The 144,179-nt window shown below is 34.8% G+C and overlaps 4 protein-coding genes and 1 pseudogene across 4 annotated transcripts; 4 read left to right on the plus strand and 1 right to left on the minus strand.

Moving 5' to 3' along the window:
• Positions 1–11,994: 11,994 nt before the first annotated feature.
• Positions 11,995–36,635, plus strand: LOC117916586 (J domain-containing protein spf31; the record flags this gene model as incomplete). The annotated part of the gene is made up of 9 exons (XM_034832697.1): positions 11,995–12,257; positions 21,837–21,927; positions 22,028–22,088; positions 26,307–26,384; positions 26,505–26,578; positions 29,626–29,739; positions 29,844–29,951; positions 36,140–36,178; positions 36,315–36,635. Coding segments are annotated over 9 exons (915 nt in total), but the record flags the coding sequence as incomplete, so codon positions are not given.
• An 840-nt stretch (positions 36,636–37,475) lies between these two features.
• LOC117916239 (serine/threonine-protein phosphatase BSL3) lies at positions 37,476–78,242 on the minus strand. Its single transcript, XM_034832183.1, has 21 exons — positions 77,490–78,242; positions 76,416–76,476; positions 76,199–76,277; positions 76,000–76,079; positions 75,816–75,910; positions 75,598–75,697; positions 57,029–57,098; positions 50,875–50,976; positions 50,699–50,780; positions 49,593–49,772; positions 47,413–47,686; positions 47,065–47,305; positions 46,772–46,942; positions 46,161–46,399; positions 44,351–44,435; positions 44,137–44,235; positions 43,853–44,052; positions 43,676–43,751; positions 38,579–38,714; positions 38,351–38,490; positions 37,476–38,220 (listed from the first exon to the last, which is right to left on the minus strand). Exons 1-21 carry the CDS (start codon positions 77,914–77,916, stop codon positions 38,137–38,139), a joined length of 3,021 nt encoding a protein of 1,006 aa, XP_034688074.1. The 5' UTR covers positions 77,917–78,242; the 3' UTR covers positions 37,476–38,136.
• Positions 44,752–44,905, plus strand: LOC117917181 (annotated as a pseudogene).
• Positions 78,243–97,241: 18,999 nt separating the features above from the next.
• Positions 97,242–104,896, plus strand: LOC117916437 (GTPase LSG1-2). The gene is made up of 7 exons (XM_034832462.1): positions 97,242–97,670; positions 98,377–98,478; positions 98,569–98,655; positions 99,424–99,517; positions 100,889–100,945; positions 103,261–103,340; positions 103,433–104,896. The coding sequence occupies exons 1-7, from the start codon at positions 97,447–97,449 to the stop codon at positions 104,580–104,582; spliced, it is 1,794 nt and encodes a 597-aa protein (XP_034688353.1). The 5' UTR covers positions 97,242–97,446; the 3' UTR covers positions 104,583–104,896.
• Positions 104,897–107,531: 2,635 nt separating this feature from the next.
• Positions 107,532–138,457, plus strand: LOC117915590 (outer envelope protein 39, chloroplastic). Its single transcript, XM_034831183.1, has 11 exons — positions 107,532–107,812; positions 107,962–108,028; positions 108,344–108,379; positions 108,591–108,735; positions 108,907–109,065; positions 109,191–109,261; positions 109,347–109,425; positions 109,541–109,656; positions 123,424–123,571; positions 133,919–133,988; positions 137,840–138,457. The coding sequence occupies exons 1-11, from the start codon at positions 107,779–107,781 to the stop codon at positions 137,995–137,997; spliced, it is 1,083 nt and encodes a 360-aa protein (XP_034687074.1). The 5' UTR covers positions 107,532–107,778; the 3' UTR covers positions 137,998–138,457.
• Positions 138,458–144,179: the final 5,722 nt, after the last annotated feature.

A 144,179-nucleotide genomic window follows, 5' to 3' on the forward strand; every position in this document is an offset into this window, starting at 1 on the left:
AGACCTAAATGGCCAAAATTGTCATAATATAAAAAAAAAAGTCAATCGGACCAATATTGTCAATAAAATAAAGAGCCTATTCAGCCCACACTACTTAATCAATCCTGAGCACTCTTATCTTGAGCATCCTCGTTGTTTGGAAGCGAAGCTTCTACATTCAACTCAGCTTCATCATTAGACAGAACACTAGGGATGTCGTCAATAATCCCATGTTTTCTCATACAATAGTTGTACCCATAAAAAAACATGTCGTCCTCTTACTTTTGATACGCCACTTCAAAAAAAAAATTTCTCTTTCATGAAGTCTGTCTTAACTTGTTCGAGCTTGATCCTTAGGCGAGTGCTCTCCTCCTCTGTTTTGGCTTTGGCAAACCTCAAAGAAGCATTGTCTAGATTCACATTTAAAATCTCCGCCTGAAGCACATCGTTTGTTCATCCATAAAATGAGCCACAAAAGTTCTTATTTTTCGACTGCCAATAACTTTTGGAATAACTCGCCACATTGCCACATTAGATTATAGACCCCAACTACAATCTACATATAAGATACGATGAGAAAAAAATTACAAGTCTAGAAAGCATAACTGAAACGAAGCAAGAAAGAAAACTTACCACTTTTGTCGTTTACAAGGAAAAATACCTACGTATGCCTAAAATTGTCTCGATGGTAGTATTGGGAGTACCATGTGGGATCCAAGCAATAAAACTCTACTCTGGGTCATTGTCAACCTCAATTGGAATACGTTGGGAAGCCAAAAAAAAGCTCATTTCTATTAGACACGGGAGATTCTAAATCTATGAAAATAAGGAAGTGTTTCAACAACTTATTTATCTCCTCCCAACTTGGGACATCAATAGTAGCCAACTGGGATTATGATTTTATAGCTAGCTACAACTGTGATTCTAGAATAGGATCGCCCGACACCACCAATGGATATCCTATAAAGTGAAAAGGGAGTGAGTCAACATCATATTACTTGACAATTGGCTTGGTTGAATGTGCATAATTGTAGGGACAACATCATTAGAGTTAAAGGGAGTACCTCTCTCAGCATTTGATTTCCCCTTCTTGGCTAAAAGAATGGCAGTTGGATTTAAAGTCTCCAATAATTGTTTCAATTTCCTTTTGTGAAAGCCTGCCCAAAGACTAGTAGCCATATCTTTCTCTTTCTCTTCCTCTTCCTCTTCGATTACTATAGGAGTAAAGTGGTCTGTAGTCTCACTAACTTGCACTTTGCCTTGCTCAATGTCATTTAATTTAGTAGCTTCTTTAGAGACTACCACTTTGGCTTCAATTATTCTCTTTTTAGTCGGACAAGGTGTAGAAACAAAAAATAAACGAGAAGCAAAAGTTGGGGCCTAGCGCAAAGTGCCTTCCTGACACTTCTTTTCGTGAGTGTCTAAACAAGCCTGCCTATCTCACCTCGGCATTAGTAAGCCAAGCAACCTCATAAAATAGTAAATCTTTCAACACAAAATGCTCACTCAAAACAAGAGTAGGCAAAGCTAGCTAGGGAAAGACAAGTATCATAAACGGCTTTGGATGATCTAACAAAGTTTTGAAGTTCTTTTTTGTTAGTAGCACAGAAAACTTTCATTCTGCTAACTCGATCTCGAACAACTTATTGAGACGGGCCCATGAAGATTTCTTCACCACCCATTCAACTAGGTGACCATGCCTCTCTTTGCCTACACTAAAAATTCATAATTGTTATTCCATTTGAAGTTCAAGCAAGTGGCACTTAAAAAAAAAACCTATACTTGATAAGTCCAGGGAATGGTTCAGCTTGAAGAATAGCTTCAACCCATCTTTCGAACCACTTCAAGGTTCAGACACTAAAACAAATCCTTTTACCCATGTTTGCTAGAGTTGGGCAGGCCAATCACAAACTGGAGAGAGAGTATGAACCAATAAACCGAACCTCTCTCTAAGGCTCATTTTATGGTATCAAACATAAAGAATCTCTATAAATGAGAGATCTACTTGGTATAGCACTTCCAAGACACTTCACCTCATGAGAATCCAAATAATGTTCGGATAAATTTAAATAGGTGGAATTTCTAAGAAGTATAAGAACTTCTTCATAAGAGACGGGATAGGGAAGCAAAGCCCAACCACAAAGTGCTCCTTTGTGAAGCAAATCGAGTTACGAGGAAGCTCTTCTAACGACGAAGCTTCTCCGTTTAATAGCTAGATATCAATGGAGTCAAGAATATGGAAGCGAGCTCAAAACTCTTGTTCAAATAACTCATTCACAAGGCGATCTATTTTACAGTGCCCGTATCGAGAAACCTTTGTTTCACCTCATTGTGGCTAAATCAACACTTTTTCTATCCATAGCAATGAACGGAATAAAGGCCAAACAGACACCTGTATGAGAGAAGCACAAACTGATCAACCGAATGACTAAACCCATCAAACCTTATTCGGACATACTATAAACAACCAGGATTTTGCCCCCTCATAATAGAGTAAGTACCAGTCCTGATGGACCAAAACCATCCATTAAACTTGTTGCCTAAGCAATCCACACTCATTCAATAAGAACTTCCCATAACAAACTAAAGAAACATTCCACAATAAAGTATTCTAATGCAAAAATTCAAGAAAAACTGGAAATAACATTCAACCAAAATAAAAACCCCCAAATCGAATATCAGCATCTCAACCCCAAAAACACAACAAATCGAAAAACAAAAAACAACAAACAAACATGGTAAAAGGCGAGCAACAAGCATATTAGGGAAGAAGCACCAACTTGAAAGAGTCGATGATAGATTCGATGGCAAAAAACCAATGGTAATACACTAGAGACAACAACGATGTGCAATGGCAACAAAAGAAATAAAAGAACATTGGGCGATAAAAAATGAAGGTGCAAAACCAAAAAAAAACACCTTTAAATAGATTGAAAAATAAGAAACATGTGCATCGAGGTGTCTAAAGGGTCATGTCGTTTATTAGCCACCGTATTAATGTGACTCATCGCATTGTGTGTGATGGACATGTCTCTCTTTAGCACCAAAAATTTGAAACTCCACATAGAAATGGTAAAATTCTTCCACTCTACCTTCTGACACTTAACCGAACTAGACTAAAAGAATTGAGTGGAATTGTGGGATATTCACGTCCGTCTAGTATAAGACCCCTCATTCAAGCTAACGAAATCTTTATCATGTCCATCCAAAAAGTTAGACGGCAAAGTACTACTTGGGCATTAAGTATTGTTGTCTAGCAAGAATTAAATAGAAAGGCATTGAATACTTTGAATGTCATGATCGTTACATCGCAATCATTCAAAAACATGAATGCTAGACTTCAAAGCTCAGAAATCGTTAGGAGTCAATATGAGCATTAAAGATAATTAAAACACAATCAAAGCACAGGAGAAAGGTTACAGTTGAGCTAAGATAAATAAACCATAGCATCAAAATGAAGGTAGGAAATCAATCTCCAATTACTTTTTTGTTCGACTCTTCTCTAACTAACTTAAGCTTTGAAATGGCGTGCCTAAAAAATCATTCGAACACTCCTTGTAGTAGGTGTGTTCATTGTTTGATCAAAGGAGGCTAGCCAGATTTGTTGGTCATGTACCAACAGGCATGAGAGAGAAATAAACAAAAATAAATAAAGAGGCAAGGCAAAGATCACAAAAAATTTGGGAAAAATAATATGTTTAATTAAATAGACACAAATAGATTTTTAAGAGTTTTAGTTTAAATACATAATTGAAAAAGGTATATTATGAATAATAAGAGTTTTACATAAATTGGGAATTGTCTTCATATTAAAATGACATTAACTATACAAAAAAAATTAAGATTCAAAGTATTAATAAAAATATCAAGGGGAATAATATTAATATTATTAAGAATGTCATACCATAATTTTAGATAAATAGTTATCGAAATAATTATTTTTGAACTATATAATGTTAGGTGTGGATTAAGTCCTTTAGAAATTTGAGTGACTTCTTTAATCTAAAAGTTGATAGAGCAATAAGTAATTTTATAACTCTTTACCTCTTTACATTTGTGTTTTAAGGTATTAAAATATTTGAATTCCTTAAAGTGGATCAAGTGATATTTATCGAAAATATACTTTGATTTGTTTCTCAGTTTATAAAATAAATTGGAAATATCATACAATTTGTTGACTAATGTATGAGTAAATTTTACCTTTTAATTTATAATAATTTTTTTTAAAGAAAAAAAAAGTCTAGTTATTTGTGGCCCTAGTGAACAAGAGATACATTACTGAGCTTTATAACCATGGATGCGGGTATGGGTGCATACAATCTTAACCAATAAGGGTGTTATTAGTCTTTATTATACCAATAATTAGAAATTATTCCATTTACCATTAAGAGAAACAAGTTAAAGGCTAATCGTGTAAGTCTCAGTATTTGGCATAGAATTACTATGAGTGGAATAAAGTAAAATATTAAAGCCTATTTGGTTGATGTTTTTAAAAGTTGTTTTCTATTCTTAAGAACAAAAACATTAAAACATGTTTGGCAAAGGGAGTATTTTTTTTTAGTGTTCCCCATATTTTCAACATGACTCTTTTCGAAGAACAAAAAAAAAAAGTGTTTTGCTTGTTTATTTTACCATTTAGAGAACAAAAAAAAAATGCATCAAGGAATAATTGCTCTCTGTGTTTTGTCCTCCCTGTTTTCACCTTCCCTATCTATGGTTTCTCCTCCAACACAATGAGAGCATCTCCAATAGCATGAAGCAAAAGTCAACTCCACCAACACATCTTGTTTTCCATTATTTCTACATATATTGAAGTTGTTTTTGATAGATCTGTAAAGTTAGGATTATTTTACTAGATGTGAGAAATTTGTTAGGAAAAATGATAGATCTAGACAAAGAGAAAACATGATAGAATTTTTTTTGGTATTCTCAACTCTTCAATTTTCAAAAAATGTAAATGTTCTCAAAATTTTGTAATGGGTGTATGATTGTAATCTAAAGTTTCTTGTTTTGTAATTTAGCATTCCTATTTTTGCGTATTTGGGATGCTTTTTTTTCCCTTTTTAGATTTGTTTATCTATGAGTTAGGTTATTTTGGAAATTATTTTTTATCGATGGAAATTTCAATGGGAAAATTTGATGGGAAATTTTGGTGGGAAAATTCCATCAAAAATATCAGGATGTGAGTTTTTTTTTAATTAGGTTTTCTTTTTCTTTGTTTTCTCATCAACCAAACGTGGGATTAAAGTTGTTATTACTTTAGGCTTTTTAATGTTGGGGAAAATTAATGTTTGTGTTTTGTTTCTCTATAAATTAAGTTACTTTGAAGATTGTGTTTGATTAATGGGTAAATTTGATGGGACTTTTATTTGCAAAGTTTGATTTGAAATTTTTTATGACAATTAAAGGAAAATTTTGATTAGAAACGTGGGTTTGGCTACTTCTATGTACGTTTCCATGTTGGAAAGTTGATGTTTGTATTTTTTTTTTTTTTTTTTTTGTTTATGCATCTTTGAATGAAGTTTGTTACTTTTTCTTGTTTCGTAATGTGTCTTGATTTGTTGCTTGCACATTAAGCTATTTTGGATGTTTGTTTGAATAATAAGAAATCTGGCTTAAGAATTCCTTTTATTTGGTTCTCATTTTCCTATATTTTCTTATCAACTAGTATGGGTTTGTTGTTTCTACTATTTCCATGAGGGATTTAATACTGATCTTGGTGTTTGTATTTTTGTTTGATGAATCTATGGGAAACTTGTGGGTGTAGTGTGTTTGTTGAAGTAGGCAAATATATTTGTGTCAATTTCAATTAATAAAGAACAGTGGAGAAAATTTTGTTCTCATTCTTGGTTTTTAAGAAGGAAATTTCTTGTTTAGAGTTTGAGTTTATTTTTAGACATGATGGATGAAGGAAATAAAAGAAAATTGTCAAAAATAGTCGAAGAAATAAATCTATTTATAAGTATTTTTTTTTTAACATTTTCCTTTCATTTCTTATTTCTTTCGAAAGATCCAAATATAACCAAAAAAAAAAAAACTAAGGAAATAATTGTTCTAAAATGTAATATGAATGTAATCTCACCCATGATCACGAAGAAATTCAAGATAGCTTGAAGGTGTAATCCTGCACATGAGAGTGCATGTTTTCAATGTTTTGGTCGGACTTACTGTTTAATGTAGATGAAAATAGGAAAAGATGTTCAATCCTTTTAAAATAAAATATCAACAATTTTTTATTTTCTTTTTTTGTGGATTTTATCTTCTATAAGGAAACAGCCTTCTGAATTCGCTATTGGGTAGTGGTATATACAATATAGATTCTTTTTTTTTTTCAAATGTTTTAATCTTGTTTTGATATTTTGGGTAAAAATAAAATAAAAATAAAAATAAAAAATGATTTTATTGGTACAATTTTCTTTCAGCTTAGTTGATTTTAATGTTTTAGGATTAAGTAGCTAGAACCTTGACTTTCTATTATTTATATGGTGGTGGTTGGTCTAGTTTTGTCTTGATTTATTCCTTAATTCATGAAAAACACAATGTATTAGGGTAATGCTCAAAAGATGATATAAACACAATGTATGACCAACGCATTTCCACATTTGACCCTTTTTTAGAGGGTTGGACTTTGCATCAATGTATCTACTCCATTGGCGGTGGGTGCTTCTAATCATCTATTCTGGGTTGGAATAAGGTCTATTTTCAACAATAATTTAATCTCACTGCCCTAAAGCCACTACCTATCCAGGGTTGAGCTATAATTGCACAATAGTTGTGTTAATAAACTTGACTCCCAAAGCATTATTATTGTGGTTTATAACCATCTTTTCTTTCTAAAACAACCTTTCTTATTTCTAGTGGGAAAAATTCCTCTTAATATTATTGATACAATTATGCTACATATGACAAGAAATATAATGGATGAAAGGGTTCCATGTAGCATTTTCCTTAGAATCCCACCTATAAATTAGCCTTTCTGTATTGTGATTTTTATTGAGCATAACTACACACAAGTACTCATTTCTATAATTATATAGATGGTGCATTTGGGATGTTATCCAAGGAAGAATGGGTTTTAATGGTCATCATAATATCACTTGATTGAAAAAGTTTCTTCAATATCATGTAAAACTATTTTTCGGAAAAAACAGATACCATTTGCATTCTAAGACTAGGAAATCTAAAAAAGAAGTCAACCATCTTGCAAAAGAAGTGTTCCTTAGAATATTACATGCCCAAGCAATATGTTATACCTTCATTATTTTTCTCGAACAAGCACTTGCTCTTTTTTTATTATTTCATATGGTACTTACTACTATATATCAAAATAAATAACTTGGAAAACATTATCATTGTCTTCCATAAGATTAACTTGCTACTATATGTTACTTACCCTTGATTACTCATGTTGTTTTTTATGTGTTAACATTGAATAATAATATTAGGTATGTATTAAATAAGATAGGGTTCTTATTTGTGTTGGGATTGTACAAATGGCAACTAAGATAACAAATGTTGAGGATGCAAGAACGTGGAAAGGTAATACAAAGAAAATATTTATTAACATTATGGTAAATGAAGTTAATAAAGGTAATATGGATAGTGGTACATTTAGCACCAACACATGAAGGAGGATGTTTCTTAAGGTTAATAGTCAAGGGAAAAGAAATTTTAATTTGAAGCAGCTTAAACAAAAGCTTAAGAAACTACATGCACTGTGAGTTCTCTGATTTTTTCAAGTATACTGGATTTGGTTAGGATGTTGAAACTAACATGGTGCATGATCTAAAGGAAACCTAGCAAAATTACATTTTGATAAAAATAACTTCCAAACTAATCGTTTTTTTACTTTAAATATTTGGTATACACTAAGGGTGGTTTTTTTTTCTTTATTAGGCACACCCAAATACAAAAAGATTTGGCTCAAAGGGATGCCCTAACTATAACTTGCTAGGATTGATCTTTAATCCGTCAATAGCAATTGGTGCCCTCCACTACTCTTTCACCCAAGATCCACCAAACACTAATGATGAGGATGAGATGGATGACAATTTAGAACATTGCATGTGGATGTAGACTATGAGATCCTTAATGATCTTCTACAACCAGAGATAGTGGGAGGAGTGACCACTCATTCTAGAAAGCATATAACCGATTCTCTATTTGATCGTAGAGGTAAGAAAGAGTCAAGATTAAGTCAAATGGATGCTTTGAAGGCTTGGGTTAAGACATTTAAGGCTAGAATTGAGACATCTAGAGCTAGAACTAAAGTGTTGTTGGTTAGAGCTAAGAGATATAAGAGAAAAACTAACAATAAAGCTACTAGTGTAGGTACTAATGATTTTAGCATAACAAGGTGCATGGTAGCCTTACAAATCATTGACTTGCTAGATAATGACAAATATTTAAAGGTTGTTGAGAAATTCACAACTCTAGAGTGGAAAGAGATTTCTATGAATATACTTAATGAAAGGAAAAGGGCATGGCTTGATAAGCTTTAAATATAAAGGCATTTGGATGAATAACTATTATGATGACATTGTAATATGTATTATTTCTCTTTTGGTTAGACTTTTTTTACCACGTTATAACTTTTCATTGTGTGAATGTTATTTATGGTTATGAAACTTATATTACATTTATTTTAATGTTCATTTGATGCTATTTTATATTGTGAATTAATTTGTTTTGTGTAATAACTAATGGATGATAATAACACAAGTAGCGATTCATTATATGAGTTAATTTCATCTTTTGAATGGGACGATGATGTAGATGAAATTTTTATTGCTCACATAATGAATGAGTATGAGGAAATATTTCTATGCAAGACGCCTCAAAAGACATCAATGTTAAGTGGTGCACAATTTGCGAGTGATATGATAGATGGGCACCCTCAAACATGCTATGAACTATTCAGATGGATAAGAAAACATTTCTAAACATTTGTGATCATCTTAAGAGACATGAAAACTTACAAGATACACGATTAGTCACAGTTGAAGAGGCAATTATTATGTTCTTACTAATTGAAGACATAATGCGAAAATGAGGGTTGTAATAGACCGTTTTCAACACTTTACAAAGACTATCGCTTGACATTTTAAAGAAGTTAGATGAACATTATGTCGACTAAAAAATTTTCATACACTCTAGCAATAAGCCTAGTAAGGTACCTTCATATGTTGTTAGTAATCCTAAATATTTTTCATGGTTTAAGGTAAGATTTTATAAAAAAAAATATTTACAAATGTGAATCGCATGTACATAAGAAGTTTTCATAACTATTGTTTTATTTCCTTAATAATAATAAATATTTTTTTTGTTGTGGCTTGCATCAATGTAATTGATGGCACCCATATTAGCACATTACTCCCAACTATTAAACAAACCAGTTTTAGGAGTAGAAAAATAGTTATAACCAAGGAAGAAAATATCGGGATATATCAACGATATATTGCCGATATATCGTGTATTGGAGAAGATGGATACAATATATAGATAAGATATATCGTCTAACAGAAATATCGGTAAATATTGGTAAATATCGATGATATATCGGCGTTATATCAGCAATCACAGATATATCGGTGATACAAGCAAAATATTGACCCTAAATGAGAAAAAAATCTTTGAAATTTCAGAGGTATATTGGATATGTCGGAGATGTATCAATGAAAAATCGGTAAAAAATTAAATTATTATAAATAAGTAAATTTAATTATCTTATAATTTATTTTGTATGCTAATTAAATATAAAAAAAATATAAAATCATAAATAAAATTATCAATATTTTTAAATAAAAATATTTTGTATCAAAATGTACCAATATTTTAAAATAAAAATCATAAATATATTTAAATAACATAATTTGTAAATTTGCAATAATTTAATTTTAAATTAATTATTTTATTTTATTTTGATATTCAAGTGTAATAATAGTATATTGAGAATAAATGAACTTAGTACATTTTTAAATTAGTATAACATTGAATTTAAATTAGTACATTTTTACAATTAATTAATATATTTTCTATAGAGGTAAGTAAATTAACTTAATATAGTAATATATTTAAATCATATAATTAGCATATTTATAATAATTTAACTTTATAATGAGTCTACACTTACAAATTCACATTTCTTATCAGCCAACACTATATAATTAAATTTAATATCGCAAATCATATCATACATATATTAATTTTTTCAACAAAACAATTTTAAAATGTCTATTATACTTCTAATTTCATTTTTAAGAGTTTTTTTTCTTACATTTTCATAAATTTTGATGAATTTTTTGTCTATCGATATTTTGTGTCAAAATATCCGCCAATATATCTCCGATATATCCATAAAATCCAAGTATCGATATATCCGTGATTACCGATATTTTCATCCTTGGTTATAACACAAAATGTTATGTGTGCAATGTGATTTTGACATGATGTTCACATTTGTTTATGGTGGTTGGGAAGGAACAACAAATGATGCATGGGTCTTTTTTGATGCATTAACTAAACCATAAGTCCATTTTCCTTAGCCAAGTGAAGGAAAAATATTATTTAGCTAATTCTAGTTATCCTTGTACATTTGGATTTTTACCACCATATCAAAGTGAGTGATATCATTTACAAGAATATTAGATGTAACCAACCTGTCAGGTATAAAGGACTTTTCAATTATAGACATTTAGTCCTTCAGAATGTTATTGAAAGGTGTTTTAGTGTTTTGAAAACACAATTTCCAATATTAAAGATGATGCCTTATTATAAGTCAAGTAGACAAGCATCAATTGTTGTTGCATATTATACCCTTCATAATTGGATTCGTCTATTGACTCGAAATGATCGATTATTTAAAGAATATGAGGTAGAAAACCTTTTAATCCAAGATGAAGAAGAGAGCACAAGTAGTTATGGGTATGGACATATGTGCATTTTCATGTTAAAAACAAATAAGAACAATGGTTGTTGGTTTTATCTTATCCATTATATCATATAAGTATATTTAACTACCACATGAAAATATATTAATATTAATGAAATACGCACATCATATTTTATTCTTGTTAACAATTTATGTATTGTAGAAACATCCCCACTACTCTATATGGGTTGATGAGTATGATCCACATCAACCTCAACAATTATTTGCAATCTTTCGACATCCAATGCCTACAACAAATCCTCAAAGTCGTCTTCTACTTTATTAGGTGTTGTGGGTGTAACATTGTCATGTATTTTTTTTATTATTTATCATTTTTCTTCTTATTTTAATTATTGCTAAGTGAACGTATATATTATCTTAAAACATATCATCAATAAACTTTGGAACTTTATTATATTATTTTAAAATACGATGTTGGCATCATAATACTTATAGTATTTATTTGTGTCAATATTGATTATGTTAACATACATATAATTTGGATGATTTTTTTAATAAAAACATGTATTAGTACGAGACATTTATGATTAGAATAAATGTTTTTAAAATGATTAAGGAGTTCATTGTATGTATGAATAAAAATATTATTGAAATCAAATATAGTTACACATGTTTATGAAGTAATTATTTGTTCAAAAAAATTATAACTTGTGTAAATGAATTTCAAAATTAAATAGTTTTTTTATTTAGATGAAATGTGAATTTGAAATTTGTTTACATATTTACAATATCAAGTTAACTAAATAAAACACTTAATTTAAATAAAATAAATAAATAAAACAACTTCCAAAAATGTTTTTAGTTTTATTTGTTTTAAAAAACTTTTTTTATTAACTTAACCAAATATTTGTTTTTTTTTAGAAGAAAAACTATTTTTTATAATTCAATTCTCAGAAGTAATTTTGTTTCTACACAAAAAAATTGTACTTAAAAACTATTTTTCAAAATAATTTTTCAAACCATCAACAAACATGCCCTTAGGTTATGAAATTCTTTTGAATGGATTTTTTTTGTTATACATTTAACATAAGTCAACCCTAATATTTTTTAGGTTGTAATTTTATAACGCGACCCTAACTTGCAGCCCTAAATCACAAATAACCATTTATCTTAACCATTTCAAATTCAAACAATCCAAAACCGGATTGTATCCCAGGGTGTCCCAGTATCGGGCCAAAGCCTTATTCCTCGATAGCTTTCACAGCCAGAAACCAGAGAGACAGAGAGACAGAGAGACGATGACAACGACTGCAAGCGAGGAGGATTTGCTTCTGAAGAACTTCTTCGCCGAAGTCAGCGAGGTGGAGAGGGACAACGAAGTTGTCAGGTTTCTCTCTCTTAACTTTTTCTTCTTCTTTTTCTTCAATTGTTTTGTTATTTTTGTCTCTGGAAATGGTCTTGATTCCTAAAAATTAGGGTTTGAATACTTAATATGTAATTCTGTCTTAATTTTACACTATTATTTCGCCTTACACGACCTTTATTTTCATTAAAAACGAAAAAACAAAAATTACATCTAACGAAATACCCTAATTGCTGTGACCATCAATAAGCTGATTGATATTTGAAATTTTTGTAATTGATGAATTGGATTATGCTTGGTTCGGGATTTTATGGGTAAATTCGATAGGAATGTGCTTCAATTGATAGATTAAGGAGGTTATTTCCCACCACGTGAGGAAGGATTGATGTGGGTGTACTTGTTGTGGAGGTGGTATGGAATATGATTCAAACAGTTATTTCAGTGTTGTGATCCTCTTTTTCCTGGTGCATGGGTTGTTTTATTCGTCGTTATGATTTGTAATGTATCAGTAAAGGAGTGGCATGAACAATGCACACGTCTTAGCACACTACTTAATGGGTGGTTTCTAATTGATATCATTCCAATGTAGAAAGAGAAATTGGTGGTACTGTATCAAAAGGAGGTGGTTGAGTAAGTACATATCCAAAGAAAAAGTAACTGGTGCAAACATTCATTCAGAATAGGTTTACAGCAAGAATAGCCATTGGATCATTATCCTTTTCCTTTTTAGGGCATTGATGCTGGATGAAGTTAGTAGGCACATTCAAGAAGTTTTTGGTGACAATATAATTTAGTCAAGGAAACCATGGTTGGATTCGATGGAATAATACCTTACAGTTCAAAGCTTTCGGTTAAGTAGGATTTACAATGGAGCCTACCGAATGTCATTTTAGTAAAAAAAAAAAAAAATCATTAGTATAAATGAAGTAATGATAAAACAAATGGTCAAAGTGATTATTTTTGCATCTTGGATTGATTATATCTAAGTTCAGATTGAGAAAGATGTTCATGATAGAACTAGAGCAGGGTGGATGAAGCATAGGAGGGCTTCTAAAGTTCTGTGTGATTCTAGAATACACATCAAATTAAAGGAAGATTTCAATAAGATGGATCTAAAGGTCACTGATACGGTTGTGGGAAATATGATGGGTTGATCTCTAGCTGTATGGCTGAATAGAGATGGTGCCAATTTATAGATTATAATCTCTAAACAAGGTCAAAATAGGAGAGAAATGGAAGTATGAGAAAGGAGAACCTCTGTCTAGTGAGTTTAAATAGAGAATTCAAAGTTCCTTTATCCAAAAGGCTGCATTTTATCTTGACATAAAATTTCCCCATGTCCTCCCACCAACCACCAACCCAGGATATTTTTATGCATGCATAAGGGATGTAAAAAGGGCTTTGATATGTGATCCTATTTTTTACAACTCTAAATTCATACCAAATATTAGACACAACCATCCTTTATTTTTTGTTGATATGCATTTTATATCCAACCATGAAATCTAACATATTGATGCAACCAATATAAGTGAGTGTATAAAACATCATGACAGAGAAAGCTATACTATTTTGTTATTAGATACCCAATAGAATTCATATATTCATGTGAAAACATTGGCTCTTTCTTGAAAAGGAGATTGTTTGCATGTTGGATATTAAAAAGGCTCATTATCATGTTAATTGAGGTTTTTCCCTCCTAGAGGTGTTATTGCTTGGATTTAAGTTCTGAATATTCAAACTGTTTAGGATTTGGTAGCGGAGCACTTAAGAGGAGACTAGCTCGATGGAAAAGGCAATACCTATTGAAGAGACACTGTTAAAGGCATGCTTAGGCCTAAGGTATAGTGATACCCTAGTTGTGGTGCCTGCCTTGCCAAGGCATGCGCCTTGTTGGAGAGGCACATGTCATTCCACAAACCACCCCTGCCCACCACAAACCGAGCATGACAAAATGTGGTTTCACCTTTTTATTTTTATTTTTATTTACAAAATAAAACTGAAGGCAAAAATGGTTACGCTTTTAAAAATAGTTTTTTTTTTTTTTTTTTTTTATCAGAAACGAAGAGAAATATATTAATAGAAGGAAAGATACAGGAGAAAGAAAGAAAAAAGAAACAAAAGAAACCACTAGAAGGATGAGAGGTCCTTCCTACACAATCTGAACAACATAAAAACCCCCAACATTAGCTAAAAACAAAGAGAAACCCCCCAAACTCAAACTTTTGAAGCACAAACCTCACTCGAGTTGAGTTGTAACACATTTAAAGGAACTCCTCTAAAAGCAGCAGTACAAGAAGCCCAAAGAGAGGAATATAACAAAATCAAATCCCATAACGTCTCTTCCGATCTCCCCTTATCCTCAAAAATCCTATTGTTTCGCTCTTGCCACACTATCCAAACCAAAGTAAGGCAAGCAACTTGCCAAAGAGTCTTGCCTCTTAAGGAGTTCCCCAAGCCTTTAAAAGCAATAACCAACATGTCCACAAACCTCCTTGGAGGGACCCAAACCAACCCAGCTAGCTCGAACAACTTGTTCCAGAGTCCAATGGTAACAGGACAATGAAGAAAAAGGTGATCAATCGACTCTCCATTTCCTTTGCAAAGAATGCACCATTGAGGACAGAGGGACTTGTAGGGTCTTCTCAATTGCAACTTGTCACTGGTGTTCACCTTCCCATGAGCTACTAACCAAGCGAGGGCCTTAACCTTTTAAAAATAGTTATGCTTTTAACATTGTCATAAAAATGATGGTATCAAAAAGCACTCAATTTAACTTTGGTTCCTAAGTTTCCAAGACTTGAAAAATGAAACATAGATTTTTTTTTTTTCAAAAACAATTTTTTTTTCTTTTAAAAAAAAAAAAAAAATCATTTTGCACTTTTACTATTGAAATTTTTTACTATATTTTCAAAATTTATCTTATTTCATTTTTTTTTTTGTTGGATTTTTCTTTTAAATGCTTTGAATCTTGATATTTTTTGTTATTTGGATTGAAAGTTGGTGGCATGCATCTAGATAAGAAGTTCCATAATTTCACTATTGTCATAGCATGTCTTTTAAAATGGAATTTATCCTTTGCCTTTTTCTTTCCTTTTCTCAAATCTCTTTCAAAAAACATCCAAAAGAATTTATGTACATATTTGTATAGTTTGTATATAAATGTATTTCTACACACATCTTTTTAAAGAGGTTTTCTACTAATATGTAGCATGGGGTTACATGCTGTACAAAACTTAATAGTATACCATTTCGCAAATAGCTCATAATGTTGCATCTATCCTAAGACCAAGATTGGTAAATGTTTGCATGTCCAAATTATAATATATTATAAAATTGCACATGAATCTAAGGTTGCACCTTTTGTCTAGGTCCCAGGAAACCTTTGTGCCTTAGTGTACCTTGCACATTTCAAAACCATGTGAAAGGAGTAGACTTACTCATTAAAAGTACCCTGTCGATTTTGTCACTTCATGTCCTCTTTTAGCTTTCTTTTCTTTAGTTTATGACAATTTGAGAAGCTTCAAAGAGATTTCTTGTGGCATTTTGAAGTAAACTAGGAAGTGCCACTTAGATTATTTGGTCCACTGTCACTTCCCCAAAGAAAGAGGTTTGGGAATTCCTTCTAAAAGGCTCTTAAAGAGTGCATAGGCATGAAGCAAGGCAATGATCCGACCTCTACAGCTCGCACAGTGCCAGGTGCAGCACCTTCAACTAGGCAACACTTTAGGCACAAAGGTGCATTCCTGGAGCCTGGTGCATGCCTGGAGCCTAGCGCAAGGACCTGTTTTCAGTGCTTTTGTGCTTATTATTATTTTTTTCCTCTAAACAAGGCTAAAACAACACAACTTTTAATGTCAGGTTTTCTAAAAGAAGGAAACTTTGTCACTTTGCCCCATTTTAAAAAAAGGGTAAGGGGCAATGCAAAGCCACATAATTTTGTCACTTTTTTTGGGTAAAGGCAAATTGATGTCGTTTTCCCATACTCTCTTATGTTTTATTCCATCTAACTCCATTCTTACCATATTTGAACCGCAACTCCAAATTTAGGGCCGAGGAGAAGAAGAACCTAATCAATTTAGGGTTGAGGAGAAGAAGAACCTAATCCCATTCTTGCCCTATTTGAATGACAACTCCAAATGTAGGGGTGTGGAGGAGGAGCAGTAGAAGAGAATAAGAAGAGCCAACCCTATTCTTGCCCTATTCAATTTAGGGCTGAGGAGAAGAAGAACCTAATCCCATTCTCGCCCTATTTGAATGACAACTCCAATTGTAGGGGTGTGGAGGAGGAGCGGTAGAAGAGAATAAGAAAAGCCAACCCTATTCTTGCCCTATTTGAACCCTAACCCCAAATTTAGGGTTGAGATTCAAACCGTAACTCCAAATTTAGGGTTGGGAAGAACCACAACTCCAAATTTAGGGTTGGGAAATCTCATTCATACCTGTGTGACTCCTAATTTAGGCCTAAGAAGATCCATGACTATTGATTTAAGGCTAGGAAGAAGAATTGTGAATTATCCATGAATAAGGGGCTAGTGAATTATCTATGAATAAGAATTTAGGCCTAAGAAGATCCATGACTGTTGATTTAGGGCTAGGAAGAAGAATTGTGAATTATCTATGAATAAGGGGCTTGTGAATTATCTATGAATAATGAGCAGTAGAAGAGAATAAGAAGAGCCAACCCTATTCTTGCCCTGTTCGAACCATAACTCCAAATTTAGGGTTGGGAAGAAGAAGAAGAAGAAGAAGAAGATGAATAAAGGGCTAGTGAATTATCTATGACTAAGGAGCAGTAGAAGAGAATAAAAAGAGCCAACCCTATGCTTGCCCTATTCGAACCGTAACTCCAAATTTAGGGTTGGGAAGAAGAAGAAGAAGAAGAAGAAATCTCATTCACACCTGTGACTCCTAATTTAGGCCTGAGAAGATTCATGACTGTTGATTTAGGGCTAGAAAGAAAAATTGTGAATTATCTATTATGAATAAGTGGCTAGTGAATTTTCTATGAATAATTGACTAATTTATATATTTTTTAGTTTTAATGATGCAATGGAAAACAATGGGAAAGAGGGATAAAGAAAGGAAAAAATAACTCCTCTTGGAATAAAGTCAAGAAAGAATGCTTCTGAATAACTATTTTTATTAAATGAGTAATGAATGAATACTTGTTTATAACTTTAGTTATTTGTAGAGCTAATTCTAATCTTAAATATAATAGGAAAACTATTCTTATCGTAATTGAATTATTCATGATAGTATAACATAGACAAAAAACTTAAATGAAGTAAAAAAAAAAAAACTAATATAATAGAAGCCTAAGCATAATAGAAAACCTTTTTTTTTTTTTTTTTTTTTGATAGGCAAACAAGAAAATATGTATTAATAAAAGAAGGCATAGCATAGTTAGTACACACAAGGTATACAAAAAAAGGCCTAGTAGTGACCAGGGAAAGGAACAAAAAGCCTCCTTTCTTATTTAAGCTAAACCAATCTAAGAAATCTAATAATGACATTGTGTGATCCTCTACATACACCCTAGCCCAAATCCTAAAAGTATTAAAAAAAATAAAAATAAAAATAAAAAAACAGATTTGATAGCTTGGTCAAACTACTAAACATCATTAAACACCCTTATGTTTCTGTCCTTCCAAAGAGTCTACATCAAACTAATTGGAGCAGCCCTCCATGCTTTTTTCTGCTTTTTCCCCACAAAAGAGTCATGTCAACCCAACAAGTGCCCTCTAATTGAAGAATGCATAATCTACTCCACCCCAAAAAGAGAGAAAATCAGATGCCTCACCATTCTTGCTTTGGAGCAATGAAGGAGCAAGTGGTCTGTCGTTTTCTCCGTACCTTTGCACAAGTAACACCTACTCAGGAAAGACCTTCCCCTTCTTTTGAGCTGGTCAACAGTAAGGATTCTTCCCCAAGATGCTTCCCAAGCAAAAAAGTTGACCTTCAAAGGTGCCCAAGCCTTCCATACAATGCTAGCTAGAAAAGGCACATTATGACCCCCAAAAAGGGAGGAATAGAGATATCTAACCGAATACTTGTCACATTTGGATTCATTCCACCTCAGATTGTCCTCCACTTCCCTTTAGATTACCATTGAATTTAATTTCTGAAAGAAACTTTCCACTTCTGCCATTTCCTAATCGTTAAACTGCCTAGAGAAACGAAGACCCTAGCCACCCTCTTCACCTTTCAACTCCCAAGCATCTGCCACTCATGCCCCTTTGTTGGAGGCCATGGAGAATAAATTTGGAAAGGCTTCTTCCGAGGTTTCATCTTCACACCACAAGTCTTTTCAAAATTTACCTTCTTCCATTCCCAAGTAAAAAGTAAGACCTACTTTGTATCTCCTCCCATTCATGTCTAATGGCTTTCCACACCACCACGCCGCCCCCCCCCCCCCCCCCCCCCCCCCCACCCTCACCCCTTTCAAACACCACCCCTCCATCCTTCTCACCATACTTCCCTATTATAATTTGTTTCCATAAGGGATCCCTTTCTATAGAAAATCTCCAATTCCACTTGCCAAGAATAGAAAACCTTAATATATGGAAGCCATATCTAAGTGAATTGCTAATTGTAATCCAAGCTATCTTTATTAAACTAAGGTGGTATGGCCTTAACATACTTTTATGCTCTTGCATCAATTCTTCAAATAGGGAAAAACTCGGCTCCAACAGGGAAACTTTTGCCATTTCAGCATTTATCACATAATCAATCTTTCTCAACACTTCAAATGCAATCCACTCTAGCTATTTGCCCAACCACTTCACTAAAAATTGCTTATGTTTGTTACATCTTCTTGACTTCACCACCTTGATATCTAAAAATTCTTCGATAACATCCAGTGGCCGTTTAGAAAGTTGATCTATTTGGACTTTGGTTAGGATATCCTCTCCATGAAACTCTTCATATGAATGTAAGTCAGAAATTGAAGATTAGATTGATTTGCCAATTTTGGTGGCAACTCTATCAAGTATACATTTGATGTGATCTTATTCACAACCTTACGTGATCCATACTTCTATGACTTGAGTTTGTCATAAGTACTGTCAAGAAATCTTTCTTGCCTCAAGTAAACTAGTACCTTGTCCCCTTCTTTAAATACTTGGCCCATCAATGTAAATTCTCTTCCATTGCATATAATTCATTGCCAGCCTTGATGGCAGCCCTAAATCCTTCATGAATTTGTCTTATATGGTCGGCAAAAGCCTTCTCTCTTCACTTACTCTACCCTCTTTGGTAATGGAACTAAGTCAAGCACATGCTGAAGTTAGAGACCATAAGCCACCATAAATAGTGTCTTTTTCATTGTCCTATTTATTGAATTATTGTAGGCAAATTTTGCTTGCAGTGTGATAGAATTTGAAGCCTTCACATGATTTCCAACAAGACAAGTTAACGTGTTACCCAAGCCATGATTGACTACTTTACTTTGTCCAAATATATGGCATGTGCTAGAATATTTCAAATGAGCTCCAAGCTTTTGCCGCAAAGTTTTCTAAACATGTCTTATGAACTTCATATCTTATCAGAAACAATAAAAGTTTAGAAGGCCATGCAGCCCCACCACTTCTCTAAAGAATAATTAAGCTATACGTGAACTCCCTCTTCTAAGTTGTCAAGTTCAACACTTCCTAACAAACCAGTATTAGTTCTGTTAAAAAAAAAAAACAAAAAAAACCTAGTATTAAGCACATCATCCAAACATGGCATTGGAAACTGGTGCTTAACTAGGGTCTTGTTTATGATAAGACTGTCCACACATACACCATGAGAGCAAGGCAGGAGCAGCACAAGGACTCTTGCTCTCTTGTATTAAACTCTTTGCAATTAAGTCTTCCACTTGCCTTTGCATCTCTGTTCAATGTGCTAGTGGCATTCTATATGGTGGATTTGGCAAAGGTACACCAAGCATGTAACTGGCACTTTGTTCTTTCAAAACCATGCGATTTTAAGGGGTTAGATTTTGTTCAAAGGGCAACTTCAACATTTTGACAACCTCTATGGAAATAATATTCTTACTACTATCACCATCAAAAATAGCATTGCACACCTTACTACCACAGGCAACACATGTGGGAAACATATCAAGTCGTCTCTAATCTTCTTTAATTTTTCTGTTATCATTACTCAATGCACCACCATCAAGGATTCCTCTTTCAATAGAAAACTGTCAATGACTTCTTGTTCATCATATTCATCATATATTTGCTCTAGTAACTTCTTTTTCTCACCTTCATATTGCGTTAGATTTACCCACCTTTGTGGATATGCATAAAAAGTGCGTTCTTTTTCTCCACCAGTGAAACAAGTTTGTGACATGATGCCTAATTTTGATGAGCTTTCAGTAAGGTTGTTTTGCATTTTGAACCTATGTATTTCTTTCCCTTTTCCACCCTGATCAATATGGGTACCACTATCACTGATCTAACTAGTTATGGTAGACACCTGCTCATTATTTTTAGCTGTTTGATCACTTCAAAAACCCTGGACAGCAACTATATTCCTATGCGACACACCATCAAAGCACTTGGGATATAGGTTTTCCTGCACCATAGCATCATACCTTCTTTTCGGCCATTAAGGCATATTTTGAACATCTTCTAAGTTGAACCAATGAACCACCTCAATCTCATTTCTAATCGACAAATTCAAGACCACAAGGTAATAAGATGTCATTTCTTCATTCCTCTTATTTAATCCAACCAAAATAGAGAGATTATTAAACATGAAAGTGTATTCAATGATTGACATGCCTTTTTGTTTGAATGAAGGGAACCACTCATACAACAGCATAGCATATTCCATTGGTAGGAATTGCTTTTGAATCTTTGCTTCTCTGTGTTTTGTTGTACTGATTTTTAGTTTTCCTATTCACATATGTTGCTCTTCAACTTTCCTCCGACATTTAAGTGCAATGCCCTTCAACTTAAGCTTTACAAACCAAACCTTTCAATCTTGGGCCATAGGTTTTCACTCAAAGTAATTCTCTAAACTTGCTTCCCAATTCCAATAATCTTCAGCATGCATCTTCCCAAAAAATTCAACAACTTAAATTCTAATTCCTCCCCATTCAAATCTAGGGCATGAACCAATTTATCTTCGAACCCTTAAACTCCATATTCAAATATATAAATGTGAAATGAGAAGAATGCAGAAGAGGGACTGTAAGAATTTGTGATAACTTGTGATGTGTTTGTATCAACTATCTGTGCTGTAAAATGACAAGACATCCTGCATAAACTGTTATCAATCCATGTGAGTTTTGATGACAGACTTGTATCCCTATTGAGTCCATCTAGCCTTATCACTGATATGCATTAGTATCCTCTGATACTTTCAATCATTGATATACAAAGCAATTAACATTCTGAGTATAGCTTTGCAATCATATGGTATTCATGTTTAGACCTTGGGAAATTTAGCATTTTGAGGTGAAAGAGCCCTTTTATCTTGTTTCCTAGAAGATTCATTTCATATTTAAAAATTGCAGGCTTTTTTAATGTGTTAAATTCATCAAAAATTTTCTTTTTATGCTAACACATCTTTTTATCTCCTTGGATAAAATTCCAAAAACAACTGCAGAATTCTTGCATGCTTCAAGTTAAATGCCTTTGAGTATCTTAACATCCCCTTTGATTCTTCCCCAGATGATGTGAAAAAGCAATACCGTAAGGTAATCACTTCATCCTGATGGAATTGGATCTTTTTATCATTGCTTATTTCATAGGCTAACCATTCGTTGAAATGTTTTATATTTACTTAAAACATTGTAGTTGTCTTTGCTGGTTCATCCTGACAAGTGCAAGCACCCACAAGCTAAAGAAGCATTCGGAGGTAAAATTATCAATGTAGTTTCTGTTTCTATATCTGTATGTGCATATGTAAATTGACAAATCTTGTTCCAATAAGATATTCACAAGCCATAGATTAGTGAGTTTGTATAATACTTTAGGTAGCATAATTTGTAGAAATTTTAGACAGAGAATTTGCTTAGACCAACTTTATTTTGTGTCAATTTCTTTTATTGTTCTTTTTGTCGCTGTTGTAATGTGCACATATGAAAGCTTTGCGTCTAACATGTTCGCTTGCATGAAGATTTGAATGGGAATTATTTGGACTTCTCTTTACAGTTTAACATGATGAATACTCATGGGTCAAGCCCTTTGTTATTTGATCATATATTGCTTGTGCATTGGCTTCTGGTGATATATTGATACAATAGTCTACAGACACATTGACTACATGTATGTTATTCATTGTATGCATGTCTGGTTGGTCTTTTTCTTTTCTTTTCATTTCTTTTCCATTTTTCCCCCTTTCTGGTGCTGTAGGGGAGGGAAAGGAAAGAGAAGGGAAAAAAAACTTTCCCACTTGGCATGTTAAATTAATTGATACAAACGAAACAACTCTTTTTGGTTGGTAATATTCTTTTTTAAGAGCTGAACCTAGAACCTCCCAAATCTCCACCCCAATCACTTACCATACAAAAGAAAACACTTTTTCTGGGGCACAGTTGTCTAATGGTGGAGGGAATGGATCCTATTCCTACATCTATGTCTCTCTCACATCAAATAAACAGAGTTGAGGACATAGCCCTTAACCCTAGAACCTCATACCCACTCCATCATTTAGCCACATTGCTGGTGGACTTTGCTTCCATGACTGCCTCCAGAAAAGGCAACAAAGGCAAAGACCTTGGGATCCGTGGTTTTTCTTTTTTACCTTTTCATGTCTTACAGTAGGCAGTTACGCACTTAAACAATAGCTCATTGGTAAGTCAATTCAAAGAAAAAGTATGCTGACTTCTATTTACATAATAGAGTAGCCAGTTACTAGATTCCTCACTGTTGAGGTGTAAACTTTTTGACTTTCAACTTATAGCCCATATTACAAGCTACAACATGGAAGCAGCCTGTAATGAGTGTGTTAAAACCAGGAATTTTGTGGAATGTGTGCTCTTTTCAAATTCAAAATCGTTTTTTGTCAATTCACATCTCTGTCAGAACTGATTTGACTTTAATTTACACTTGGTGAACCAATTCAATTCATGTTGTAAAGATTATGATTATTAACCTCTGTTTCAGACATGCTTTGATGAAATAATAGAGAGATCATTGCATCTCTATTCTGAAATCTAAACAGAAATTGCACAACCAAGAGATGGATCAATTTACATGGAAAACCTCATCTTGAGGTCATAAACCAGAGGAGCGTTTGTGGCAACATCCACCAAGATCATATCAGATTTCACAAGTCAACTTACCAAATCTGAGTTCTAAAGATCAATCTCTGACCTTCACTCTCCGTGTGATCTCTTCGCTGTAACCAATCTTGCTCTTTCCCAAACTTGACATCACAGCAAGCTGATTCAAAGTCTATTTGACCCTAAAGCCTCACACTTCAATGTTGATGTCACATCAACAATCTCTGGATTCACACCAATAATCAATTCCAGATTCACTTTGAAATTCTCCCAAAAGCTAAGTAGATAAAGAATTACTTATTCTGATCCAAATCCGAACCAATGCCAAGTTGAATTCTTCCTAATGCTAAGTTGAATTCTTCCTAATGCTAAGTAAATTCTTCCTTTATCTTCTCAAGACATGAATGCAAGCTCAAATTCACTCTTAGATAAGCTCTCAGATGGTATCTTTCTCGCATTAATGCACAAGAGCACTCTCAAAGATGACCTTTCTCTTAAATGATCTTCGAATAATCCAAATGTATAGAACTGTAAAGAAGTATGTGAAATGATCTCTAAGTTATGCATAGACAGGCAACACACCTTGGGATTGAGAAATGACACATTGCATGACTCAAATGGACCTCTATCAACCAGAAACACAGTCCCAAGCTGAAACAACCTCAAACAAATTCTCTTGCCCTTTTTTGAAGCAAAACATCCTGCCTGAGTGGGATTCAAAAATGCTGAAAAAATAGTTCTGCCAAAAATGAGCCACCCACAGGCAGAATTTCCTCTGGGAGGGGTTTGGTGGGTGGTGTGATGTAAGGGTGGGGTGTGGTTTGTGAAGGTGCATGGTTTTACAATGATGCAATAAAAACTGCACAAACACAATTCCCAGGGTGGTTCTATCATGCCACAAATCAAGGTCAGGTGCCTGATCTCCATTACACCTAAGCAGAACTTCTGCAGGGCGGCGGATTGACTTCTGGGCTGCAAACTGCTGGGTGGTTTCTACACAACTGACTGTGCACTTTTTAGAGACTTTGTGGTTTGGTATGTAGCTTCAAAGCTGTGCAGGAGTATCAAACATCATGAGAAAATTTCTGGTAGCATTAGCACATCACTTTTTTCTTATTTGGACTCTAGACTTGATGTATTATGTCCCTCTTAATTGAACAATAAACACATTCATGAGTTAACAAATAAAATGGACTTAAAACCAGTACTAGCTGTATGTGCTCATCAATTCAGGTGGGTTCTCCTCTTTGTCCCAATTGAATGTGCTGTATAATCATTCAATACATTCTATGTTACCAATGGAACTTCAATGTTATGATGTTCTCTGCTCCATGAAGATGCTTGCCCTCATATGCTTAAATGCATAAAGTCTTATGCACGTATTAGTGCTGTTTACATATTTATTTATATTTTCTGTATACACATGTCACACATGCATGATCCATTACATATTTGTCATGCATGCATAGGTATGTGCATACATTTTTTTTTTGATAGATAAACGCACAGAAATATATTAAAAAGGGGGCAAGAAAGGCGACTCAGAGTATACAGGGAGTATACAAGCATCACCTACAAAAACCGGAAACAAAAAAGACAAACCCTTACCAGTCCTCAACAAGAACCCAACCAGTCCACAAAATTAAACAAAGAAAGGGGGCCTTCAACTATGGAAGAATTAGCCCAAGATAAGAGATTACAAATGAAGGAATTTTTCAATCTTTGAAGTGATAGGACCTCATTTTCAAAAACTATCCTATTTCTTTCCTTCCATACCATCCAAAATAAGCAAAGAGGAGCTGCCCGCCAAACCTTACTATGCTTCTTATCCTTTAAGGGAGCATGCCAACCTAAAAGAGTGTCTCTAACCGAAAATGGGAGGACCCAATTAACACCAAATAAGGAGAACAAGAGATCCCACAAAACCTTCGCCTTAGAACAGTGAATAAGGATGTGATTTATCGTCTCTTCTTCATCACAACACAAGGAGCACCTATTAGCTAAATTCCAGCCCCTCCTCTTTAGTTGGTCTTGAGTGAGCACCTTCCCCCAAGAAGCTTCCCAAGCAAAAAAGCCCACCTTGGTAGGAACAAACGTACTCCAAATAATTCTCCATGGAAACGGGACTGCACTGCTGTGCATACATATTCTGTAGTCTGTGTTGTATTTCTCTAATTTGCACTGTGAATACCATGTTTTGTAATGTTCTTAGCAAAAACAGAAAAAATGACAATGCCAGCAAATTATTGCTGAAATTATTGGATATTGGACGTCCCCAATATAATGGCATGGTGACAATACAGCACAGATATTTTATTTTATTTTACTTTCTCAAAACACCTATAATCGTTCCCTAATAACCTCTTTGGTGGAGAAATTGTAGAAACACATAGAGTTGCCCACTCCATACCTCACTTTTTCATAGTGAAATTAGTATAATAATGTTTTGGTTCCAATTAATGTATCATTGTTTGTACTAACAACTCTTAAAGTTTTGTTTCAAGTTTTTGGTTTTTGATAATGCTTCAGTCTTTTATTTAAAGAATTTTCCAATATCTTTTTTTGTTGATATTTCTAAATATTTGGATGACCAATATTTCTGGAATACCAATATGTGGAACCTTGATGGTAACAAAGAGCTTCATTTTCCAAACAGACAGATATTTATGTAACAAAAAGGAAACTGTAGACAGTATGATAAGACTCTGTTTTGTGTGATTCAAATGGAAGACTGTGAATGCCAATTCTAAGTATGCACTAGGAGTCTAGGGGTCCTAGGTTAAAATTTATATCTTATTTTATGTACTACGTAATTGTTCTCTAACAACATACCATTGACTTGCAAGCAGCATTAGCGAAGGCCCAGCAATTATTACTTGATCCTCAAGAAAGAGAGTATCTTCTTAGCCAAGTTAATGCAGCAAAAGGTCAGTGCTAAAGTTCTAATATCTTCAATTTTCATCTAGATCTTACCTGTTCAAATAACAGATCCCTTATAACACAAAATGGACTCATCTTTTATATATATATATATATATGCACTGCAGAAGAGCTTAGGGCAATGAGGAAGAAGCAGCTAAAGAAAGATAATGCCTCTAAAATAAAGTCATTAGTTGATGAGGTAATGTAGGGTTATCTTGCATTCTTCATCCTGGTCAACCTTGATGCATCCAATAATTCACTGTTAAACTGCATCTTTCTGAAGTTTTCTGCCTAAATCTGTATCTTGTGAAATTAATATGTTATTGAGGAGCCAGATCACTCAACATAAACAAAGCTTATGCTTGTTAACAAAATTTTAGACATTATGACTTCATGGAGATTGATTATGGTTCCACATGAAATTCTGTTGGGAGGTCAGGTTGTTGGATTATCGCATGCCAATTAGTATATATTATGCTTCTCTGACTGCAGGCGGTAGTGACATTGAAGCCCCTTCACTTTCAAAATAATTTATTTTCTTACAGGCATGTCATGCTGGAATATATTTATTTGATAATTGTATCCTACTGTGCATATTTTTTAACGAGAAATTGGCCTGCCCTAACTGTAACGTACCCTAAAATATTTAGCTGCAGTCCACTGTCCACTCGCTAGAACTGTAACTTTTCCTTCCATCCAGAAATTGTAGCAAGATTTTCTCTTCAATTCCAGCATACATTTGATCTTAAAGCATAAACAGTCCACATTCTGTCCACAAAGCCTTAATTCTACCTTTCCCTCCATGGACCCTAAAAGCTGAAGTCCTAGCACATTGTTATTTGATTTTGAATGGCATTTTACAATATTTAGTTTTTCCTGCATCAACTTATTTACTATGTATTAATACAATGTTGTTTTTTTCCCTTATCTTCTTTTTTCTTGGTAGGAAGGGAAATGTTTGAAACTGAGGCAGTTCAATTTTATTTTTTTTCTGTGTGTGTGTGTGAAAGAGAGAGATGAGAGACAGAGAAAGGAAATTTTAGAGAAAAAAACATAACCAACAAACAATGCAAAGCACCTTATACAAAATTGCTACCAAACTCTATAAAAGAAGTCCTGCTACCTGGAGACCCATCCTCTATCCACACATGCAGGACCATTAACATTATCTCTTTGATCTTGATACTAGATGTTTCCAAATCCCAAGGTTTTAAGGTTCATTTCCTTCCATATGACTAAACCACAAAAGGTAGCCTCCACACCCTCCTTTCTCCTGTTCTTCATGAAGTTACCTTACCCAAAGCTTTTAAAAAGACTTAAAAAGAACCCAATTAATCTGGAGAAGCACAAGGACCAATGATTACACTCCCAAGTCAATAGACAGTATGGTTGACTGATTCTTCATTCCTATTACAAAAACAACACCAATGAACCGTGCTCCATCCTCTAGATTTCAGATGATCAATAGTTGGGATTTTCTCCCAGATGATTGTCCAAACAAAGCCACCCTAGGAGGGGAAACGTTCTTCTAAAACTCTAATGCCACCTCTGCTAGGCAATAGAATAACGGAGTAAGAGCTGAATTGGAAGTTGGGAACCGACCAGATTTAAGTCTGTGACATCCCAACTTAAACCCCATGGATCACTTCCAAAAAATCTTCCACCATGTGTTGACTCCCACTCAAGACCACTCTCTCTTTTTTTTTTTTTTAGAAAGCTGGGGTTTTAAAAACCTAACCTTTCTGAATGCCCTCTATTGAAGCCTCTCTATCATGAGTAGTAGAGAAAAGAACTCTCAAAATGTTGAAAAGAGGGACCACTCCACACCAAACATCATGCCAGAAACTTACTCTTGCTCCATTTCCCATTGGAAATAAAATAAAATTGGAGTCCTCCCACCCAGTCATTTTCACTCATAATCCCTTCCTATGTGTGCTCCTCACCAGAAAAGTACACAAATCACCAGTCCCAACCCCATATTTGCCTCCCATGACCTTCTTCCACAAGCTGCCTCTATCGTGCCATTTTCATAGAACAGCTTTGTTAAGGATAGTCCACTTCCTTACCTCTGAACTTCCCAAATCCTTTGGACAACAAACTGTGCCCCAATAAAAAGGATGAATCTTTTTGTTCTCCTCTGAAACCTCCCTTGGGGAAAGCCATGCTGAAATTTTTCCAATGTGTTGCTCAAACAAACATGTAGACTGAACAAAGTTTCTTTGAACAACATTAGTCTACCTCCTTTTGAGGTAGGTTAACAATTCCTTTTTCTTATTGCTTGTGGAGGCTGGTTGTTGCTTCTTACAGATGAAATTGTAAGGCTTGCCAGAATTACATAACTGCTCAGCTTATCTCTATGGATTTTCCAAAAAATGAAGCTTACTAGGTGGAATAGGATTAAAGCTTTACTGTCATGCACTGTTGATTCCTTGAAACGTGTGTCCCAATTACATATTTCCTGTTGTAAATAAGGCAAGGATTCTATGGCATAGAATTTTTTTTTTTTTTTTTTTTTGATAGGTATTTCAATGGCATAGAATATGATGTCTATGGATCATATTCTACTTCACTGTATCAAGGCAAGGATTCTATTGCATCTTTTGTTCTCCTTGTTTGGTGTAGTTTGGGTGATCCCTCTGTGGTGAAAGAAACTCTTTTAAGTTGGTATGACTCCTTTGTCAAGAGGAAAAGGAAGAAGGTGCTGAGAGTCACTCCTCTCTACATTTTTTGGACAATTTGGTGGGAACCAATCAAAGAGCATTTGAAAATGAGGAAGGGACCGACCAAAAGTTAAAACTTTTGTTCCTTAGCGATCTCTCAACTTGGGTTAGCATGTACATAAGAGAAGGATCGATGCCTTAATTTGATTTTGTAGATTGGTGGGATCTCCTTGAGATTGAGGGAGGCTTTGTTGTGGCTTCTCTTTTGAGGCCTTTTTTTAAGGTGCCTCTTGTATACATCTTGTATACTTCAGTGTACTTCTTTGTTATTATATTGTACATACCTTTCTTTGCCTATCTAAGTATATGTATACGTGTGTGTGTGTGTGTGTGTGTGTTTCGTGCTTCAAATAAGATTAAAAGGAAAGTGATGACATATTGGTAATTTGTGTTGTTGTTCTTTAATTCTGCATCTTCTATTGTACCTTGTCTTGCCTTTTGAATTGAACTTTTTATTGGTCCTTTCCAACCTGAGGTTTTTATCATGAGTCTGGAAAACTGTAAAATTTGGTTCTCTTTGGTACAGGGAAAATATGAGCAAGAATATGAACGATCAGAGGAGTTCCAAAAACAACTAAAATTGAAGGTTCGAGAACTACTGACAGAACAAGAATGGCGACGGAGAAAAATGCAGATGAGGGTATGATGGAAGCTTGTTCATTTCCTCTTTGTTCTTTAGCTATTCTTGTTTCAGACTTCTTATCTCTATTGTGCCATGATTTTTCTTCTTGTTATGTACTTTAGATATCAGAAGAGGAAGGTAGATTGAAGAAAGATGAAGAAGACACAAAAGAGATGTGGAAAAGAAAGCGTGAGCACGAGGAGCAGTGGGAAGGAACAAGAGAACAAAGGGTTGGTTATTCATATCTTCTAACTGGATAGCATCCTGATTTATGATACATGCAATGTGTTTCATTAGGTCTTGTCCCCCTAAGAAACTTCTAATGGTGTTCCCTTATTTTTGGTTTCTAACCCAAATTTACGCTTTAGAAAGTTGCCCAATATCCACTCCTAGCTACTCTCTAGCTATTGGATGTTTTGATAAGCTCTAATAATATATGATTCAAAATTGAGATCTGATGGATGATGGAGATGTGTTATTAAAAAACCGAAGGGATATGAAGATCTCAAGTTAGGAAATCTCTCTTAGGCTTTTGCGTGTAAAAACCAAAGTGGAGGTCAAACATGCAAAGGGACCATTGAGGTTTATTGGGTGCAACATGAAAAGGAAAGAAAAAAATAAAATAGGACTTAAGAGAAGAAGAGGCCGAAGAGATTTAGGACCAACACTTCTCATGAGGAAGCAAAAGAGAAATGGAAACATGTTGCAACAAAAACATGAGAGAAGGTTGCCAATTCCCAAACGTGATCAGATGAAACTCATATTCCAAGATGAGGGGGTTCGGGTTGATGCAATAATAAAAGAAATAGTAAGATATAAACAATTGTTTGAATTCATGGGTGGCATCATTTTGGTTTTTGTTGTTTTTCAATAGGCTCTGTGTACTAGGCATTTGCATGTAGATAAACTAGAAGATGGCCTGGGTTTATAGATAGATGTGTAGGAAGGTGGTCTGTGACAGATAGTAGCACATTTGGATTCATGGATGGAGATCTAATTCACAAAGCAGAGCTCATAGCACAGATTGGATAAGAGTTTCTTATCAGTAACCCCGAGAAAGGTAAAAAACTATCTTGGTTTGTACTTTGATTAGACTTGGACTTAGTAGTCCAAGTCTCATGGTTTTCTTCCCAAGTAAAAAGTTGTTACTTTGACTTGTTATTGAGGTTTTTCATGGGCACATTGGGAAGGTTTTATACTTTACTCCATTGATGTCTAGCTATAACTACCCCAATTTCCTGTCGATTGGTTGCCGTCACATATAGGCACAAAATCTTGATACATTGTTTCTTCTCTAAAAAGTGCAAAAGTTTGTTCTTGTGCCCTGGTATAGCTGGTAGACAGAAGCATAGAAGAAACCACTTTTGGTATGTAGTCTTTGATGCTTGCATACATATTGTACCATCAGATGCATGTCTTTCTTCTTTGGGCATTCTCTCTAATGAAATTGGCTTTTATTGCTTTAAGCCATTATAGGGATCCATTTCTGTAAATGTTTGTTCTGTCTATTTTCCAAGCATAGAGGCAAAGGTACTGCAATAGAAAATTATGTATAAATATTTTCAGAGTAATCTTAATTTTAAAACAAAAGCAGTACAAAGCTAAAATAATAATTGTAGAGAACAAAATTAAGCATAAACTTTCAACAAAAAAAAATAAATAAATAAACAAAATAAACAAAATCCAGATGAAAAATTTTAATATAATAATTGAGTGAACCTATAAACACTTTGCTCTGAGTCAAAGTAAGAAATCTTATATTTTAGAATCCAACGTATCATAAATAAATTAAATATAAACTAAATTGCAAATACAACATTAATAGAAAATGTATCTGGACCAGTCTAAATTGCAACTGAAAAATGTTTTCCTGCATTCTTTTTATCATCCAGTAGCTGAGTAGGAGATAGAAGGCCATCCCTTCTGGACTGTATTAATGTTCTGAATGGTCCTTAAGGTGTAAGAAATCTTTTTCATTTTTTGTCATGAGTGATCCTTATATACATCCCATATACATGGGTTTTGCTCCCTTTCTTGCACTCAGTTTATAGTGTCGTATTTACTTATCAAAAAGGAAAACACAAAAAAAAAAAAAAAAAAAAAAAAAAAATTAGATACACCTTGGCAGTAGTTGGTTTCTAGCCATGCAAAATAATAAATCTTCCTTTTTAAATTATGAGGACAGTATTTCATGGATGAATATCTGATCAAAGAAACATGACCATTTTAGGGGAATTGGAGAGGTGCACTTGTAGGGAGTTGTTGTAAATTGTGGGTGTACTTAATTTGAGTGGGGTCTTCAGCAGTTATCATATATTTAAAATTATGAAGGTTAATTTAGGTGTTTCTCTGTTTATGCTATCGGTAAAATCATTTTTACTTCAAAAAATGAACATTAACGACACTCTGATATTCGAATATATGGTTCTTCAGTAATTCACAGCTCATGTATGTTTGCAGATACATACAATTTTCACCCTATATACAGCAAATCATATATCCAGATTCTTTTAAACCTAGATTCTTTTAACAACTTTTCTGACTACCAATTAATGATTCAGTTGTATTAATTATTCTTAAAATCTTAGTTCAAGTTTTCATGTTCTGGTAATATTTCGTTGATTTTTAATTTTGGATATCCTGACAGCTGATCCTTGTCTAAGATATACTGTAGAATATGATGCATGATCCAGAAAAAAAAAAAAAAAAAAAAAAAGGAAAATGGTTTACTATCTGATGTACAAGTTAACAATTATGCTCACTTATATGCACTGATCTTTTTGTTCAGCTGATATGTATGAGCTTAGATTAGATATTTTAGACGTGTTCTTTATGCCTTGAGTTGGTCTCTAGTCTTAAGCTTGATTTGAATAGAAAAGAGTTGATTGTGGAAGGAGATGTTGGACATGTGAAGGAGCTGGTAGTTGGTTCGGAGGCACAAACTAATGGGGCTTTTCCTGAAGCTGGGCTGGCTTGTTTATAGGTTAAAGCTTGAAGTAACCTATCTCAGCTTTAAAACTTGGGCCTGAGCTGGATACCTCATATATTTTATTTTTTTTTTGATCAGTAAGGATATGCATTAAAAAGGCAAAACGCCGCAAAGCATACAGGAAGTATACAAGGCAACTTATGCCTCAAAAAAACAAAGACAAAGAATATACCTCATATATATGTTCCCTTTTTGTTACTTGTTTAGAGTTTCAGGTGTGCTTATTGAAATAATTCTTCTTCTCGTCTTAGGACTCCAAACCTTATACAGGATTCTTTAGGCAGGATGTAGGATAGAAGGTTTGGGACTTAGGTAGAACTTTGTCAAGCTAATTTGAAGCCCTTGGAGCTCAAGACTTATGCAAACTTGTCAAGAGGATGTGTATATCCTTTAGGGTATGTTTGGCTCACTTGTATCTAGTCAAGAAAGGGAATCATATTTCCACAAAGGAGTTCATCAAATGTAATGAATATGAGATTTTTATTCTAATGTTAGGTTTGAAGTTGGGAATTTGAGGTTCTCATCTTAGGTTTGAAGTTGGGTGGGAATTTACATAATGCTCATCCAAATATTATTTAAAAAAAATATATTTATTTATATAAATAGGGGAATAAAAGGAAGCTTTTCTCTTTCCATTTATTTTTATTCCCTGTGAGTGGGAATAAAGGAAATACCTGATCTTGCCTAGTAATAAATCGTTCTAATTTTAAGGGTTACACATATCCAAGTAAATAAAGCTATCTATGTCCCAAACATTGTAATCTTGTACTTGGAAATAAGATAGAACCAAATGCAATCAGGATGTAATGGATACAAGATTCTCAGTCTAATATTTAGTTAACATTGCAAATTTGAGATGGCAATTGAGTTTTATTCCCATGCTAGTGTTTGGCTATCTAGAAATTGCTTGGGAATTAATGCAAATGTATATAACAATCCTTCAAATAATATATTTTTTACAAAAATTAAATATTCATAAATAAAGAAATGAGTAAAAATGGGTTGCCCACTTTCCCTTTATTTCATAGGAGTGGGAATGAAAAATGTTTAGTTGTGTGGAGCCTAATTTTTTATTTAAGGGGTATTTAGGTATTCTACACTTGTATTAGTTTGCCCTAATTTTCTCATTACATAAGGGATTATTAGGGTGACCCTTTTTAGGATGAGGATATGTGAAATAGAGGAGTGGTGTTAGGCTTGAGATCACCTTTTATTTTTATTTCTAATTATAGTGGAAATTCTACAATAGCAAAGTGGATGTGGCTCACATTGAGAGTGCACTACTATAAATCTTGTGTGTGTTCTATCTATTTTCTGTTTCTTGTTTGTTATTGTTCTCGTAAATAAGGATTTTCTCCTAATAAAAAACACCTAATGTTACGTGAATAAGAGATGTTCCAAATCTTGAGGGACTTCATATCCAAGGAAACTAAGGGCCTGTTTGGTTGTCGTTTTTGAAAACTATTCTGGAAAACAGTTTTTAAGAATAATTTTCAGTGTTTCGAAAAAAGAAAATTTGTGTTTGGGAACTGAATTTTGGAAAACAATTTTTGTTTTGAAAAACAAAAAAAAAAAAACATGTTTGGTCGTGTTAATAAAAAAAATTTTTAGAATAAGTAAAACAAAAAACATTTTTGAAAGTTATTTTTTTTTAATTAATAAAGTGTTTTCTTCCATTAACTTGATATGATAAATATATAAATAATTTTTATATTCACAATGCATTTAAATTAAAAAAAAAATTATTCCATTTTGAAATTTTTACACCAATCATAATTTTCTTAAACAAATGATGACTTTGTAACCATGTGTAAGTATATTAATTTCAATAATTTAAGGAAGAAGAAATAGCTTACGGGTGGGGGTGTGGTGGTTGGGTGGAGCTACCTTGGTGGAAAAACAAAAAGCAGCTAAGAAAACACAAAAAGAAGGAAAAGAAAACACAGAGAACAATCTATTCTTTGAACAATGAAAACATTTTTTTATTGTTCTCAAAAAAGTGGTTTTTGAGAACACGGAAAACACAAAAAACAAAAACACACCCCTTACCCCAAACATGTTTTTAGTGTTTTTTGTTTTCAAGAATAAAAAACAGTTCTTGAAAACAGCAACCAAATAGACCCTAAATTTTTCATATTCATGTTGCAAACCAACAACTCCTTAAGGATAAATAGAAGAATGACCACCATGAAATTTCCCTAAAGATCACCGAGGTTAATAATAAAAGCCTAGTTTCTTTGTAGAGAAGGAGGAAATCATATTTATGAAAATGAGTTCTTGGAATTGTTAAGTTCTATTCTTATTCTAGCATTTGGTTGTCTTAGGGGACTATTTAGGAATTAATATAAATGTACATTATAATATGTTTTAACATCTAAATATAAAAAGAAAAAGAGGTATCTTAAATTTATTTATAAATAAAGTAAGAAATAAAAAGTGGTGATCTAGACCTTATTTGGTAACTAATTTTGAAAACAATTTTATGTTCCCTAGAACAAAAGAACAAGAAAAAACATTTGGCAACTTGAAAATAGAAAACTGTTTTTTATTCTTAAAAACAGAAAGCATGATGTTTTTAGAGAACATTTTTTAGTTATTTTCACTTTTTTTTGTAAGAGTTGTTTTAAAAAAAGTAATTAATTATACAAATGTGGAGAATGATCAAGGGATCTCATACAATCCTACCTAAGGAAAGGGAATTGAAAAAAAGACAAATACAGTCCTATCTACCTGCTTGTTCCAATTTTTACGGGATCTCATATCTAAGAAAATCAACATTTCTAAAAGTTCATGAGAGTTTTGTGGAGAAAAAATGAAGAAAAAAAAAAAGGCTTGGAGAATTACTCCTTTATGCTTATTTTAAACCATATGGCAAAAGAGATACCACAAATTGTTTGAAAATGAGGAGCATGTAGATCATACTCCCAGAAATTCACTCCTTTGTGCTCTTCTTTGGTCTAGAAAGTGTATTGATCTGTCATCCTTCTCTTTATTAGATTTTGTTGATCGGTTAGCTTAGAGATAAGGGGTGAGGGTCTATTTGTTATTTCTCATTCATATGCCGCTTTGGTCCCTTTTGTATACTACCTGTGTACTCCCATGGCACCTTGTTTTTGTTAGATATAATGCTTTTTGCCTTAGCCACTTCCACTGAAACGGTGAACCATGAGGAAAACCTAGCAGTCATTAAGGAGCAACCAAGATGGATAATATTGCATATGGAAAAAAGATAATTGGATAAAAGCTTGTTAGAGGTTTTTACCCAGTTTACTCCAGAATGGAAATATTAAATCTGATGTTGGAAAATTTGTTTGGTTGATTACCATTGTTTATGGTTGTATGATCATATAGAAATGGCAGCTTCAGTATAAATGGAAAACTAAAGTTATTTGCACTCATTATGATTTTTCCTTTTCATTGCATCTCCAGGTTTCCAGCTGGAGAGATTTCATGAAGACTGGAAAGAAGGTGAGGTGATGAGATGCAGATATAGATGCATTCTTTGAGGAAACAACTGAACTGTATTTTCTCATGCATGAAGCAAAATAAGAATGGCCTGGTAAACATAGTTCAAGGGTTTTTAACCTTGGTTTCTTTTTTACAGGGTAAGAAAGGAGAGATCCGACCGCCAAAGCTGAAGACAGAAGACCCCAACAAATCCTATGTTCAAAGGCCAGTGAAGCGAGGTTAACTGGCATGATTTTTTGCGTTTGGATGGGCTCTGCTCTAAAGCTATAAACAAGATTTTTTAGCAATCCATGTTGTGTCTATAAAATAAGTTTTATTGTTCTCTTTTACCTCACTTAATCACATTCCTCTCCATGGAAGATATTGACGAGGACAATTAAGGAGAGATTATACAATGCATTTAACAAATTTATGTCTAGGAATTTAGCCTCCTGAAGAATCACTGTTACTTCTGCTAGGAGTTTTTCTTTTTTTCTTTTTTTTCTTTTTTTTTTTTTTTGCTTGATAATTAAAGCCTCATGTCACAAATTTAAATAGATCACTAAGAGTACGTTTGACAGTAATTATGAAAAGTGTTTTTAGGCTTTCTAATATTTAAAAGTTTTTATTTTTCAAGTATTAGAAATATCATAAACACCTTTTAAAATCATTATCAAATGCATAAAAAAATTTAAGTATTAAAAATATCAAAAACATTTCTCTAAATCACTGGCAAACGCACTTTAAATCTATTAACCAGTGGTTTTAATGAAACAAACATTGACTGATTTTCTGAAACATTTTTATGCTTGGAAATAAGAAATAGGGACCAGTAAAGCGGTTGCAGTTTGTGAGCCCCAGCTTTAAAATTTATGGGATTGTGATTGTTGATACGTCTTTACTTACCTAGCATCTTGAACCCCAGCTTTTAAACTGAAAGAAGAGTGATTGATGTTTGCAAAGATATTTGGATGGGGCAAAACCAAGTGGCCCCTTACTAAGACTTCAGAACATGCCATGCCATTTCTTTCTATTAAGTCGTTCATGAATGAGCATTAGTTAATTTCAATCACCTCCCTAAGAGTTTAGGCTAATTAATTTGCTTAAAAGACAAGTGAAATTTACCCTAAATACTAAATGTCTTCCACCTTCTGCCACTACATCCAATGGAGGCCTTTTTGTAAAAGCCCAGAGTACAACAGTTTGAAGAGCTCTCAAGAAGCATGTCAGGACTTGTGGAAACCTTTTCAGATAATAAACAATAGAGTAACAACAAAAGTGTAATACGCCTACCAAAGCCCATGCATATTGAAGTGGATTTAGAACAAATTCCAAATTTAATGTTCCTCAGCAGCCAAAAACGTTTTTTATCTTCACACAGAAAGTTACATTGTACAAAAAGCATAAATGAAAATTACACAAACCAACACCTTATATAATACATGGACGCCCACAAAGATTCTTTTTTTTTTGTTTTCCCTTTTTTAATATTTTATATCCTCACCCATCACCTGAAGACTCATATCCTCTTTTGACAAGGAAGAAGAAACAATAGCCCCCCTCTAAAACGAGGAAAGAACCCAAAAGAAAAAAGGAAAAACATTATATTAAGAAAAAACTAATGAGAAAATACCCAGCACTAGCAACCCAGATGGGAGAACCAACAACCCAACACTTTGTGACTTCTACCTGCCTGTGGCTCAATGTACAAAGGGCAAAGTTGAGGGGGAACCCAAATTGCAACTTTTAGCACATCGAATGAACTACACTCCTAACCCCCGCCTGCAACCTGGTTTTCAACACTCAAATTGTCATCCATCATGTCCTGAAAACCAGTCTTCTCAGCTTCATCAGGAACTAAGATATCACAAGTTCGGGAATTCCCGTATATGGGCATCATGCTCTATACAGAACACCAGAAACCCAGGTGGCAGCATGAGCCTGAAAATCAGTATACCGAAACAATCTTAACTGATCCACTAAATCCAAGCAAGAGAACCCCTATCATTTGTAACTTGAGGACGCCCTCTAGTTGGAGTCGGAGGTCGGTTAGCATTAAGCTCCTGATCTCATAAAGAAAAAGCAAACAGGATTATACCACAACATTTTGCACAAGTCACATCAAGGAAACCCACATCAGAGGAATAACTTAGAGGGGAAAAAAGAAAGAAGAGAAAAGAAAAGCAGCGGCACCTGCATCCATGTATCTTCTATATGGCGTTCAGGCGATGTTTCTGGCGATGAAATTGCTGGAGGTAATGGGTGAATAAGTTTTGGAACCACCACAAGGTCTCTACCCAAAACTAAGATTGCCCCAGCATTATTTGCTGTACCTGTAGAAACAAAAGAAAAACCAAACTTAAGAAAAAGGCTAAACTGCCAGTGAAATGCAAAGACTCTCGGTAGATGCCAGGAACATACCACAGTAATTGGTGGCCGAGAAAAGAGTAATCAAATGTCCCTGCGCAAATCGCTCAAAGCCATCCATCACACATTCGTGTGCACGTACAATCAGCTGAAGATCATTGTTGTTGCAGAACTCCATAACACGATCAGGCTGCAACAGCACACCCTTTTAGATGAGCAGTAACATTCAAAACTTCATGGAAAACTACAAGAACTTCCTTACAAATCATGGAAGCAATGCAAAACTGGATAAATAAAAACACAAACTTTCATTAAATGGATATTATCCACCATGACAGATCTGCATTATATGTTCGTTCAAGATAGACCATTTAAAAAACAAATCAAGTCTAAGACTAATATTGTAAGAAGAAACTGCCATTATATTTAACCATTGATAAATGTAAGTTGACCAAACAAAACTTGAATAACTACAATCCAACGACCAAACTCATAATGCAAGTAAACTAGTACAACAGGAGGAAATCTGAAATGTTTCTATACAATTTCAACTTGATAAAATGTAAAATCAACATCTCATACTTGCCAGTGAAGAGCCAGCAAGTGCTTCCAAGTACGTTTATCTGAAATAAGGTCTACAAAATTTATTGTTCATTTTCTTGACTACAGGAGAGCAAAGCTTAGCACCATGTTGTGCAAGCATAGTACACACAAGCACAAGCATAATGTGTGAACCATATTCAGAAAATAGACTTCAAGAACACATGGCCATTGAATCTTTAATACTTCCTTTTCCAGAATTCTAATGATATCAATGTTATGTGAAATGTTAAGGTTGAGACTTACCTGCAGAACATAAAGGGGATGATCACTATTCCCACACACAAAATAAATAAAAAATAGAAAAAGATGCAATCTACTAATTATTAGAAAGGCATTACATAAGGCCATTTAGGTTCGTCTGCAATGCCTAATGGCTGGCACCCAAAACCTATCCAGAAAAAAGTTTGAACCTCGAAAAACTATTGGAGAGCTGGGCAAAGATGTAGAAATAAGGCAGGCTTTAAGAAAAACAAGCTGAAAATATTAAAATGAAACCACAAAAAAAGGAGGCAGTTAAGGCTGTAATTCAGTTGTGTGTTGATCATCATCACATGTTAAGTATAAATAATTGGGACAATGATGTAAAGAATTTACCACAATGGCAAGCATTAGGAATGTTAAAAGTGAGAATTACAGAAAGAAAGATCATGGAACTAAAAAAGGCAGAGGATATATTCATAAATTGTTTATTAACTTGTCAGGTAGAAAATCAGAGATACCCCCAAAGAGAGCTAATGAATCTAAAGATAGAGAAGCTTTAGAAAGGATGAAAATATGTTTAGGCCCTCATGGTATTCCTACCAAGGCTTGAGACTTTTGGGTGATAGTGTATTATAGTAGTTTAAATTGATTGACTAAAGCATGCAGAGTACGAAAATACGATTAAGTGTAGGAAAACCACTACTTAATTACATAATAACATAACTTTAGTATCACACAATCATGATATCACATTATAGCTATGTTGCATGGATTCATGTATAGGTGTCGGATGTGGATCAGCATCCAAGTGTTTGATCCTTCACAACTCAAACTTTTTAGGCCACAGGGATCCAGATAAAAAGGATCCCAAAAAGGACATGGGTATTGGGATACCGCACAATAAAAGACAATTGGAAGTGAAGATATTCATTTTAAAAGCTTCCATAATTTTCCTGCAATCCCGTCTTCTCTTATTTTTAAATATTCTTACAAAAATTCATATTTCAGATGACTCTTCTTTTTCTCTAATGTATTTACTAAGAAAGTGGAAAGAATAAAAAATATCAATGAAAAAACTCAAATAACCACACACAAAGAAAAATAGTGTCCGACAAGGATCCCATATCCACAATCATGTCATGTTGACAAAAGTAAGTTTTGAGAGAGTTTGAATGATCAAAAATGGCATCAAAACTCCAGTTGGATCAACCATGGACAATAGGTGACTGATTTTTCTTTTTCTTTTTTGATAGGTATGGACAGTAGGTGACCGATGAAAAGACTGGAACTTGTTCAAAGATCAACTTAACTAATTGAAAAAAAAAAAAAAAAACCCATTTCATTAAGTTGCAAGAAATTAGCTCTCTTGGGAGAGAACATAGAATTTGCAATTTTTCACCATTGGCACATATTGGAAAAATCTATTTTACAATTGATTGATGATTGCTTATAACTTGGGTCAGATCAAATTGAATTTTGATGAGTACTCCTTGGGTAAACCAACACAACAAGGAATTAGAGGAACATTCATGGACCATCATGAAACATCACAGAGAGCATTCTTTAGAATGTTGGAGTGGTTCTGCCATTGAGGCAGAGATATTAGCCTTGATGAAAGGCCCAAAGCTAGCTAAAACTGAGGATCTATCCAATCTTTAATTAGAGAGAAATTCTGCATCTGTCCTATCATGGGTAAATAAGAAGGCGGCTTGTGGAGGTTTAATGGTGGCTGTGAAAAAAAATTTATATTGCTTTAGAGTTTGGGTATTCCTTTGGCTTGAGCAGCTTACCATGTGACAGATATATTAGCAAAACAAGGAGCCGATCAGTTGATCTCTTTGAAGGATCATTATAACCCAACTTATGTGGTTATGGTTGTCCTTCAGGGTTCTTCCATGGCTTGAGAAGATTATGCCAAGGGATCCACTTCCCCCCTATCCATTTGCATTGGTGATGGAAATTTTAAGGGCTGTGGAAGATAGTCTCTTAAGTAGCTTTAAGGTTGTGGGAGTGAGAAGGGGTGGTCAGGCCTTGGAGATCTCACTCGCTTTTTATTGTTGATGTTATTACCAGTTACTTCAGCTGAGGTGCATTCTTCATGTGTCCTGAGGCAGCTCTCCAATCTGGAAATTAAGCTTTAAGTTAGCGGAAAGTGAGCTTATTTCCAGGAAACAAGGGAACATAGAGGAGTCGGCTCTGTTTCAGGTGTAGGGTGGGTAGCCAGTCATCTAAATATTTGGGAAAGCCACTGGGAGTTGCTCTCAAGGCTAACTCAGTATGAGACTCAATTGAGGAACAGTTCAAAAAGGAGACTTGCTTCTTTACAAGAGATGGTATCATTGAATGGAGGGTCTTCTAATTCCCAACAAAAGCACTATGTCCAATTTGTCAATCCGTTTATGTCCTTTGCTATGCTGGAGGACATTAAACACACTCTTTAAAGGTGCACTCGGTAAATTGGTTGATTTTTGTGCTGGAAATGAGAAGGGTAGGCTATGTGTTAGCATTTTATTCATCCTTAACAAAGCGTTGTTAAGAAAGCAGTTATTGTCATAAATTTGGTGAGGAAGGGATTGGTGTTCTAGATTGGGTAGAGCAGCCTGTCTGAGGCCATGGAAAGTTATTGGAAGTGGGAGGAAAAAATTTTATCCTTTTACTGGTATCTCTGGGTAACAATTGAAGAGTGACCTTTTGGCCTTAATTTGTTCTGTGGAGAGTCTTCTTTGGAGGATCATTATCTGGATTGAGATTTTTTTTTTGATAGGTGAAAGGGAAACATATATTAAAAGTAACTAATAGAGCAGTCAGTAGAGCGGTGAAGGTATCAGATTATTGGCATATAGAGGAGAGTTGTGGTTGTGGGAATCCAAGGTTCACAAAGCTCTTCCATAACAGCGACAGCACTTAGATTATTGGGAATCTTTCCTTTCAAGTATCCAGGAGCATGTGATCAGTGAAAACATGGAGGACAGATCAGCCCAGAAGAGCATCTAAGAGCAATCTTTTCTCAGTTAAATCCTTTTTTCAAACTCTATCAACTCCTTTCTAATGAGAGAGGTTTGGGAATCCTTTATGCACTCAAAGGTTGGGTTCTTTGCAGGGAAGAAGAGTTTGGGTGAGGACCCAATCATTAACCAACTCATGATAACAGGACTCTGATCAATTAGTGTTGCATGTGCAAGCAAAAACAGGTTGCTCACAGTTTATGGGCTTTAATCTCCCCAATTTTTGGGGTTACCCAAGTCCTTCCTCACTTGATGAGGGAGAAAATATCAAGTTGGCACGGTAATTTTAATGGAAGTGCAAAGGGTATATTTGAGCATTTCTAGGAGCAAAATCGAAGAACTTAGGAGGAGTCGATCTGTCATTGCTGAACCTGAAAGATTTCTTTCTGGAACCTCTGTTGGAGTGTTTTTTAAAGTTTCTTTATTGAACATACCTTTCTTAAATGTGAGACTGTCTAAAGTCAATATATTCATTCACTATAAACCAATATCTTAAAATTGCATGCCCACGTGAAGGACATACCACTTATGGTAGAATGATTAGCAACCTCTCAGCCAACACATCAAACAAATATTATTACTGATAAATAAAAATTGACAGGCAAGTCCAAAATACCCTCACTCCCTCTTCTTCAGCATCTGAGAAACTTAAGTAGCATTAGCATTACTCTATCTCATCTTCCAAATGAAATATATTTATCAACATCATCCATGTGAAAATGACATAACACTTCTTGTAAACCGTTATCGATAACTAATAACACTACTTTATCTTCATCTACGTTGGCACAGGAAGAGGACAACATAAACAACCAAAACCATCTTCAAGTGGAAATGGTTCAAAATTGAAGAATATGCTCAACAAGACTTGAACACACCTATAAAACAACTTTAACACCTCAAAAATGATAACCGCAACCTACAAAATCAACCAAATATGGAATATCCCACGATTAAAATTTTATGCTCATTTTGTCACCCTTAACTAGCTCAAACACAACCTAAAAAAACTTTAATACCTATAAATAAAAATAGAAACTCACAAAATTAACCAAATATCCTCAACAACAAATTTTATCCACATTTCTTCAGTTCTTTAACTGGAAGAACAGTCCAAAATATGCAAAATGTTAAAATAAACAGTTAATGACAAAATTCTAAAATTGTTGCAGATAACTCAAAATCTTGCATCACATTTCTTATTAGGAAAGAAAATTAATTGTTGTAACATGCAGATTTATGTAGATTTTTATATAGTTCTAAAACAAGTATAATGTGATACCAGTACCTGAAAGATCTGATACCAAAATATAAAATGAGAACAATGTAATATAACACTCACCCCAAAAGTAACCAACCCTGGACCTCTAGCATTTGGTCGCAATCCTTCCACACTGTCATTCTCTGTTGGGTCAGACCTATGAATGCAAAATTAAATAAATATCACCAACAAATCAATAATGCAAATGAACTTTTTTATCACAAGGGACAAAATGTAACAGTATAGACATGCACTGACCACAATAAATCCATAAGAACAATTGAGCCTGCTTCCATTGTGATTGGCCGTTGAAGATTCTCAATCTGTTCCACATGATTTATTGAGCGACCAATACCACCATGCATACAGATTATTTTCTTTTCAATTAGAGCAGCTAGAGGAAGCCAATTGAACAATCGATTTATCCGATGCCAGGCCCAGATTCCATCCCTCTCACCCTGTTCAGTATGCCATAAAGTTGGTAGCTGCAACTAGTCGATACAGGGAAACTAAAACATTTTTTTGTGCATATAATCACATACCATGCGCTCAATACATTCAATCCGGAAACCGAAAAGAGCATTGATATCTGCAGCCTCATGATTACCACGAATTAAATGTACATTGAGGGGATACTCAACCTACAATATTCAAATGATTATACAGAATATCTTAGCCAATAGTAGTCCAATACAAGAGTGAGCAAGCATCATAAAGATAAGCAAAATGGAATATGTAGAAAGGCACAGGAGATACCTTCAAAGCAAGGAGAAGTGTAATAGTTTCCAGACTGTGTTGACCACGGTCCACATAGTCTCCTAAGAAGAGATAATCTATATATCTGATAGCCATCATACAAAATCAGCAAACATGAAAGAAAATAAGAAAAACAGAAGAATTTCAAGAGTAGAATTGTAAGCAATATTAACATGATAAATATGAAATATTAACTTTTTTTTAATTTAAGGAGAAAAAGGGAGGATAATTGGAAAGCCTGATCCCTCTTGATGCTACAAGAAAATGAAATCCTAAGACACATAACCAAATTGACCTTGAAAAACCTGGGCATGCTGCAAGATGCATATATCTTGTCAAAAACATGGGTTGCCCCAATAGCAGTCCACTTTTGGTTTCATCACAGCAGTCACAACATGATGGAGTTGATAAAGGAGAAATGGTTGGCATCTCCCTCGACAGGGATGAGAACTGCCTTCAGGCTTATCTGTTATCACACAAATTATCCCCTTTCTGGGAAATGTGGGAACTGAGTTCCCAACCCTGAAGTTAAACAAATAATGATATCTTGATTTTAAAAATTCCATAGCCAATTTCATTTCATCACTGCAAAAACCTTAACTTGAATTCGAAGCTTGAAACCTGATTCGAGACAAGGCAAATCCAGAAAACATTCAGATTGGATTCCATAATGACACTGGATGTGTTTCCTTTATATTATTGGAAGTAAATCTAGGAAATTAGAGTGGGAATGATTAAATTCCTAAATGTGATTCAAAGTCAGGACAGAAACTGGAAAAACAAAAACAAAATCTGTAAAGCTGAATAGCCAGTATATTCTTCAAGTGAAAGAGTCAACAAAAGAATTTGACTTATTGCAACATTATACACTACTTCCTTTAGCAATTCTCCATTTCTTTTATATTTGATGGCAGCTAACTCTTGGCCATGAATAGTGAATGGAATACAAAAGCGGAACCAATTTCAGAACAGGGCAACAGAAATTCAAGCTCCACAATAAAGAAGATTCTAGAACACCATACAGAGTCAGCATCAGGTTGCACCCCAAAGGACAGCCTACTCAAAGCAAGGTTTAGGACCATAATTTACGATTGCATTACTGTTACCACAGAAGCAGTATAAATTCATTGATGATTATATCAATTTTATTTAGGAAAAAACAATTAACAATAGGGCATATGTGGTTTTAGAATTTTAAGTTGAACTTAATCGATTCAAAGATGGAAAACAAGAATTGTAAGAGTGCTATAGAAATTGTCCATGAAGAAGCATGTATATATGCACAACCATGTCCATGTGCAAGTATATCCATTTAAGCAGGCATAATATACTACTAAAAGGAACATGCCATTAGCATGTAATGGAAGTAATAACCGTACACCAACAGAATGCAACATCCAACAACTTGCTGCCATAAGTAATTGAGATAAAGGAACTTCCAGATTAAATCTTCATGTATAAACAAACATCTTATAAAAATTATTAATTGATAGACATACAACACAATCACTTTTATTGTTTATCAAACTGATTTTTTGGTTTGACAATCTGAAGTATGTCATAGGAGCAATAGGTAGTAATAATTATGGCTCTCAATAGAAAGAAAATTCAATCTGAAACTAGCATATCATGCTTCTCAATACATTAGGATCATGGCATGGATTAGTTAAAGAAGCTTCATTAGCATCTATATAAGAGAGGGCAAACATATAAACAAGGCAACCATGGCATGGATTAATAAAAGAATTGACAAAAAATAATGAAGAGAAGGATGTTGGGTTGCTCAGCCTTGTTAGGTGGAAAAACTTACGCAATGTCTCCAGCAGTTGAAGGGGAACCATACTCATCAAAAAGGCGCATGAGATCCCCAAATTGCCCATGCAAATCACCAAATATCTTAACAGGGGCTTTTATCTGAAGAACACTTGGTTCACTTGAAAATATCCGTTCGGCACTGTCACAAAGATCCGCTATTTCATTGCAATCTAGGAAAAATTGCCGGCGAACCGGAGGCTTCCAACCACGAGGCTTCAGAAGATGTGCTATCACCTGGAAAATATTGATATGCCAAGATTATCATTGACCTAATAAGACAAGAGATTGGGAGAAAAACTACATAATTTCAAATTGGATAATAATAAAGAAATAAAGTGTTGCACAGTCATACAAATAACATAAAATTATAGGGCAGAATAAATTCCATTCTGCCACTTGATATTGAATTATAGGGCATAACAAATGCACAGATAGACATGCACCCTAATTGAAATCAAATCAATGGATCTTATACCAACTATTTGTTGACAACTGCATGAATTCTTTTCAATATTCCAATTTTACATGAAGCAGAGATAAATCTACATATATTCCTAGAATCAATATCTTAAAATACATCATATACATTAAAACAATTATCTGTACCTTCTTGGGCACACTGTTGATAGACATTTGCCGATCCAATAGTTTCCTTGCTGCAGTTGCACTCTCTGGAGTTCCATAGCTGACCCTTCTGCCCTCATTTTCAAACTGGTCAATTGAGAGTTGTCTCACCATGCCACCTAAAGCTCCACCAGTTTCAGCAGCTACAACCACCTGAGAATACATATAAAAGAAATACCACCAGATAAGAAGTCACATTTATCTATAAATATGTTGACAGCAAAAATTGACTTGAAAAATAACATTCAAAATGGGAATTAAAATCTAATACTGACAGCCCTGTGATGCAACCGAACTCCAGCAGGAGCAATATTATTTGATCCAGCAGAATCAGGCATTTTAATCAAGGTAGATATCTGTTTTCCACTAGGGGTAGCCTCTGCCCCACGATCCCGGTCTGGTAGTTCAACTTCTCCATTGACTTGCCGAGCTTTTGCAGCAGCTAATGTGGCACTTATAGCCTCAGCTTCGGCTGCTGAGGCCTCAACCAAGTACTCAACACCTTTACTCAGTCTCCTGCAGAGTAATAATATAGCTCCTTGAATGAATTATGCGCCAAAACCATGCTATTCAATAAATGACATCAAATGAAAATCAATATACAGATGCAGTAGCTAACTCACCGGGATCCCTGGAGCATTGCATTTTCAGTGCTTATATCAGTATACATATCACCATTTACAGGAGGAGCTACAGGAGTTCCCAGGACAACTGAACCATCAGGAGCTGCCTCAGGAATTGTTTGCCTTGTTCTTTCATCGATGAATCCATACCTTCCAGGTAACCTCCCTGCCTGTAAATTCGATGCAGCTGCCGCTGCTGCAGCATGTGAAGCTGCACTTGTTGTTTCAGCAGCAGCCAGATCTTCAGCAACAAGCAGGTCATCAAGCAACACACCTGTTGAAAATACAGAACACATTTGACATGCTTAGTTATCAATTATCATCAACCAGTCTATTGCTTAGAACACCATGGCATTGGTGCAATACAAGATCCATAACCCGTAAAAGCTCTGAAATCCTTTATAGAAAACAATCTTCTAGAGGTTAGCTAGCAAAATGAAACAGTTTTTTTTTCCCTCTAATGTGAATATATAGTGACAGAGAGATTAAAATGAGATTTCACCATATGATTCATCTATAGTATTTAAAATGCAAAGAGAGGTGCTTTGATCTCTCTTTTCCTTTTTGTAAATATCACAGGCCACTGCTTTCATTTTGGTACCCCAAACAACAATTAATGGTTAAGATATTTCTAATAGCATGTACTCTCTAATAGAAGGAAAAAAATCCCAAGAACAGCACTTGAGATTTCTAACATGTAACTAGAACTTAAAAGAACATATGTGCTTGACAAATGTGTTGTAATAGTTCAAATTTCTATCAATTATGCAGTTTCATTTGGATAGGCAACATATCTTGTCATTGCTTCCACTTGGTGCACAACATTACTGCTCTACCATATAATCAACCTCACACTCAATCCATCATTTTCTGGGTTAATCTCTGCATCTAAATTAGCCATGCTGTTTGCTAGTAATGGCACGAGTTTCCCAACTCTTTCCTTATTTGCTTTTCTGGATTTCCAAAATGTTTCCATTTCTTAAAGTATTACAGCTCATGCAAAACAAAACTTAATTCAAGCTGAATCATATCCATTCTTCCTCTCCCCAGTTTTGCTCTCTTTGCAATCAACAAATTAAATATAAAACACACAGACAGCTTAGGGAAAAAAATGAAACTTAATTCTACCCACATCATATCCATACTTCCTCACCCAGTTTTTGTTTTCTTTTCAATCAGCAAATTAGACATAAACATACACACACATTCCCAACCTTTTTCTTTCTATTACTTTTACTATATTTCCAAAATGCATCCATTTCTTAACGCATTACAGCTCAGGAAAAGACAATTATATCCATGTCATATCCATACTTCAACTCCCTGTTTTTGTTATCTTTTTAATTAGAAAATTAAATAGTTCTAGCCACATCATATCCATACTTCCTCTTCCATTTTATGTTTTATTTTTTCACACAACGCACATATTTTTCTTCCTTTTTTGTTTTCTTTTTCATTAGCACATAAAATTTAACTCCAGCCACATCATATCTGTATTTCCTCTCCCCATTTAGTTTTCTTTTCAATTACCAAATTAAATATAACACAAACACATTGCGAACCCCAGAGAAGCCCTATACCAAGGAAGGAGATTTGGAAAAATCTTTCAATAAGCACTTCGAGCCTTCAAAATCCTATAATTCCACTCTGTACATATCCACCAAAACAAACATACAAAATCCAGTTCTTAGAATCCTCCCTCACATCGTTTATTGCATTTACTTCACATTTAGCCATGCACATGTTCTAATCTATTTGTACTTCTCCAATCATCCTCTATCGAGGCTACTCTAAAGTTCGCTGAATGCAACCATTGCTTCCCAGTCTTTCCAGTCATTTATTCTTGGAAAAATCCAATCCCAAATGACACTCATGCAACAAGGGAATTTTTTTGTGCTAGTGCATTCCTTGCCTACTTCAGTAAGTCCTTTTAGTGGCATGAATTATAGAATAAAACTCATAACTCATCAGTCTTGCATTTCTCTCTAAACAAATAAGACCTATAAGTACTTGCTAAGGATGCAAGTATTTTCAATGTCCTGACATGCTATACAATGATCAGCATAATGAGGTTAATAGAGAATGGTATATAAGAGCAATAGGAGGATGGCAGCTCCATTTCCGAAATTAAATTAAAAATGCAACAAAATGAAATTTCACAAACTAGGTTCATCTCTTACCACCACGTAAACCACCATAAATAAAGATCAAGTCACCAACAGCAGCAGCCGCATGTCTGCAACGCCTGGTCAATTCAACTGCAGCGTCCCCACCAGCTGCATCAGCACTATATTTGCCTGTCCTGGGACTAGTGACTACAGACTTCGTATCACACCAAACGCCTGCTGCAGTATCCAACACTATAAACAGGAGAAACATGAGGAACTTGTGAGGTTTCTGCACAATGGAGCATCACTTTCCAAAAGTAAGACAAACTTTCTTTTAGTATAATAACAATAACATCAAAGATAATAGACTTTGATAATTTTTTTCTTAAAAATATGTAAGGCTTCCAGAATTTTATGCAAAAACATTACAAGGTCAGCACCATTTTGAAAAGTTTGAACCACAGAAGCCTAAAAAGTAAAGTGGCAGTGTTATTAAACAAGAATATACTCTCTTCAAACTTAATAATACAGATTAATTTGAATGCCAACTGATGGGCAAGTATTCTCTAAGTTTCTCCCACAGCGCCAGCAAAAGAAAAAATACTCATTGACTTGCTTTGGCAGGCAAGATGAGTCCAGAACAGCCTTAATAGAAATACGATAAAAAACATAGCACTACATGATAAAATAAGCAAACAAAAGGGAAGATAATAGGCATGGAACTGAGATAAGAACAACAAATCAGAAACAGATCAGGTGTGGTGTAACTATTACATAGGAAAGAAGAAAAAGAAAAAGCAGCTGCATCAAAGCAGAACTTTTGGACACAAAAGAGAGGGGACGCCTAAGTTTATTGTTGTCTTTGGTCTTGAGTCAAGATGCAACCTTGCCCAGACCGACAATAGCTACCTCTTGATCAATCAACAGCACTCACAAGACCCACCTACAGCCTAGGTGACCACACTATTCCTAGATGTGTAAAATACATCCCTGCAGCAAGAGGTTAAAGATTCCATCTCAAATCATATCCCACAACCATGTCTTATGCAAAAACAAAAGCAACCACCAATTTGTCTTTATTCCCATCCCTGTTCCCCTTGTTAGACATATCTAATAAAATTCTCCAACTATGCATGTATACAAGAAGGTTAAGGTATGCAACTGCCAGAATCAAGTACCTGCAACACTTGATGAATCTTCTACCATGCGTCCACCACCAAGTGCCCCTCCAGATACATGGAGCCGAGCATTAACAAAAACCTAGAAAGCATAATGTAGCTAAGTAACTAATCTTCCAAAACAAGGAACAAAGCACAAGGGGAAAAGAATATTTTCAAAGGCAACCAAAACTTACTGCTGCATGTTGATATCTAGGAGAAGGTGAAACACCAGGAGCAATTGCCCATTCCCAACGACCATCTCTATGTTTAGCAAGTCCATATGCACTTGCCAATGGCACACTGTTTGCAAGAATCAGAAAAAATAAATAAATAATACTGATAATAATACTAATAATAAATAAAGGTTAAATAAATATTACAATATGTATGTTTGCATATGACAAAGAAAATGGTGTAAGAGGCATAATTATCTGTTGCTACAATTAGAAAGAAAGCATCATTTAAACAGAGTATGGCACATATATGACACTTCAACAAACTAGTACCAAAGTGTTCATAACCAGCATTTCAGTAACAATTCTGGGCCAAAGTTTAAACTTGCAAAAAGTTACAGGTTGCTATAGATTTTAAAAGGCAAATAAAATATATCAAATAAGCACTTAAGAAAGATATTTACAAGTAGCACCCAAAGCACAAAGAAAAAGGAACAAAACGCACACCACCCCCCAAAAACAGCTTAACCAAAATTCCAAACCATAGATAAATCTAACAATGAGACACTCCCATCCCCAAAGGTACATCCAGTAATAAGATGTTCAACCATTTTAACAGAGATTTCAGGCTGCATTATGCAGCATACATATAAACTTTGTTCTCCAAATTGCAATAACAACATTTTCATCATCTATCTGCCATACAAGGTGAAGAGTGAGGAGTTGGTAGAGAATGATCCAAAGTATTATTCTTGTAACAGAATGATTTTATTAACAAAGAACATCAATCAAAGATTTCAGTAAAAATATATAGAGATAAGAGAGACTAAGAACCTATTTTTGATAAACAAAATTCCTAGATACTACTTAAATGAATAAATTGATAAGTCTGGCGCTTGAACGAGTGTATCAATATATCAACATAACACGCAATATTGATGTTTCTAAGTGACCTTGTCCAGTGAACAACACAGAAAATGGCAATTTTAACGTCTCTGTTCCATCCATGTAAAGAGAACAAATTTGAGTGCTAGGAGAAAAGCCTTAACCCAAAGGAGTTTGCAATCAACCTACTAAAAGATCTATTTAGTTGTTATGAAGTCCATAAAGCACCAAAAGGAGAAATGAAATCATCCTACTAGTCCCACGTAAATAATAAACAAATTTTAGGGGGCAATGGATTTTAGGGTATCATTGCTAACGTGGAAAGAAGGCAAATTCTGGATGTTGTACCCATTGCTAATAAAGCCCACTCTAGCATGAAATGTGCTCATAAGGGGATCATTTGGAAACTGGATATTGAGAAGGCTTTTGATCATGCCAACTCGGACTTTTGATTAATAGTTTTGGATGAAATGGGTTCTGGCCCCAAGTGGATAGATTGGATCAAGTGGTGCATCCCAACAGCTTGACTCTCTATTTTGGTAAATGGCAACCCTTCAGGTTATTTTAATAGTTTTAGAGGATTGAGGCAGGGTGATCCTTTATCCCCCTTGCCTCTTTATACCAGCTATGGAGGCTCTCTCGAATATCCTAAATAGGTCATAGAAGGGGGAATTCATCTCAAGTTCCTTAGGTAGTGGAAGGGGAGGAGCAGGAATGGAGGTATCCCATTTTCTTTTTGTCAATGATACACTTATCCTTTGAGATGTCTTAAAGGAGAAAATGGAATATTTGAGGAGGATTCTCATGTGGTTTGAGGCAATCTCAGGCCTTAAGATCAATCTGGAGAAAAGTGAGTTAAGATCAATTTGTTGGGGAGGTTGCCAATGCGAAAAAGATTGCTAAAGGTCTTCGGTTGCAGCGGTAGAACCCTTCCTTCTACATATCTTAACCTTTTGCTAGAAGCTCCTTTTAAATCAACTCAAATTTGGGATGTGATTGAGGAGAGATTTCAAAAATGACTAGCTATGTGGAAAAGTACCTATCAAAGGGAGGCAAATTGACTCCAGTTAAGAGTACACTTTTTGAGTTTGAGGTTGAAAAAGATCCAAAGAGACTTCCTTTTAGGGGGGTGTGTGTGTGTGTGTGTGTGTGTGTGTTTGGGGGGAGGGGGGTAGGGCCCTTGAGAGCAAGCCACACATGGAAGAATGGTCCTTAATTTGTCAAGAGAAGAGATATGGGGGGCGGGGGGGAGGGGGTGGTTTGGACTATGATACCCGAATTCTTCAATTTCACCTAACGTACCTGTGTCAATAAGACATTACATGTGTATGGGTATGGAATCCTTATTGAACACTCTTATTTTACTTTAGGCGTAACTGCTTGATTTTTCATTAATATCCTTTTATTCTTTCAACTTTCTTAGTAATAATTACACCAGAGAGAAAGAAAAGTTAGTCGAAAAGTGAATTTTTGTAAGAATATTTAAAAATAAAAGGAAAAAAATGACTATAGGGAAAATATAGGAGCTTTTAAGAATGATATCTTCACTTCCATTTTATTTTTAAATGATTTTTCTTTTATTATGTCATATCTCAATACCCCATATCTCCTTTTTAGATCCTTTTTAGTTGAGTTCCCGTATCCTAAAATTAATTTAAGTTATGAAGAATCAAACAGACACCTAGACACATACTTGCATTCACCACTCATACTCAAACTCATGCAATATAGGGTTTGGATATTAGAAGTTTATCCATCCTTAACAAAGGTATGCTTGGCAAGTGATTGTGACAATTTGCTAACGAGAGTGACTTCTTTTGGAAGTGGGTAATTTTAGGGAAGTATGGAAAGGAAGAAGGGGAATGGAGCTCTAGAGAAGTAAGGGCAGGGTAAGGAGTACAGGTGTGGAAAGCTATCAAAAGCAGGTGGGAAAAGCTTTAAAAGCAAAATGGCCTTCAAGGTAGAAAATGGGTGGAGACTATAGTTTTGGATGGAAAGGTGGTGTGAGGATGAACCATTAGATGAGGCTTTCCCAATTCTACTCTCAATAGCTTCCACCAAAGATACATGGTATCTAAGATGTGGGAGCAGCTTGGAGAGGGTGGGCATTGGAATCCTAGGTACACAAAACAAATCCACAAATAGGAACTAGATGAGGTAGAAGCCTTTTTAGGAAACTACAGGCACAATTGATTTGCAGTAGTATAGAGAATAAGATGGCTTGGCAGCATACAAGATGTGGTAATTTCTCAATTAGTAGCGTTATTCCTCCTCTTCCATTGAAAATTCAAAGGTGTTCCCTACAAGCTTGATTTGGAATCCTTCGATCTTGGTGAGGGTAAGTTTCTTAGCATGGGAAGCTACTTGGGGGAGATTGGACCAGCTTGAAAGAAGGGGATGGAGAATTCCAAATAGATGCTATTTGTGCAAAGGTGATAAAGAAACAATTGATCATATCCTCCTTCACGGTTCAAAAACAATCATGTTGTGGCATCTTATTTATGCTCTATTTGTGATATGGATAATGCACTCTACCATGAGGACTACCCTATTAGGTTAGAATGTTTCTTGTGTCAATAAGAAGAGAATGAAAGCCAAGAGAGCTTGTGTTTATTTTGGACAATTTAGAAAGAAAAAAATTGGAGAGCTTTTCAAAACATTAAAAAAGGGGACCAAGTAATCAAGCAAACTTTCAAGTATATTTCTTAGGAGTGGGTTAGAATGTATATAAGTGATAACTCTTTGTCCATGTTCGACTTCATTGATTGGTTAAACTTCAAATGAGGCAGGGAAATTGTTTTTTGTTTTTCCCTTAACATTGCTTATTAGCCATTTTAGCACCTCTACATACATCCTGTATACCTTTATTTGCCTTTTGTTAGGCGCTACTAATATATTCTATCTTTGCCTATCAAAAAAAGACAATGGATTTAAACATGATCACTTCATTGATTTTTTATATAGTCAAACAAAATAATTTCATAGACAACACCAAAGAAACAACTCACCAAAGTACACATGATATATACAAAAGGGCACCAACATTGTGACTTTATTTACAATTTACCATCATTATGGCCCAATTGGCTCCTGCTTTTCTTTAAGTTCTTGTTGGCCTTGTGTTCCTTGAAACAAACTTGCCATCAAAAAGTGTAATGCTTAACAAAGATTAATTCAAACTCTCTACCAATGAGCACTAACTGAAAAGTATTTCCAATTGGGGTGCATTATTATAAGAGAATTATCAATTATCAATTACTCACAGCACTCAAACCCCTATTTCCCGGTGTGAGTGTTTAGCTAGGTGGGCAATTCCAAACAAAATTCCTAAGTGTCCCCTAACTCGGTTTACCAATCCCTCTTCGGACTATTTGACCTTTGAAGATTAAGACTTTGCTAAGAGGTCGAGGTATGTAGCCGAGTGTGTAGTAATTGAATGTGAATCAACCTTGTTTTTTTCATATTTAAATGAGTTAAGAAAGCTAGGAGAAATAGTTTTTGGTGCAAGGCTTTTATTCCCCTGTTTCTGGATCAATCCAGGTGCAGGGGCAGATCAATCCAACTAACCTATTTCTAAGATCAATTTCCAACCCTTGGATTAAGGGTTTCGTTCCCTTTTAAAATCAAATTTCTCCCATTTCTAGGAGGAGAGACTTCAGCAGTCGCAGAGAGTTTTTCATTCCCTTTCCCTATTTGAGCATGTTTGCTATCTAAGAAAAATCCACCTAGTTTTCCAAGAAAATTTTTTTAAAATGAATTTTCTGAAAATGAACTTGGGTTAATTTTTTAAACATTCATATCCCATTCTCTTGGTTTGTACAACAACCAGTTTTCTTCTTATGTGAATTCAAGAAGAGGTTGAGATTGAGCTTGGTATGGACTCCAAGTGTGCTCTGAAAGATGAAGGAGAGAAACTGAAAGTGAAAGTACTAGTCAAGTGGTCTAGGAAGGATTGGTTGGCTTGAACTAGGTAAAAACTTGTACTCAATTTTTATTCTTCATAGTGGAGTTTTTCGATCAGTAGTAGGCCCGTGGATTTTGATCTCTTCGGAGATTTTCCACGTAAATTTATGGTGTCACATTGTCTCTTTCGTTTCTTAGCACCAGTTTTCAGTTTCAATAATTTATTAGAATTTTGATCGTCTACTATTTGATTGAATGATGAAGAAATGGCTATGAATCATCCTTGAAGCTGTTTCTGATTGTTGATCATTGACATTTCAAGGAATATTGATCTTGATTTTATTTGAATTTAGTTTAAGTTGATTTGAGTTTGGGAGTGTTCGATCATGTGCATGTGAATTGCATTTTAATATTGTTGGGGAGTGTTGTTGCATTCATATATGCATGTGATTTATAATTTGTGTTTTTAAGAATGTGAAGAGATGAAAAATATTCAAAAAGTTTCAAGGTTTTCTAATTTGAGTTGAGAATTTTTTTTTTTTTAATTGGTCAAAACACCTATCCCCCCCTAGGTGTATTCCACTATTGAGATTCACCTTTCACCCGGCAACACCACCCACAAACTGTACAGAATTAGAACCATGGAGGTTTAATGGATGGCCTCACCAAATTTTATCCCTACAAATTAGGGATTTTCCTTTTCTTGAGCTTCTCCTTAGCTAATCAAGTAGCAAATCTCATAGTCAAACATAGAGCAAAGTTTTTGGTGTCTTCTATAGAATACCTTTCACTTATTCTTGGCAGTTCTTTTTTTATAAGCATCTGATATAAATAAATACATGAATAAAAATATACAAAAAGAACTACAAAGGATATTCTTAGCAATTATTTGAGTTGCTTTTGTAATCTATCTCAATTATAACAATTGCTTTGGTTGTTGGGAGGTTTTCTAGGTTTTTAATTGTATTGTACATAGTGGAAGGATGTATTATCTTTTTTGCTTCTTTTTTATTAATAGAAATGAATAGTTGTTTCGATATATATATATAGGTTTTCTTGGTTTTTAATTGGATTGTACATAGCGGAAGGATGTATCATTTTTCTTGCTTCTTTTTTATTAATAGAAATGAAATAGTTGTTTCTATATATATATATATATACATTTTAATATTTAAACAAAAGAAAAAGGAAAATGAAGAAGAAAGAAAGAAATATCCCATAAAAAAGCAAACAAAACCATACATTAAGGACAATTAATCAGTTTCCTAAAAGAGAGTATATCAATTATAAATGATAACGAAGCACCCCAATCACATTATTAAATATGAAGTCAAGGATCCACTAAAACCAAACATTATGAAAACCTCACAATGCCTTTCTAACTCACCACACTGTTTGCATCCCTCCCTCCACAAAGCAAAAGAAGGCCATCAGAGCGTGCACTTGCAGTTGCATACCTACTCAAATTTGCAGGACCAAGTCAGAGCTTGTCAACATCTTTAATTAATAACATGTAAGTGGAATCTAGCCAAGCCTAGTAAAAGGGAAAAACATTTTCAACATATTCATACACTGCTCTGAAAACATGAAAAATGATGCATTGTTCTATTCTTACATGGTTAAAAGAACTAGTAAAAACAGTGCTAACATGTTTTATTTAGTGTAAAAAAATGTTTCTGCTTTATAATCAGGAAGGGCTATATCAATGTCAAAAAGTTATGTGCTGAGTAGCATAAACCCATGATGCTTACTAATAGGCTAACCAACAGAAATAAAACTCACATACAACATGGGATTTGACTAATTTTATTATGTAAACCCACCAAGAAGACAAAAAAAATATAACAGAGTACACTGTCAGGCAGTAATAGCAGTGTTCAACTATCAGCTGAAGTTGTATCAATCATCAAATTGAGTCAGTCCCAGTAGCATGTGACACTAGCTCAACACTATCAATGAGCATTTTCCTTTTTTCTCTTTACTCAATTCCATCCATCCAATATTAATCCCCAGTTATCAACCTCCAATAATCCTATTTCTCAACTGCTCTTTGCTGCTATACTTCAAATGTGAGAAGAGCTAACAGCACCAAGATGCAGAAAACAATCTTTTTTTTTAAAAGACAAAAGCTTGTATTAAGAAGCGCCAAAAAAAGGGGGTGCACCCAACATATACAGGCAGAATACACAAAAAATAAATAAACCAAACACCAGAAAAGAAAGAAGGAACCTAGGAAAGAGCAAGACTAGCCACAATATAGATACTCTAAAAAATTCAAACGAGAGGAGATCTCCAAATCCAGCAACTGTTTGGACCACTCCACAAGGGATCTGAAAAAGAGAACCTTTAGCCTTTGGTTCGACAATTCTTCGTTTTCGAAGATCCTTCGGTTGCGCTCTCCTTGAATACACCAAAATAAGCAAATCAGAGCCAGCTGCCAAACTGCTCTTTTCTTCATCCCTGGTCCCTTGAATTTCCATTATAGGAGAAGATTTCTCACTAAAGCCGAGAGCACCCAAACCAAACCAAGAGTTGTTAACAACAATATCCAAAGTTGTCCTGTCCTATCACAATGAATCAAAATATGATCAGTTGACTCCTCACTATCTTTACAAAGACTACATCTATTAACCAAGGGTCATCCCTTCTTCATCAACATATATACAGTTAATGTCTACCCCCACACTGCTTCCCAAGCAAAAAAAAGGAGTTTTGAGAGGAGCGCCTGATCCCCAAACCTCTTTAGCTGGAAATAAAAGATTGTTCTCAGTCCTTAGAGAAATATAATAAGACTTGACACTATACTTTCCCTTCCCATCATTTTTCCAAATTAAAGTATCCTCCCCTTCTTGCACTTTTGAAGGAGAGATGTGTTCCAAAAACCAAGACGCTTCCTTTAGCTCCCAATCTTGGAAGGGTCTTCTAAAAGAAACCTCCCAACATCCACCTCCACCCCCTCCCCTTCCCCATAAATCCGCCACTATTGCATTCTTGTGGGAAGAAAGCCTACATCCTTCAACTTAATCTCCCCAACCCAACTACCCCACCAAAATCTTGTGCATCTACCGTTTCCAATGCAGATGCTGGTTCTAAGAGTGAACTTTTCCCAGCCTTTTCTAATGTCTTTCTAAAGACTTAGCCCGTAAGAATCCCTCACCTCTCTAGTGGTCCAACCTCCCCCCACCTCCCCAAATTTTCCAAAAATGACTTTTCTCCAAAGACTTTCCCTCTCAAGGGAGAATTTCCATAACCATTTGCCTAACAAGGCTTGATTAAGACCCTCCAAGTGCCTTAGCCCCAATCCTCCATGCTTCTTATCCTTACAAACCTCCGCCCAATTTACCAAGTGAAACTTCCTCCTCTCTTCCGTATCCCCCCACAAAAAGTTCCTTTGAATTCTCTCTAATCTAGTTCTCACATTCTTAGGGATCACAAAGAGTGACATAAATTAGATCAGGAGGCTTGAGAGAGTACTTTTAATAAGGACGGGTCTTCCTCCTTTGGATAGGTACTGTTTTTTCCATGCAGCCAATTTCCTTTTGAATCTCTCATCTATTACATCCGAAACACCAATTGATCTATGTGGGGCTCCAAAGGGTAAACCTTGATAAGAAGTAGGAAATCTCCCCACTTTGCATCCAAACAGGACAGCAGCTCTGTCCACATCCTCCTTGCCCCCTACTAGAATGATTTCACTTTTTTGCAAATTTATCTCAAGTCTTGAAACCAACTCAAAACAAGTGACAATCCACTTCCAATATTGCAGTTGATCCTCATCATCCTCGCAAAAGAGGAGAGTACCATCTGCGAATAATAAATGAGAAACTTGAACCCCTTCTCCCCCTCTACCTTCTATCTTAACACCCCTAATAAAACCTCCCTCCTCAGCCTTAGCAATTAATATGTTGAAAGCTTCCATAATCAAAACAAACAAGTCAGGTGAGAGTGGGTCCCCTTGCCTCAGCCCCCTATGTGTCGAGAAAAAATTTGTGGGAGTGGCATTAACTAAAATAGAAATACTTACTGTAGAAATGCAAAAGAGGATCTATTGTCTCCATTTGGAGCCAAAACCCATCATCTCTAAAACTGAGAGAAGAAATTTCCGGTTTACATTGTCATAAGTTTTTTCTATATCCAGCTTGCAGACCAGCCCCACATTAAACCTTCATTTCCACGAGTCAATTGCCTCATTTGCTACCAAGGCTGCATTCCAAAACTGTCTATCCCCCATAAATGCATTCTAGCTGTTCAACACCACTTTGTCAATCACCCTCTCCAGTCTATTAGCTAGGACTTTTGCAAGAATTTTGTAGAGACTCCCCACAAGACTAATTGGCCTGAAATCATGCATGTCCCCTGCCCCTCCCTTCTTCGGTATGAGGACTAAAAAGGTTGAGTTCAAGCTGCTAACTACAGCATTCTCCAAATGGAATTCCTCTAACACCTCCCTCACTTCCCCACCTACTATAGGCCATCAAAACTTCCAGAAAGCCAACGAGAACCCATTCGGCCCTGGCGCCTTATCACCCCCCAATTTTGACAATGCTTTGGTCACCTCCTCCTCTAAAAATGGACCCTCCAATCCCTCATTATCTATGGCGTCAATTCTCATAAATAACTCTGAAGCCACATCAGGTCTTCTCGCTTAGGGTTCTTCAAACATAGCTTTGAAGTAGGAGCCAATGCCCTCTTTAAGCTCCTCTTTTTCAAGCGAATCCCCCTAACAGCAAGGCTGCTAATAAAATTTCCTCTTTTCCTTTCATTAGCCATGCGATGAAAAAACCTGGTGTTATTATCCCCTTCTTTCTGCCAAAGGGCCCTTGATTTTTGCCTCCAAGAGGTCTTTATAGGATGGCTAAATGACTATACACATCTTTTGCTGACCTTTGACTTCTCCTATCCTCATCAGAGAGGAGTCTAAACCTTTCTACATTATCCCAGTAGTTTATCGACTCTAAAGCAGCATCCTTCCTAGCTGAAACATTTCCAAGCACCTCTTTATTCCACTTCTTTAGGTCACTTTGCAAAGCTTATAATTTCTTGGCAAGCACAAAGCTAGGAATACCCCTAAAATTATAAGTCCGTCACCATTCTTTAATTCTATCCGCAAAGCCTTCAACCCTTAGCCACATGTTTTCAAATCTAAATGGCCTTTTGCCTTTTCTCACTCCTCCGCAATCTAAGAAAATGGGGAAGTAATCAGAGACTGGTCTTGACAGCAAATGTTGTATCACCCCAGAAACAAGATCCTCCCAATCACCAAAGAATAATGAACGGTCCAACCAAGCCTTGAGCAAGCCACCCTACCCTCCACTCCAAGTGTAACCACCTCCCCTCAAAGGCAGGTCTACAAGTTCAAACTCATCAATAAAGCCAAAGAATTCTCTCATAGTAGATGTCATTTGCCTATAGTTACTCTTTTCGACTGAAAACCACACTACTTTAAAATCACCTGCTAAGCACCAAGGCTCATCCCAAAGCCCCCTTACGGCTGCTAACTCCTCCCACACCTCCCTTCTCTCCTTTCCTTTTAAAGGTCCATATAATAGGTAAATAAGGATTGTTCAACACAGTTCACTAGAAGCTCTATCAACTTGTTTTTTTTTTAATAGGTAAATAAGGATTGTATTAAAAAAAAAAAAAAAGAGGTATACACGATGTATACTCTATCAACTTGTTATACAACATAACTAGAGTCAAAAACAAATGGAATGGCATTAAATTGGGGATTCATTTAGGGTTGATTTTCAAATAATTGAAACATATTTCATTGATCTCTACGGAACAAATGTAAAAGCAATAAATCAAAAACAGAGTAAGTACAATCTAAGCAATAACATATTTGGTAACACAGTGATTTGCCCTTTTTATTTTTTTTTAACATAAATAAATACAGTGATTCGCCCATTGAAAGATGTCTTTCATGACTTGTTCAAGATTGCTTCTCATATAAATTCTAGGGTTGATGTATGAGATGAGGGAGATAGGATGAATCACTAGAACCATTAGGAGCTTTCATGAATGGGAGTTCAAGATGGTTGCATTGTTCCTTCAGCAAATTCAAAAGATGGGGATTAGCAGGGGACTCTCTGGAAAGGTTGGTATGAAGACGTGCAAAGAACAAACTTTTCTTTGCTAAATTCATACCTCCAACTGGTCCAGTTGTGTCTCCAGACTTATCCAGCTCAAGACCTCCACTGAGGGTTGATTTTTGTTTGGAGATGGTCTAGGAAAAGATTTTGAGTCTCTGAAAAGAAATAAGCTGATGAGAAGAGGTTGATCCTAGGTTAATCAGTGTACCTTGTGCATGTAAGGAGGGATCAATGAACAATATTCTCATCCACTGCAGAAAGGCTTGTAATTTCTGGTATCTCCTGTTTTTGTTTTTTCAGACTGTTTTGCCAGCTAGTTAAAGACTTGTTTAGCTGGTCAGTTTTATGGCATCAAAGCACTTAAAGGTCTAGAAAATGGTTTCTTTATGTTTATTTTGGTGCTTGTGGAGGGAGCATAAAGGAGGATTTATGAAGATCTTGACTGTTCGGATCAGGCCTTAAAAACGTATTTTCTTAAAGTTTTGTTTGAACTGACTAGGGACTGTTTAGGTATAATTAAGCTTTCTCAATTGCTTACGGGAGAGTCATGTGGGTGATGTCAGTGTTATCCCCACAGTATGCAGTTGTGCAAAGCAAACATGCATTTGGCACGGTTGTCCATCCTTAAATCATATCCTATATCATTTTCCTATTTCCACACATTGTGTATCATTAATTTCCTTTTTCCACATATTGTGAAATACATAGAAAAAAATGTACACATTACCTATCAAAAAAAAATAGAAAAAATTATGCACACAAGCATGAAATACATATACTGCAAGAACATAGAACACCAAAAGCCCTTTTTTACAATTTCATGAAAGATAGATACAAAGGGTAATCATATACCCAATTTTAATATGATATATTATACATATATACAAAATAAATACTAGAACTTTAATGAAATCGATGTAACAAAATGTCATTTTTTTTTATAGAAAACAAAATACATTATAATGCATAGATTCATAATAAAATCCACATAATTACTACACTAATAACCACTATTATTCCAAAAGTTCCATATTCAGACAAGTTGCCAACCAATGTACAGAAAAGAAATTATGAGCATGTACAAATACATGATTGTGGCATGGTCAGTGTTTTAACCTTCTAAGTTGACCACACAGCCCCTACACACAAAATAGAAAAAACTTGGAAAAGAAAGCACTTTTAACTTTTTAAAATGAAAAAAAAATAAAAATAAAAAATAGAACACACAAAATGATGCTAGATTAGAAATACCACAAGAAATTTTTTTAATCATGGGGGCAATAAAAGAAATAAATAAATAAATAAAGAATCAAATAAAAACCTTTTAAAATTATAATGATTTTTAAGAGCTAAAAGCTAAAATAAAAGTTCAAATTTAATTTCAATTTTTTAAAAAAACTATTTACAGGTAATCAAATATGCACATACATTGTATATGACATATATTGTATTGTGTATTGCCTATCATAAGATATGCTTAAGATGTGAAATTTATTTGCAATACATTACATTTTATATGAAAGAAGTATTATTATTGTTTTTTTTTTTTATCAATAAGTATAAGATTGTATTGCAAAGAGGCGCTAAAGAAGCAACCCACCAAATTACAGTATAAAGGGACTTACCCCCTTACAAAAGGGCCCAAACATCAAAGGATAAGGCAAAACAAAAAAACCTCTCCCTTAACGCATACACACCCAATCTATAAAATCTATCAAGGTCGAAGGACCATCTTTTATCCACAATTTGGATTCCGACCACAAAAAATACACAAAAGATGTTTTCAGCCTTTGAATGACAACCCACAATCCTCAAATGCCATTGAATTTCTAGCCTTCCAAATAACCCAAAACAAGCATAACGGTCCCAATTGCCACGCCACCTTCCTTTTCATTCCCACAAAAGACCCCCTCCACCCTAAAAGGGTTTCCTTGACCGAACGGGGGAAAACCCACGAAACACCAAAAAAGGAAAGGAACACCATCCATACTTCCCTCGTTTTTTCACAATGGATAAGAAGGTGGTCAATTGTCTCCTCACTCTTATGGCAAAGAAAACATCTATTTGCCATAACCCAACCTCTCTTTTGCAAGCGATCCAAGGTTAGAACTCTCCCCCAAGAAGCCTCCCACGCAAAAAAGCTCAATTTGGGCTGCACACAAGAGTTCCATATAATTTTTGAAGGGAAAAAAGCAAGAGACCCCGGCTGCATGGTGCTATACAAAGATTTCACCGAGAAATCCCCATCCTTTGATGCCATCCACTTCACCTTATCCTCCTCATCCCCCCTAACCTTCTTCCCTTCCAAGCAACAAAATAGCCTGTCCACTTCTTCCAACTCCCAATCGTTGAAAGGTCTATTGAAACAAGGGTTCCAACTTCCCCCCCATTCCCCCTCGGCTGTCCACACTTCATTTACCCAAGCCTCTTTGTTCGAAGCTAAAGCAAACAAAGAAGGAAAAGTCTCGCTCAAAGGGATGGTTTCACACCATTTATCTTTCCAAAACTTCACTTTCTCACCATCACCCACCACAAAGCCAACAAAAGGAGTCACTTGATGACCCATTTTACTTATTGCCTTGCACAACCCAAACCCGTAGGCCTCCTTAGACTCACAAGATCTCCACCCTCCTCTTTCCTCCCCGTATTTCCCTCTGATCACTTGGTTCCAAAGAGCCTTTCTTTCATTTGCAAAACGCCACACCCATTTGCCAAGGAGAGCCCTATTGAAGGCCCCAAGACTCTTAACCCCCAACCCTCCGCTTCTTTTGTCTAAACATACAATTGACCAATTTACTAAATGTGGTTTTTGCACAAGAGCCTCGCCACCCCACAAAAAGTCCCTTTGAATCTTCTCCAATCTGATTCTAACCACTCTAGGCATCTGGAAAATCGACATAAAATAAATCGGTAAATTTGACAATGTACTACGCACTAGAGTAATCCTCCCCCCTTTTGAAATGTACTGACGTTTCCACATAGCCAATTTCTTTCTGAATCTTTCTTCTATTCCATCCCACGCTGCAACGCTTTTAAACGGGGCACCTAACGGCATTCCTAAATAAGTGGAAGGAAGTATTATTATTTTTATTTTTTTTTTTATCAGAAACGAAGAAGATTATATTAATAAAAGAACAAATACAGGAGAGAAAAAAGAGACAATAGAAAGAGAAAAAACCCAAGGGAAGGATGAGAGGTCCTTCCTACACAAATACCAAGGAAAAACACCCAACAATAGAACTCTAAAAACAAAAGAAACCTCATCAATCTTCAAACTCTTGAAACGCAAACCCCAATCCAATTGAGTTGTAGAATGCTTAGAGGAACTCCTCTAAAAGCTTCAGTACAAGAAGGCCAAAGAGAAGAATAAAACCGGATCAAATCCCAAACCATTTCTTCCGTTCTCCCTTTATCCTCAAAGATCCTATTGTTTCTTTCTTGCCACACCATCCAAATCAAAATAAGGCAAGCAATTTGCCAAAGTGTCTTGCCTCTTAATGAGTTCCCCAAGCCTTTAAAAGAAATAACCAACATGTCCTCAAGGCTCCTTGGAGGGACCCAAATCAAACCTACTAGATTGAACAACCTGTGCAAAAGTCCAATGGTAACGGGACAATGAAGAAAAAGGTGGTCAATCGACTCTCCATTTCCTTGCAAAGAATGCACCATTGAGGACAGAGGGCTTTGTAGGGTCTTCTCAATTGCAACTTGTCATTAGTGTTTACCTTCCCATGTGCTACTAACCAAGCGAGGGCCTTAACCTTTGAAGGGACTTTTGAGCTCCATAAAAACTTGGCCGGAAGGAACATTAAAGGATTTGAAACTTTTGACAAGGCATAGAAAAAAGATTTCACTGAAAACGAGCCTAACGAAGACAAAGACCACGCTCTTGAGTCTGATAAAGAAGGGGAAAGAAGCACAGAATTAAGGGAGGACATTAATCTCTGAAGGAGATCAATTTCTGAATCTGTTAGATTGCGGCGAAAGTTAAAATTCCAAGATAATGGTAAGGAATTGTCAAGGACATTTGAGACAGTGAGGTTTTTCACAGAAATAACTCTATAGAGATCAGCAAATTGAGAACACAAAGTTAGATTTCCCCACCAAAGATCTTCCCAAAACCGAATTCTCTCCCCATTGCCCACCACTAGGCGGACAAAAGGGGAGAACTCCTGGAAAACTTGAACAATAGCCTTCCAAGGACATCTATGAGACCATCTAACCACCATGTTGGCGTCCCATCCATTAGGATGTGTCCCATATATACTCGCAATAACCTTATGCCAAAGACCGCTCCTTTCTCTAGGGAACCTCCAGAGCCATTTCCCTAAGAGGGCAATATTTCTCATAGAAGTCTTCCCAAAGCCCAAACCTCCCATCTCCTTTGGTCTACTAACAACCTCCCATCTGATTAGGTGATCTTTCTTCCCTTCCCCGGCCCCAGACCAAAGAAAATCCCTTTGCATCTTCTCAATCTTTGAAGCTATAGATACAAGGATTTTAAAGAGGGAGAGGAAGTAGCTAGGGATGTGAGACAGACAAGACTGAATTAAAGTAATCCTCCCTCCCAAAGACAAATAGGCCTTTTTCCACCCATCCAGCCTCCTCGAAATTCTCTCAACCACTGGATCCAAAAGCCTATTGTCTTTGGGTTCCCTCCCAAAGAAGGCCTAAATAAGACAAAGGTCACTCTGACACTCTGCACTCCAAAACCAAAGCCAAACTAAACAACACCTCCTGCCTAGTGTTAATACCTGAAATGGTGCTTTTTTCTAAGTTGATTTTTAAACCAGATACTTGCCCAAAAACCAAAAGGATAATCTTAAGGTTTTGAAGAAGGTCCAAAGAGGCTTTAGAGAAAAGTATGGTATCATCAGCAAACTGTAACACTCTAGTCCTATCCCTCCCCACAAGGAAACCCTCAGTTATCCCAGTTTCCTCAGCTCTAATCATCAACCTACTTAGAACATCTACTACTAGAGTAAAAAGGAAAGGAGAAAGAGGATCTCCCTGTCTCAAACCTCTAGAGGCCTTAACCCAACCCTTTGCATTCCCATTAACTAGGATTGCAAAACTAGAAGAAGATAAACAGCCCCTCATCCAAGATCTCCATTTCTGGCTGAACCCCTTCCTTTGAAGCACATGATCTAAAAAGCCCCAATCCACATGATCATAGGCCTTCTCAAAATCAATTTTGAAGACTACCCCTTCCTCCCCTGACCTTCTTTTCTCATCCACCACTTCATTGGCTATCAATACAGCATCCAAAATTTGTCTCCCTTCCACAAAGGCTCCTTGAGAGCCAAAGATTGTTTCATGTAGAACTTTGCGTAAACACCCTGATAAGACCTTAGTAATTATCTTATATAAACTTGTAACCAAACTAATAGGTCTATAATCTGAGATTTTAAAAGTTTGGCTTTTCTTAGGCACCATAGCAATGAATGTCGCATTTGTACTTTGATTTATTACCCCCTTAGTGTGGAACTCAAAAAACACCCCCATAAGATCCTCTTTTATCACATCCCAACACTCTTGATAAACTGCTATAGTAAAGCCATCAAGGTCAGGGGCCTTTTCCTTATTCAATTGGAAAACTGCCATTCGAACCTCCTCTTTAGAAAACAGTCTATCCAACCAAATTGCACTCTCTTCAGAAATAGGGGCTCAATCAATCCCTTCAATCTTCCAATAGTCACCTTCGGGTTTGGAATAGAGATTCCCAAAGAAATTTACAATCTCCTCAGAAATAATCTCAATGTTATTTAAAGTCTCCCCCCTCTCAGAAATCAGAGACTTTATGAACTTTCTGCTTCTTCTTCCAATGGCCACTCTGTGAAAAAACTTAGAGTTGCAATCCCCTTCTTTAATCCACTTAACCCTAGATTTTTGTCTCCATTGCACCTCTTCCTTCAATAACAAATCCTCTAGCTCCTTCCTTCTTAAGGTCCTTTCCGAAACCAGATCAAGATTTAAATTCCCTTCTTGTTCAATTCGATCAATTCTGCCTAAGTCCGTAAGAATGTGCTTTTTCCTCTCTCTTAAATCTCCAAAGACCACTATACTCCACTCTTTCAACTTTGATTTAATAAACTTTAGTTTCCTCATAAACTTGTAACCTTCCCAACCTTCAACCTGTACTCTTGCCACCAATCTCTAAACTTCTCTTTAAACTCAGGATGGAGCAACCACATATTCTCAAACCTAAAAGGAGTCGGCCCCCATTTTAAAGGATTAGTTTCCAAACAAATTGGGCTATGGTCAAAGGTCCATCTAGGAAGGGCCTCTTGAATACTTTGAGAGAAAAAAGAATCCCACTCAGAAGAGAACAAAAACCTATCTAACCTCTTGCAAATAGGATCGACTTGCATGTTTGACCATGTAAAAGCCGCATTCCTAAGAGGGGGATCCAACAAACCACTTTCCCTTATAAACTCGTCAAAACACCTCATGTTGACTGTTAACCTAGAGTCACCCATCTTCTCAGATATCCTCCTGATCACATTAAAATCCCCTCCTACGCACCACCTTGGGAAAGTCAGACCATGCAGGTCTTGAAGCTCCATCCAAAAGTCCTTCCTCCACATTGCCTTATTCGGGCCATACACTGAGGTTAACCAAAAAAACCCTTCCTCATCAGAGTTCAATTTTACAGTAACAGAGAAAGATCCTAACACCTTCTCTGAACACTTGAACTTAATTGAATCCCACAAGATCACAATCCCCCCCGACGCCCCACAAGCAGGAAGAGCAACCCAATCCAAACTTTGACCTTTCCAAACACTACTCACAGACCTCCTATCCCAAATTTCACGCTTTGTTTCCTGAAGCATCACCACATCTGGGTTTTGAGTACTTAAAAACCTTCTCACAGTCCTCCTTTTCTTCCTAGATCCTAAACCTCTTATATTCCAACTTAAGATCTTCATGAAAACAAAAACAACCCGACACAACCCACACCCAGAACTAATCCTCTCCTCAAGTTCCAGAGTCATTTTTCTTCTTTCTTCTGGAATAAACCTTGTTCGCAGAGAGAGCACTCTTGTTCTCTCCTTCCACACCTTTTCCATTATCCCTGACAATTCTAACCCTCAAACTCTCCAGAACCGACTGAACCTTGACCATCTTCCAAGGCGTAAGCCCCTCAACCTGAAAACCTTCCAACGGGAGGGTGGAAGGTTCTAGCACTGGGAACGAAGCCTCACCTGAGACACCACACACCTCAAGGTTACTGAGAGTTTCCCTAAGGAGAGGTTGGTCTTTAAATTTTCGGTTAGAGGTTTCTAGGGGAACCACCACACCTTCCGAACAGGACGCACCACCACGATGGTTGTTATTCACCACAGGAGAGATAAAAACGGAACCACGTTGAACGGCGTAGCTTGACTCCAACGGAATCGAAGAAAAAGACTGACAACGAGAAGGGTGAACCAAAGAAACAGAGGTTTCGGGAATAAAATTTGGCTCAAAAGCCCCAGACAGAGGAAGATCTCACTCAGATACAACTGAGAAAGGAGTACGCACCTCATTGATCAATTTGCATTGCAGAATCCCCTCTTCTCCCTCTGTCTCGCCGGTAGAAACTTTGGATGTTTCAAAACCAGTGGAGAGATCGCTCTTTCTGGAGTGAGATTTGCCCCGAGAAGTGTCTCGATTTGTCTCCAATGAGAACCTCCTTCTAAGTTTCGCTTCGGGATAGAAGACGCCTCCTCAAATCTTGGCGGCCCACTTCTTGCTCTATGCCTTACGGAGACTGAGGATCCTTTCGGCTTTGACGACACTTGAAGAAGACCTTTCGGCATTTTATTCTTTGCAGTGAACCCTGGTCTTAGGAGCTTTGAAGACGAAGATGCATCTGGGCCGCCATTAAAGGATCCTTTATGGGCTGGACCCGCTAGGGGCCCAAAATCTTTAGCCCCAAATTGGGCCCAATCAGAACGGGCTTCAAAGGCGTCTGGTGTTGGCCCGATGTTGCTTCCCGCCGTTGGGCCCAACATCCACCTTCCCTTTCCTTTCTCCCCCTTAGCCGATTTTGAATCTGAAGAACGAAAATGGGAACGATGACGAGGCATCCAGCTATGGCACTCATTGGTCCTGTCAATAGCTTGTAGCCCCTCAACGTTCTATGGCTTCTGAAAGACGCAACCCCCAGCTGACCTCAGCTCGTCCTTGTTGCGATTCGACTCAGGCCTGATAGAGTCTTCTCCATCATCTTCTCCGGTGACTGTAACTGCAACCATGTATGTCCAATCTCCATCTTCTACCTCTAATAGCGTTGGAAGCACGACATTTGGAAGCATCTCCACCCACAATGTTACCTTCGTCAAATCAACAAGCTTCAATGATTTCCTCGCCACCTTCGTTACCCTCCCCCACTGCTGCAAAATGTGTCTCAACTGCACCTCATCCCACAGGTGGAAAGGGAGACCTCTTAGTTCCAACCACCCCCGTCTAAATTTTCCATTAACAACTGAGTTCTCTTTTGGCAACCATCTCCTCAGAGCAATAACCTCTCCTCTCGCTGTGAAGCTCCCTTGATCTTGAATCCACTGAGCTTTCCTTGCAGATTCCACAAAAAAACACCCTTTGTAAGCAGAAATGGGTGTTACAGACACCATTCCTTTCATCCCCACCCTTCTTGCTATAGCTTTTCCAACCTCACACCAGTCTCGTATTTTTCCTTTGCTTTCACAAACTACAGCTCTTGCCCCTTTTCCAACTGGCATCTCTGCACCATTCCTAGTTCCTTTCTCTGCAACCACATCAGCATAGGACCTCTCACCTCTATACATTCCTTTGCTCTCTTGAGGCTTTTTTTGCTTCTCCTTCGACTCTCTTTCAGCTTGAACAGAGAACTCTTGGATTGAAACAATCACCTTCCTAAGATTTTCCCACCCACAGCCATTAACACCTCTTGGAACAACTAAAACCAAAGGTTTTCTCTTTGCAACGTATTCTGTGATTTTCATATATCTCCCTCTGCTATTAAAACATATCTCCATCAGATGAGTCCTAGTCTTGCCCCTCATTTTTCAAATGAAACCCCTGGAAGCCTCCAAATCCACAGCTTTCTCTAACTGCTCCACTAACCAACCCATCTCCTCCTCTCCAAAACCTAAAGAAACCACAAAACCTCGACTTCTCTCTGTTATTGAAATCCACGTTCCTCCATTGCAATCTTCAGACTTCACCTGGAAAACCTTTCTCTCCACTACAACCGACTGATTTCGAATCATCTTTTTCAAACAAGATTCAAAACACGAACACTACTGCCAGAGAAATTCAATAACGGAAGTTCTGTTCACTAACACCTCCATGGATGAACTAGAGGTTTACCATTGTCACAGGCTCCATGTTCCTCCACATCAAGGAGTTACAAATTTTAGATTTGAGATGACCATTGGTGTAGCATTGATAGAGGTCAGCACACATCAGACGAAGTGTATATAGGTCAGAAGCCATCACCAGAGTGGACAGACAACGAAGAGGTTCGACAAAGATTTGAGAAGTTTCGTGAGAATCTTCAGAAGGTAGAGAGAAAAATTTTGGTAAGGAACAGGGATCCCAAGCTGAAGACTACCCTTTTTGGAAGTATTATTATTGTTGCATGTAATGTATTGCATAGCCTCCATTTTTTTATAATGTTTACCAGTTCTTCATCAAGCTTTCACTTTTTTTTTAAAGATAATAGCTAAAAGACTAAAGAGGGCCAGGGTTGTCCACCATCAATATCTCACCCATGACTAGTGACCCCACAAAATGAGATGCTGCCTTCATTTTTTATTTTATAGGAAAACAAAAATGCTACTTTTGAAGGAACTGACCTCTCCTCCTATAAAAAGAAGTGGGTTTTCCAAGACTTCCAAAGTAGCTTCACCAGAAAGAAGCCATCCATTTCAAACAAGATCATATTACACAAATTACCTATGATTATCCAACACTCCCTTCAGACATCGCTGCGCCCACACTCACCCAGCATTATGCAGCCAAACCACTATAGTTTCCATAAAGTCTACCTCCAAATTCCAGAAGCTTAGCAACGGAAACAACACATCCTCTGATTAACTAACATTCGCCATGCATTCTCAGCTATGGTGTTGTATGGAGATCCTGAGAACCAGCAAAGCATGAGTATAGAGGCAGCATACATCATCCACAATTTCATCCTCACTTATTCCTATCTCAGACTTGAATCCTTAGAAGAAAGAAGCACCGACATTAGATATCGCTTTCCTAGAACTGCATCATCTCTATGGGTTGTAGATGGGATTGGATAGGAACATTAATCCGGGGTTTCAGTTCTAATCTCTTGATTCATGCAGCTTGAGTCTCACATAAGCCATACCCACAACCTAACTTAAAATGTCAGGGCTAAAATCTAAACTGAAGCCAAAAATTGACATCTAATGTAAAAAATAAAATAAAAATCAATCATAAATAATTACTTACACCCATGATATGAATTAAATGTCAGGCTTAAATCTAAAATGAAATCAAAATTGACATCTAACATTATTCAAAACTTCTGGAGCTAATAATGTGTAGGACAAAAACTCCAATTCCCATGAAACTGAAGGTAACTGAAAAACAGCAATCAATGAGAAGAAATGTGCGTGAAAGAGAAAAATCAAGTGAAACTGACACGTAGATTAAGGGGAAGAAATTGAAAGATAAAAGAAAAATAAGGAGAAAACGATTTCAATTTTGCATGTTTGATGATACAGCAATAAGCTATCTGTTATTCTTATCCAAGGACGAGCACAAAAACTCAAAGCTAAAGCTGTTCTACCAGTAACAATTGATCAGTGATAAAAATGACTTGACTTGTTATCATCCAAAACCAATCACTTTTTCAACAGTATTGTATTTTCAGGTCCTTGGTCAAGGCGTGAATATGCTAACACATATCTATGAATGGTAATGAGGCAGGGTTTCCAAGTAAACTGCCCAGTGATGCATAAATTTGACAGGGGCAGGTTTGGTTGAAAATTGGATAACCCAACTCAGGTTTGGGTCAAGTATGGCATTTGAGTTTCCCACCTGGCCCACCCCAACTATAGTTGTATTTTACTATCTTATCCTTGAAGATGCTATTAATTACAAGGATGACTATATATATCCACCTTCATAACCCTAACCCTCATTCCATTCTTCCCTTCTACAGTAACTGCCTCATTTTCTCATATCTCCCTGCTCAAACATTTTTAGCCCCCTTTCTTGTTGGTGCCTTTCTCATCTTGAGCCATTGGTGACTTCACACTTCACATTTTTATTTTTATTTTTTTCTTCTTTTTTTTTTTTATGAATGTCTCAAAACACATGGGAGATGATGGAATTTTTTTTTTTCCCAAACAGATTTCATTTGATTAAGGATTTGGTTTAGGGTCGACTAGATTTACACTAAGATAAAGCTCAGATTTTTTATAATATCGTGTCTGCTTTTGATATTAGTTTGGTTATAGCACTTGTTTAATTACATCAACTCATTAAAAATTAAAATTTTAATTTTTTTATATTATTTTTTCATTTAAGTTTTTACATCAACTCATTAAAAATTAAAATTTTAAATTTTTTCTATTATTTTTCATTTAACTTTTTTTGGCAGATTTTCACCGCAGCATTGAATTTAGTAAGATTTTTTTTAATGTTGGATTTTTTGGATATTGTGTGTTGCAAGTTTTATTTGTGGGTCGATTAAATTGGCATGTCCGGTTTTTCTTCCATTTGATTTTCTTCCCAAATAAACAGATGTGACAGTTTTATTTCCTTGAGTTAACCAATGTCCGGACCTGCCCCATCCCAATTCAAGGATAATTACCTCATCAAGTTGCCAGTGATAAGGTACATGATTTTTCTTTCGGGCTAGGTTGGGGGAGACACAAGTGCACAACTCATTCTAAACCCACCCTGTTGACATCCCCATGACGTCATTCCACTGGATGGCTCTAATTACTTTCAATAACAAAAAGAATTAGCCATTTCCCATAATGTAGGTTTTCTATTTTGAAATTCCATCAACATTTATGACAAAATTTCATCACTTTATAAGGTTGACTAGTGGGAATGAAATTTTCCAATTCCTTCAACATTTAAAAAACTACATAAGTTTTAAATCCCTCTATGGTTGTTAAAATCAATATCCCGCTATTGAAAGTAACTTATCTGAGCAACATTTCTTAAATGTGAATGGGAGGAATTGAGATAGTGAGCAACCACACTATTTAATGAGTTGCATGCTCAGTCTTGACTGTCAGTGGATTATAGTAATTTCAACAGTCTTAACAGAAAATGATTTTCAAGTTGCATCTCAGATACACACTTCCAATTCCTAAAATATCCCACAACTTTTTACTAAAAAAAACATGTAAATTGTTTGAATGATCAATATGCTAGTATTATGTATGTAAACATGGCCAACATGTTCAGTAAAGCATCCTCCTGAAAGTTGTACCATTCCACTCCAAAAAACAAGATTTGCTGAAAACACAAACCACATTTTACAGGAGAAAAAATCTTTCCAAATAACAGAAAACATACAGGCAAAATTTGGCTACTTCATGAGAAGTGTATCCTAAGTCAAGACAAAAGGACACTCAACTAGGGTGCTGTGTTTGTTTCTTTATGTGAAATCCCAATAGATCTGTGTCTAAACCCTGAGTAGAAATCAACACAAAAGTGTCTTTCAAACTTCATATTTCATATAAAAGTTTTGAGGGTGGTGTTTTTGTTTCTTTATGTGAAATCTGAATAAGTCTGAATTTGTCTAAACTCTGAATAGAAATCAACACAAGTGTCTTTCAAATTTCATATTTCATAAAAAAGTTAAAAACTTTTTACCTTTTGCATTCAGACAAAATATCAAAAAAAAAAAAAAAGGAAAGCCAAATGGTATACAAATCAGACAAAAAAACCAACAGGACCTAATTGAAAGTTTTGCAACCAAAAAATATAGTTTTAAAAGGTGCAAAAGTATCTCAAGGCTTAAGCACAAGGAGCAACACAAGGCACATGCCTAAGCATCATGAAACGTAACCTAGGATGCATATAAATTTTAAAAATTATGATCCAAAGTCCAATTCAAGAAACAAAAAGTTTAAGAATCTAAATATTTAAAAGAAGTATTCAACAAAAGAATAATTAAATTATATGAATTTTAATATACAGTTAAAAATTTCAAGAATAAAAGTGTTAAAAAAGGAAAAATAAAGTAGACAAGGTGTGCCTCTCTAACAAGGTGCATGTCTTGGCAAGCAAAGCACTACAACCAGGGAGTGGTTGAGCCTTGGGCATAGGAGAACTTTAAGTGTGCCTTTAAAAACTATGATGAAAAATTACACCACAATGCAAATTTTAGCAAAGACTTTTTGGGAAACACCTACATATCTGATAGTCTTTCCCAATGAATGAAATTAGGTAGAACCAACAAAGAAAATCAACTGTCCTAGAGCCACACTAGTAGAACTAGGGAAGCATGACATAGTATGAATTTTATTTTGAATTCTAAAACATAATATGTCTAGGAAAATATGGATTACCACCATCCAGGCCTTAAAAGCTCTGTTGTATCACCAACAAACCTCCACATGTCAATCTTGTTAATCACCATCAAAACTGCAAGCAGTCTACATACCACCAGGCAAGTGGAAATTGTGTTGGTGCCAGGCAAAATTAAAGTGCCAACACAATGCCCACATGTATCATGCTTGGTAGACAAGTCCAAAAACATACCATTCATGAATGCTTTTAGCAATTAAATTCATGTAACACAAAACAAGTATTTATTGTGAGCTAAAAAGTTAAAATTATATAATTCATTAAAAATGATGAAAATTAAAGATTTGATGATGAGAGGCGGAAAAGTTACATGCACGGAGGTGGACCCTCCCCTTCTGGTTCCAACTTCCGCCATTCATAAGGCTTTGCGGCTGTATCGAGAGCCCAAACATCGGCCAAAGGCCTCTTCCCTATAAATCATGGTACAAAGTATTTTAATTTTTACATTTGACAAAAACCTCAAAGTGCAAATTTTCTTCAACACACACAAGATAAAAGAATGAAATGCTATAACAGGAAGCAACCCACCATCATTTCCACCAATTGCCATAAGATATCTTTGCCCCACCAAAGCCATGACATGTCCATAACGAGGGCCCGGCCCAGGGCCTTGAACCACAACCCTACAGAAAAATTAGCATTCTGGTTTTAATGAACAACTAACAAAACAAATTATCAAAGAAATGTGAAGCACATCCTTCAGGAGTCTAACCTGTGCCATCGAGGCCGCTGCTGTGTGAGGTCAAGAACATGAAGATCTTCAGCAGATAAACCAGCTGGACCAATCCCACCCTTTGTTGAATTAAAGGTCTCCAGTCAGTAGTTAATAATTAATCCAAATGAAGATAAAAAGGAATATTCCATAAAATAGCAATAATATAAATTTATCAGGCATTGATGAGTATGACAACCTGAATAACTACCATAGTTCCCACAGCAGTTGCCACATGTGCTGCCCTAGGAGTGGGCGGTTCTCCAAAGGGAGTGATCCTGAAAAAAATTTCATTAAAAGCATTGAAGCCAGTACAAACATTCCAGGGTAGAGCATAGCAATCAATATACGTGAAGACCTAGAATTAAACATAGCTATGAGCATCAAATATAAGTGATCGTAAGTTTCAGGCTTACCTAGACCACTTATTTGTTATCACATCATAACAGTGCACATCGGCAGTGGCACCTGCTAATCCTGCAAACAAAGTACAACTTTAACTGTCATAAGTGCCTCGACATGAAACATGAAACATCATCATTGTGAAATTCCACACAGAAATCCTCTACTTATAAACTTTAACATCAAATATCCTTTCTATGCTATCTACTAAATACATCTGGACTAGCTGGAAAATGATGACACACAAGCAAATTTCCATAGAATGGGATATGCTCCCACCAAGAGCAGCTCATTCAACAAAATGGGGATCCTTGCACAAATAAAAACAGCATAAGAACCAAAACTATGCCACTCGAATTATTTGACTCAAAAAGAATTAGTATACTTTGCACCATAAATGTAACCATATGCCATTAGAATCAATTGAGTTTAAAACAATTAGAAAACTGGGGTTGCTTGCATTACCATAAACAAGAATAAAACAGCCACAATATGCAGATTGTGAAAATCATTGGATTCAACAGAAAAGGGGCCATATGCCAATTGAATTACTTGGAGTTAAAAACAATTACAAAACTAAGGTTCTCACACCTTAATAAGAATAGAATGATCAAAATGAGTCTTTTATTCATCATTAGGACTAACTAAAGAACCAGAATACTTTGAATGAATCACGGGAACTCCAATTAAACAAGGATTCCCGTGTTTATTGTTTTAAAAGAAAAGTAACAAAATCAGGGCTCTTGGCTATGAAAACAACTGAAGTATGCCACTCCAATCAGTCTGGCTTCAACAAATCTATAGCCGTTACATATAGAAGTTATGAAAATAATTAAAAAATATTTAAGGTATTCCGTACTAACATTAGCTAAAAAAACAAAATATGCAGCTTGTCTATGACAAACCTAGCTTTCCTATGCTTCTTGAGTTACCTAAATTTCAAAACAACTTAAAGATTAGGGTTTTCCGTACTAAAGAACAATTACCATATGCAGTATGAATTAGTTAACCTTCAACAAATCTAGGGTCCTTGCACCTGTAAAAAAAACTAATGAAACCAATAAACAAGGACCAAACAAGAGACATACGGATGCCAGCGCTTCCCGCAGATGAAGGCGTCCCAGAAGCCGCGGAATTGCCCTCAAGAGCCGTGGCACCACCAAACAAAATCAACCTCGGCCCAATGTAGCCCGGCGTCCCTTCTTCTCCTACCGCCGCAACCGCCGTCAAAGTGTGGCCGCACCTTGGCCCCGGGCCGTCCTCTTTCTTCTCTATCACCGCGTTCACCACCGAGTACGTCGGAGCGTGCCTCGGCCCAGCCACAGGACTCTGCTGCACCTGAGCCTGCTGCTGCTGCTGCTGTTGCTGCTGCGCCGGAGGTTGGGCCGGAGCCGACTGCTCCGCAGCGCCTAGCTGCTGCTCCCGCTCCATCGAAGCCGAGATCGAAGGAGCGCCGTGGTTCGGCGTCGACGGATCCTGATCGGTCTCCGGCACCATTGAAGAATCTACATCCATAGCTTCAAACCCTCGATTCCAACACTGACTTCAAGATCGGAGCTGCAATTCTCAGTGATTCGCATTCCTGATCAACATATTCGACCAATTCAAACCCTAGCCTCGATCCTTGATTCAATTCCTAGGCCCCTATCAAAAATTTTCCCGAGAAAATTCGGAAACAAAATTTTCCCGAGAAAATCTCAAACGTTCTCTTTGGGAGAAAATCTCAAAGCCCCCTCTCAACTCCAACACAACACAACACCAATCTCTCTCTTTCTCTCTCTACCAATTCCAAATTTTTACTCTCTCTCTCTAGAAATGGGCCGATATTTGGTGACTGGAGATATCCGGTTGGGTGTGTACGGACCGCATCGACAATAAGAGGGTTAGACGGCGGACACCGGAGATTGTTGACCGGATGAGCCGGTTACGGGTTTTAACTATTTAACGATCTCCATTTCCTATATATAAGGAGTTTTACCAATGCATGTAACGCGGAGGGGATGCGCTTGCAGAGGGTAATGCGCGTGGAGAGGACGCTCCAGTGGGAGGTGACAACGCGTCAAGATGGGTAGAGAATGGAAGGCAATCCAGGTGGGTGAGCGTGGGGAAGGCGATCGTCAGGCCTGACAAATACATATGGGGTGAGAGCTGGCTTGGATGGATATTATATTCTTCTGAGTGTTAATTATAATCATTAAATAATTAAAATTTGAGAGGCAAAAAGAAAATTAAATGTCTTTCAATGCAGTTGGAAGACATGCATTTTTATGTAGACAGGTCAGTAACAGGTCATCCTATTAATCTGAGGTGGAATTTTTAGGCATGCCACGTCATTCATGTGCCATGCCACGTCATTCACGTGCCCTATTATAATATATCTTTTTTGTCTCCTTAAATTGAAATGGGAAGGAAAGTAAATGCTACAAACAAGCATTCTCACCTTACCTCAAATTTTTATTTTTCAACGTCGCCGTTCCGAAATGTAGACCCAAATAAAAGATAATTAATACGAATAAGAAAAGGTATATATTTAATAAGACTTAGGTGGTATTTATTTTTTTGGCTTTTTACTAAAAGTAATTTATTTTTAAAATTTAGGTTATTTGTTTTCTATTTTTTCATGACTTTTTATAAACTTTTTACTAAATAAAAAAAGTCAAAATACATAACTTTTTCTAAATAAAAAAAATAAGATATTGGTTTTTCTTTACTTTAAAATACTTAATAGAAATAAAATACTATAAAAACTAACAACCTAATATTTAACACTATTAAGCATTAAGACTCTATTTAAAATTAAGTAAAAAAACAAACACCACCTTAGTGATCCAAAATCAATCCCTCTTTCAATTATGGTTAGGGTAAAATTATAAACATCACTCTCCTCCATATCTTAATTTTAGTCCCTAAACTTAATATTTTGATTGATCGGATATAATATAGAATAAAATATAGTATATCCTATTATATGTTTGGTTAGTGATGGATCAGATAAGTTATATTATTACTTATTATATCTTGTATTTAACCAAATATGGGATAAGATAAATGGTGGAATATATTATCCACATTATATTTTTCGTCTCTTATTAGATATGTTACTCTTATAATAAGATATGGGATATACATATTTCATACATTAAAAAAAAATTATCAATTTTTTTATTTTTAATATATTCATTTTATAAAATAAATTTTTTATTATAAATTAATTTTTCGATTAAAAAAGAAAAACTAAAATATATATATATATTATTTTTATATGTTAAATAACATAAAATAAAAAAATTATTTATAAAGTGTAAATATCTTAATCATAAATATTATTAAACATAAATAAAAAAAATTAAAATAAAAAATATTTGAATGTGATATAATTTTCATTTTAAACATTAAAAAATAATAAATATATTTTATTTTATCTTTTATTTATTTTACAAACTAAATATAAATATAATATAATATAGGATATCACATGGATATCTTATTTTAAAATATTATATTCATGGAATATGTATATCCATGGATATCATATTTCATTAGAAATCACCTAATATATGCATATCATATCCAATATGATATGATATTGTAAGATATACAAATCATATCTTACATTATCCAACTAACCAAACGTAGCCTTAAAAAATATTAATCTTGAGGTATGCTCTCCATATAAAAGACTTTTCCTCTCAAGAAAAACAACATTTCAATATTGTAGTATAAAATAAAATTTATGACTATTTGTCACCTAGGATTTTTCATTATTTAAAAAATAATAATTGAAGAAAGCATAATAAATATTATGAGCACAAATTCTAAATTATAGTGGGAATCTACATTTTTTTACGGAGGTCCTCACTCGATGGCGAGATTAGGGCTTTATAAGGTAATGTTTTGTTCGTAAAAAGCACAAAGAAAAGTGTTAAGGAAAAATAATTTTTTTATATTATAATATGAAGAATATAAAAAAAATCAAATATAATTAAAATTAGTTAAATACTTATATATTTTCAAATTATTTAGATAGACTATGTGGTTCATAGAAAGTCCAAATGGAAAATATGAAGAGAAAAATAAAGAAGAAAATTATAAATAAAAAAGTGAAGGATAATAAAAAAATAAATTTAAAATTAGTAAATGATTTTTATGCGCTAATTTAAATTTATTTTACTTATTTAACTGTTCTATCTAAATAATAAATAATTTTAAAAGATATAAGTCTTTTACAAATTTTAATTATATTTTATTTTTTTCATATTTTTATAGTAAATCACAAATGAAAAAAATAATTTTCTTATCTTTTTTTTATTTCCTTAGTACTTTATATCAATCAAATATAACCATGATCTTTATATTGAAGAGTTAAAATAAGTGGAATGAATTTAAAATATTATATAAAAATAATTTATTAATTTTAAATATAATTTTTATTTTCTTTCATATTGTCTTTTCTTTTATTTTTTTCTTTTTGTCTTTTTCCTCTTATATTCTCCCCCACTTTTTTGGAAAATCAAACATGGCATTAAGGAAAAGTTGTTTTAGTTTTAAAGGAAAACTATATTTTATTAAGTTTTGGAGTCATTAATTTATTTTTAAAGGAAAATAAAACTTTATGTGAGACGAATAAGGAAAAGACAAATCTATAAATCGGAAATTGATTAAAGCGTTAAATTACTTAGCGGAAAGGTCTTAAGCACCCACGTCCCTTCACTACTAGCCTAGCCGTGTGGACTAGATTGGGAGAAATTTGTCCAAAGCAAATCCAAATCAAACTCATTAGCAAGTAAGGTCTAAAATATCAACTTTCTTTAGTCCTACTCTCAGGTCATCCATACATAGATCCAATCCATCAATTTATCTAGAAAATCAAAGTCATCAAGATCCTCTTTCATATTGAAATCAAATCCACCAACTTTTCACTGTTTGAATCTCATTCATGGAAATTTAAGACTATATTTAGTTTGGAAAACATTTTTATTTTTCATTTTTCTAAAAACAGTTTTTATTTTTTATTTTTTTTCTTTTCTTTTATTGAAAAACATGAAAATTTTAGTGGACTAAATTACCACTAATTTGGTGAATAAAAAAAAATAGATATCCTTGGATAAGTTTTCTTAAAAAAAAAAAACTAATCTTCAACTATAAAAAGGATAATTATAATAATAATAAGAAAAATATTATTTGCATGTATAAAAAATTGCTAAAATCAAGGAACTAAATATAGAAATTTGAAAATCAAACTCCCTATATTTACCAGGTGTCTTCTTTCAAGAAAATGATGAGAAATTGAGAAATCAGAAAAATTTAGAAAGGAAAATCTTAATGAGAAAATTCATAGGCAACTTCATACAACAAAAGAAAATCATCAAATTTTAGTAAATGGCAAAGAGACTACACACAGATTAAAGTTAAGTGTTTCATCGAATCTTGGTAAATGGCAAAAAAACTACACAGAGGTTAAAGTTGTGGTCAAAGCAAAAGAATCAGAATTAAAGGAAAAATATTATTTTGGAAAAAATATTATTTTTAAGATTGTATCTACAATATTTCAATTTTAATAAATATTTTGTTTGTGTTATTTTCCTATTGTTTTGCTAATTTCGCAAGACATTTACAAAATTATGTTTGTTTAAGTGAAGTGAAAATTTGTTTTTTAAAAATGAAATTTGTAAAATCCTTTTTGTTTTTTAGCTTTCTCTAACATAAAAAATGATGAAAAAAATATAATTAAAATTCTGCATAATCCACATGTTGTGGTATGAGATATATTATTAAAAATGGTAATATCACTACTATGAGATATATTATATATAATATAATATACACAACTTATAAAGATATAAAACTTTTGTCAACCTTTTTTTTCTAAAATACCTCTATCCCTAACCATAATTAGGAATGACAATGGGGCGGGTTTTTTCGGCTATCCGCCCCGGCTCACCCCTAATGGAACGGAGTTCAATTTTAATAAACAGGTTTGGGATTTTTTTTAGAAAATCCGGGGCGGGTTCGGGTATTGCCCCGTCTTGCCCCACTCCGCCCAGATTATATATTAATTTAAATTTTAAAATTAATTTAATTTAAAATTTTATTTTACTATTTTTAATATAATAAATATTTTTAATAAAATAAGTTATAAAAATATAATAATTTAATTATTTATAAAATATATTTATTTTAATGTAATTTTAAAAGTAATTTTTTTAAAAAAAATTAAAATTCAAAAAAAAGTTAAACGAGACGGGGCGGGGAGGGTAAGGGAATTTATCATACCTATCCCACCCCAACCCGCCCCGTTTAATTTTTTAAATGGGACGGGGATGAGAATTATTTTGAATAAACGGAGCGGGGTAGGGATGAGAGCGACCCGTCCCGAACCCGCCCTGTTGTCATTCCTAACCATAATCCTTTATCTCTTATTTAACACTATTGATTTAAAATGAGCCCACCCAAACCCAAAAAGTTATTGCCCAAAAACCTAAAAACCATGATCCCTCTATCACCCTAGAATGGAAAGTGGGATTTCATAGTTCTTAACCTATGAAGATATGTTGTTAGGTACCTCATTTTATTTTCCTATTGTCGTCAAATCTAAACTTTAATTATCCAAAATACAAAGTTTAAATTACGTAGTAATTTTAATAAAGAAAAAACAAAAATAGAATTACTACAGTTTTTGTAGTACTTTGAATATCGTTCTCAATGATGGACCTATAAAAGTTGTCAAGCTATTTTTAAATGATTGTTTTTTGCCAAATTTATTAAACTAAGAATGTGTAAAGCTGATATGAATAAAATTGAATTTACTAAGATAAACTTATTTAAATTGTAGAATAATTATTGATTTTTAACTCAATTATTCAAGATTAGGAGTGACATAATCCAACTTTGGGTTTAAAGCTTTAGGTGAAACAAGAGTATTTATTTTTATTAATTTTGTAGTAGTCAAAATGAGATCAACCTAAGTTTTATAACTCAGTATTACATTAGTTTCCAACTTTTAGAATTTTACTTCATTTTAAACTATCTATTAGATGGATGAAAGTGAAATATTGGTTTTAGGTCTAGAATTTTAGGCCTTTACCACTATGTGAATTTGTTTAAGAACAAATAACAATGAAAAAACCTCATATAAGTAAGGATAAAAAATTACAAATAGTATTAAGAAATAAGCAATTGGACTCTCTCCTAATCTAAACCAATCTTAGAGAGTATCTCTATTGTTATTTATTATACCTCAATCTTTCATTCATTTCATTTTTAGTTCAATTTTACCCATTGTTTTCCTTTGACTCTAACACTAGATTTTCATGTTCCACACTTCAAAATAACTTTTTAGCATCTCATGGTGGTGATTTCCATGGACAAAAATATCGGGATATATCGACGATATATTGCTGATACATCGTGTATCGGAGGGGATGAATACGACATATAGGTAAGATCTATCGTTTGACGGAAATATCTGTAAATATCGGCGATATATCGGTAATCACGGATATATCGATGATACAAGCAAAATATCGACCTTAAATGGGAAAAAAATGCTGAAATTTCGGAAATATATTGGATATATTGGTGAAAAATCGATAAAAAATTAAATTATTATAAATAAGTTAATTTTAATTATCTTATAATTTATTTTATATACTAATTAAATATAAAATCATAAATAAAATTATCAATATTTTTAAATAAAAATATTTTGTATCAAAATGTACCAATATTTTAAAATAAAAATCATAAATATATTTAAATAACATAATTAGTACATTTACAATAATTTAGTTTTCAATTAATAATTTTATTTTATTTTGATATTCAAGTGTAATAATAGTATATTGATAATAAATTAACTTAGTACATTTTTAAATTAGTATAACATTGAATTTAAATTAGTACATTTTTACAATTAATTAATATATTTTTAATAGACGTAAGTAAATTAACTTAACATAATAATATATTTAAATCACATAATTAGTATATTTGTAATAATTTAACTTTATAATGAGTCTACATTTTATCAGTCGACACTCTATAATTAAATTTAATATTGCAAATCATATCATACATGTATTAATTTCTTCAACCAAACAACTTTAAAATGTCTATTATACTTCTAATTTCATTTTTTTAAGAGTTTTTTTCTTACATTTTCATAAGTTTTGATAAATTTTTTGTCTATGGATATTTTGTGTCAAAATATCCGCCGATATATCTCCAATATATCCGTAAAATCCAAGTACCGATATATCCGTGATTACCGATATTTTTATCCTTAAGTGATTTCTCTCACACAATCTATAAAAGAAAAATAAAGAATCATTCTTGAATCAAAGAAATTGGAAACAAACAATTAAATTAATAAAATAAAGAAAACAAACCAAAAATCTTCAATATCGTCTAATCTCTCAAGAAAATCCAAAAACTCTTAAAACAAAAACTAAAAGTTGAGTTTTTATAGTTTTAGGCAAAAACTTAATACATGACATGTTCCTATTAGCCGCTTATTTTCCAAATAATTACCAAAAAATGACTAAAAAATAAAATGTCATTTTCTAGTTTGTGTGGGACCCACTTAGGGTTGGTAAAGTGCCAAAGATACAATTCCCAACGCGGAGGAGGTGAAATCTCAAAGTAGTAGCTCGCGATTTTGAAATTGAGGTTATGTCAATGAATTCGAAATCATCATTTCAAATTTGAAATACTCTTTCAATTTTGTCCAATTGTCTTCAAATGGCCACAACCTTTTGTTTCAATTTTGATTTGTACATTGTTTGAAGCATTGAACTCTTAACCTCAAACTTAAATATATATATATATATATATATATATATATATATATATATATATATATATATATATATATATATATATATATATATATTATTTTCCTAAAATTGACCTTGGGAAGTTCTACTACGTTCACCTTAGAGTGAAATTAAGCGCACCTGCTAGATCTTCATGTTTACTTGTCCTCCATCTTTCTCCATAAACTTCATTTATCATCTTTTATGCTATGTAGTGCTCCATTTGCATTTGTCAAAGTTTTCATCATGTGTCACAACTTTTAGAGCTCATTTTATGCATATTTAGCTCCTACCATGATTGAAAACGACTCTTGCAACTTGCATCATTTTCACCTCTTAAACTTAGAATTTAGCTCAAGATATACATTAGACTCATGGCTAGGGTTTTAACAACAATTTGAGTTAAATTGGGTGAGTTAAACCTTTATATTGAATAATTTATTCTTTATACGTGCCATTAAAGCATAATTTGTGGCTCTAATCATCCCCCTCAACCTAAATTTTATTAGTCCCTAGCAAATAGAGAGAATAAAAAGATTGGAACATGCACAATGGAGTTCATGTAAGCATAGTGACTTAGTCAATACCTTTTATATAAAATACTTTAAATAATCAAATTTTCTTCAAATAGAGAAGGGAACAAAAGATAGATAATTTCTTAGTTTCCTCACCTTACTCTCTTATACATAACCATACATATATATATATATATATATATATAGCATCCCTCTTATTGTCCCTTGGACTTCTCTTGCTTTGGTTTTTCCACCTAAATCTTGTTTGTTTAAATTCAGTGTCCCCTCATAATATTCTTCCTAAGATCATCTTTAAATTCAAAATTTCATCATTCTTTAGCTCAAAAACAGAAGAAAATTTAATTTGATTTTTTCTTAGTTTTGAAATCTCCTTCTATTTGGCTCAATAAGGATCCATTGACAACTCTTAAGTTTTCACCCAACGTACTAGGTATTAAGGACCTTTAGATGTTACTTACTCCTTAAACATCACCATAGCTCAAGGTAAAACAAAGTCAAATTTCCCAAACATGATTTTCTCTTTTTATTATTATTATTATTTTTTTATCAATACTAAGTTTAGTTTATATAACGAACAAGACATTGGTGACTCATAACTAGTTAGTTTTGGGTGCCAAGTCTTGAAAACACAAGACCATTACCCCTTCGAATAATTGATCAAGCTTTCATTAATCTTCTTTTTTCTCTCTATTTTAACCTTTTTTTTTTATTATTATTATTCAAAATTTAAATAACTATGTTTCAATGCCGTTGTCTTAAGAAAGACTCATTTTCCAATTAAGGTAATTGGTCTCAATCAGGTTACCATGAGGATTCAAAATGCTTTGTGTGTGCTCTGAATTCCAAGTAGAAAATAACTATCAAAGAAAAATTTAAATTATTCTAAGGTTTTAACCTAACCTTATCTACAATCATAAGTATAAAAAGAAAAGGTAAATGAACTAATGCTCTCATCTATTTATGTTTCTTCTCTAATTCAAAAGAAAAAATATTATACTTATAAGGATTGCATATAAAAGAATTTACAAGTCACTTTAGTAAAACATGAATCACATCAACTCACCAAAGTAGCATGAGAGGTTTTGAAAAAATCTCAAAAAATTTTGGACATATGCCTTCCCCCCTCAACCTAAATACCCCATTATCCTTAATGTGTAAAACAACGGGTGAAAAGAATAGGGTGGAAGTATTACCTCATGATCATTAAATCAAAATTGTAGGTTAAAGAACCAAATCCTGTGTCACCAACCATCGAGAAATCAATATCATAAAATTACCTAGCAATGAAAATTAATAAAGTATCTTAAATAACAAAAAAAAAAGGGGGTGAAAGAAAACAAAGTATAGCAATTTGAATCTCAAAGGTCTTAAGGGTGAAATAAACTATAAATACTTAAACATGAATAAAGGCAAAAAAAAAAAAATAACAAAATAACAAAAAAAAAAGTAACCTAACTTTACTATTAAATTAAAGAAAATAAATCATCCATTTAGAATCTCTCTATCAACAAGATGGAAAGTTTCCTTCTTCGACCACACTAGCTCTCTAAGGGACTTGTGGCAACCATCTTTCACCTTAAACTTATGACCTATTTTGGAATTGAGTAGGGTGATAAGGTAAAAAATAGGAATTCATTTTTACTTAGTTTGATCTTCCTCCTCAAATTCTTTTTACCATGGTGAAGTTATAACTTTTCTCCACCCTTGGTAGAGTTCTTCCCCTAACATTCCTAGATCATACTACCTATTCATCTTATATCTTTTACATTCATTAGGAATTTTCCTTAAGTTCCTCCCTTGTGCCTTTTTAGTTGATAAAGTTAAATCAATCTTTGGTTTCATATCCTCCACGATTTGTTTAATTGGACTTTTAAATGAGAGTTTCTATTCAATTTACTTTTTCACTGTCAGCTACCTCATAGTCAATTTGTTGATTACTCAAGTTAAATAAGATAAAATAAATTTTATGTAACATTGTCTTTCATTTTCATTTTCATATTAAGTTCTTTCTTAAATCAAACTCTTTTAATAAAACTAATCTAATAATTATTGTAGTTTTAATGAACTTATAAACAAAATCGTTCTATGATATAAAAAAGTTACTTTTTTTCTATCATACAATATATATATTGGCCAATTACATATGACCATGTGGTAAATGGGCTTGGTTATTTGCATCTTATCCTAAGTTTGATTTGTTTTTAGTTAGGTCTTATTTCTTATGTCTTAGTCATATTTATTCTTATCATAACCTTATTTATTTGTACTTTTATTCAAGCTTTGTTTGGGATACCTTCTTATTTTTTTTGCTTTAATCAGAAATTAAAGCTGAATTTAAAATTATAATTTTAAAAGAGTAATATTAGTATTATAAAAATTTTATTAAGTATGCAAGAACTTCTTGCATAAACTAAAATAAAGTTTTTGCAAAAAGCAATATTTTCCTAACTTCCATATTAACTTATTTTTAAGTGATAAGTTCTTTAAATAAAATTAATCAAATGCATACAAAAACTCTTATTGAATTTATAAAAGAGTTTTTAAATTCTCATAAGTTGATCTAAATAGGACCTTAGTGATTCAAATTGGACTACACAAATTAACAACGTCTCACGTTAATTCTATTCATGTTATACATATTATTATAATTATTTTTGGTACCATTATTTATCTATTAACATTATTATTCATAATGACGATTATTTTATTATTATAATGCATCATATAATCATTGTAAATTATTATAATTTTAGTACATTTGTCTTATATATTGAGTGTATTAGTATTATGTATAAATTTTATAAATAAATAAAAAAACTATTGTTTTTAAATGATAAAAAATTTGCTTTCTAGAGTTGAGTTATTGGAGGTGGCTTGTGGATATTGTGCAAGATTATATACAAGTGTTGACTTGTGATAAAAACACTTATATTAGAATTTGTTGTGAGATAATATATTTTTAGTGCATTTGCCTTTGACAATTAGTATATGTTGATTGCATTGACCTCTTATGATAAATTTAATTGTCTTGTAGATATTTTATTAGACCATATTGACTCATGTTGTAAATCATGTATATATATATATATATATTTTATTTTTTTTTGTTTTTTTTATGTATTTTAATGTGATATATGATTTTTTTTTGTACAAATTTAAATGTCTTGAGAATATTAAACATTTGTCTTCTATGATTGGGTTGTCCATGCTATGCTAGAACCAATCATAAGTATTTTGTAGTAAGAAAACAACGTCAAGTCTTCTAGTAAAACATCATATTTTAATACATTTTCGTCATATATAATCACTATATTTATATTGTGTTTATCTCTTTCAATAAACCTAATTATTTTTTAGGTGTCTCATTATAATATATCGGCTTTTGTTTAAGTTATCATAATATGGTTACTATGAATTTTCAAGGGTTATTTGATTAAAAGGATCATTGAAAACTCAATTTTGAAAATCTAACACTTTATCCTTTTTTGATCTCATTTGGACAAAAATGTCTTCATTTTTTTCCTTTAAAAATAAAATTTTCTTTTAAAACATATATATAAATATTTGAAATAATCAAGGACATTTATGTAAAAAAAAAAATTATTCTCAAATAAAAATATGGAAAGAGTTAAATTTACAAATATGAGATTATTTCATCAATTTTAACTAATTATTTTAATTTTCAAAGCAAATGACTTTTTGGGTGGTCTTATCATATTTAATCATTTTCTCTTAGTAAAATTATAGATAAAAACATTTAGTACTAGATAATTGATAAATCATGATCCAACACTAACTTATCTCTTTAATCTAATTTTTGTACATACGTAAGTTCGTTGTTGATATTAAGTAAATTTTGTGTGTATAATTGTCAATAATTTTTTTTTAATGTCATAAATTTGAAGTAGAAATTTAAGATGGTGTTTGTTATTAAAAAATATGAGTAATTTTTTAGATTTTAAATAAAAAATAAAAAATATTTTATTTAATATAAGAGACCAATGACAAAAAGAAAAAAAAATACAAAATAAAAGTTTATGTATCTATTGGGGTAATTGAAATTCCAAATCCTTTAAGTGAGAGTAAGAAAGTTTGTTTGACAAGTGTTTTCGAAAACAATAGTGAAAAATAGTTTTTGAAAATAGTTTTTAAAATTGTTCTTTGATTTTTATAAAACAAAAGTATGTTGAAAATTTAAAATATTTTAAACCTATTTTCAATACTTTTAAATATGTTTTAAAAATAATTTTTATATAGTATTTTATTTTTATTTATATAATTATTTTTTAAAACAATTTTTATAAACAAATGAGAATAATATAAAACAACTAAAAAATATTATTTAAAAAAACTATATTTTTTATTTTTAAAAACCGAAAAAAATATAAAATAATTTTTAGTTACTAAATGTGTTTTTTATATATATATTTTTTGTTTTTTAAAAAAAAAACTGTCGTAAAAACCAGTTGAAAAACAGGTCAAAAATCTTTTACAAATTGTTGAGGTTTGTCTGGATTAATCGAAGGGTTAGAAACAGAAGCAAAAATAATGGAAAAAGGCCGATAGTGTTGCACGACTACTGAGAATCCCACGGAAGCCTGGTTTCCATTCCGAACCCGAAGCACCCAAGCGACAAGCCGATTTTTTATTTAAATAATATTAATTGAAAATTTAAAAGTATCTAAAAAATTACAATACTTTTAGAAAAGGATTTTACATATGAAATGACCTTAAAATGAGATTTTCGTGTAGGGAACCATTTATAAATTTATCATTTTTTTTATTTTGAAAAAATGGAGATCAATTTTGTAAATTAGGATCATATTTTCATATTTTTAATCAAATAACTATTTTATAAAATACGTAAGATTCCTCGGATTGCTTATAAAAATGATAATTTATTTTTATATAATGTTTTTTCAATTTTCATTATTTTAGTTTTTTCACCCTAATGATCATTATGCCTTGGTTTTTCAAACTTTTCTTCAAAAAAAAATCTTATAAAAAAATTAATTTTCTTTTATATAAAAGAGACCAAAGATCAAACCCTTCTTAAAAAACCATTATAAAAAATTAATTCTCTTTCAATTAAAAGTAATTAATATATTAAACAAGCTACCTATTAAATCCTTTTTCAAGCAATTTTATATAAAATCTTTCTATTATCTATGCCATATTTAATAAGATGCCTTCTATGATGAAAGATCTTTTTTCAAATGTTTTCAAATGAAAGATGTTTTTATAATAATCATTATCGGTTAGATTTTGGTTTTCCCACCTTAGTGACCATTATTTTCTTCTAATTTACCTTCTATGAGAACTCACACCCTTAAGATTTCTTCTCTATCACAATTTTCTTTCACAAAATAAAACCTTTAACCTAACCATGCAAAATCTTGGGATGCAAATAATTTCAAGCATCAAACAATTTATAACTCAAAAGATTAGTGTGAACAGGTACCCCAAATAAACCTTAAAAACTGAAATCACAAAATATAAGATTTTTCATATTTAAATGAAAAAATTACAAATATTTGACATATGATGAAAAAGATGAGGTTGAAAATGTCGTCAAGGACACAATACCGACAATGAAGACACCCCAATGATGATGCGGAATGGAAGGTTTTGGCGGAGAGGCCATTTGAACAACGAAAATACATATGGCTAGACAAAATCGAAAAGGTTATCAAAGACATAACGTTGAGGATGAAGACACCCTAATAATGATGTGAAAATGAAGGATTCTATAAAACATAACTTAATTTAAACCTTAAAGAAAAATTTGTTTTTAAAATTATTTAAAACCAACTCGATTTGTAGTTTAAATTACATATGAAATTTCTAACTCAAAATATAATAGAATTTAAGAATTAATTTGCCTTTATCTTATTATAACAATGAATTACTTTAATAGAGTCTACAAAATATATGTCATATATATATATATATATATATATATATATATATATATATATATATATATATATATATATATATATAATCAAATATTGGATAATTACAAGAGAGAATTACACATGAGGGTGGGTTGAGGGTGAAAATGACTCGGAAAGGTCAACCAATTTGATAATTCTTTTGAAAGCCCAATTCTTTTATCAAACTAATTTGTCTTTTTATTAAATTTTAAAATTACAATTTTGTTTTAAAAAAAAGGAAGAAATCATTTATAGTTTCATTGTTTCAGTGCCTTCTCCATCAAAGCCTTCCTTTTCTCATCATCGATGGGGTGTTTTCATTATCGGCGTTGTGTCCTTGACAACATTTTCAACATCGTCTAGCCATTTGCAGTTTCGTTATTCTAGTGGCCTCTCCGCTGAAACCTTTCATTTTGCATCATTGTTGGCATTGTGTCCTCAATGGCATTTTCAACCTCCTCTTTTTCATCATATGTCAAATGCTTGTAATTTTCCCATTTAAATTTGAGAATTTTTTTTTTTGTAATATCTATTTCAAAGATTTATTTAGGGTACCTGATCACACTGATTTTTTAAGTTTTAAATTGCTTGATGCTTGAAATTATTTGTATCACAAGATTTAGCATGGTTAGGTTAAAGATTTTATTTTGTTCTAGAAAGTCAACATACTGACTATTGAAATACAAGTGACTATTGTGATGACATACCTTATGTTAGGTAAAATTGAGGTATTTTCGTATTTTCTTGGTATTTAAAAAAATTATTTCTTCTTATCTTTGATGAATTTCTTGCTAGATTCATATGTATAAATAAACTTTTTAGAGGTGGTTTAAGTTCATAGACTTGAGGTGTTAGAGTTTTTTTCCCATTTGCTTTTTTTCTTCCTTAGTACATACAGGTAACTAAGGTTAAGACCTCTTTATCTCTTTTTTTTGTTGCTTTTGGGTTCTTAAGGGTTGTTTTGATATTTTTATACAAAATGATTTTTAGAGGAATTATCACACTTCCAACCCACCCTTCAGAGAACTTATCATATTTAATGACCCTTTTGAGTCATTTTGTTCCCTATCCCACCCTAATGGGTAATTCATCCCAAAAAAAGGATAATTACCCATTCGGATAGGTTGTGGGAGGAGGAGGAATGACATCGTTCTAGTGCCCTCTCCACCAAAACCTTCCCGTTTGCATCATCGTTGGGTTGTCTTCATTGTCGATGTTGTGTCCTCGACGACATTTTTAGCCTTGTCTAGCTATTTGCGGTTTCATTGTTCCAATGGTCTCTTTGTTGAAACCTTCCATTCACATCATCGTTGAGGTGTCTTCATTGTCGACATTATGTTCTCAACAACATTTTTAACCTGTCTTTTTCATTATATGTCAAATACTTGTAATTTTTCCATTTAAATATGAGAAATCTTATTTTTTGTGATTTTAGTTTCTAAGGTTTATTAGTGGTACTTGTTCATATTGATTTTTTTGAGTTCTAAATTGCTTGATGCTTGAAATTATTTTGCATCCCAAGATTTAGCATGGTTAGGTTAGAGATTTTATTTTGTGACAGAAAATTGTGATTGAAAAACAACATACTAACTATTGAAATACATGTCACTATAGCAATGACATATTTTATGTTGGGCAAAATCAAGGTATTTTCGTATTTTTCAAAAGACAACATACTAACTATTGAAATACATGTAACTATAACAATGACACACCTTGTGTTGGGAAAATCGAGGCATTTTCATATTTTTTGAGTGTTTAAAAAAATTATTTCTTCTCACATTTGATGGATTTCATGCTAGATTAATATATATAAGAAAAAAAAGCTTTTTGGACGTGGTTTCAGTTTATGAAACCTAAGATGTTTTTTTTTCTTCCTTAGTACACATGAGCAAGAGTTAGGACAACTTTGTTTTTTTTCTTTTTTTGTTGCTTTTGGGTTCTTAAGGGTAGTTTTAGTTTTTTTTTTAATTATTATTATTTTATAGAAAATGACATTTGTAGAAATTATCACACTTCCAATCCATCCTTTAGATAACTTATCATATTGATTAAGTCATTTTGTCCTCCAATCCACCCTAATGGGTAATTCCCCCCTAAAAAAGGAGAATTACCTACTAAGTTGGGTTGAAGGTAAAAATTACTTGGAAATGTTAGCTAATTTGATAATTCTTCTAAAAACCAAATTTTTTTATCAGCCTGATTTCCCATTTCATTAAATTTTAAAATTATAATTTTTCAAGAAAAGAAAAAAGGAAAAAAAAAAACCATTTACGGTTTCATTGTTCCAGTGCCCTTTCTACCAAAGCCTTCCCTTCACATCATCATCAGGGTGTCTTTATTGTCGCGTTGTGTCCTCAATAACATTTTTACCCTTGTTTAGCCATTTGGAATTTTGTTGTTTCAATGGTCTCTTCGCTTCCATTTGCATCATCGTTGGGGTGTCTTCATTGTCAACATTGTGTCATCGACGACATTTTCAACCTTGTCTTTTCATTATATGTCAAATACTTGTAATTTTTCCATTTAAATATGAGATTTTTTTTTTTTTTTTTGTGATATTTGTTTTTAATGTTTATTTGGAATACCTATTCACATTGATTTTTTGAGTTCTAAATTGCTTGATGCTTTAAATTATTTGTATCCAAAGATTTAGCATGGTTAGGTTAGAGGTTTTGTTTTATGATAGAAAATTGTGATTGAAATACAACATACTAACTATTGAAATATAGGTGACTATAACGATGACACACTTTGTGTTGGGCAAAACCAAGGTATTTTCGTATTTTTAGAAAGACAACATACTAAGTATTGAAATATTGGTAATTATAACGATGAGACACCTTGTGTTAGGCAAAACCGAGGTATTTTCATATTTTTGGGGTATTTAAAAAAATTATTTATTCTCACCTTTGATGGATTTCATGCTAAATTCATACAAAAAAAAAAAAAAAAAAACTCTTTTTAGAGGTGGTTTTAGTTCACAGACCTAAGATGTGTTTTTTTCTTCCTTAGTACACACAAGCAATTGGACTTAAGACAACTTTGCCTTTTTTTCTTTTTTTTTTTTTTCTTTTTTTGTTGCTTTTGGGTATATATATACATTCGTTCCACCCTAATGGGTAATTTCGTCAAAAAAAAAAAAATTACCCATTAAGGTGGGTTTGAGATGAAAATGACTTTGAAAGATCAACTAATTTGTTAATTTTTATGAAAACCATTTTTTTTTTTCAGACTAATTGTCAAGGGATGAAGAAGAAGTCGTCTATGTTCTAGTGCTTTTTGTGTCGAAGCCTTCCCTTTCACATCATTGTCGGGGTGTCTTCATTGTTGGCCTTATGTCCTTGATGACATTTTCAACCTCCCTTGTCTAGCCATCTGTAATTTTGTATTCCAATGGCCTTTTTATTGAAGCCTTTGATTTTGCATCTTTGTCGGGGTGTCTTCAATGTCAGCATTATGTCCTCAATAACATTTTCAACATGTCTTTTTCATCAAATGTTAAATACTTGTAATTTTTGCATTTAAATGTAAGAAATCTTATTTTTTGTGATTTTGTTTTAGGAACAGTTTTGACATTTTTACAAAAAATGACATTTGTTTTTTTTTTCTTTTTTTGTTGCTTTTGGGTTCTTAAGAGTAGTTTTGGTTTTTTTTTTTTTTTTTTAATTATTATTATTATTATTATTATTTTATAGAAAATGACATTTGTAGGAATTATCACAGTTCCAATCCATCCTTTAGATAACTTATCATATTGATTGACCCTTCTAAGTCATTTTGTCCTCCAATCCACCCTAATGGGTAATTCCTCCCTAAAAAAAAAGGAGAATTACCTACTAAGTTGGGTTCAAGGTAAAAATTACTTGGAAATGTTAGCTAATTTGATAATTCTTCTAAAAACCAAATTTTTTTATCAACTTGATTTGCCATTTCATTGAATTTTAAAATTATATTTTTTCAAGAAAAGAAAAAAGGAAAAAAAAAAACCATTTACAATTTCATTGTTCGAGTGCCTTTTCTGCCAAAGCCTTCCCTTTCACATCATCATCAGGGTGTCTTTATTGTCGCGTTGTGTCCTCAATAACATTTTTACCCTTGTTTAGCCATTTGCAGTTTCGTTGTTTCAATGGTCTCTTCGCTTCCATTTGCATCATCGTTGGGGTGTCTTCATTGTCGACATTGTGTCATCGACGACTTTTTCAACCTTGTTTTTTTCATTATATGTCAAATACTTATAATTTTTCCATTTAAATATGATATATATATATATATATATATATTTTGTGATTTTAGTTTTTAATGTTTATTTGGAATACCTATTCACATTGATTTTTTGAGTTCTAAATTGCTTGATGCTTTAAATTATTTGTATCCAAAGATTTAGCATGGTTAGGTTAGAGGTTTTATTTTATGATGGAAAATAGCGATTGAAATACAACATACTAACTATTGAAATATAGGTGACTATAACGATAACACACTTTGTGTTGGGCAAAACCAAGGTATTTTCATATTTTTAGAAAGACAACATACTAAGTATTGAAATATAGGTAATTATAGCGATGAGACACCTTGTGTTAGGTAAAACCGAGGTATTTTCATATTTTTGGGGTATTTAAAAAAATTATTTATTTTCACCTTTGATGGATTTCATGCTAAATTCATAAATAAATAAAAAAGACACTTTTTGGAGGTGGTTTTAGTTCGCAGACCTAAGATGTGTTTTTTTCTTCCTTAGTACACAAGCAATTGGAGTTAAGACAACTTTGCCTTTTTTTCTTTTTTTCTTTTTTTTTTTGTTGCTTTTGGGTATATATACACATTCGTTCCCCGTCCACCCTAATGGGTAATTTCCTTAAAAAAAAAAAGAAAAACCCATTAAGGTGGGTTTGAGATGAAAATGACTTTGAAAGATCAAAAAACCAAATTTTCAGACTAATTTGTCGGGGGTTTGAGATGAAAATGACTTTGAAAGATCAACTAATTTGTTAATTTTTATGAAAACCAAATTTTCAGATTAATTTGTCGAGGGGGGGGGGGGGGGGGAAGAGGAAGTTGTCTATGTTCTAGTGCCTTTTGTGTCGAAGCCTTCCCTTTCGCATCATTGTCGGGGTGTCTTCATTATTGGCCTTGTGTCCTTGATGACATTTTCAACCTCCCTTGTCTAGCCATATGTAATTTTGTCATTCCAATGGCCTTTCTATTGAAGCTTTTGATTTTGCATCTTTGTCAGGGTGTCTTCAATGTCAGCATTATGTCCTCAACAACATTTTCAACATGTCTTTTTCATCAAATGTTAAATACTTGTAATTTTTGCACTTAAATGTAAGAAATCTTATTTTTTGTGATTTTGTTTTAGGAAATGTTTTGACATTTTTACAAAAAATGACCTTTATAGGAATTATATCCCCGCCCAACGTAATGGTTAATTCCCTCAAAACAAAATAAAGAAGAGTCAAGCGTAATTAATAATTAAATTTAATATGAAAAAGAAAGAGGCTAAAAACCCTATCATGCGGCATGCTGCACTTGGCTGGTTAACTCAAACGAGTGGACTCAGCATCAGAGTTTGTGTTGAGTTCCTAATCCTAAGTGTATAAGGCGCAGCACCAAGCCTCCAAGGACAATAACCCTTTGCAATTTTTCTACCCTTATTCTCTTCCATTTTCATCCACAAATACGAACACTTATATTGCTTCTTCTCATTCTAGGGTTTTGTTTCCAATTACTGTGGGGTTGTTTGGCTTCCGAGAAACCATGGGAAAGAACGAGAAAACTGGGCTTGGCAGGGCACTGGTCAAGCACCACAACCAAATGCTCCAGCAGTCCAACGAAAAGGGCCGCTTCTACAAGAACCAGCACAAGAAGGTTCTGGAATCCATTACCGACGTCAACGACATAGACGCCGTCATCCAAGAGGCCGACGAAGCCCAACGCCTCTTCGCCTTCGACCACCCTGCCCCCAACGTCCTCATCAATCTGTATGTATTCCTCCTCTTTTCAATTTTCGTTTGGGAAAATCATAAGGTGGTGATTGTTTCTAGGGAATTTGTTAGTTTCATTAATAAATTAGTGTTCTTTATTGTCTGTACTTGAGTAATTTGAACTACTAGTCATTTAAATCAGCTTATTTGATCAAACTTGGACGCTATTTGTCTGCCAGATTTTCAAAATTGATAGGCTTCATGCACTTGCTTCTCTTGTTAATGTTAAGGATCAGGACCCATCTGGAAAATATGGTAAACCGAATGGAAAGCCTCGTCTCTAGAGAGCTGAACAGCCTAAGGTTCATGCTACTGGATATATATAAAACTCGGTTGTTTGTCTCCTGTTTGGTCTCTAGCATTAAGTAGAATATGGTTGTATGCTTGATATACTGTAGTTTTCTGATTCAGTACTTTAAAATATGTGATATGATTGACCTGTTCTATGTGTTCTGTCTGTCCTCATTAACCAAGAATGCAAACTATATAGCAGAATTTGTGGCATTTTTTCCTTTTTAACAATCTATAGGATTTGCAACTACGACTCTGTTTAAGCATTATGTTCTCGGGGATCTATTCATCTTTCTCCATTTGAAGACCTATAATTATTTTAAGCCTTGAGGCTTCTAGGACTTGGGCAATCTCTTGTCTCACCTGATTTATGGATTTTTGTGATTTGTATACCTTGATTCTATGGGAGTAGGGATACAAATGCTAGCACCAGTAACATGACTGATGAGGAAAGAAGAGAGCAACAGAAGAAAGAGGAGGCATTGCATGCTAGCAGTCTTCGAGTTCCTCGCAGGTATTATTTCTTCCCTTGTCAAAATATTTAATGGAATTTTACCTAACTTTTAGTGATATAAATACTGCTGAATTGTTGGATCTTTTGCAGGCCACCGTGGAATGTGGGAATGACTGCAGAAGAGCTTGATGCTAATGAAAGACAAGCTCTTTTAATCTGGCGGCGAAGTCTTGCAAGGTCAGGTTTATGGCAGAAGACAACATTATTTTTCGCTTAAATAATAGCTGTGAAGCATGTGCTTGTATGAGTGCATATAAAAGGATATTGGGGTGGTAATTTTCTGGTTGACCCGCCCACTTGGTTATCCCAATTAGATTTGGATATAATATTCCGTCTGAAATCCAAGTTCATGCAAAGTCTGTACATGGTTAACAGGCATTATACTTGCATATTGTCTGACCTGTACCTGATTTAACAAATGAGATCTGGATAGAATGTTTTTCCTAAATCCAGGTTGAACTTGTCTGAATGTGGCAAAATGGTTGTTCTTGTGCCTACCAACATTCAATCTGGACTTGGGGTGAAATGAATTTTTTATCACCAGTAAAGGATATCATTCGGAAAGGGGAAGTAAAATGAGGAAGGTTATATATTTCAGCCTTACCAGGCATTGTCAAAGGATGACCCGACTCTGATTCTCCTCCTCCTTTTTCTACTCTTTTTCATTGAAAGAAAGTTCTACAATTTATGACCAAAATAATGATACTTGGGCTGCTGCCCCTCATATGGTTTATCACTTATTCATTATTAATAAGTTTTTGGTCTCTAAACTATCTTGAACTCATGTCTGTGTCCCAATATTCTTGTAAACAATCTACCAATATGGTTTATCAACAGTTCATTATTTATCAATTTTTGGCCTCTAAACTATCTTGAACTCATATCTATCTGCATGGGTTTCTTAATTGTTTACTTATACCTTTTATGGATGCTTATTTGCTTCAGACTTGAGGGAAATGAGAACCTAGTACTTACTCCATTTGAGAAGAACCTGGATATCTGGCGACAACTTTGGCGGGTGCTAGAACGTAGTGATTTGGTAAAAGTCTTAACTTTCTGTTTAAGTGCTTTGCATTGTTTCTCAAGGTATTTGGTTTTACTTTCAATTGAAGTTGACGAAACTAAGAATTAGCATATAGTTGAACTAAGAAGAAGCATATCGTGTGGTTGATTTCAAGTGCTACAGGTTTACAGCCTTCTTTAATTGCTAAGTTCACCACTTTATGTTGTGCCTTTGCATTTCAAAGTAACCTTTATGTTCTGCATTTGCACTTTTTAAGTTTTGATATGGTCAGTTTGTCACCTTGCTTTGGACACACTCAATGCATTCAGGACATCAAAGCCTTTTAGCAGTTAACCGTATTTTATCTTGGAGGCTGGAGCAATAGTTATGGTCATATTTTTTGCTTCTCCCAATAGGTAACAATGCAAAGTTGCATACAAGGAATGGGAGAATATGTTTTTAAGTCAAACTTTCTCTAAAACTTTTGTATTTTGGTGAAAGTTATTCTTTTTGGATGTTTTAACAGCCAAAATTCAAACATGGATATGAATAAGAAAAGGAATATATGGTTATTTCTGATAAAAAAAGAAAAAAAAGAATAGGAGTATATGATTGTTACTTGTTAAATGAACGGTATTAGGAAAGAAGATACAGCTCCTTATCTCAATGACTTGTGTTTTCATACCATGAATTGTGATTCTTGTTCTGCCATTCCATTACGCATAATCCATAATTTGAGTGGAAGCGTGAGCTTTGTTAATGTCTTCTTTCTGACTCTAGTCATGGTTTTTTATTCGTACCTCTCCTTTAGAGCATTCATCTTACTCGCTTTTCATGTCTGTATGTGATAGCATAAAGGTAGTCATCAATTTAAGTAATTGTAGAATAACTGTTTAATTAAAAGATTGTAGCTATCCCCTTCTTTAATTTCACACAATATGGTGGTTGTTTTTTTATGATAATCATTGGTGTGTGGTTTTCTATACAGGCCCTCACTTTTCTATTATTATATTGTGATGTTTTCTTCATCATGTTTTGTTAGTGGTAGGACTACATAATCTGTCTTTTTTTCTTTTTTAAGTATTGACCTGAACCTTTCTTATCAACTTACATTGGTGTTGATGCATGAATTTCCACCTTACAAAATTATGATCTTTCAATCATGAAAGGTCCTCAGGCCCTTTCAAAGGTAGTCTAATGAAGATGTCAACAATTCGACAATTCTTAATCAAGTATTTATGCAGTCAACATGTATCAGTTGCATTTGAAACGTTCTATTTTTTTGGTTGTTATCTATATATTTGTCTGGTTCTGTTTTTATGGTGTAACACAAGGTATCCACCTTTCTTGCTACATTATCTACTGTATGTAAATGCTGACTTCTTTGTATGATATGTCCCTTTCCAGCTTGTAATGGTTGTTGATGCGCGAGACCCACTATTCTACCGTTGTCCTGATCTTGAGGTAATGCATTCATGCTCTTGGTTTTAAAATGCTTAGATTGTTAGTGTATTATGACATGATCAGGAGTAGTTCCTTGTAAACATGATTCCGAGAATGTGAGGATGTTAGTACTAAAACAAATCAAGATATAATGCTGAAGTATGAATTGAGTATGATTTGAAATTGACATTTTGGAATAGATTGACTAGTCCGGCTCCTTGTTGCTATGATGTTTTAAATCGCTATGCATTTTTTCCCTTTTCATTTCTTAAATAACCTAATCAGAATAGTAAAGGAGTGCATGTTGTTGGAACTTCAAATTTACTAGAACCAACAAATACGGCAATATCTGTGGTTCTAATTTTTAATGACTGCCTCAGAAGATTATTATTTTTTTCATTATTATTATAATGTGGTGTTTCCTTATTTCATGCAATACTAAAGGGGGTGCATGTGATGATAAATTATTAACACTGATCCAATTACTGATGAACATCTAGATTTGTTGCCAAATAGTTGGGCTCTTGCCTTCATTTGTACAGTGGAAGTAGATCAGGCTTGTGATCAAGTTGTCTGGGAATTCCACCTATGCTTATTTAGGAGAGTTGGTTTTGGTGATCCGTGGAAGATGAGTTGCTACATCCAATCCTTTTGCTTTATTCCTTGGTTTTGGTGAATGGTGGGCCTTTTCAGCTTCTTTAACAGGCTCCAATGTTGCTGCATAGCAATCCTATGTCCCTTGAGTGGTGTTTAAGGTGTTTAGTACTTAAAAAAGGTGTGTGTGGTAATATGACTAGGATATTTTAGCAGAGGGGGTTGGTGTTTTTTACCCAGAACAAGGATGATAGTGCCATGTAGACGGACTTACTGAGAAATTGCTCTTATTTGAGATCCTTCAAATTAATACATCTTCCCTTGTCACTTTGGATACTGGCTGATAAATGCAAGCCAGGAATCTTCTCACTTCCTACTTCCAATCATGGAAACTTCAGAACTTTGATTCCACTGGATCAGACTCATCCTCCAAACAGCAATAATCAGCAACCAATGCATCTCTATTAACTTACAGGATGGGGAAAAACTGACAATTGGCCCTTGAGAAAAACCACTCCATGCCATTACTTATCTAAACCTGCTGGAGAGGGTTTCACCGTTGAGGCTAAGCTTCTAGCCCTTCTAGAGAGCTTATTATAGGCCAAAGCTTTGGGTCTTTCCAAGCTTCTAATGGAGGGAGTTTCTACTGTTAAGTCATGAATGACTGAGAAGGAAAGTTCATGGAAGTTTGATGAGTGACTTCACCAAATTTTTTATAGCACTGCAGAGTGGAGGTGTTCCTTTAATTGGGCTCCTTGCATGCCATACATAAGGCTGATCATTTAGCCAAGCAAAAAGCAAAGCTTTTGGTCAGGATTTTTTACCTCCCTGAGCTGTATTTAGTGATTTTTTGGATTGTTTTTGTAACCTCACTCAGCTGTGCAACCTATTATGTTTTGGTTTTGGAAAGGCTTTGATTACTTCTCTTCTTTTTAATCTCATTTTGTAAATTCTGGATGCCTTGTCCGGCCTTGTCCTTACTAATTCATTAATGAAACAGTTATTTATGATTTAAAAAGAAAATAAAATAGGAGATAAAAAGTAAAAGATCAAGCCAGAACTTGCTCCTTCACCCATTTCGCACCAAAATGTTAGTCATGCTCTGGAAAACATCACAACCCTGGAGATGATAATAATACTAACAATCATGATATCATTTCTTGAAATTCCAAAAATGATCACACACAACATACGTCTTAGGCTTGTTTCAAGTGCTTGGGATAAAATTGATCTTATTTCAAATGATCTGTTGGAGACAATTGAACATGTTTGATCCCCAAGTAGATTCAGAGTGATTGGACTTGGAAAAAGAAAAAAAAAAAGGGAACGAAAAACAATTGGATGGCGGTATCTTTTTTTTTTTTTTTAAATTAATTGATTTATATATTTTTGGAGGAATTAACCCGCCAAGGTAACCTAGTTGGTCAGGGTGAACATTGAGAAGTGCGGTCCTAGTAAGTGGCATATGGCTGTGGGTTTGAATCCTGCTACTGATGATACCTTGAATTTACCTAATGCTGGTTGTTGCGGGGCGATTAGCACCCCGAGGCTTGGGTCCCCATGGAGAGTCTTAAGGGCTTGGCCATGGAAGGTTCCTCAGTTATCAATATATATATATATATCTTGGAGGAATTTCTGTTGATGTCTGTGTCATTCATTTTGACTAAGCTCTATATCCTTTTGCTCAAGGATGATTTCATGACTAATTATTAATATGAACATTAACATTTTCCTTCATGTAGGCATATGCACGAGAGATTGATGAGCACAAAAAGACATTGCTTCTGGTTAACAAGGCGGACCTTTTACCATTTTCTGTCAGGTTTTATATCACCCTTGTCAATGCCTCAGCTGCCAACCAATTAAGTCTACATTTTTCTCTTAACTTTTTTCATAACTTGACATCATCTGTAGGGAAAGATGGGCAAAGTACTTTCGCCTTCATGGGATTCTCTTCATATTCTGGTCTGCTAAAGCTGCCTCTGCAGCTTTAGAAGGAAAAAAGCTTAATGTGCAGTGGGAGACCCAAAAGCCCCTACAAGAAATGGATGATGCTGATACAAAAATATATGGCAGGGACGAGCTTCTTGCCAGATTACAATCTGAGGCAGAGGAGATATCAGTGAGGAAGAGGAAATCAAGCTCCAGTAGTACAGATTCATCTCATGTTCAATTTCATGGTGGACATGTTGCTGGAAATTCAACATCTAGGAGCGTAGTTGTTGGATTCGTGGGGTACCCTAATGTTGGGAAGAGCTCAACGATCAATGCATTGGTCGGTGAGAAGCGGACAGGTGTCACATCTACTCCAGGCAAGACAAAGCATTTTCAGACATTGATAATATCTGATGAACTGACCCTATGTGACTGCCCTGGATTAGTATTCCCATCCTTTTCTAGCTCGAGATATGAGATGATTGCTTCTGGGGTCTTGCCAATTGATCGTATGACTGAGCACAGAGAGGCTGTGCAGGTTGTGGCCAATCGAGTACCAAGACATGTCATTGAAGATGTCTACAAAATCACTCTGCCAAAACCCAAGCCATATGAGCAGCAGAATCGGCCTCCTCTGGCATCGGAATTTTTGAGGGCGTATTGTGCCTCTCGAGGGTATGTTGCCTCAAGCGGTTTGCCTGATGAAACGAGAGCTGCACGCCAAATTTTGAAGGATTACATTGATGGAAAGCTGCCCCATTTTGAAATGCCCCCTGGAATGACTGATGAGGTAAGTGAATTTGAAGATCCTGCAGAACCCAGCTTTTCTGAGACACATGAATCTGATGCATCTGATTCTGAAAACCCCCCAAATAGTGAAAGTGAGAGTGAAAGTGCACCAAATCTCGAGCATGTGTTGAACGATCTTGATGCATTTGACATGGCTAATGGGCTAGCTTCCAAGAAGGCCCATGTTCAGAAAACTCCAAAGGCACCTCATAAACAACACAAGAAGCCTCAGAGGAAAAAGGATCGCTCATGGAGGGTCAAGAATGACGAGGATGATGGAATGCCAGTAGCAAGGGTCTTCCAGAAGCCGGTGAACACGGGTCCTTTAAATGCTGGGTGAGCCTGTGAGGAGGTCCTGTTGGAAAATTAGCCGTTGAATCAGATTCTTGTATGTTGCAGCATGCCTCTTCTTCTCCAGCGGAGGCACATCATGGCCACTGCAAATTCACTTTTGGATTGCTAGTACAGTGATCTGTATTCTCTCTTTCTCTTTGTTTGTTTTAAAGAAAATATATGAAGAATATATTATTCTATAGCACAATCACTTATGGAGTCGTAGAAGTATAGTTGTGGGTTTTAGACAATGCATGGATTTGCTCACATATTATGCAAGTACAAAAAATGAATATTGAGCATGTGAGAGAAGAATCTGAAGTCATAATGGTTTGAGACTTTGAAAGAGAGCATTGTGAACGTCGTAAGTATTTGAGAGATTCTCCTTCATTTTCTCTGAAGAATAAATGACCAAGGCAGGCTTCAGGCTTCTTGATGAAATGTCATCTCTGAGCTTATCTGTGTGAGTGGATCTTAGTAGAGACCATCGACATTTTTTCATTGGTTTTGAAATAAGAAAAGAGTTGGAGATCTGTACTTTGATAAGATGATGATAAAAATCCTTAATGTTCTATTTGCACCACAAAAAGGAGAATAATAACAAAAGAAAATAGACAAGGATAAATAAAAAACTTAGGTGTTTTTTTTTATTAATTTATTACTTACCTTTTTTCTTTAATTGAATAGAAAAAAATAAATTATTTGATTTTTTTGAACGTTAAAAATAAACCATCGTAACTAAATTGAATCTGACTATAATTTTTATTTCTTAATTCTTAATAAAAATAAAATATTAAAAAATAAACAATTTAATATAAAATATTATTAAATATTATTTAGTTTTAAATCCTATTTAAAATTAAATAAGAAAACAAACAAACATCACCGTACCCTTACCTTTAAAAAATTAAGTAAAATTTTTAAAATACCTATATGTAAGATGAAATCAATAGCGAGACTGTGGTCCCGATACCGTGGAGAATGGGGATGATTATCGTGTCGGACTGATGTGATGATGATAAGCGAAATTTCAAACATTGATTAGGCCAAAGTGGGGGACCAATTCAGCCCATTCTTGAGCCCTGGATTTGAATGGGAAAGGGCTGATTTGGGGAATGATATAGAAGAAGGGGCCAGTCTTTGATTTTTTTTTTTCAGTAAGATTGAACAATTTAGTTTTGTTATTTGAATGCAATTTTATATTTGATTTAAATATTTCAATGTTCAATTCTTTGTTTTTTCATCATTATTTCAATTTGATATAATTTTAATGAAATGGGAGCCGTCATCAAGGTTGAGAAAAGGGAGCCCAAGGGTTTGCCATTCTTCTATTGGAATGTATCATTTCATTAATAATTATTTTTAATTTAAATTAACCTACCAAGAGAATTTCATTTATTTGAACATTTGACAATTGAGGATTATAAGTCTCAATAGAGTATTCTAAGCACTTAATGGTAAAACCATTTGATTGGGGACAATCTTGATTTAAGTCCCAAATACCTCAATTGGGCAAATGATTAAAATATTGGACTCATGAAACCACAAATTTTTATACCCAATTAAAGATTGAAGGGTAGGTCCCCATACGGTATTCCAAGCATTTGATGGAAAAAAACAATCCTATATGAGCTTAGGACAACAATTTTCGGTATTCCAAGTATTTAATGGAAAAAATAATTTTATGTAAGCTTAGGACAACAATTTTCAAATCACTAAACTTAGGATAATAATTTTCAAATCATTAATATTTTAGATATTTCAATGAAACTTAGGGTTATATAATGTAATTAAATTGATGAGTGTGAACACTTTTAGATGAGATATTAATGACTAAAAAAGGACCCTAGGATTCTCCCTTCCTCAACTTACGAGTTAATTAAAACTTTTAATCAATTTCTGTTTTTTACGTAATAACTTTTCAACTACTTCTTTGCTCAAACTAAGAATTCAATAAAATGTCATTTTTCTTTACCACCAACCTCATTAATTTTTTTGGTATTTCCATCTTTCCATCTTACCTAGATTCCTTATCTATGATTTGACACTCGACTCGCCAAAATTTTAAAGCTACAACTGCACCCTATGTTTGGGGAACTACCATAATACAAATTTTGGTGAGGTCAATAAGCAAAAAGTTAAAATCATGATCATGAATTCTAATTTTTACATGAAAATTTTAAAAAATATAAACAATAAAATAATATCATATTTTTATTTTATGTATATACATAAGATTTATCAAATAAATAAATATTTTATTTTTCATTAATATATAAAATCTAATATTATAAACCTCTAAATTTGTTAATTATCTATTTATTTTTATATTGTTTTCTTTTCATTAATTACATATTATTATTATTATCCATAATTAATTAAAATAAATAAATATAAAAAGATGAAAGAGTGAAAAAAATAAAATTAAAATATTTCACGAGGGAATGTGTAAATAGCATATTAAAAAAGAAATAAAAGGTGATATGACTTTATAGGTAAAATAGAGAAAGAAAAATCGAAAAGGAAAAATAATATGGTATATTGGTATGTTAAGATTAAAAAGAGAAGAAGAGAAATTAGATGGCTCGGCTTCTATATGAGAATAATCTTGAAATTTTAATTATTTTTCTATTGAAGTACATATTTGTATAATTATTTTTCTTGTGTTTTGAAAGACAAAAAATATTTTTTTTAGAAAATCTATTGTTTTTGGATAGTGTATCGTTACATGATTTTTTTATTTTTCTAGTTGTGGTCCAAGAGTCAAATAATTTTAAACATTTTTAAATTTATAAAGATAAATATGAATTTTTGTCAAAGAATTTGAACCCAATTTTCCCATTCAATTGTATATTGAGGTTTATGTGCGATGGGAAAATGTTTGATTGGAAATTCGACGAGTATAGTAAAGAACAAAATAAAGAGGGTGTAGGATCCGGATCCAACAAATGGAAAAGCGGGTGGAACCGTGGAAGTTGCAAGGCGGACCCAGATGTTTGGCGTGAATGAGTCGAGTAGAGATTCCTACGTGGAGTAGGATGACCAAGAAAAGCAAGGCATATATCTTCAAAACAACAACCAACGCATCCCATCTCTCTCTATCTCTTTCAAACAATCTCACAAACACTTGGTGTGGTCTGGTGTGCTCAGCAGAATCACATGGATTTGGATTTGTGTTGATGGGTTAGTCTAGTGATGGGATTATGGGAGCTCGGAAGAGCATTCATGCTGGCAAAGGTTTGTTTCTGTCTTTTCTTTTCTTTTAATTTTTCCTCCTCCCTCTTCTTTCAATTGCTCCTATGCTGCTGCTGGCTCCAGTGGTAATGCTGCTCAGTTTTTGTACTCTTTTGTGATGGATGATGGTGTTGTGTTGATGTCGATGACAGCCACAATTGACGTTAATGTTGATTTCACTCACAAGTTATGTACTGCTTTGATGCTTCAGCCTTTCAGGTTTTTCCTGCTCTTTTTGTATTCCTTTGTTTTCATTTTGGTGTTTAGTTCCTTTGAGTAGGAGAAGGAAAGTGCTAGGAATGTTTCTTTTTGGGGCGGGGATAATGGGAAGCAACACCATTGTGGTTTAGCTGACTGGGGGTTTTGCTTTTCTCTGATACAGCATGATGCAACATTTATGATTGAAAGTTTTGAGCTTTTATTTATTTTTATTTTTTTGTTTTGTTTTGTTTTCTTTTGCAACATTTCCTCAGCAACCAAACGGATTTTCAAAAGACTCCACCATTTTAATTCACCTCTGTTTCTCTTCTGCAGGGACTCTGGCGGTCCTCTGTCTCAGGTTATTGGAAGGTAGTGTTTATGGTTTTCTTTCCGTTTGGTTTTCATTTCGGCTGCCTCTGGTTTTGATGAAGGAATCTGTGAAATTGTTTGTGTTGCTGTGGGGTTTATGGAATTGGGCCATATAATTCCTAGTCCAAGAACCCAACTCCTTGCACTTTTCATTTTCATTTCTTTCTTTGACTATGGTGTGACTGTTGCTGGTTCAATTTGGGATTTGCAGTCTTTGCATCAAACATCCAAATTTATTTGGCAGAAGTGAGAAGCTCGATGTTTCATGGGATAAGGGACTTTTTGATTCCAATATCTTGATAGCTTATAGAAGGCCTCGGCCTGAATGGCTTGCTCAACAGTCTTTTATCATTCAGGTTTGTTAGGGAACATCTCATAACATGACAGGTTTACTTAGAAATGGAATTTTCTGGAACAATTCAACCTAAATTGTGATTACCCATTTGGGAGTTTAGATGAACATTTATTTTAAAAAAGGAAATTCACGGTGTGTATTTTGATTCTTATCTGAAAATTTTGGGATCCAGCACTCACTTTCGCCTGAGATTGGGGTACATGGATTTACTACTGACAACTTCTCCCGTTCGGTGAGTGGTGGTGTGAATCTGTCTCGATTTTCAGTGGGTATGGATCTGAATGATCCTGCAAGTTCCAACTGGAGCAACACAACCAGTATTAGGTTTGAGGTTGGTGTAACTTGTCTCTGTTATCAGGGTTTACTAGGCATCGGTTTCCATGTTCTCAGTCCATCCACAAATTATAGCTCTGAGACTCAGTTTGTGGCAGAAGCTAATTGCTATTTATCATGCAGCATGTTCGTCCAATTAGTGATGATGGCCGCTCCGTTAGCAGAGATCGTGATGGGTTTCCAGTGACTTGCAGGTACATAGGTTTGTACTAACAAAAAGTTTTTAAACAAGCTGTTGAAGTAATTTTCAATATTGTGTGTGAAATTCCTGTTGTGCAGTGGAACTTTTCATGACAGTATGGTAGTTTTGAAGCAAGAATCTCAATTTGCAAAGGCAAATGACCACAGTTTTACTCAGGTAACATATCTCTTCTTACCAATCTAGAATGCTGCTTTCTTAATGCAAATTGATTATAAATCTTAACTGCTGTTCCTATAACATTTCACCAACTTCAAGTTTGTCTTGCTTTCAGCTTAATATGCAAATAGAACAAGGGATTCCTGTTCTTTCTAAATGGCTAATCTTCAACCGTTTCAAGTTTGTTGCATCTAAGGGAGTTAGACTTGGGCCAGCATTTCTCTTATCAAGGTGAACAATATTCCCTTTTGTGTGCTCAGTTGATAATTCTTGGTTTTTAGAGAAATTGTGGGGAATGTGAAGCATAAGTGGAAAGTGAGGGCCTTAAAGTAATGGAAAGCAGGGGAACCTAAAGCAGCCAGGTTGTTAAGGAAGTGTTTGAGGAGCATTACTAGAAGCATATACTAAAGTGGATATGGAAGTGTATAGATGACTTGTTGAAGCATCATAAGAATTGTTAAAATTGCTAGAAGTGGTTGAAAGTAACATGTTGCAACTAGCTAACTAGGACCTAGGACTGAAGAAAAAAAGGAAGTCATGATATTGGAAGTAAAAATTACAAGAATTGGTTGAAAGTAACATGTTGCAAATAGCTAATACAGGACCCAGGACCAAAGTAAAAAAACAAATAATATTTTATGAAGCTTTGGTAGAAAAAGGTTGCATCTTTTATATTGAGTCTAGAGGCCTATATGATGCAGTTCTAAATTCTAGTAAAATTCCTCTTTGAAAAGATCTACAAAAGAAGGGGTTTCCATTTCATATTGAAAAATTTTCAATTTTAAATTTTGAAATCTCTTCTTTCTCCAAAAGCATCTCAACCTAAACATTATTGAAAAGAGCTTTTGCCCCTCAAATCTCTTTAATCTTAAAGTACTTTGTAATGAACATATTGAACACATTTTTACAATTTGAAAGAGCTTTTAGGTAGTAAAAAAGTAATGCTGAATGAGACTTGTGTCCATCTTGAAGGTGAATTTGAGGGAAAATAAGGTTCTTCTTAGGGAAAGTTGATAAGGTTTAAGTGATTGCAGAACTTGGAAGTCACTAATATGTGTAGGCATTTGATCTTTCACATCCTAAAATCTTACTATATGGGGACCTAAAAAAGGATCTAATGGAGGGCGAGCCTTAATCTTAAAATATGAAAATTCACTTTCTTGTTGCAATAGTTGTATGTCCAACATCTATTCCCACCTCCCATTGCAATACTTAGAATAGCCACATGATTCCATAGTGGTTTATCATCAAAACCAACTTCTTGAGGCGTTAGTGGACATAGCGGTGCTTTTCCCTTTCTCTCAATTGTGAGATGAGGTAAGACATCCTCATGCATTGGATGGATAGATAAAAATATAAGAAAAAAATGGTAAACTAGAAAATAATTTTAGAAAAAGAACAAGCAAGTCAATTTAAAAAAATTAAGTAGATAAATGAGTAATATACTGTTTATAAAGGCATCTCTTTGCAGACTTCTTGATCTTTATTCCTTTTGAAAATGGATTTATATTGAAGAGGTCTAGAGAATGAATGGAGAGAAATTGGGAGGCTATAGCTTGTGGCGGAGTTGTGAGTGAGATGCAGAAGGAAGAGTGATATTTTAAAGATAAAAAAGGGTAGAGAGGAGAGAGATCATTTAGAGAGAGAAATTGAAGACAAGTTGTTTACAGTGCATCAGAAATAAAAGTGGGTGTAAATAGTTACTTATTGGGAAGGGACACTATTGGGAAAAAAATAATCATGGATTATTAATGTCAATAAGAATTTGATTATCCAAGTCACTAGGATGTTGAGACAATAGGATTTACATTGGAAACTATTATTATATTAATATGCTACTTTATGATCTTTAGTTGATATGATTTAATTTTGTTATTGAATAATTGTAACTTGCAAATTTTTTATCATATGCTTTTTATTTTAATAGGATGCTAATTCTAAAGTAGACCAATGTGGTGTGAAGTCAACTTCCTTGATGACATGATTGACATTGAAATTATCATAATTATATGACATGTTTAATTTTAAATGGAGAAGATGTTTATTATATATCTTTCATTTTGGGAAGAGTGTGTTTTGGGGCAATAGTTTGAAGAGAAATAGAAAATAGAAACCCTATAAAAATAATTCCAATTTTACGCACTCTCAAGTCAAAGGTAGTACCCAATCAAGTCAAAGGTACTACCTTTGGCCTAAAAGTGTGTAAAACAATAGATATTTTTTAATCACATGACATGGATTGAAGTATGAAAAGTTGGGTTCTCATTTTGCATGTATTTTCCAATGTTTTCAGAACCGGACCGGTGATCGAACCGGAAAAGTTACCGGTTCACGGTTCACTGTTCGGACCGGCGGTCGAACCGCGGTCGAACCGGTGACGTCATAAATATATAATATATATATATTATTAAAATTAAAAATAATTATAAAAATTTTAAAATATATATGAATAAATTAAAATCAATAATATTTATCAAATTAAATTATATTAATATTTTTAATTTTATTAAATGATATATGTAAAATATTTAAATGTGAATATATTAAAAATAAAAATTTAAACTAATTTTATAATTTTTAAAAATATTATATTATTTTTATTTAATAATATAAAAAAATTTAAAATCCAATATATATTATTTTCATATTTTGTTTGGCATGTTACATAGCTGAAGGGTGTAGCCGAGTGGTGTCCTAGGATAGCCATAGAATTTGGGGTCCAAGTTCAAATCCTCTTGGAGGGATTTGTTATTTTTTTTTCATTCATTAGGTTGGTTGGCAATCCCACATCGGATTGTAAGAGGAATGAGGGTGCAAAGGATGCCTATAAAAGGCATCCTCTTGGAGGGCCAAGGTATTATCTCATCTGGTGGTTGGGCTCAAGAATCGGCCCACAATGCGGTTGGGTGGGGTGTGGGCTTTGTCATTATTAGACAAGGCCCAACATGGTTTTGCCCAAAGTATTTTAATTTTTATACAAGGGAGCCTGGTTTAAATTGAACTGTTCGGTTCGATTGGAACCGTCCGGTTCCACCGGGTCACCGGTCCGACAGCCGGTTTAGGCGGTTCATTACGGTTTAATCTTCAAACGGTTTGATAAGGCGAACCGAACCGGAGATGTGACTGGTTGACGGTTGAACCGGTTGGACCGGCCGGTCTGGTCCGGTTTTTAAAACATTGGTATTTTCACATGAAAACATGAAAACACACATTTTCCCTTTATTTTAATAGCATGCTAACATTCTTTATGAAAGTGTTTTTCTTAGTTTTTTAATATTATAATTTATAACCAACCTTCCTTTACGTCTTTTTGTTATTTAATATATAAGCAATATTTGGGAGAGCATATCAAATGCTAAAAATAACATTTGAAGATCAATCATTACTTTTGAAGCGTTCGGATGCAATTTTCAACCATGGGTCACACCTCCTAGTGTGATTTGTTTGTGTTTTGGAGAAGCAAGGATACCCTTGCTTTTCTTCAAACGCAATGTGGGAAACAATTTTTTGTTTAATTAAAATTTTAAAAAATGTCATAATTATCCTTATCTTTAATAAAAGCATTTTAAAAATATAATTTCCAAACATAAAAGTCAATCGCATTATGGTATTAATTACTTCTATTTCTTATCAACAAAGCTATATTATCTAAATAAGTAGTTTCGAAAATACCCATCAAAATAAATTTGTAATGTCTTTTATAGTACATTACTAGATTAGAAGCCAACTTTTTTTTGGTGAAAAGGCTAAAATTGAAACTTTGTTCATTACATCAAGTTTGATTATTTATGATCTTAATTTATTATATTTCATTTTTATTACCTTAAGGGTAATTGTAATTGGAGATCATATTTATCATATGCCCTTATTTTAATAGAATGCTAACCATTTTTAAGATCTATTTTCTTTATGTCCTTTATTTTAGTAGAATGCTAACCGTTATTTTATTTATTTTGCAAAGAGATTTTTCTTGAGAAGACAAATTATATATATATAAATAAAATTAAATTTTTTTATTTTGCTATGTTCTTTATTATTTTTATTTGAATAAAATATATTATTATGGTGATGCTATATTCTTTATTATTTTTATTTAAATAAAATATTTTATTATGGTGAATTTTAATATCAAATTATTGTTAATGGTACTTAAAATAATGTATTGCTCTATTTTGGTATAAATTTGAGCTAAATTATTGCTAGTTAAAGTAATTGTGTTTGTAATGTAATTGTTAATCTTATGTATGTACAAAATAATATAAGACAGAGAGACTAGATACTCCCAAAGTTGCAAGGTTATTATTTTTATTATTTTATTTTATTACTTAAATTTAAGATGATATATTTTTTCAATTTGTTTTATCATCTCATTTGGACAACATTTTATTATTTTTAAGTTGATAGAAGGTGATCAAATGTGAATTTAACTAGATTTTAGTATAAGTTTATTTTAAATTTTTATTTATTTAAGAATTAATAAAAGAATATTTGATTTTAATTGTAGACTTATGATACAAGTCTATGCTTGTTTCTAGATGTGATTTAATTAAAAAATGAGACTATAAAAATTAGAAGTATATAAAAAAAGTACAATGGCTAATATCATTCTATTTCTAATGCAATTTTACTTTCTTCCTTATGGAAATTCACTTTCTCCTTTGTATTGCTAAATAATTTCTCATATTCCTATACATGCTTGTAAAAGCTAACTTCCAATAAGTTTTCTTCTCATGTCCTCTTCTTCTTCAACCGCACCTCATTGGTTGATGGAGATACAAATGTTATTGTTGAGAGAGAGAGAAAGAAGAAAGACCTTAATTCTCATTAATGTAATGATTTACTTACAATTGAGAAATATATATATATACAAGGCTAGGAGTCCTAACTACCATACATGTATCCTATATTAACAAGGAAAGGTTATACACTATAAATACATTATATTCAACACTCCCTCTCAAGCTGGAGCATATACGTCATATGCACCAAGCTTGTTACAAATATATTTAATCCTAGGACCTCTGAGAGATTTAGTGAAGATGTCAGCTAGTTGATCATTTGAATTAACAAAACTTGTAGCAACACATCCTGATGCGATCTTCTCTCTAATGAAATGACAGTCAACTTCAATATGTTTGGTCCTTTCATGAAAGACTGGATTGGATGCAATATGTAATGCGGCCTGGTTATCACATATGAGTTTCATCTGTTCATCCTTTCCAAATCTCAACTCTCGAAGAAGATGTCTCAACCATATGAGTTCACATGTTGCCAAAGCCATAGCTCGATACTTGGCTTCAGCGCTAGATCTGGCCACTACATCTTGTTTCTTACTCTTCCAAGATATTAGATTACCTCCAATAAAAACACAGTACCCTGAAGTGGAACGTCTATCTGTGGGTGAGCCAGCCCAATCTGCATCTGTGTAACCAACAACCTGAGTATGACCTCTGTTCTCGTACAACACACCTTGGCCTGGTGTACTTTTGATATATCGAAGAATGCGGATTACAGCATCCCAATGGCTATCACACGGTGACTGTAGGAATTGACTAACAACACTCACAGGAAAAGAAATGTCTGGACGAGTAATGGTGAGATAGTTCAATTTACCTACGAGCCGTCGATATCTCCCGGGGTCTCTTAAAGGCTCCCCCTGTCCTGGTACAAGTTTGACATTCGGATCCATAGGTGTGTCTACCGATTTACAGTTTAACATACCGGTTTCTTCCAAGATGTCTAAAGCATACTTCCTTTGGGAAAGGACCACAGCAGAATTGGATTGAGCTATCTCAATTCCCAAGAAATACTTGAGTTTCCCAAGTCTTTGGTCTGAAAGTGGGTAAAAAGGTGTTGCTTTAGTTTCTGAATACCATCCTGATCACTGCCTGTAATGACGATGTCGTCCACATAAACAACCAGATAAATACACTGCCCCAAAGAGTTATGATGATAGAAAACTGAATGGTCTGCTGTACTGCGAAGCATGCCAAACTCTTGAACAACAGAACTAAAACGGCCAAACCATGCTCGAGGAGATTGTTTCAAGCCATATAGAGAACGACGTAACCTGCATACTAAACTAGACTCCCCTTGAGCAACAAAACCAGGAGGTTACTCCATATAAACTTCCTCGGCAAGATCACCATGAAGGAAGGCATTTTTAATATCCAATTGATAAAGAGGCCAAGAACACATGACAGCCATGGAGAGAAGCAGACGGACAGAAGCAATCTTGGCAACCGGAGAGAATGTATCACCATAATTAGAACCATAAACAGGTATAGCCTTTAGCAACTAAGCGGGCCTTAAGGCGATCAACCTGACCATCAGGACCAACCTTAACTGCGTAGACCCAACGACAGCCAACGGTAGATTTACCCGAGGGTAAAACAACAAGATCCCAAGTGCCATTAGAGTGCAGAGCAGCCATTTCATCCACCATTGCCTGTCGCCAGCCTGGATGGGAAAGAGCTTCATGGGTGCTCTTTGGAAGAGAAACAGAGGATATAGCAGAAACAAAAGCAGAATAGGGTGAAGATAATCGATGATAACTCAAAAAATTGTAAATAGGATGAGGATTACGAGTAGAGTGAGTACCTTTCCGAACAACAATGGGTAAGTCATTAGGAGAAGGCAGAGCCGGGGTAGGTGAAGCCAAAGGGATAGGAAGTGAGTCAGCAGGTGCCTCAGCAAAAGGGAGAGGAGCAACGACACGAGGGCGACGATGATAAACCTGAAGTGGTCGAGGAGGCATAGCATCAGGTGGGGAGACAATGAGAATAGGCAAGACTTCAGAAACAGGAAGAGACTCAGAAGTGGTGGAAAAGAATGGTGAGTCCTCAAAGAAGGTGACATCAGCGGAGATAAAGTATCGATGAGTCTCAAGGGAATAACAACGATAACCCTTCTGAAGTCTGGAGTATCCCAAGAAGAGACACTTCATGGCTTTGGCGGAAAGCTTGTCCTGTCCAGGAGTGAGAATATGAACAAAGCAAGTACAACCAAAGACACGAGGAGGAAGGAAATAAAGTGGTTGGTCAGGGAAGAGAAGGGAGTGAGGAATCTGATCATGTAAGACAGAGGAGGGCATACGATTAATCAAATAACAAGCGGTAAGAACAGCGTCCCCCCAAAAACGAAAAGGAACATTACTATGGAGGAGGAGAGTACGAGCTGTCTCAACAAGATGTCGATTCTTGCGTTCAGCTACCCCATTTTGTTGAGGAGTATGAGCACAAGAAGACTGATGAAGAATCCCATGATGAGACATAAACGAAGTAAATGGGGCTGAAAAATATTCCCTGGCATTGTCACTGCGTAACACATGAATAGAAATATTGAACTGGGTTTGGATTTCAGCATAAAATTTCTGGAAAATAGAGAATAACTCAGCTCGATTTTTCATTAAAAATAACCAAGTACATCGAGAATAATCATCAATGAAAGTGACAAAATACTGAAATCCTAAAGTAGACGCAGTCCGACAAGGACCCCAAACATCAGTGTGGACAAGCTCAAAAGGAGACTTTGCCCGATTATTCAAACGCTTTGGGAATGAGACACGAGTATGTTTCCCAAGCTGACATGACTCACACGGAAGCGACGATAAAGTGGAAAAACGAGGGACCATCTTTTGGAACTTGGAGAGACTAGGGTGGCCCAGACGATTGTGAATGAGGAGAGGAGCATCAGTGGAAATGCAAACTGCAGGAGATGAATCCGAGGTGAGGTGATAGAGGCCTTGAGACTCACGTCCTATGCCAATCGTCTTCCCCGTACTCCGGTCCTGCAAGGTCACAAATTTATCAGAAAAGGTAATAGAGCAATTAAGAGTACGAGTGATTTTGCTGATGGAAATAAGATTAAAAGGACATTCAGGAGTATAAAGGACAGAAGTGAGAGGTAGAGAAGGCAGAGGAAGGGCCAAACCAATACCTTTAGCCACAGTTTGAGAACCATTAGCTAAGGTAACAGTAGGTAAAGCAGAGGTAGTAGTAATAGAGGAGAAAAGATCCTTATTACCAGATAAGTGATCAGAAGCTCCAGAATCTAGAATCCAGGGTCCAAGAGAAGATGTGTGGGTAAGGCAGGCAGAGGTATTACCAGGCTGGGCAACAGAGGCAACAGAAGCCTGAGATGCGGAAGAGCTCGGAGGCTGAGGCAGCGGAGAATCAGAGGACTGGGCCACATGGGCAGTGCGAGGAGGTCGTCCATGTAACTGATAGCAACGATCGCGAGTGTGGCCAAGTTTATTGCAATAGGTGCAATGAGGACGTTGACCTCTACCTCGGGTACCACTGCGGCCTCCTCGAGAGTTAGTTTGAGAAACTAACACAGAAGAATCTGAAGTGCTATCAAATGGCAAAGTCTGAGTGGAGGAGATACGGAGGAGGCGAGCAAACACATCATCCAAGGACGGAACTGATGAACTACCAAGAATCTGATCGCAGACAGGCTCAAGATCCGGACGGAGGCCAATAAGAGTAAGAACCATGAAGAACTTGTCAAGCTGTGTTTGTTGAGCCCCAACATCAGGAGTAAGAGGCATCACCGTCAAGAACTCCTCCTTAAGAGAGGCAATCTGGCCAATATAAGTAGATAGATCCAAGTCTTGTTGGCTGAGATGGACAATAGCAGAAGCCACCTTATAAAGACGCTGAATATCATTCGTATATAATCCTTTGGCCTGAGTCCAAAATTTAAAACAAGTTTTGTAGGCCCGAAGATGAAGAAGAATCTTGGGATCAACCGATTGCCATAATACACTACATAACTGTGCATCTATCTTCCTCCACTGTACGCGGTCAACCTCAGGGATATCTGCCTCCTGTGTAATCAAGTGATCCTCATATCCTTGACCCATAAACCAAAGTTCAACAGAGGCAGACCAGGAAAGATAATTGTCACTGCCAACCAATTTCTCTGAAGTAATCATAGGAGATCCAGATATAACAGCGGAAAAAATGGAATTTTTAGTAGTCATATCTACTTATCTGGAGAATGAAGTATGTTTGGATCGAAGAGAGCCCTAATACGGCTTCAGATTGCGGCGTGGCACCACCGAAAAAGGGAGACGGCCTCAGATCGCGGCGTGGTACCACCAGAAAGGTAGAAGAACACTTCCCAAGGCACGTGCAGGGATTGGAGTGGAGAAAAAATAGTCGGAGCTTCGCCGGAAAGACTGTTTGGAGGGCCGATGGAGACAAAAATCCCCAAAAGAGGTACATGCAGGGCTCGGATGGGAGAACCAGGGAGGTAGGGAGGCTGGTCGGCGTCAGGCAAAGCTGGAGAAGGAGGCGCGTCGCCGGAAAAGGCCTCACGCGCCCTCACGCGCCGGCGCGTGAGATTCAGCCGCCGGCCGGAAATTTGCGCGTGGATGAGATTTTGGTGCCGGTGCCTTCACAAAAGTTGTAGATCTCCTCCAGGCGCTCCTTCTGGTATGGTCGGTGTCGGAAAAATGCGTCGCCGGAAAAGTTCACCGGCGGTGAGTGGTTTCTGTCGACGATCCGACTGACCAGAAAGTATTGGGAGATGGGGAAGGTGACCGGAATGAAACACGGTCACCGGAAGGTTTCCCGGAGTTGATGACAGGGGAAACAGGAAAGAATTAGGTTTTCTTCCTTGGCTCTGATACCATGTTGAGAGAGAGAGAAAGAAGAAAGACCTTAATTCTCATTAATGTAATGATTTACTTACAATTGAGAAATATATATATACATAAGGCTAGGAGTCCTAACTACCATACATGTATCCTATATTAACAAGGAAAGGTTATACACTATAAATACATTATATTCAACAGTTATGTTAGACATAAATATTGGAAGTGATAATGTTTTTATGTTGTTATATTATTTTAGGTTGGTTATTATTCTACAATAGAGTGCAGTGTCGTGATTCTTTATATTATTATTGGAATTGGTTTCTTACTAGAGTTAAGATTCTTTATATTATTATTAGAATTAGTTTCTTGTTAGAGTTAGAATTGCCTATCTACATATAGGCGTGATGATGTTAAATGAATCAAATCCAGAGCAAGTTCCCCTAGGGTGGGGTAGAGCTTGCATAAAAAGCACATCTTGTGAAGTGACCTATAGTTTGCTTGGACAAAAAGAGCGGAGGTCTAGGTATCAGAAACCTCTCTATTATGAACCAGGCTTTTTTCGGCTAGTGGTGTTGGAGATTTACGATTGAGAGGGATTCTCTTTGGAAGCAAGTTATTGCTAAAAAATTTAGGGAAGAAGGAGGGGCGTGGTGCTCAAGGGGAGTGAGAGATGGTATGGGGTGAGTGTGTGGAAAGTGATTGGAAAAGAATGGGACTTCATGAAGGGTAGAGTTTGCTTCTCTATTGCCAATGGAACAAAGGTCAAGTTATAGAAAGATAGCTGGTATGGTGACTCATCTTTGGAAGAACCTTTTTCTTTTGTTGTTCTCTTTTACCACGGGCAAAGGTGCATGGGTTGCGGATGGATGGGGGCGATACAGGGAAAGTGGGTGGTGGAGCCTTCGGTTTTCTAGGTAGTTTCATGATTGGGGGCTTGAAGTAATGACAAACTTTTTCTAGAAACTCTAAGCTTGCTCACTTAGGAGGGAGGAGGATGATAGTTTGGAGTGGAAGGAATCCAGGGGGGGTTGGAATTCATAGGTTCCCTACAAGCTATGTTTGGAATTCATAGTTTCCCACGAAGGTGAGTTTTTGTGCTTGGAAAGCATTATGGGGCAGAATTTTGACAATTGAGCAACTTAAAAGGAGGGGATGAAGTGTTTTGAATAGGTGCTCCATGGCTAAAAGGATGAGGAGTCGGCTAATTATTTGTTCCTCCATTGCGCTATAGCTAGTATTTTGTTACAATTGATTTTTTCTATGCTTGGTGTGGTTTGGGTGATGCATTCCTTGGTGAGGAGAACTTTGTTAAGCTGGCATAGTTCCTTCATGGGCAAGAAGCAACAAAAAGCTTGGAGGGCAGCTTTAGTATGCTTGTTCTGGATGCTTTGGACAGAAAGAAATAGAGGGGCCTTTGAAGATTAAGAGAAAACAGAACAAACTATTAAATTTTCATTTATGAATACTTTTGTGGAATGGGTTAAATTGTATGTTGATGTTAATCCCATGTCCTTGATAGGCTATGTAGATTGGATTAGTTTTGAGTAAGGAGTGGGGGAGGGGGGGTATGGTTTTTTGTTCCTTCCTCTATCTTCTTCTTGCTTGTCCTTTGGCACCATTTGTATACTTTGTGTGTACTTTTCTGCGCTTTTGGTGCAAGCGTTGTGGTTAGTTCTTTATATATATTTATAGTCTTTCTTTAAAAACCATCACCTCTCTAAACCCGATTCTTTCATCTTTTGAGCCACTGCATGATCTACGACCAACCTTGAATCCAAAGCTAACTTATTTTCAGCAGCCGTTTTTGCTTTATTTGCAGGATTTCACTATTGGGTGGGTAAAATCTTTGGTCGGAGATGCCCTAAAACTTTAGGTCGCATATCAAAGAAAAGAAAATCATAATTATTTAGAATTTTTCTCTTCTTCTTATATTAATCTCTATATTCTTCTCTCTATTGCCCCACATTACTGAAAAAAGTAAAGTCATATAGAAAATAGCATTTCCTATTTCTTTGCCCCCAAATCCCTTCAAATGCAATTCCAACTTGGCCAAAGAATAAAGGGCAAATGGTATGTCTTTCTATCTATACTGATAAGGATCCAATGCCCACACCAATACCATATTGTGTCTACACTTGGATTAGTTTGATGAGTCCATGTATCACAAGTGGTCCTTGGGGCTTGCCCTAGGTGTCAAGGAGTTGGAGTGGGGATTGGCAGCTTGGGGATTGATGGTTTTCAGGTTTAGTTCCAAATAAATACATTTTGCAATAATGAAAAAGGAAGGGGGGAAAAAAAGAAGAAAGAAACAAAACCTTTGTGTATTCCTGATTGAAGCTTCAAGTGTTTGGTGTCCTATCGTTAAGCGGTTCACATAGTGATAATCTGCATGGAAATCTTTGTGGAGAGTAGGATTTTTTTAGAGGGATCTTATATAATTAGTCTCTAACTCATTAAGAGTGTGTTTGACAAGGACATGATAGAAGGAAAAGGAGAGGATAAGAGGAATTTGGATTGCAAGCCTCACCATTTTCTGTCCATTTCTTCTCAGCTCTTTCATTTCCTTTTGAGTCTCCTGTGCCAAATAGAATAATAAAATCTTCTTTTCTAACTTCTGTGTACTTTCTAAAGGCATTTGGGAAGCTGCAGCATAATTTCTTGTGGAAAGATGTGGAAAGGAGTTCAAGAACCATACTGTTAAGATGCAGTGATCTGTGAAGGAAAATAGAAGCTCGCAGCTTTGGCTTCTATACATGATTAATAAGGTGCCTTTCACCAAATGATTATAAGGTTTAGTTTTACTCTGGAGACAGTGAGTAAAGGAAGGTTTGCCAATGGGTGAGTGGGTGCGAAAGAGATATGTGGGATTGTCTTCTGATCATAAAGTGGTGAGAGGGGGTGTGGTGCTGGGGTTGATGGTCTGCTTCTGGCATGATCTGTGCTATGGGGACTCTTTTGGAGTGCAGTTTTGAGCTATTAGAATAGCTAGGTATAAGGATGCTTTAGTGCAAGATCATGTGTAATGGATGGGGAATTTCATGCTCTGATATTCTGAATTTGGAGATTGCTGAATACATTAATGTTGGTGGCTGTGTTCCTTCTGTGACGGTCTTTACTCGACAGAGATGTCTTGATAAAGGAAGGATGCTTTGGGTTGGAAGAGGAACCAAAGCATAGCCCTTAACAGTTAAGCTGTTCTATGAATTTCTTTCTCTATGAATGGACTTTAAGTTCCCTCTTTCCATGTTATGGGGGTATGTTCGGTCTCTTGGAAGTGGCTCTTTTAATTCTACTTTATCTTATTTTTAATTGGCTGAAAGTAGGTTATTCTGAATTGAGCATTGCATGTCCTGCAGAGAGAGACATGGAGTATAAGTCATCATCTTTTGTTTCAATGCAAGATTTGCTTGAGTTTTATATGAATTTCAGGTTGCTCTATATTTCTTGATGACATCTTTTAGAGCTGGTTATTGGAATGTTCAGCTTGCAGAAGGTTTTGAGTTTGGAGATTAGCGCAATTTGTTCTATTTGGAGCCCTTTGAATCCTGCAGCTAAGGAATTTAAAAATCTTTGAAAGGATTTTACTTAGTTGTTAGGGTTGGATGATTTTAGAGGGATGTCTTTGTTTGATTTTGTGTATTCCTTGGTCTTCTTCTTTTCTTTTTCAGTTTTTTAAATTTAATTTACCTTTTTTGTTTTTAATTTTTAATTTTCAATTTTTTTTAATTAGGAACAACATATTCATTTATATGAATTAGGAAGTAGAATAAAGGAGAAGAGATACTTCCAACATATACAAAGTCTGATAAAAGCCACAGAGCTGAAGGAAATGCCAATCTACAAACCTAAAAATGTTCAACATATCTGAGGAGGTAAAATCTCCTACAAAAGAAAACAGGTGCTTGGCTCCTCATTTGGCTGAACAATCTGCCAATTGATTAGCTAAGCAGGGAGTCCAATTTGTTTGACGTGTTGGTTTTCTCATATGGCTCGTACCTCGCATGTATACAAGGTCTTACTTCCCTCTAAATTCAAGACAAATGCAATATTGATTACTTGTTAAAAGAAATATAAGAAACACCATTCTTTGAAAATAAGAATCCTGATTCCAGCTATAGCAAGTGGGGTTCAAAAAATAAGAAACATGAATTTGATCTATAGGAAGAATGAAAGTAAACCTAAGAGAAATGATTAGTTGCCACAGAGGTGCTAACTTTATTTTGAGGCAGGAGAAGCCTTCAAGAATCCTAATTTTTATACTGTAGTGTTCTTTGCACTTACCGGTTGTGCTTCCTTTAATATTAGCTTATCCAATCATGTTCTATTCCTGTCTTATAATGAGTTTTATTTCGTGTTTCTATCTGCATTGATCTTACCTTTTCCTTTGACAGTCTGACAGGTGGTTCCATAGTAGGGGACATGGCTCCATATCAAGCATTTGCAATTGGGGGTCTTGGTAGTGTGCGAGGGTATGGTGAGGGTGCAGTTGGATCTGGGACATCATGTCTAGTTGCTAACAGTGAATTGACATTCCCTTTGGTATGTCTAATTTTGTCATTGCAACAAAGGACCTCATGATCCAAGATTGTTTATTTTTCTAGCTGACTGGGTAATTTTTTTGGGTTTCATGATTGGTTTCTCCATATAAATCTAGTTGGTTGTGCAACTTGGATGTGATTCTTTTGTGGGCCTATTTTGACCAATTAAATAAAAAAGAAACAAAAAGTAGAGAAGAAAAAGGAAAAGAATGGATAGTGGTTTACTTTGAGAGGAACCTTCCTCCCAGAAACTCACTAGCTATAAATTTTTCTTTAATTCCTTTGATGTTATTATAAGAGACTTCTCTATAGGAGGATAATATTACTCCTAATACATAGGAAAACTAGTCCATCACAGTCTTCTGGCACGTACTGCTTTAGCTATTATTCAAATCACTGGCTTCTGCATATGAGTAGGCTGTAATTTATGTGGGAAACTCATTTAATTTTTTTATTCCTTTAAGAGTATTATGTAGGAGATTCATATAGCCAGTGTATATATTTGTTATCAGTGTCATGTCTAAGTCAGAACCATTTTGGGTCAGATTCAAATTTTTGTGCCTTAATTTCTGACAGATGAGCCATTGTTCCTTGGACAATTGAAATTCATGTCTCTTATTGTTGAGGTGTGGTCCTAGTCTTTTAAACATGGTAGCAAGTCATTATTAAAAAATGGCTGGTTTCTGCTGATAAATAGTAAGTAATTTTTATGTCGGGAACTCATTGTTTTTTGTCTTTTTAAGTATCATATGGGAGACTCATATAGTCTGTATATGGTCACTGATACTTCAAAATCCAGAATTGTGAACTAAGCCCCTAATTCTTGCCAGATCACATAACAAATGAGGTTGTCTTCCTTGTATGCAAAAAACCACTATACTTTCAACTCAAAGCATCAACAACTACATTCACCTTGTCAGAATGATACAAAATAGAGCAATCATAGTCCTTGAGGAGTTCAATCCACCTCCTTTGTCATATATTCAATTCTTTTTGAGAAAATAAATACTTTAATCTTTTATGGTCTGTTTAAATCTCACATGTTTCATCATACAAATAATGTTTCCAAATCTTAAGGGCAAAAACCACAACTGCCAACTCTAAGTCATAAGTAGGATAGTTCTGCTTATAAGGTTTCGATTGCTTAGAAGCATAAGCAATAACCTTCCCATGTTGCATTAATACAAAACCAAGTCCTTGGTTTGATGCATCACTAAAGACGACATATCCCTCTAAGCCCGAAGGAATAGTCAACATTAGAGTAGTCACCAATTTATTTTTCAACTCTTCAAAACTATGCTCACATTCATCAGACCGTATAAACTTAGTTTTCTTCTAAGTTTAGTTAGAGGGAGGGCAATCTTAGAGAATCCCTCTATGGAGCGTCTATAATACCTAACAAATCCTAAAAAGCTCATGACCTCAGTTATTGTGGTAGGCCTTTTCTAACTAACTATAGCCTCCATCTTGCTAGGATCAATAGGAATCCCATCCTTGGAAACTATATGACTAAGGAAAGAAACCTTATCAAGCCAACATTCACACTTCTTGAACTTAGCAAAGAGTTGGTGCTTTCTCAAAATCTATAAAACAATCCTTAAGTTGGGGCGGGGGAAGGGAAGAAAGATCATCTTATCATCTTTAACCATTGTCCAATTCTGCTTGATGGGGGAGGGTTGAGGAGAGGCCTTAATGCCTTTTAGATTCGAAAATATGTGGTTGAAGGAGGAGGGCTTTAGGGATAAGCTGCAGGCTTGGTGGAAAGGTCTCAATTTTAGTGGGTGTGCTAGTTTCATTTTGGTTGCAAAGTTGAAAGCCTTGAAGCCTTTATTGAGAGATTGAAATAGGAATGTCTTTGGAAAAGTCGAAGTCAATAAGGCTGTGGCTTTGAAGCAGGTGGAATTTTGGGACAAAGAAGAGATAGTCCGACCACTTGTTGTTCATGAGATGGAAGTTAGGAGAGAAGCAAAGGAGGATTTTAAAAAATGGGTTCTCCTGGAAGAAATTTCTTGGAGACAGAAATCAAGGGAAATGTGGTTGAAGGAAGGGGATAGAAATACTAGTTTTTTTTCCACAAGATGGCTAACACTCACAGGAGGAGGAACTTGATGGCTTGAGTTAAAATCAATGGTACTTGGTTAATAGAGAAGAATGAGATTAGAGATGGAGTGGTTAGTGCGTTTAAGGTTTTGCAGTCTATTGCAGGAAATTGGAGACTTGACATTAGTGGCCTTTCCTTTGCAAGGATGGAGGCTCTTGAAGTAGCCAAACTAGAGGAGCCTTTTATTGAGGAGGAGGTTTTTGAGGCTCTTAAGATTTTTAGTGGGGACAAAGCGCCAGGGCCTGATGGTTTTTCCATGGCTTTCTGACAGTTTTCTTGGGGGTTTGTGAAGGAGGAGGTCATGGGTTTTTTCAAGGAGTTTTATGACCACAACTGTTTTGTCAGAAGTTGGAATGCAACTTTCTTAGTTTTGATCCCAAAGAAGAGCAGAAGACTTAAGGGATTTTAGGCCAATCAGTTTGGTGGGAGGACTGTATAAGTGGTTGGCTAAAGTGCTAGCAAATAGGTTAAAGCCGGTGGTGGTTAAGGTGATTTCCAAGGCCCAAAATACCTTTGTGGAGGGTAGACAAATTTTGGATCCTGCCCTTGTTGCTAATGAAACCATAGTCTCAATTTTGAAGAGCGATGAGTGTGTAGTGATGTGCAAACTTGATATAGAAAAGACGTATGATCATGTGGACAAGTCATTCTTACTTTCAGTTTTGAGTATGATGGGTTTTGGGGAGAAATGGCTAGGGTGGATGTAGTGGTGTATTTCCACACCCAGGTTCTCCGTTTTGGTTAATGAGACTTCCTCAGGCTTTTTCCAAAGTTCCAGGGGTTTAAGGCAACGAATCCTCTTTCACTGTACTTGTTTGTGATTGCTATGGAGGTACTTAGTTTCCTTCTAAAGAGAGTTGTGAATGGGGGCTTTTTGACAACTTGTAAGGTGAAGGGTAGAGGTGGCGAAGGGGCTCAAGTGTCCCACTTGTTGTTCGCAGATGATACACTTGTATTCTGTGAGGCTTCTCAGGATCAGATGACGTATTTATGTTGGACCCTCATGTGGTTTGAGGCCATTTCGGGGTTGAGAATTAATTTGGACAACAATGAGTTAATCCCAGTGGGATATGTGAAAAATGTGGAGGATTTGGCTGCAAAACTTGGTTGTAAGGTTGGGAGTCTTCCTTCCTCTTACTTGGGATTGCCGTTGGGTGCGCCTTTTAAGTCCGTGGCTGCTTGGGATGGTGTGGAGGAAAGGATTCGAAACAGATTGACAATGTGGAAGAGACAATACATCTCCAAAGGAGGGAGGATCACCTTGATACAAAGCACTTTGACTAGCTTGCCTATTTATTACATGTTTGTCCTTTATTTACCCAGGATAGTCAGATTGAGGTTAGAGTAGATTCAAAGGGATTTCTTGTGAGGAGGTCAGGCTCTTGAGAGAAAAACTCATCTTGTAAGGTGGGTGACTGTTTGCTTAGACAAAAGAAAAGGGGGGTGGGGGGTGAATTGCCTATCTATTCTCAATAAGGCTCTCCTATGCAAATGAAGTTGGAGGTTTGCAATTAAGAGAGGGGCCTTTTGGAATCAAGTGATAAGGGGAAAGTATGGGGAGGAGCAAAGGGGATGGTGTGAGGGATGAGCATGGTGTGGGGTAGTGGAAAGCAATTAGGAAGGAGTGACACTTGGCAAGTAGTAGACTTTCCTTTATGGTAGGCAATGGACAAAGGGTGAGATTTTGGAAGGATAAATGGTGTGTGACTTTACCTTTTTGTGACTCTTTTCCTTCATTATTTGCTCTAGCCGTCTCTTTAGACCGTATTTCTTTAGACCCTTCAATGATTGGGAGGTGGATGAGGTGGACAGATTCTTATTGAGTCTCAATGGGAAGAGTGTTCAGCGGGATAAGGAGGGTAGAGTGCTTTGGATGGAGACCAAGTGCGGGAAGTTTTCTATTAAATCCTTCTACAAAGCCTTAGAACCAAGCTTTACAATTTCCTTCCTATCAAATATCATTTGGAAGCCTTGTGTGTAGCCAAAAGTGAGTTTTTTTGGGTGGGAAGCAACATGGGGAAGGACTCTTACTTTGGATAAAATTTAGAAAAGAGGATGACTGTTAGTGAATAGATATTACCTTTGCCAAATGCATGAAGAATCGATAGATCACATCCTACTCCATTATGCCAATATAAGGACTTTATGGGAGATGTTTTTCACTTTCTCTGGGGTGCAGTGGGTGCTGCCTATGTCAGTTAGGGCGACACTTTTGGGATGGGATGTGTCCTTTGTGGGTAAGAAGAGGAGGGAAGTTTGGAGAGTGGGCCCCTTATGCATTTTTTGGACGGTTTGGAAGGTAAGGAACAAAATTGCGTTTAAAGATGATGTGTTGTTCATCCAAAGACTTAAAAGTCCTTTTGTTTGTTTTCTTTGGTAGGAGATGAAATTGTTCATAAAAGATGGTCCTTTGACGTTAGTTGGTTTCATTTGGTTGGGCTCTCATTGAGGGTGGGGTCTTTTTTGTACCTCCTTGTTGACAATTGTTTTTGCTCCAGCTGGGTGGGGGTTAGTGTATCTTTTTTGTTTACTTTGAGTCGCCATTTTGGTGTTTCTTTTTAATGTATTTTTACCTCTCTTTACTTATATATATAAAAAAGACCATCTTATCAAGTGGGATGTTGTTTGTAGGCCAAAAGAGTTGGGAGGTTTGGGATTCAGGAAGACTTCCTTGAGAAATAATGCTCTCTTAGGGAAATGGCTTTGGAGGTTCCTTGGGGAAAGAAATGGTCTTTGGCATCAGGTTATTGTGAGTATCTATGGGACATCCTAATGATGGGATGCTAACATGGTGGTTAGATGGTCACATAAATGTCCTTGGAAGACTATTGCACAATTTTTCCAGGATTTCTCCCCATATATCCGTCTAGTGGTGGGGAATGGGGAGAGATTCTGTTTTTAAGAAGATCTATGGTGGGGTAACCAACCTTTGTGCTCTCAATTCCACAATCTTTAAGGAGTTATTTCTATGGAAAACCTCACCGTCTCAATTGTCCTTGGCAATTCCTATCCACTATCTTGGAATTTTAATTTCCGTCGTAATCTCACTAATATAGAAATTGAACTCCTTCAGAGACTCATGTCCTTCCTTAGTTCAGTGCATTTTTCTCATTTTGCGGTAGATTCAAGAGCTTGGTCTTTGTCCTCACTAGGCTTATTCACTGTTAAATTTTTTTTTTTGGCCTTGTTAAATTTCTCAAATCCTATCTTGTTTCTTCCAACCAAGTTTTTCTGGAGTTCAAAAGCCCCTTTAAATGTTAAGGCCCTTGCTTGGTTAGTAGTACATGGCAAGGTAAACACCAATGACAAGCTTCAATTGAGAAGACCCTGAAAATCCCTTTGTCTGAGTAGTGCGTTTTATACAAAGGAAATGAAGAATAGATTGACCACCTTTTTCTACATTGCCCTTTAACTATTGGGCTTTGGCACAAGCTCTTCAGTCTAGCAGGGTTGGATTGGGTTCCACCAAGGAGTATTGAGGACATGATGATTATTGCATTTAGAGGTTTGGGGAACTCAATTAGAGGCAAGACACTTTGGCAAATCGCTTGCCTCACTTTGTTGTGAATTGTGTGGCAAGAAAGAAACGCTGGGATTTTTTAGGATAAGGGGAGATCAGAAGGGATGTTATGGGATTTACTTCATTTCTATTCCTCTTTATGAGCTTCTTGTACTATTGCTTTTAAAGGAGTTCCTCTTAGTGTTTTACAACTCAACTGGATTGTGGTTTGTGATTCAAAAGTTTGAGATAGTTGGGGATTATCTTTGTATATAGTTTTCTATAGAGGGGTGTATTCGTACTTCGATCAGATTTTGTATTTTGAGGGAAGGACCTCTCATCCTTCTCTTGTATTTTTTCTACTATTAATACATTATTCTTTGTTTTTGATAAAAAAAAAATAAAACAATCCTTAAGAATTGCTCATGCTCTTCCCTACCTTGTGAGTAGACCAAGATGTCATCTATGAAAACAACCACAAACTGATCTAAGTAAGGTTTAAATGCCCGATTCATCAAATCCATAAAAGCTACATGTGCACTAGTCTAGCTAAAGGGTGTCACCATAAATTTACAATGCTTGTATCTAGTATGAAAAGCAGTCTTAGGTACATCCTCACCAGAGTCAAGTTGATGATAACAAGATCGGAGGTTTGTCTTAGAGAAAACACTAGCACCCTACAATTGATCAAACAGATTATCAATCCTAGGCGATGGGTACTTGATCTTAACGGTCACCTTATTCAACTCCTTGTAATCAATACATAATCTCAATGTCTCATCTTTCTTCTTAATATAAAGCATTGGGTTCTCCCAAGGTGATACACTAGGCCTTATAAAGCCTTTTTAAGCATCTCTTGGAGTTGTATTTTCAGCACCTTGAGTTCTAGAGGTACTATATGATAAAGTGCCTTTGAAATAGTAGTTGTCCTTAACATTAACTCAATAATGAACTCCATCTCACTTTTCGGTGGAAGTCTAGGCAAATCCTCACGAAAAACATCAGGGAAATCCTGTACTATAGGAATATCATCCAACCTTACATCATTGTCACTACTCACAACATGAACTATTAGGGTGCATGCAAGAATCTATCCTAGGCTACTCTAGATCTAAGATATAGAAGCATATAAACATTTGAAGCTTTTAGATCTAGAGAATGAGTGCTTTACCTGTGATTTGGATGTTCTTAGATCAAATCCTATTGATGGAGTGTCGATGTGAATCTCACAGACCAACAAATCTTCCACCTGATGACTTTTTTTCGGATCTTGGCATGTGAGGAGGTGGAATCCTCTCTCAAAGGGGTGGTGGCTACGACTTTCTTTATAGAAAGATGAATGGCAAACATGTTCAAGCCCTAGCCCTTAAGGGGGTTTATATAGGTTTCCTTGTTGGCTTAGGTCACTTAATCCAACCCACTTGGGTTTTAATTAATTAATTAGCCATGTTAGGTTTTAATTAAGTAATTATCTCAATCCAGAAAGACCATTCATAAGCTCTTTTGCAATCTTATGTATTTATTGAAATCTTCTTATGCACACATGAATATGGAACCCAAAAATCCCTAAAAAACTATGCCACCATAGAATATGAGTTCGAGTAGAGGCCACTAAGACTTGTAGGAAAATATTGATTTTCTTAGAATTCGATTTTGGAGTTGACTTCACATCCCACTACAGAGATTTCATTGTACTTTAGTATTTTATGATATCATAATGAGATACTAATCTTAGGTCCCTGACCTACTATCCGCTGTATGTAAGTTCCCTATGAACTGATGTTTGTAATTTAACGAGTGGATGCTATCAATCTCTCAAGATTACCTTTACAACCCTTGAGTCTCAAATCCTCCTATTATGTGATCAACTAACAAATTTTAGCTTTCAAAGAGCATATGTGAAATTCCAATTAAGAAATTACTACGACCATAGATTTCTTGATTACATTTCTTTATGATCACCCAATGGGGTACACTATTTCAAACACATGAGATATCATGACGCTTATCTTGAGTATGCTTTATTGCCACTAACCTCCATCAATAGTGATCCAATTTATAGGGAATGTATGACCACCTTAGGGTCTCACTCGTAGGGAAAATTCAATGATGACTTTAGCACAAGATTAGTTTCCTCTCAATGTTGAGAGCTATACAATATAGTAGCTTAGTGAGATCATGATTACTCAATAACTAATGTCATGACTCATCATAGGTCATGTCCAATGTATAACCATACACACAAGTGCACTTACTATAGGAAAATCATCCTGATGACCAGACCGAGTTATTCCTTTAATTAGGAGGTAATGCACTACAACCTCAAATGGATTGCCTAAGTTCATGAACTAGTTATGAACAACTCATCTATTGGCAGGGAACCCATGATTTAGATTTTCCATGTAACTCCTAATGCAAGTCATGTACAATGCAAGAGATGCCAGACTTGAATGCTCAGAAGTATAATGCATAAATAGGATAGATAAATTGAGAAATTGGAATCATAGTATAAATAATAAATCCATTTATTGTTACATCATGTCATGCTTTTTGAAGGGCTCCATCCTAACACTATGAATGAGGATGTTCCTTAACTTACAAAGAAAAAAGGAAATGAATTTGAAAGCATCATTGAATCTTGTTGTCTAGGCGCGTAGGTTGTATCCTTATAAGCTTCATTTGGAAAAAGAAACCCAATTATGATTGTGATTAAATAATATTCCATGCAAGATCACTTCCAGATGTGTCATTAACATGATTGTGATTTTAGGTGGATCTTATTTTCCTCTCTATGTTGGATTGTACAGCACTACATTAGTTGATCTATTGATCAACACATATCTTCTGTGAAATGTGGTGTGCAATATATTATCTCAAACTCCCCCTTGGCAATTATATAGACTTCTCATTTAGGCTGCCATCTCATGGAAGCAAATCTATGATTTTCAAATATGCCACGGTAAGTTGGAATTTCCATTGTTGTAGAAAATCTTGAGCAAAGTGGCACACTTCTTTATCTTTCAGATAGAAGGAGGTTCCACAAGAGAAAATGTTCCATTTGAACGGATTCAGTCCATAACCATGGGTTCTAATGTGCAGGCCGCACCTACCAATGAGGCCCTCTCAATTATTATTACATAAGAAGAAATCTTTATGGATTATGTGTTGTCATTCTACAATACCATTGTTGCTAGTTACTGATGTTTCCCTAAAACTTATGAGACCATATAGTGGTTGTTGAGAAATTTCAGAGCCAAATAGTTTGATCTTCATGGGGACATGATTCAAAGTTGGTGAGAGCCTTCTCAAATGAGTTGTGGAAAATGTTACTGAGTAAATTTGTGGCATTCAGGGAGGTCTGTTCCATCTGTTTCTAGTGTAGTCCTTTACGTCTTGTTCGTTTGCTAGGTACTAAGGACTTTTGACATAATAAGAAGTGCTTTTGGTCTGGTTAGTTATGATTGTTGCTAAAGTCCCTCCAGCCTTTAATATGATATGACACCTCATCTTTTGTGCATGTTTTTCCTATTTGTATAGTGTCACTTCTAATAGCACCATAAGATATATAAGCTATCCAAACATATTATATAATATAAGAGAGGTTAAAATCACAAATATCTTAAAACATGATGAGTTGATTCACTAACAACATGAACTTTTAGAAACTTAAAAAACAGTTGAAATAATCTTATATTAGCATTCCAACAAAAGGTTTGGAAAGGAAACCTAAAATCCAAAGGTAGAAAGAAAGAAAAGCCCATTTAATGAAACAGATGTCCTGAGTTCTGAGCATGTTTGTTGTATTGTGTGCTTGTGCAAGTAAGAATGAGGTAGTTTTTGTTATATTGTATGATTTTGCATGTGAGAGGAGAGAGACAGAGGAAGAAGCATACTGAATTTCAGTTGCAAAGATGTTTGAGTTCTCTCTTATAACAGGAGTGTGGGATAGAATAGGATAACAGGTCAGTTGAATGGTCTTTCCATAGAACTTATAAGCCATAGATGTCCATGTAATAGAAACCTTTCAACTGGAGATTGGCTTCTTAGTTCTTGCAACTCTTCGGAAGGAAGTAAGTTAGCTGTAACTTCTGGACTTTTTTTATTTATTTATTTATAGTGATTGAAATCCTCAAAGTGCCAAATGTTTTGAAAGTCATGTACACAGGAAATATGTGCAGGCCATGCTCAAATGACGAAGAAGGCTAAAAAAACCAATGGAAGGACAAAGATAATTCACAGAAAACAGAAATGGAAGCAAAAGAGCCTAAAGCTCTTTAAACCTTTTTACAACCCAAGCTATTGGAAAAGGAGCTTTTTAACTCTACAATGTCTCTAGTCTAAATTACTTGAAGTATAATCAAACAAGTAATTAAAGTACTTTGACAGCCAAAAAATATCTTCTAAGCTACCCAAAATTTGTGTGCCAAACAGGGAATTGGGTGCATGAAATTGGTGAGGGAACTGAAGACTATGTCCAGTTGACAGATTTGAATTTGAGAACCTCTTGTTTGTTGGTCCAATTATCCCTTCTGTTTAAATGGCTAATTTTTTATTTTTGTTGATAGAATACTTGATCTAAATTGCGCTTTTGTAAAAATTATTATCGTTAAATGTTAAAATATATTCTTCAGATACCCAATCACATTTACAATTTTTCAATATCTTTATGGTGCACTTTATATTGTTGTTGGGCTGCAATGAATTCTTGAAACTATTTCACCCCCTTATGCCACTCTTGCTGTATTCAGAACAAGATATTGGAAGGTGCTATTTTCTTGGACTTCGGAACTGACTTGGGCTCTGGTCGTCATGTTCCTGGTATGTGATCTTCTTACTTGACCAAAACTTGTACTTGCAAAGTTCGTACCTACTGAGTTTTTAATCCAAATCTCATTGGTAATGTTTTGAATCATGAAGAATATCAGCAGTGTTAGCTGCAACAACCCTGATCCCTAATTTTTAACTTATACAAGGGGTCTAGAGTATCTAGGAATGGCAATGGGATGCATAATTCAGTATCAACAATTAGGACAGGGGTGAGAATGGGTTTCCTAAGGAAGCTCGAAGGGAAAGGATCTTGGTAACTCTGCTCCATTCCCCTCATGATTTTTGGAGTCTAATTAATATCTAGGGCATTTGTTGAGGATGAATCTCCAAGATATACATCAGCAAAGAGCATTAGTGTTAGTTGCAATTAAAGTAAGATTGGTGTTAAACTCTATTGATTTTCTTCTAGCTGAAACTCCTAGAAGGCCTTAGTGTGATTCTAAGGTTGCTATCTCTTCTTCTCCTTATCTCCTTTCTCTATATTTTTATTTTATTTTATTTTATTTTTCTGACATAAACTTTATCCCTTGTTCCTCTCCTTAAACCATAAAAAATAAAAGCCCTAGCCCACCTATTTGATTGTAGGCAACCATCCTAGGGTTGTCCAACATCAGCATTGTTTCAAGAAAGTGGAACTAATCTTACAGTCTTTGAGCAATCCAGGTAGAGATGAACCAATAAAGGTTTTCTTTGGACTAACTTTAACCTGTCAACTCTACAGGGAAAATGATTCCATTTTGACAGAGAGAACTTCTAAAGTTTAAATCCCACATTGATTAGTTAAGAAAAAGGAGAGCCTTCTCTCTCCTACTCTTTCATCATGTTGGAATATGCTAGAAAATGCATGTATGACCATGTGTAGTTCATGTGTTTTAAAATAGTAGAAAAAAAAAAAAAACTAATAAAAATGTCTTAAGCCTGGCCACGTCTAATGTTAATTGGTTTGTGAGAACGTTAAACATTTATAGACATAAGAGAAATAGTAAATAAAAAATCTATATGGATTCATAGAGATAAAAAGTTTTCACGAGGCCTTGTTGCCAAACTCATGCTCCTCAAATTCAGAAACTTATACTAAAACAAGGACAAAGACTTTCTAATGGAGCTTGGATTGATGTTCTTCAACCCAAGCCAAACTTCAACCATGAAATAAGCTCAAGCCCAATAAAATGCTGGTTTGAATCAGTTTGAACTTGACTGATTTTTACATTTAATTCTCTAACTATCCTCTTCATCTAGGCTTGGGAGTAAGGTGGCGAGTGAATTTGGAAATGAAAGAAATCTGCCAAAGGCCCTTGGTTCTTGTCTGATCAATCACACTGATAGCTTCAATAGTTCACTGACATTTTTCTTATTTTACTTTTCACTGGTTGCTAATCCAGTATACGTATAGTAGGCCTCCTTCACCATGGCAGCCAAAATATAGAGATAATAGCAGTGGTGGGAAGATGTTTGTAAAGGGTCCTTAGTTAGAGGAGATTAACTAGATGGAATGATGATGTTTCCAAGTTTGAGAGAAGAATGGATGAGAATGAGAGGCAATAGAAGTTTGGAAGCATGGACACTGATTTCACGTATGAAAATCTAGGAGACTAAGCTTTTTGGTTGTCTTGGATATGCTCTGATAATGGAGTTCTTTTATCATGCTTATGAAAAGTAACTCAGTAAATGCCATTGAGATGAGAAGAATCTAATACTGACACATGTCTCACATATATTCATGAGTTCCCCCTTTTTGTCATTCTGATTGAAACAGTTCAGTGCATGCTAATCCCAGCTCAATGAATCCAACAATTTTAACTACTAGATCAAAATTCTCAAATCAGTTCTAATGTATTTGAGATGGTAGGTTGGACCCATGATTGATGTGCATTGAGCCATACTGGAAATGCCAAACCCTTGCCCCTAACTGAGGTAGGCATAGTTGTATTAAAATGCTATGTCAAAGATGACACTTTCAAGGGAAGATTATTGGGAGGCAGCCTCTTGGAGGAGCATGATGATGGCAGTTAAGTAGTCTTCCATTTAAACCCACACAGAATCACCTGTGCTCAGAGGTGGTGTCATAGAACTGCCTGGGATTCAGCCTCCTGGAGGGACATGAACCCCTACCTTGATGGTGGAAGAACTAGTCTTCCCCTTAAACCCACACAGAATCACCTCCATTTAGAGGTGACATAGACAACCCCATTGGCATCTGCCAAGCAGACACCAACATCTCATGAGCATCTGAAGTGTTTGGGCATCCATCAGAAGGAGGGCATCTAGCACTGTACAACACTATTTTGGCAAGAAGAAGGTATAAAAGTGGTGTCCTGGTGCATTCATGTGGAGATTTTTTTTGCACTTGACACCGTTCTAGTGGATAACAGCTTTTTTGTGTTACTGGGTTGTGGTATGCATGGCATGTAGATGGAACTGTAGGGCCATGTGGGGCTACCCACAAGATAAGACGTCAACTGAGGTAACCTAGGTTTTTTCCTATGGGATCTCTAAATTTGGGAGATCTCTAAACTAGGGCTTGCACTTGGGAAAAGTATTTGAATTAGTGGTGGGCAATGGGTCTAAGATAAGCTTTAGAAAGACGTGTAATTATGACAACCTTAGTTTGAAGAATTGCTATCCGGACATTGTATGGCATAATGAAGGAGAAAGATGCAAGGGTGAGTCAGTATTTGGGAAGGCAAGTCTGCAACTTGATTATCTTCTCAATAAACATTTAGAAACTGAATAATTTTCTGAGATGGCAAAAGATTCAATTCCCTAGCTGATGAAGTTTGCCAAGGAGGCTGCTTGTACTAAGAGACACATCTACCAAATATTTATAAGAATCCAATTCTACTATGGGGTTTGAGGAACCAATCCAAGGCAGTACTGCAATCCTTCCTGGAGCTGAAGATTTAAACTTTAATGTTAGAAATCTCACTGAAAGAACAATAGTGAACAAAGACAAATCTACTTAAAATCATCAGAAATTATGCTGCCATAACCTCCTAAACACTGGTTGCTCTGACCCAGCTCCATCTGTATTTAAGTTTTAACAAATATTCATCCATGAAGTTTTTAACTAATAAACTTCTTTTGATTTTCTATTTCCAAGTCTACTAGCCTATAAGGAAAGACACAGAAAAACAAATCAACCTTATGTAGAGGCAAAAGACTAATATGCCAAAAAAAAAAAAATTTAGACGTACAACCATTGAAGAGTAATTCCACCAAGATCAGATTCTCTCAAATGGTAGATTTCAATAAGGAAATGCTGTGGCAGGTTTTTAGGTTTTCCATGAGGCGACTTAATCATATTACATTTATTTGTCAATGGCCATGATCTTTTTCTAGTTGCAAGTTGCTATTAATGTGGACGATTTTGAGCGAAAAGCTTTGGTTTGTGCATATGACATATAATTATATAGCCACTTGGAAGAATGCAAACTATCTCTTCAAAGACCAAGGGAAAAAGAGCTTCATCAGCATAAAATTTACTTTTTTCTGTTTATTGTTTTAATATGATATATTTCATAGTTTATATGCTAGAAGCAGAACTTTTACTAAGCTAGTTACTATGTTGTCTAATCAAGACAAACATGGGCAAGAAACCTGGGCTTTGTAATATTTTCAATCCAAACTTCTTTCTTTGAGCTCAACCAATTAATGATATCTGCTTGTCTGGTTCTAGTTGAAGTTACATGGTCAGATTCATTTAGCCATGTTCAACTCAAGTTTACTTGTTTCTTATTATGATTGCCAGTTATGGTGTTGATCTATTGCAGTATTACCACCTTAATGTTTTACTCCTCTGAGTTTACATAATTTAGTGACCAGTTTGCTTATGTGAATTTCAGGAAATCCAGCACTGAGGCAGGGCAAGCCTGGTTCAGGTGTTGGGCTTGGTTACAGCCTTAGGATGAAATCTCGGTTAGGCCACTTTCAGGTTGATTATGCTATCAATGCATTTCAAGAAAGAACTGTCTACTTTGGTATCAGCAACCTTGCATCATGAAAGTCCCAAAACCCAAAAGTTTCAGATTCCATGCTTCTGAAAGTTATGGTGCTAAAATTCATTAAACAGTGGGGTGTGATGGGTTTGCTTGGACTCTGGGGTTCAAAAGAACATCCCCTTTTCTCATGGGAATGGTGGTGTTCCATCTTTGCTCAACACATTAAAAGAGAAGTTGCAGATCACTTGGAAGATTATGTTTGAGTTGCAGATACTCAACACACCCCCTCATTTCTGGGACTCTAGAGAAAATGAAACCTTTTCCCATTGGACTGAAATATTTTTGGTTTTTCCTTACTGAATTCACAATGTGAGATTGAGGATCTCACTATTTTTTTTTTTTTCTGAGGGCTGTTGTCACTACAAAGTATATTCTTTATGCCGTGGGTAAATAATTGTTATGAATAATTCCTTCTATAATTAATACAAGGTTCTGGCTGATGGATTTGAGCCACTTAATGCATGTATATTGTTGGTTGGGATATTGTGTTGGTTGTAGGTTGCACTGACAGCAGCATGTCTATAAAACACAATGTTATATTGGTTCTGTTTCAATGGAGTTGCTTGATAATCCTGAATAGAAATTTGTGTGGACTGGTTGCAAACTCACAGACAAACAGACCAACTCTATTTTCTGCCCCCATATTTCTTATTTCTGCTATCAATACTTATTGGAGGACCAGTTTTTCCAAAAGAGAGGTGTTAATATTCTGCTGAGGGAAGTGGAAAAACTCTAATAATAAGAATGTTAAAATGGCCAAACAACCAGCGTATGCCACGATGCGGTGTCGAAGCTGGTTGCTTCAAATTGGGTCACCCTGTTAAGACCCTTTTCTGATTGTATCTAAATACTCTGTAGGTGGGGCAGGTGCAGCTTCAAGATACTACTTTTGTACTTGGACATCAAGATTTGTAGAAATGGGGACAAATCATCTCATGTCTTTTTTTTCTTCTTCTCTATGGCTATTGTCCGATGATGTGTGCAAGAAATATTTTGTTGAAAAGTGTCTTAAATTCTTTTTTTTAGTTTATTTTTAAACCTGTGATATTTCCTATTTGAATAATATTTTGTAAGGAACTTTTCTATTGTTATGAAGGAAGTGTGGTGAGATTTTGTTACAGAAATAGGCTGGTGAGATTCTTTTATAGAAATAGACAGGAAAGGATATAAGAAGAAATTTGACTGAAGTGATGAGTTCTTTTAGGTATAATTGAGAATTTTGGGATTTGAGAACTTTTAGGATTGTAATTTGATTCCCCCTCTCTTTGTGGGTGTAGGCGCACTAAATCTTGTGTTTTCATGTTATTCCTTGTATTATTTGCTTGCTTCTATATGATAAATAATATTAGAACCGATACGATGTTTGGGGTTAAGTATGAGATAGTGAGATTTTTTAGAGTAATTTTTCTCTATGGTAATGGCAAATGAAGAATATACTCATTTAATAAGTTCACAAAGCATTATAGGATTAGTTTAGGAAGTCCAAATATATAATAGATGAGATATTTAAAGAAATGGATAAGGATACTAGTGTGACCCATTTACATCTTTATGATGAAGTAATACATAATGTGAACTTGATTGATGAAGTCACAATTGAAGATATTTGGAATAGTTTGGAGCACTTGAATACTTTCAACTAATTTACTTCACAATTGTTGCAATTTAAGGTACTGTTCGAAGAAAAGGACAAAATAATTTTATTTTTGGTGTAGAAAGTCAAGAATATGTGTATTGATAAGGAGGACTCTCATAGGTTTACCCCTGAATATGTGTATACTCTAAGTGGTTTTTGTTGCTTCTAAGCAACAAAGGAAACCTTTTGGCTTAGTGGTATTTCCCTTGATTGAATCGTCCAAGATGCTATTATGTGATAATAGTAGGGTGGTGACATAATCTAAAGAACAAAAGTACCACTAGAAGAGAAACCTTTTCAACTTCTTGTATGCTTTCTTCTCCTTCAAGCAAGAGAATTCACAAAGTTCTCTCTCTTTCCCAATTTCGCTAGTCTCCCCACAAAAATGACCAAGAGAGAATCCCCTAAATGATCTTCCAAAGACCCCTTTTAAAGGGCAAGGGATGGGGGAAATTTGGGCACTTGACCTTATCTCTTCCTAAGCTCCAACTTTCTCTACAAACCCTTAAAAAAGGACCTCTTAAGCTAAGCTTAAACCAGAAACAAATCAAGAACCTTAGGTAAAGACTCACAAACAAAACAACCCTCTTAAACCGAGCCTAGGGGGCCACTAAAATCATGCTATGGATCCAGAAACTCCCTCCAAAAGGTCTTTAAAAGTGGCTTGAGAGTCAATAACGAATTGAGCAACATGTGAGCCACCACGTAGCATGATGAACGACTAAATAGAAGGGGATCCTAAGCATGTACGACAAGGGCGTACAAGGCAAAGGGAAACAAGTATGAAATAACATGTTCTATGAGGACAAAATGGAGGGTTTGCAACTATCTTCTACAATATGCTGCAATCTACATTACTCTCTGCCTTATTCTTTATCATATAGTCTTCATCAGAAATTGACATTTGTACTAACAAATATTTTCTTATGATCTTGACTATAAAGGTAATAACCCATAAATCGTCTTAGATATCCTATAAACTAAGATACCTCTTAAAAAAAGAGGTATTACATAATCTATAGGACATATTTCTAAAAGAATATGGGAAGTAATGAGAAACCAATCACTGATCTCACTATGTTTATCAAAGTTTAACATTTTCTTTCCACCTCTCCATTTTGTAATGGAGTCTTTGGTGTGAATAATTGGGATATAATCTCATGCTTCCCATGGAAAGAATCAAACTTACTAGATACACCATTTCAATTCAATTGAAGTGCCTGATATGTTTACCTAATAGGTTATTTGGTCCTACATTAAATTCCATGAATGTATCTAAGGCATTAGGTTTTGAAGTTAAGGAAAGTATAATCCCATCATTTAACCTTTTCACTTATTGAATACCATGTAAGGACTTACGAATAGTGGGCTTGGAATCTATTCACTAGAAATGGTGAAATCTACCACTAAATATTCAACAAGGAGAAAATGATGTATAGTTTCCTTTTTTCCTTTAAGTAAACTAAGCATTCCTTTTCTAGTGTCCTAAAAGGTTACAAAGAAATCACCTACCCCTGAGCTTGCTTTCTTATTCCTTCTCTAGAACTTTCCTTATTTGGTGTTCTTCTTCTTCTTCTTGGTAAAAGAACTTGAAGAATCTTTGACTCCCATATGAACACCCTTATAGTCTTTGAGAATCCTCTTAGCCATCCCAAAAGACATTGGCAAGGTCTCTAAGGTCATATGAACTTTGGTGTTCATAATAATCCTAAGGATAGCTTGTCTAGCTAACTTACCTTTAACACCAAATAACTCTTGTAGACTAGAAAGAGAACATCAAAGTCTCTAGTAATAGACATGTGTTGCTATTGCAACACATTATTAAAAGATCCAAGTATTAGACACTCAGTTTTCTAATCCGTTTAATGCCACCTTTGATATACCCCTTTTTCTTTTTACTAGGTTAGTTCATAAAGAATAGCTAGCTCTAGCTAAACTGCAATTAGCTACTACATCCAGATCAATCCAAAAGAATAGTAAGGCTTGGTCCAAAATGAGAAAGAGAGTGATAACTTAATCGACATGATATTTGTCATAATGAAATAACCATGCATATGACATAATTAAGCATTCAAGACAATTGGTAATTAATTTAGCAAAAAATGTAGTGCTCTCAAACTATATGTCCTTTTGTAAGGTATCCTAGTATCATACCTTATTACTAGTTAGAGACCTTGTCAGATTGATCTCCTTGCCTTAACCATGAAATATATTTGAAAGCAAAATCAACATACCTTTTAAATTTACCCTATGGAATATGCAAGTGGGACCATGTGGGGTGATTCTATTGCTTCATATCCAATGTTAAGTGTATAACCATTATCCTTAAATTATCAATGTCACTAAGTAAGGAACCCTACCATGGGGGTGGTTACTCCCACTATAGACATATCTAGTCTTGTCCATGTGGAGAGTCCATATCTCTTAATCCTTAGGGCCCAACCCATGTGGGGGTGTTGACGAACCCAAATCAAGATGGGTTCGATAATGGAGGCTACGGGCTCGCCTGAAGCCCTTTCTCACTCAATCTTTTGAAATAAATAAGAACATTTAAAATCATTAGTAATTATCTTGATGAATAAATTGTTTACTTTTAGAATTTCCAAAAATATTTATTTCTTAATTGAAAACCTAGTTTAATAAGAGAATGTCAACATGGAAAATTTAAAATTTTTAAGAGAGTATTTTTCAAAAAGAATTTTGATAAAATATATTCTCTAAAAATTTTAAAATCTATTTTCATAAAATTTTCTTTCTATACCCAATTTCAATTAATAAATATTTTATCTCGGAAATACTTTCAAAAAAAATTATTTCTATCTAATTACTAAGCCTTTTGGTAATAACCTTTTAGTGATAAATTATCTCTAGTGAAATGTTTTCAAAATATTTATTTTCTAAATTGGAAACTCTAGTGTAATAAGGAAATGATCAATTTATGAGATTTTGAAAATCTTGAGAGCACCTTATCCACTTAAGGAACTTTTGCTTCTTATATTCAAAATTCCTTGCAAATCTATTTTCCTTATCCCTACACCTTTCCAATTTAATAAATATTCTCATGAAAACTTTATAATAATTTATTCCATTAAATACTACCAAAATCACATTTTTTTTTTAGTAATTCCTTAGTGGATAAAATATTTCCTATGAGAAACTTCAAAAAATGTTTATTTCCTTAAAAGGAATTAAACAATCCATTTTAAAAAATATTTTCAAACTATTTTATACTTTCATTAAATTACTAAAGTTTCCAAAAATATTTTAGTAACTTTTCTTATCATAAATTTTCTATCATGAGATTTTCCAAATTATTTATTTACCTTTTAAATTAGAACTTCCATGTTAAAAGAATTTTTTCTTTTAGTCTTTGGACTATCCATATCCAAACTAAATGGTTTCCTCCTTCTCTTAGGGGGGAGACCTTGGAGATCGTATAGGTGTAGTTCTCCTTCTCTCGAGGGGGAGGGATTGGAGAACCACCTATCCTAAAACCAAGTGGATCGTTTCAAAAGGAATAACATTCTTATTAGTAAGAACCAGTTTAAAAAAATAAGCTTGAAAAAATCTTCTCATGAAAATTTATTAAGAATACCAAAAAAAATTTCTTTAGGTTTTAACACTTATTTTAGTAACCTTTTTAATTATAAATTATCTATTCTGAATTTCCAAAATTAACTTATCTTTTTTAAATCGTAAGAAATATATTATTTTATAAAGATTTGAAAAAATATGAGCTCTTCCAAAAAGGAAATATTCTTTATTCATAGAGATCTCAAATATTTGAGAAGATTTTAAATAAAATTAAAATTTCTAAGAATTAATTTTTGAGAGGAAAGAAAGCTCTTAATTCTTTTCCAACTGCACATTCCAATTTAAATAGGTTTTCCAATTTTGAAAAATTCATAAAAATTTATTTTCAATTAAGAATACCAAAATATCTTACGGCCACAAATGCAATTAATAAAGATAACATAAAACAAAAACAAGGAAATAATTATATGTACACCCTTGCTTCAATTGACGATATCTCTCTCGTTTTAACTCCAATTTATGAATCGTTTGAAGCATTGGGTTCCTGACTTCCTAAGCTTCAAAATCATGGAAGACAACCCCAATTTTTAGTCAAAGTGAACAATACTATGTTGTCATAGATCTCAAAACAAGAACTTCCAAGAATCTTTTTTTTTTTTCTTAAGTCATCATGGGATGTCAAAAAAGAAACTTCAAAAATCTTTCTTCTCTTAGGTCACCATAAATGGATAAAAAAAGATGAAAATTTTCACAATAATAAAAAAATTCCTATGCTCCTATATGGAGCTTACAATCTATCTATTGAAAAGAAAAGATTTTTAAAATAAAATAAAAATTCTATACTCTTTATGGGGTGTACAACCCAATCTAGAGAAAGGAAAAACAAGATATCACACCTCTCCATATTTATGAAATGAAAAATAAAAAAACAAAAAAAAAAACTCCATGCATTCATCCCTTAGGGCCATGGGATGAATAAATTAACATTGTAAAACAGAGTTAGCACATCCTTTA

Source organism: Vitis riparia, chromosome 6, assembly GCF_004353265.1.
Source record: "Vitis riparia cultivar Riparia Gloire de Montpellier isolate 1030 chromosome 6, EGFV_Vit.rip_1.0, whole genome shotgun sequence".
NCBI classification, from domain to species: domain Eukaryota; kingdom Viridiplantae; phylum Streptophyta; class Magnoliopsida; order Vitales; family Vitaceae; genus Vitis; species Vitis riparia.

Bases quoted from the DNA above. Each gene is read 5' to 3' on its own strand.
- LOC117915590 (XM_034831183.1), top strand. From the start codon at position 107,779: ATGGGAGCTCGGAAGAGCATTCATGCTGGCAAAG. The intron at 109,066-109,190 runs GTTGGTGTAACT...TTTATCATGCAG, and splicing joins CAACCAGTATTAGGTTTGAG to CATGTTCGTCCAATTAGTGA. The intron at 109,657-123,423 runs GTGAACAATATT...TTCCTTTGACAG, and splicing joins CCAGCATTTCTCTTATCAAG to TCTGACAGGTGGTTCCATAG.
- LOC117916239 (XM_034832183.1), bottom strand. From the start codon at position 77,916: ATGGATGTAGATTCTTCAATGGTGCCGGAGACCGATCAGGATCCGTCG. The intron at 76,477-77,489 runs GTATGTCTCTTG...CTTTGTTTGCAG, and splicing joins TGCGGGAAGCGCTGGCATCC to GATTAGCAGGTGCCACTGCC. The intron at 44,436-46,160 runs GTAAGTTTTTCC...GATGGCTATCAG, and splicing joins TCAACTGCTGGAGACATTGC to ATATATAGATTATCTCTTCT.
- LOC117916437 (XM_034832462.1), top strand. From the start codon at position 97,447: ATGGGAAAGAACGAGAAAACTGGGCTTGGCAGGGCACTGGTCAAGCAC. The intron at 98,479-98,568 runs GTATTATTTCTT...GATCTTTTGCAG, and splicing joins AGTCTTCGAGTTCCTCGCAG to GCCACCGTGGAATGTGGGAA. The intron at 100,946-103,260 runs GTAATGCATTCA...TCCTTCATGTAG, and splicing joins ACCGTTGTCCTGATCTTGAG to GCATATGCACGAGAGATTGA.